General features: G+C 33.5%; 4 protein-coding genes and 1 long non-coding RNA gene across 9 annotated transcripts; 1 reads left to right on the plus strand and 4 right to left on the minus strand.

The window, feature by feature from the left end:
- Positions 1-756: 756 nt before the first annotated feature.
- LOC127713024 (uncharacterized) lies at positions 757-7,835 on the minus strand. Its single transcript, XR_007987364.1, has 2 exons — positions 7,184-7,835; positions 757-6,921 (listed from the first exon to the last, which is right to left on the minus strand). It is a non-coding gene; the product is annotated as an uncharacterized LOC127713024 (long non-coding RNA).
- A 1,228-nt stretch (positions 7,836-9,063) lies between these two features.
- On the minus strand, positions 9,064-28,967 carry LOC127713023 (amyloid protein-binding protein 2-like). The gene is made up of 13 exons (XM_052219623.1): positions 28,819-28,967; positions 24,807-24,895; positions 23,916-24,067; positions 23,042-23,165; positions 21,869-22,094; positions 20,170-20,202; positions 19,787-19,854; positions 19,213-19,318; positions 18,533-18,657; positions 17,457-17,542; positions 16,789-16,979; positions 11,753-11,918; positions 9,064-10,344 (listed from the first exon to the last, which is right to left on the minus strand). Exons 1-13 carry the CDS (start codon positions 28,960-28,962, stop codon positions 10,112-10,114), a joined length of 1,743 nt encoding a protein of 580 aa, XP_052075583.1. The 5' UTR covers positions 28,963-28,967; the 3' UTR covers positions 9,064-10,111.
- Positions 28,968-37,331: 8,364 nt separating this feature from the next.
- On the minus strand, positions 37,332-56,560 carry LOC127710709 (transducin beta-like protein 2). 2 transcript variants are annotated; one of them, XM_052216646.1, is made up of 13 exons: positions 56,372-56,560; positions 53,203-53,406; positions 52,347-52,398; positions 51,360-51,422; positions 48,099-48,207; positions 47,752-47,851; positions 46,681-46,767; positions 44,112-44,247; positions 42,288-42,337; positions 41,584-41,766; positions 40,919-40,986; positions 40,552-40,670; positions 37,332-38,930 (listed from the first exon to the last, which is right to left on the minus strand). In XM_052216646.1, exons 1-13 carry the CDS (start codon positions 56,493-56,495, stop codon positions 38,876-38,878), a joined length of 1,350 nt encoding a protein of 449 aa, XP_052072606.1. In that variant the 5' UTR covers positions 56,496-56,560; the 3' UTR covers positions 37,332-38,875. The 2 variants fall into 2 exon arrangements, with proteins under 2 accessions (XP_052072606.1, XP_052072605.1); XM_052216645.1 differs by lacking the exon at positions 40,552-40,670 and having other exon boundaries at positions 40,800-40,986.
- Positions 56,561-56,802: 242 nt separating this feature from the next.
- On the plus strand, positions 56,803-64,791 carry LOC127710877 (DNA polymerase delta subunit 4-like). Its single transcript, XM_052216836.1, has 4 exons — positions 56,803-56,977; positions 60,727-60,819; positions 61,515-61,626; positions 62,652-64,791. The coding sequence occupies exons 1-4, from the start codon at positions 56,896-56,898 to the stop codon at positions 62,674-62,676; spliced, it is 312 nt and encodes a 103-aa protein (XP_052072796.1). The 5' UTR covers positions 56,803-56,895; the 3' UTR covers positions 62,677-64,791.
- Positions 64,792-69,141: 4,350 nt separating this feature from the next.
- On the minus strand, positions 69,142-116,744 carry LOC127711041 (steryl-sulfatase-like). Of its 4 annotated transcripts, none has more exons than XM_052216991.1 (7): positions 116,684-116,744; positions 115,955-116,052; positions 114,591-114,843; positions 113,678-113,806; positions 111,942-112,640; positions 110,785-111,069; positions 69,142-69,726 (listed from the first exon to the last, which is right to left on the minus strand). In XM_052216991.1, the coding sequence occupies exons 3-7, from the start codon at positions 114,841-114,843 to the stop codon at positions 69,386-69,388; spliced, it is 1,707 nt and encodes a 568-aa protein (XP_052072951.1). In that variant the 5' UTR covers positions 115,955-116,052; positions 116,684-116,744; the 3' UTR covers positions 69,142-69,385. The 4 variants fall into 4 exon arrangements, with proteins under 4 accessions (XP_052072951.1, XP_052072954.1, XP_052072953.1 ...); XM_052216992.1 differs by lacking the exon at positions 69,142-69,726 and adding an exon at positions 106,572-109,437; XM_052216994.1 differs by lacking the exons at positions 110,785-111,069; positions 111,942-112,640; positions 113,678-113,806; ... (1 more) ...; positions 115,955-116,052; positions 116,684-116,744 and adding exons at positions 70,978-71,262; positions 71,844-72,542; positions 72,934-73,062; positions 73,895-74,144; positions 103,421-103,500.
- Between the last annotated feature and the right edge of the window lie 5,146 nt (positions 116,745-121,890).

A 121,890-nucleotide genomic window follows, 5' to 3' on the forward strand; every position in this document is an offset into this window, starting at 1 on the left:
GCCATTATGTTTTAGAATATATAAGTATTCAGTACAAAACAAGTGGAAGATTTTGAATTTAAAATATATTTTTCAGTTAAGCATGTTCACATAAAGCCAGATCTGTAGTTCCTGAGAAAAATTCAACAGAAATTTAATGGTATGGACAGCATTGACAGATATATGGAAGGTCAAAAAGACATACGGACTAATACTCCTCCTTAAGAGCAGGGGTTAAATATACATCTGATTACAGTAAATATTGAGATATTTCGTATTATGCATGATGGTAACATAAAAATTTAACGGGAAAATAGAGAGAGACAATAAAACACGAGAACTTATGAAACTCACTTGAGGGATTGTTGTTTAAAACTTATCTGTATATAGATTTTACTATCTGTTATGATATAATGCACAAGTTGTTTTACAAACCGCAACAGATCATGTGTACAAACAAATATAAAAGTGTCAAGATGAGGCCTGTAATACTGAAGTTATTAAGCACAAAAAATGTTACAGTAACACTATTGAAACTGATGCTATATGTCTTAAGAAGACTTTAAAGTGTTCTTTTCCCAAAACATCCATTTAGTTAATCCATACACTGAAAATTGGTATAAAACCTGAAATCAGATTCAAGAAATGGTACCAAATAGAAAAGAAAGAAATTGTCAATGCATCTGCACAAAAACTTAGTTCAAATAATGTATGTTCATTTTAACAGTCCAAAATGTCTTTCTATTTTGTCCTAGAGTACAATGAAACAATACAAAATATGTTTTGTTATTATTTATTTTTTTCACATTTGAAATGACAATGACCTTAATGAAATTCAAGTACATTGTATATGAACATGATCAATATCTATCAAATAAATACTGGTATACATTTTGTAACTTTAAGAAACATTCACATCATCAATAAATATTGTTCTAATGGCTAATTATTTATTAGGTTCTATACAAAAAAGAGAAATGAAAATATTATAAGGAATAAACAGAAATGTTAGTAATACAAATCTATAGTGAATCATTGTATGTCTTTTTAAGGCCAATCTGATTAAGATACGGATCATGTGTCCAAGCTTTGCTCACAAGAATCTGACAACACTCCATTTTACTTTCTATTTTGGTATTTATTACATCGGCCAATGAAATTTCAGCCTTTAATTTTTGAAGGTGTGTTTTAATCTGACAAAACTATAGGATCCTGTAATGTCTTTGAACAGAAAGTATGGAGCGTTTTCAGATCCTTGTGAGCAAAATTAGGGCACAAGATCTGTATTATAATCAGAATATTTTAAGGCTGAACTACTGATTGTGTGGTTACAAAAAGGAAGTAGGGGATATGACTATGAGATTAATACCCATACTATAATGTGTACTGCTTTTTTAATATGTAGGCAGTTAAGTTTCAATGAATTCAAATCAATACAAGATAACAAATGATCTTTGAGTTCATTTTATCCATCTCATCTTCATTTAATTATTATAATCCATAATTACTTTGCACAAGATGAACCAAAATACAAAATAGTTGCATTTAAAATCAGATGTAAAGTTACAAACTCAAATTGAAAAAAAAATTTAAATCAATCACCCTTTATATATTAGACTATATTCAATTTTATTAGAGAATATCAAAAGCTGGAGATTTCATAAAGACTTCAATGAAAAAGAGGCTCAACACAACAAATCAGACTTTAAAAAAAAATACGAGAAATATTGGATGTTGGCGACATTTGAATTCATTATATCTTATAAACCGTTAATGCCACATCAAACATATCAAACATATCATACTAGAATCCAACCTTTTATGTAGTGCTATTGATAGTTGTATCAAAATATATAAAGGAATTCTTTGTAGTATTGAAATGTCAAACAGATGAAAAACTTTAAATTACAAGTAATGGCAGTGTGAACTATCTGTATTGGTATTTGATAAAAACAACACAAATAAGGTCTTAACCAGAATATAATTATATTTGTCCTACTTTAATATTAGGGTTGTTCCAAAGTTTATCAGTCTGTTGGGGATGGGGACGAAGCACTCAAATTAATCAAATATGCAGATGGTTACATTTTCCTACGAATTTTGTAAGTATTGTTGTCAAAATTAAATTTTTATTCTTTGGATGATCAGGTCTTCAAAAATCTTCCCATGCCCCATGCATTTTATTCTAGAACAGTCCTTAACTAATAATGGATATCTACAGTCAAATGTCATAAAACATATTTGAGATGCAGGCATCAGAATAAACTACTTATGATGCATTTTTGAATATCCAGGACATAATACACATTGTGATAAAGCCTTCTGGAATGAAAAGCATGAAATAAGAGCATCAAAACACTTTGGAACACTTAAGCCTAAGAGTTACCCTTCACCAACTTTTTTGTGATATCGTTAATTCTGTAGATGGCTTTATATATATAATTATCAATATGATACAGAGAATTAATTTATGTTAAAATCTTTGATAGTGATTGAACTAAGCATTTCGTTATAAGCATATTTACAATAAGTGAGTATGCATATATGTGCTCAATGATAAGAATCAAGAGTATACCAGAGATCAAATGATATGAAGACTAGAATTGTGTCTTCAGTGTAAGTGTAATGCCACAGGAAGTTTTAGAAAAATATTAACCATGTCACTATACAATTAATGACATAGAAATCAGTGGAAAAATAATTCAGCCAAAATGTTATGTTTACCAAGACCAAAGGCTGAGGTAAATATGAATACCGAGTGTTTATAATTATTATGTTCCATAAAATTTGAAATGATCAATTGTTTCATCATTAAATTGTCAACATGTGTTTTAATTTCTTAATAAGAATCATCATGACGCTGCTATTTGATTTATTATACTGCATTAATTACATTTGTTAGTTTACTGTAGTTTCTGCAATGTTATGTGTGATTTGCTATTATTTCTTGCAATTGAAGCACTGCTTTTCCTAGCTACAAATAAATTTAAAAGCGTCAAGATGAGGCTTGGAATATTGAAGTAATAAAGCTCAAAAATGTTACAGTTTCACTATTGAAACTTAAAAATTTCGATAATTTTGGCTGATGGTACTTGTGTATGTCTTAAGAAGATTTGAAAGTGTTCTTTTCCCCAAAAAAGCCATTTAGTTAATCCATCCACTGGAAATTTGTATAAAACCTGCAATCAAGATTCAATAAATTGTACGAAATAGAAAGAAAGAAATGTTTTTCACATCTATACAAAAACTTAGTTAAATTAATGTATGTTCATTTAACATTCCAAAATGTCTTCTTGCATTGTTCTAAGTACAATGAAACAACTCAAAATATATTTGTTATTATTTATTTTTTTCACATTTGAAATGACAATGACCTTAATGAAATTCAAATGCACTGTTTATGAACATGATCAATATCTTTTAAATAAATACTGGTTAACATTTTGTAACTTTAAGAAACATCCACATCATCACTAAATATTGTTCTAATGGCTAATTATTTATTAGGTTCTATACAAAAAAGATAGATGAAAATGTTATAAGAAATGAACAAAAATGTTAGTAATACAATTTCATAATGAATCATTGTATATAAAAATAAGAAGATGTGGTATGATTGCCAATGAGACCAACTCTCCACACAAGACCAAATAACATATAATGGAAATGTTGACAGTTCTCTCACAAGCAAAAAAACTATGTCTTTTTGAGGCCAATCTGATTAAAATACAGATCATATGTCCACGCTTTGCATACAAGGATCTGTCAACACTCCGTTTTACTTTCTGTTCTGGTATTTAATACATTAGCCAAAGGAATTTCAACCTTCAAATTTTTGAAGGTGTGTATTAATTCAACAAAACTATAGGATCATGGATGGTCTTTTAAATAGAAAGAATGGAGGGTTTTCAGAACCTTGTCAGCAAATCTTGTACTCAGGATCTGTATTTCAATCAGATTACTTTAAGACTGAACTACTGAGTGTGTGGTTACAAAAAGGAAGTAGGGGATATGACTATGAGATTAATACCCATACTATAAAGTGTACAGTTTTTTTACATACTTAGGCAGTTTAGTTTCCCAATAGGGGGTAATAAATTCGAGGAATTCAAATAAATACAACATAACAAATGATCTTTGGGTTCATTTCATCCATCTCATCTTCATTTAGCATAATCCATAGTTACTTTGCACAAGATGAACCAAAATACAAAATAGTTGCATTCAAAATCAGATGTAAAGTTACAAATTCAAATTAAAACAAAATTTAACTCAATCACCCTTTATATATAAGACTATATTCAATTTTATGAGAGAATATTAAAAGCTGGAGATTTCATAAAGACTTCAAAGAAAAAGAGGCTCAACTCTACAAATCAGACTTAAAAAAAAAATAATGGATGTTGGCTACATTTGAATTCATTGTATCTTATAAACCATTAGTGCCACATCAAATATATCATACTAGAATCCAAACCTTTATGTATATGTAGTGCCATGGATAGTTGTATCAAAATCTATGAAAGAATTCTTTATAGTATTGAAATATCAAACAGATGAAAAACTTTAAATTACAAGTAATGGCAGTGTGAACCATCTGTATTTGTATTTGATTAAAAAAAAACACAAATAAAGTCTTAAACAGAATATAATTAAATTTGTCCTACTTTGATATTAGGGTTGTTCCAAAGTTTATCAGTCTGTAGGGGGGTCGGGATGAGGCACTCAAATTAATCAAATATGTGGGTGGTTACATTTTACTTTGAATTTTGTAAGAATTGAAGGAAAAATTATTTTTTTATTTTACTGATGATCAGGTCTATAAAAATCTTCCCATGCCCCATGCATTTTATTCTGGAACAATCCTAAACTAATAACGGATATCTACAGTCAAATGTCACAATACGTATTTAAGATGCAGGCATCAGAAAAAAACTATTTTTGATGCATTTAAAACTGCATTTTTAAACATCCAGGACATAATACACATTGAATCAAAGCCTTCTAGAATGAAAAGCATGAAATTAGAGCTTCAAAACACTTTGGAACACTAAAGCCTGAAAGTTACCCTTCACCAACTTTTTTTGTGACATCATTAATTCTGTAGATGGCTTCATATATAGAATTAACAATATGATACAGAATTAATTTATGCTGAAAACTTTGATAGTGACTGAACTAAGCATTTCTTTATATATAAGTAAGTATGCATATATGTGTTCGATGATAAGAATCAGAGTATACCAGAGATCAAATGATATGAAGACTAGAACTTTGTCATCATTGTAAGTGTAATGCCACAGGAAGTTTTAAAAAAAATATTAACCATTTCACTTCACAATTAATGACATGGACATCAGTGGAAAAATAATTAAGCCAAAATGTTATATTTACCAAGACCAAATGCTGAGGTAAATATAAATACTGAAGACTTTATAATCATTATGTTCCATTACATTTGAAATGATCAATTGTTTTATCATTTAATTGTCAACATGTGTTTTAATTTCTTAATAAGCATTATCATATCTGCTATTTGATTTATTGTACTGCATTAATTGCATTTGTTAATTAACTGTAGTTTCTGTAATGTTTTGTGTGATTTACTACTATATCTTGCAATTGAAGCACTGTTTTTCCTAGGAAATGTTTTTTTTTCACTGATTTATGGCAAGTTTTTTTTTTTATCTTAAATTAACATACACTGTCCATTCTATAAAATAATACAACACCAGCTGGAGTTAAGGTTTTGATATTTCAAAATTTAATGTGCTTCTGAATGGTAGATACAACAACTGCATGTGAAAAAAATGATAGGGGGATGGTTAGCAACAGTATGTGCTGAATCTTCAAGTGTTCATGCATGACATGATGTAATTTTTTCTAATAATTCCACCTTTTACTATTTGTGTGCTACTCAAAACGAAAATTCATGTAGCACCAAAGAGTGTTTTGGGATATTGCCCATTGTCAACAAATCAACATCAGAGAAGAAAATGAATAAAACAATGTTGATGTTATCATTATTATAATTAAAAGATCATCTGTAAAAGCCACGGATTAGAAAAAGCAGCTTTTTCAATAGAAAACAAACGTTTATCATTTTTTTCAATTCCCCAAGTTACGATGTCAAACTGACTTTGATATTATTGATTGGTTGTATGGTTCAATTAAAATTATCTGAAAACCAATATTTCAATTGCTAAAATTTCAGTCTATAAAATGCTTGAGGTATTGACCTTTGACAGAGTTACCTCAAATTCACTTAGGTTTTTTTCATCCCAAGATGAATTATACACCATAGGGATATTCATAATATTTTAAACGAAGTCCGACTATGCATCTAAGAATCACCTGTAGAAAAATGGACATTATCAAATCAGAGAAAGACAAGGTCACCTATCTATTATTCAAGTTTTAGTCATGTAAATGAACAAAATTGATAAGGCAGAAGAAATGCCTAGACAGAAAGATCAGACTGTTCTGAATGCTACTTAAAACAAAGGTCTATGAAACTGGTTTTAGTCGTGTGAAAAAAGGATCTTATGTTTTTCTTATTAAAAAAAGTTACTAGTCATTATATTCATGAAAATGTTCCAAGATGTCCTAATCAAAGTAACTGTAGATGAAATAAAATGCTCCGCAGGGCGCAGCTTGATACGACCGCAGAGGTCTAACCCTGAACAGTTGGGGCAAGTATGGACACAACATTCAAGCTTGATACAGCTTTGCATTTGGATTGTGATTAAATATTTGACACAGCATAGGTTTCTGACACAGAATGAATGTGGTCTAAGAACTTAAAAATTTTAAATTGGACATTCACCTATTATGGTCCAATATCCAAAATCTAAATACATGGTTAGATTCAGCATATCAAAGAACCCCAAGAATTCAATTTTTGATGAAATCAAACAAAGTTTAATTTTGGACCCTTTTGACCTTAATGTGGACAAAGTTGATAACAGGGACCAAAAATCAAAAATCTAAATACATGGTTAGATTCAGCATATCAAAGAACCCCATATATTCAATTTTTGTTGAAATCAAACAAAGTTTAATTTTGGACCCCGATTTGGACCAACTTGAAAACTGGGCCCATAATCAAAAATCTAAATACATGTTTAGATTCAGCATATCAAAGAACCCTAAGAATTCAATTTTTGTTAAAATCAAACTAACTTTAATTTTGGACCCTTTGGACCTTAATGTAGACCAATTTGAAAACGGAACCAAAAATTAAGAATCTAAATACACGGTTAGATCCGGCATATCAAAGAACCCCAATAATTCAATTTTTGATGAAATCAAACAAAGTTTAATTTTGGACCCTTTGGACCTCAATGTGGACCAATTTAAAAACGGGGCCCAAAATCCAAAAACTAAATACACGGTTAGATTTAGCATATTAAAGAACCCCAAGAATTCAAGAATAAAACCCCATTGAAATTGGTGAAGAAATAAGCAATTTATACGAATTATCTTCTTTTGCACAATATTGTGCAATTAAATATTTCTTGCTATTGCGCAATACTGTACAATTGACAATTTCTTGCTATTGCGCAATATTGTGCTATTGGATATTTCTTGCTATTGCGCAATACTGTGCAATTGAAGATTTCTTGCTATTGCGCAATACTGTGCAATTGAAGATTTCTTGCTATTGTGCAATACTGTGCAATTGAAAATTTCTTGCTATTGCACAATACTTATTATATAATAATTTACACATCCTGTTTGGTGTGTATCTCCTACCATATCATTATTATTTGCTTTTAAATATAAATCAGAAATAACCAACTTAAAATGGAAAATTTTAAAAGAAAAAAAAAGGAAAAAAGAAAAAAAAGGAAAAAAAAAAATCCCCCCCAAATTTTTTTAACCCCCTTATGATTCATCACCCCCGACCTCAATACCAGCCTTCCCTTTGTGGTATGGTACCTTGCAGTACAATTTCAGAGAGATCCATACACTTACACACAAGTTATTGTCCTGAAACTAGAAAAATGCTTGTTTTTTGCCCCTTTTTTGCCCCTAATTCCTAAAATATTGAGGCAATTACCCCCATCATCAATCCCAGCCTTCTCTTTGTGGTATGGTACCTTGCAGTACAATTTCAGAGAGATCCATACACTTGAACACAAGTTATTGTCTGGAAACTAGAAAAATGCTTATTTTTGGCCCCTTTTTGGCCCCCAATTCCTAAATGTTTCGGCAATTACCCCCAAACTCAATTCCAGCTTTCCCTTTATGATATGGAACCTTGTAGTACAATTTCAGAAAGATCCATACACTTACACACAAGTTATTGTCATGAAACTAGAAAAATGCTTGTTTTTTGCCCCTTTTTTGGCCCCTAATTCCTAAAATTTTGAGGCAATTACCCCCAAAATCAATCCCAGCATCCCTTTTGTGATATGGAACATTGTGGTACAATGTCAGAGAGATCCATACACTAACACACAAGTTATGTCTGGAAGTTACAAAAATGCTTATTTTTGGCCCCTTTTTGGTCCCTAATTCCTTTACTGTTGGTACCATAACCCCCAAAAATCAATCCCAACCTTCCTTTTGTGGTATTGAACCTTGTGGTAAAATTTCATAGAGATCCATTCACTTAAACTAAAGTTAGAGTGCGAAAACCAATGTGTCTTCGGACGACAACGACGACGACGACGCCAACGTCATACCAATATACGACCACAAAATTTTTTTTGCAGTCGTATAAAAAAAAATCTCTTTTCCCAAATTTTCATTAGACCATCCAGCCAAGCATCTATATTCTTACAAACATCTAAAGCCATGAACTTTGTAAATAATTTGTTAACATGATTAAATCAGCACCACAATTACAGTGTAAACATGATGGATCTTGTCAAACAAAAAATAAAAATAAAACACTCAAAGCTTCATCAAATCCTAAGTTATAGATGTCAGATATGCAGACATAACTGTTTTTATAATCAATATGATTCATAATTTGAAATTTCATGTCATATATCAAATTCATTTAATTTACCTATATTAAAACTCTTTTTTCCAGATCAAATCATTATTGACTTTTTGTTTTATTGTATTTATTTCTAATTCAAAGATTTTTAACAGTTCTATGTTTTTACTATTGAGTATTTCAGTAAACTGTAAATTCATAAATTATTGTGTGCATATACTTTTGCTATTTTTGAAGAATAGACAAAAATGTGAAATAATTATTGCAATTTCTGGAAAATCTGTCAACAGATATATGCATCAGATAACATAATCTGGGTTGTTATTATTGTGATCAGTGGCAATATTTGCATACATAAAAACCTCACCATAATTTCTGAATTTACAGTACTTCATCACATTAAAATGTAGCAAACAATACTATCAGCACTTTATAACAGTACATATCTATATATATATATATATATATATATATCACCAGTATTATAAAAATCACAAAATAAATCAAAATAAATAAGACTGTCTCTTCACAGCCACTAACAAACATTGAAAGCACTCTCCTATAACCATGGTATCACAATCAACAAGCTCAAGGATCACAAAACATAAAAACAACAAGTTATTTACCAACTTATACTGTTTTGGCAAATTCAATAACATTATTTCTTGAAAGTTAATAGCATTGCTATTCACAATAGCAATTGATAATTCTGTTCTAAATCATTTGTAAAACAGTACAGTCAAACTGTACAACAGTACAGTCAACCTGCACAACAGTACAGTCAAACTATCAAACAATACATTCAAACTGTATAACAGTACAGTCGATCTGCACAACAGTACCGTCAAACTATTAAACTGTACAACAGTACATTCAAACTGTATAATAGTACAGTCGACCTGCACAACAGTACAGTCAAAGTGTCAAATTGTACAACAATACAGTCAAACTGTATAGACACATGATCACTCATAATTAAACATAAAGCAGCAAGCTGAGACATCAACATTTTCATAAAACAGTTCTCATAAATATTCATGATTACTTCACTTTGACCAATACAATTATAATTCCTTCATAATCAAACTTCCGCCAACTTGAAAATGAGGCTTCAGGTTTTCTTTTATAACTCTTCTTTTACAAACACTATCCAGACCAGTTGAATTACACATTTGTTAATTTTCAAGATACTTCTCCAAATACTGTTTGTACGAGTTCTGCTAATGTCAATTGTGGAGTAAATTCTAGCGGTTCAACTTCTGCCTGGTTTGTTCTATCTCTGATCTGGTTCCATTGTTGTAAGACATTATGATAATGTTCAGCCATGGCGTAATTTTTTATTGTTCTATACAGTCTTAACAGTCCTCTGTAATCATATTCTAATCCACTGTAACCATCTCCAAATAGATGTTTACCTGTTAAATTAATATTTAGATGTAACTATTTTTGTCAGAATGTGTTATTATATATACTGATATTACAATGTATATTGTTTAAAATGCCATGGAGTAAAAAGAATAATTCAAAAAGGCTAAATGAAGAGGTTAATAAAGGATAATTTTTGTGCAACATTTTTCACATTTTAATTCCCATATGTTCATGCTGGAGGGACATTATTCATTTTGTTGCATGCAAATATACTTATCAACTTATTAACATTGTTTTCTGTATTTAGAAACAGAAAACATGGAAATTTTAGGTTTTCTCAGATAAAGTACCTTAAGACATGTAAGATTCAACTGTTAAAATTTTCTTATTTCATTTTTTTTTGGTTAAAAAACTGGTACTTTTTATGTTGATTAACATATCGAAAGTAAATAGCCTTTCCTGATGAACAATGTTTGAATTTTACTTTAACTAAAGAGAAAATCAATTATCAATAAGTTTATTACAAAAAAATAGAAGTAAGGACAATTAATATGGTAATATGTTGACTATAATAGTAAATATTATATGTAAAGGTAAGATGTTTTTTCTTATTAAAGGAAGATTGCTATTTTTTTTTGTCTACGGTCTCCATAACTGTAAAAGTGTTGTTTTTTTTAAAGCTAGGTTATGGTTATCAAAATCACTTACTGTTGATTCATTATCATTCTTGGATGCCAATTTTTGTGGATTTTGTGTATAAATGTGAACCACAAATCTAAATGTTCGACGAAAGAAAATTTTATATTGGTTTTTAATTGAGGTCTGGAGCTGGCATGTCAGTAACTGCTAGTAGTCTGTTGTTATTTATGTATTATTGTCATTTTGTCTATTTTCTTTTGTTTCCTATTCTGACATCGCACTCGGACTTCTCTTAAACTGAGTTTTACTGTGCGTACTGTTGCGCGTTTGTTTTTTCTACATTGGCTAGAGGTACAGGGGGAGGGTTGAGATCTCAAAAAACATGTTTAACCCCGCCGCATTTTTGCGCCTGTCCAAAGTCGGGAGCCTCTGGCCTTTGTTATCTTGTATCATTTTTAATTTTAGTTTCTTGTGTATAATTTGGAGTTTAGTATGACGTCCATTATCACTGAACTAGTATACATATTTGTTTAGGGGCCAGCTGAAGGACGCCTCCGGGTGCGGGAGTTTCTCGCTGCATTGAAGACCCATTGGTGGCCTTCGGCTGTTGTCTGCTCTATGGTCGGGTTGTTGTCTCTTTGACACATTCCCCATTTCCATTCTCAATTTTATTCTATGCAGACTTGAGCAAAACTATTGAATCAACTATCCCGGAAAATACACTTTTCCCTCAAAACAAAAAAATTGGTACAATGAAAATAATTGAATCCAAAGTATCTGACTATCAGTCTGGCAAACATTTTTGTTTTGACTAACCTATAGCTATGGATCTTAGATAAAGTTTCTCAGCTTCATCATACTTCTCCATATCATAGTTATATAATGAGGCTAAATGTCCTATGGATAATGCTACTTCATAATCATCAGAACCTAAAATTCTCTCTTTTATCTCTATTGCTTTTAAATGCATTTCTTCTGCTTCCTACAAATAAAGTTAGACTAAAATCAGTGATGAATATTCTTTGAAATAAAGTTAACTGAAAATCATTAAAATTTATCTGAAAACACCTCCAGCCCCTTAACCCTTAGACTGCTACGCACGACTATTGTGGTTCCGATAAAGCAGTCCGCTACTGCTACGCGCGACTATTGTCGTTTCCATATCTCATTTGTTTACACAGTTACCATGGAATGGGCGGAGTCAATATTCATGAGATTGCGGCAGTTTTGACTTGTACCGATTCTGATTGGTTAAAATTCGGCGTACTTTCGAGTTTCTCTTGACTTTAAATCAGGTATAAGAGATGAAACCGAAAGTGAAAAATTTAGATGAAAAAAGTAACAAAATGGCGGAAATTGTTTGGAGTGATGGCCAACACGTTCAGAAGTATTTCAATGATAACGATGTAACAGCAGCGGCCAATTTAAATGATTTGGACGAGACAGAAGATATAATAGATGGAAATAGAAACATTTTAGCAAAACTGCGAACAGAAGACTTTTAAAGCGGGAACCACGGGGATTCCCCAGACGATGTTCGAAATGGATGACATGAAACAGGATTTGCGATGTTTATCATTGCGCCTTTCAACTGTGAATCAATATTGATCACTGACATCGATAGATTCAAACATTATGTTTGTCAAGATTATTTATTGACGAAAGTTATATCAATGAACTTATTGTTAAAACATATTTGTACATGGAAGTAAAAGTCGAAAGTCGGAAGGAAAATACCAGAAAATAGTTGCAGAAAAAAACCGTTGGTCCAAGAAGAAACTTTTTTCTTTTGATAATCGCAATGGAACTAGTTCTTAAAAGAGATTTTTAACAATATTGGTTCAATTCTGAAGTCATGGATACCTTTGAAAAGTTTTTACATTGATGGATTCGCGTTAATAAAGCATGAAAAAAAAAAAATTTACCTTTGTTTTCCTCTATTTGCACCCACTACAAACTAGTAAAAGTCTGAAATGGCCTATATCTGTACTCGACTGTACTGATTTTTACTCGACCAGTCTGAATTGGTCTGAATTGTACTCGACATTACTCGACCCCAGTCTTAACCATACTCGACTGTACTGATTTGTACTTGACCCTTATCTTTGCCATTGAAAATAGTCTGAACTATTACTCGACCAGTCTGAAACAGTCTTAACCCATTTCGACCTGTACTCTACCTATTTTTTTCAGTCTAAACCATACTCGACCAAAGGTCTGAACAATACTCGACCAGTCTGAACCATACTTGACCAAATAACCTCTACTTTTTCTAAATTTTAACTGTTAAAATAAATTTCTTTTTAACTGACATGACAACAGCCACAATAAAATAAAGATATATTATAAAAACAGATTTTTACATTCTTACATGATTCTCAGATTTATCGAATAGAGATAGTTAAATCAAATTATCTTATATAATAATTTTATTATATTAATTTTAAAGTTTTAGAGTTTTGTTAAAAAAATATTTTCTTTTACCTAAAAACCACACCTATACTGAGGGTAGTTAAACCTTATTAAGGTGCTTCTTGTTTGGCATGTGTTTTTTTTTTAATTAATTTTCCTAAATTCCTAAATAAAAACTACATAGGTTTCATGGTCACGTACAAAAAATGTACAATAGTTATATAATTATCTTTTTAATGAGGTAACAACAGCCAACAAAATCACTGAAATAGTTTAACCTTATTTTAGAAATATATCTATTATTATAATTTGGGATATATTATATATATCAAATATATATCAAAAAGGGATAAAAATTAAAGAAATTAATAAAATTGTTCTTCTGATTAGTGGTAAAGTATAAAGTAATACCTCCTGCTTGGGGTAAACTCATGAGAAAGATCACACCTGGTCAGAGAGTATTAAATTCTAAATAACATTCATTCAAAATTGCAACATCCTGTGAAACTTAAATCGCAAGGCTTTTTGAATTCCCTAGATAAGTAATACACGAGTTTAAGAAAAATAGGGCTTTCTTTTTACCTGTAAAACACACATGTACTGAGGTAATTAAACCTTATTAAAGTCCTTCTTGTATGCCATGTCTTTAATTTTGACAAAAAATATTTTAATTTAATTGAAATAAATTTTTACTGTAACTTTGGAACACATTTCATTTTTTAGAAGTTTATCACAGGATTACTATGGAAGTTCTATTATCATGATTATATTAAATTCTTGGTTTAACAAAACAAAAGTGTCATTTTTTAAATTTATCAAGTTGCTTTATATGCTATTTTATATATATTTTAATAAAAAAAATGTTCACTGCATTATTAACTAATCTCAACTGACACCATAAATCTATATGAGGCTTAAGTTAATGGTGAAAATTGTCCAGTAACCATAAAATATATCTGAAACATTCAAAAAAATGTTAATGTCATTGAAAATATTAGTCACAATTCAGTTTTGAGATTATTTGATCAGCTTGTTTTATTTTTATTTTAAAGGTGATATATATGTATGTATATAAGTGTTGATGAATATGGTGATGAAGTTATATTATGTTTATTGTGAAATTTTGGTTTCAATGCTATATTGAATACATTTTTAATTTCAAATTGTTCAAATTTCTAGCCAGGGGAAATAGCTATTGTTAAAAACAGTTCCTAAAATGATGAAATACAATAGATAGATACAAAAAATAGGTCTAGGTTGGTTAAGACTTGGTCGAGTATGGTTCAGACTAGGTCGAGTATGGTTCAGACTAGGTCGAGTATGGTTCAGACTATCTCGAGCATGGTTCAGACGCGTATAAAATGGTTAAGTACTGGTCGAGTACAAGTTCAGACTGTTAAGTATGGTTCAGACTACAGTCGAGTATTATCAAGTAAATTTCAGACCAATTCAGACTGGTCGAGTAAAAATCAGTACAGTCGAGTACAGATATAGGCCATTTCAGACTTTTACTGGTTTGTAGTGACCTGTACAGGTAATAAATGACCAGAGACTTACACAAAAATAAAATAAATAAAAAATACAGAATATAACAATACTTTTTTATATAACTTTTATTGATGAATATTCAATATTTACAAAGATATTGCAATTGAAAGTAAACATGTTTATTTCATCAGTGATTAAAATTTTATTCAGCAATACACAAAAGTACAATAGAAATGAATGCAGCAGTCTAAGGGTTAAAATGTGTAATTTTCAACAGCTCTTGCCCAGTCCAGCAACTTTGAATAAAAATTCTCAAGAATGAAAACAACTGAAAAAATTCGTAAGGGTTCCGCGGAACCCAGTGTCTCGCCTACTTTTGCTGTTAATCGCAGGCTCAACAAAAATGAGGAAAAAAATAAATAAAAATATTCCTCTCTATACTATCTTTTGATTGTTAGTAGCTTCTGTCCAAGTTTGGTAAAAATCCAGGATAGTTTATGAATCTAATAAATGTTTTAAAAACTTAAACTGCAGACTGTATGTAATGTTAACTGGAAGAAAAACAAAGTCCATTTATAAGTAAAATACGGAAAAAATCAAACAAAATTTTAACAAAATTTCCTTCTAGATACTAGCTTTTAATCATAAACAAGCTTCTGTCCAAGTTTGGTACAAATCCAGGATAGTTTAAGAAAGTTGTTAAAATTTTAAAAACTTTAACCACTGAGTGAATGTAATGTTAACTGGCAGAAAAACTAAGTCCATTCATAAGTAAAATACGGAAAAAATGGATTTTTTTTTTTACAAAATTTACTTCTGGATACTATCTTATGATCATAAACAAGCTTCTTTCCATGTTTGGTAGAAATCCAGGATAGTTTAAGAAAGTTATTAAAATTTCAAAAACTTCAACCACAGAGTGAATGTAATGTTTCTTGGCAGAAAAACTAAGTCCATTTATAAGTAAAATACAGAAAAAATGGATTTTTTTTTTTACAAAATTTACTTTTGAATATTATCTTATGATCATAAACAAGCTTCTGTCAAAGTTTGGTAGAAATCCAGGATAGTTTAAGAAAGTTATTAAAATTTCAAAAACTTTAACCACAGAGTGAATATTTGTGGACGCCGCCGCCGACGACGACGCCGACGGAATGTAGGATCGCTATGTCTCGCTTTTTCGACAAAAGTCGAAGGCTCGACAAAAATCATCCTTGTAAAACAATTGCCAATTATAATTGAACTTTGGTGGATAGTTGTCTTATTGGCAATCATACCACATCTCCTTATTTTTTTTTTAAATTATAGTTTTAAGCTTTCTCTCGAAGAAGACAAGAACAGCAATGAAACAGGGTTATAGCAGTAACATATTCGAGTTAGTAATCTCATCAGTGGTTGTCTCTTGTTATATCATGTTATTTTTTGTTTGTCTTTCGGAGAATGTGACATTGATGGCAGATCTTTTATAGTTTTGCTTTAATTTATTCAAACTTTTATTAGACTCTGGACGATTAAAAGCTAGACATATTGTATGGACCCCATATTGACCTCTAGATGTCTTTTGGTTTGGTGCCTTTCGAATACCATTTCCTTGAAATATCAGAACCACTTTTAGGCCCTGATGAGCATTAGTAATTTCAGATCAACTAAACAATAACCTATTACCATTTTATTTCAAATTCAGCTAAACCTTCCAATTATGTGGGTTTTTTTTTAAATTTCAATACTAATTTTCAAAGTTATTAGTTTTCATGTGGTTTTAGACTCAATCAGTCTGGTTGTTTGGCATGGGCATTCATCACATTTTTTAAAATCCTTTCATAATCTCTTCCAAGTAGTTTGTGTACTCATTTACATTTCAGTTAATAAGTTCAGAGCAACAGATATACATTTCTACAACAATACAGTTAACTATAGCTCATGTAAAACTTCATATATTAAAACAGACTTACCGTATACCTTCTCATAGACTGATACAGTCTACCTAAGTTACCATAATGTTTAGCAGTTTGAACATTATTTTCACCAAATGCTTTCTTGGCAAGAGCGAGGGACTGTAAATGTAAGTCCTGTGCTTCCTGTAAGTATCTGTCTTCATCTTCTTTATCATGGCTGTCTATTGCTATTTCTTCTAAGATTAAAGCTAAAAACACAAAAATATCAATATAAATTATTATACCATTGCAAATTAAGAGAGTTTTTAAAAGATAATAAAACTTATTATATTATTGAAAACGGTGTCAGAAAATAGGTATTTGAAAAAAGTATGAGTTATTTATCAGTTGTAATTGACTTTTAATAGCCTTTAGTGACTGTGGGCTTTTAGATCAGTGCTTTGTGTATTTCATCTTTTTGTTAGTTTTTTTCTGTGAGTTGTTGTGATCTGATGAGTCAAGCCTTTTTCAACTGATGTTTACAGTTTGTTCTTATGTTGTGCTGTTATACCACTGTCCCAGGTTAGAGGAGGGTTGAGCACTAACAAACATGTTTAACCACGCCACATTCTGTATGTGGCTGTCCCAAGTCTCTCTTATGGATAGTTTTCTAATTGGCAATATCACATCTTCTTATTTTTATAATGTGGTTAATGCAAATTAATAATATTTGCCTAAAGACTGACCTTTGACCCTTTTTGATGATGAAAGCAGCAAGTGATCGTCAGGTAAAATTAATCCTAAGATGTCAATAGCCATCTCAGCATGCTCCCTTTAAATAATAGAAAAATAATAGTAACAAATACAGATACATCTGGAAGGTCACTTTTTATCACAGAGGTGAAGTTTCTTTTTTAACTAGAAAATTTATTTAAAGAAATTTATCTATGAGATATGATGAATGGCTGCTTAACGTCCAGCGGCAAATTTATATGCATATTCAGGACTAGAATATATTAATGTAATATGAATATTATCCCTGCTTTTTACTAGACTGACATGCTTAGCCGGATTTTTTAATGTGCTAGTTCAAAAGCTAACAGTACGCAGGAAGACATGTCACCTTACCCGGACACATTATTCTGATGCCGAGCCAACCAGTCTTTGCTCTTACTCCTTAATGCCGCCTGCTTAGTGGAGAAGCAGCAAATACCAATCCTTAAGTCTTTGGTTTGACCCAGCCGGGGTTTGAACCCACAACCTCCCGCACTTTAGGAGAACATGCTACCACGAGACCACCGAGGCGGTTCTATGAGATATGAGTCACGTAACTTTCATTCTATGGTAAACTTTAAAAGATGAACCCTATTCACTATATCCCTAGAAAACGCAAGTACAGTAAACATATTGCAACTTCTTTACTTTTTTATTTTATTCTTAAAACCACCACATCAAAAAATATATTTGAAAATCAATCAATTTTATTTTGATATTGCTAAGTGAAGCATTTTGTAACAAATGGTCTGGTCATCTCAGTACTTCTTTTCTCCCAACCTAATTCCATTTGTTAGTTCCATGTTAAAAGGTAATGCCTTTAACATTTGTGCTGTTAACAAAAGAAGAATGTGTCTGAGGACACAAATGCCTCTGCTCAAGCTTTGAAAATGAGATGGACAAACAGAAGGAGGGAAAGACAGAAGGATGGAAAGACAGAAAGACGCAAGGACAGATCGTCAAGGGTAACACTTAATGTCCCCATAGCCTATAGCAGGGGCATAAAAAAATAGCTTGATGAACCTCATTATAAAGTTAGAATAATTACCTTGCATCTCGAAATTTTCCTGAACTGTATTCTGCAACATATGATGAGTAGGCTAAATCTTCATGTGCTACAGCTACAAACAGGTTCTTCCCTCCAAATACCAACATTCTAATGTCTAATGCAATCTACAGTGAAAATAAATAGAAAATCTGATGACTCTTCAATTACAATAGCAAAGAATTTTACAAAATTATTTAACTTGATGTGTCGACACAATATGAATTCCAAACTGTGGAATGCCTGAAGTACTACATTATTCCATAAAACAAAATGTTAACTTGATCTGCAACCAATCATTATACATTAATGAACAGAAAATCAGCTAAAAGTCAACAGGAGAAAGGTTAAAATTCAGATAACAATTGAATATTATAATAAACAAACTATGGTAAAAGATAGCAATACATACTCCATACAATTTTGAAAAAAAAGTCCAGACCAATAGAAATATTTTGCTTTTGGGTCTCACTTAGGGATGGAAAATGTTTTTTTTATTGTGTTAAGACTGCAATAACTATAAATGTACTCATTTTTATCTGCAGTATATAATAACAGATCAATGTAAGAAAATTTGTATTTAGCACAAAACTGTTAAAGGGCTCTGTAAACCACACCCTTCCCACTTTCTAAGCATCATACAAATCTGTTGATACTTTTTTATATATTGTATATTAATGTACCTGGTAAACTTTGACAGCAGATGTAATAGAATCTACATTTAATAAATAGAAACCATAATCAAGTAAGGCATCAGCATATGTGGGATGGCGAATACCAAACTTCTCTCTAAAAACATACAAATAACTCTGTTAATTCATTTTTACAATCAATGTTATATTAAATACACATGTATTGCTATCAATATACGATTAGATATTAAATATGTTCTAGAAAAGTTATTTCACTTGAAGAAAAAAGTCAAGACAAATTAACCTCTAGATGTCTTTGGTTTATAGTGGGATTTTTGTTTGTTTGGCTTTTTTCCCCCCTTTTGTTTGTTTTTTTTGTTGTTTTTTTTTATGTTTACTTTAATTTGCCATTTTTTTTTATTCATACATTGTAAAATTGGGGTTTTTTTTGCCACACCTACAAAAAAAGGTTTACATAGGCCACCATTCCCCACTATCACATTTCCATGTTCTATAAACCTTGAAATCTGGGTCAAAACCTTAACTTGGTATACAACTTTAAAATTTCATATGAAATGGAACATGGTTCACAGAACATGGAAATATATACATATACTTCACATACCTAGCAAAAAGCACTGCATGCTTTATCAATGTTTCTGCTCTAATGAATTCCCGTTTCACAACACAAGCCTGAAGGAGGAAAGGAATCATATAAGAGGTAAAAATATGTTTATATTTCCGGTCATTGCAAAACAGTTCTTATACAATATTTCTATCAAATACACTTTAATGACACTTTGTGATGATTTGTCAACTTATCCTTAATAACTAATCATTCAGGTAGTTTCATAAGTAAAATATGTGCTTTGAAAATGGATTTTAATTTCTTAATATGAACTTTAAACCCTTGCCCTATATCAATTTTACATTTATTCTTGGTAAGTAGTTGCTTGAAATTTTGACAGATTCTTCAATATTTGTTCTTTTTAGGAATTATATTATTACCTTTGAACATTGTCTCAATACACTGACTAGGGTCTGAAAAAAAAAACACATTGAAAGAAATAATTACTATAATAATAAATTGCTTATTATCATGATGATATCATCTTCGCTAGCCAAGAGTTAACCCTTGGCAGATTAAGCCAACATTTGTGACAACAATGTTGCACCATCTATCGGTTGATAATAGTCACACCCATTCCGAATACACCATTCTTGACCAATGGTAGCACTTGAACTCTCTTCAGTGTGGAGGTGTAAAAATGGTAGTGTCTAGTGTTTACAAACTTTGTGAAGCAGGAACCTAAAATATACATTGACATTCCAACATTTCCACAGGAAACATACCCAGGAACTTCTATTAGTTGATTAAGAACTTTAAAATTGTCACTTAATACGTTGTATGTTGCACAATCAGCAAATTGTTTATTTACATTTTCAACATTTACACATGATCATCTTAAAGGTGCTTTTTGATAAGATGCAGCCTGTTTTAACTGCGACCAATGGAAATAATTTCCTAGTGGATCCGAAATTCTATCTTAATCCGCCAAGGGTGGTAAGGAGGGGTCTGGATCGTAACCCTTGGCTAGCAAAGATGGATGATATAGACCTAAAGACAACAGAATACTAAATAGGGAGCAACATAAACTCAACAGAATATTGAAAATATATAATCATAGTTGTTGGTTGCTTAATGTCCAGTGGCAAATATTTCATGCATGTCCATAACAAAGTACTTTTTAAAAACAACTTCCAATTAGAGCTATTTTCCATTTTTTGAAACCTCAACCAAAAAATATCTAGATTGAAAAGAATTTTTCAGTTAATAAATCCTATACCACTGCCTAGTTTTGGGCAGTATTTGTGTAGCTTAATTTTTGGATTTCTACGTAGTGCTGATGTTTTGTCTTTTTAAGTCTTTCTTTTGACCATTGTGTTGTCTTTTCTTTGTAGATTTATAATTATTGTTTGCCCCTTTTTTTGTCATCTTTTTAGTCTCTTTACATGATTACCAACATATCTGGAATATTAATTTAATAGATCATATAAATTCACAAGGAAGTTATTGAACCAAGGGTTCTTAATGGTAAAGTTGGAGTCATCACTTTGAAAGTTTCATTCTATCATGAATGACCATTATGGAATATCTGTGTCCAAGATGACCAGGGATATGTTCCATCCGTCTGTCGTAACCACATATCTGTCCTCATTTCCTCCCTTGTGACATCACTGAATGTGACATCAGATTTCTACTTGCCATCTTCATCACCATTAGTGCCACTATTGCGAAAGGAATTTGCCTGCCTTTCCAGAGAACTTAAGTTCCTTTCTGGTGTTTGGTGATGTTCATGTTTCTGAATCATTAGTGTGTAGTGTTTTGTGTACAGTAGTATGTCTTTTCATCATTTTTTTTTTATTTTCCACAGCGCTCTATTTTTTGTACACCTGTGTTTTTTATTTCCCCCTTTTTTCTCTTCATGCAAACTAGGTAATCTAGTATCAAAACAAGAATATTATCTCTTATCATTAAGCAGAAAAATACAAATGCTTCAAAATCCTTATTCGAAAATAAATTCTTCACATGCATGAATAAGAGCATTATTATGATATAAAGATGTTAGCTTCAATGCTAGTCATGGAGAAGATGTTGACCTCAAATGACCTTTTGAAACTTTTTAAAAGTACTATATTTACTAACTTTACATGGAAGAACTGGTGACAATTCATGGACAGCTAGCCGGCAGAATTTCATTGCCTCATTATACTGACTTTCAGCAAATAATAAAGCACAACATTCTGTATAATAAGCTGCAGTATTGACCTTGACCCCCTGACTGGTGACCTTCTGTAAGATCTGGGAGGCTTGGTGACTAGTACTATTGGCCTCTGTGTATTTACAGTTAGCATTCTGTACATGCAATAATCTGAAATGAAATAACCATATCTTTCAAATTTCTGAAATTTTACTAAAACTGTTCCCCCATTTGACTCAATAAAGTTTGCAAGCAAGCAATTTTAGTCTGCGACATTACATATCTTCTATTGTAAAATACTGTATTTCCAGAAACTTTTTAATTACCTGCAATGGCAGACAAACTCACAAAATGTGTATACTGGAGACAATAATTTCTTAATCTAGGAATACAAAAGAAGGCTATTTTGATTTCATGTAATGCCAAAACTAAAAGACTCCTATATCATGAGGAAGTCTGTATCAATCACCTGGTCTTTATCCATGACTGACTGTGGATTCGTCTTTATTCAGGAGATATCAATTTTCAGGGAGTTTGTGAGTAAATTTAAAACAAAAAATTTCAAAGTCCGACGAAGTACAAATTTTCTATTTGCTTGTATACATGCTAACTTTGGCAAAACCATAAAATCAAGTATCCAAAATTCGAGTTTTTTCTCAATCCATGAAAATTCGTATCCACAGTATCTGATAAAAGAAAAAGTTTCACAGAAATATAGAAGTACCTTTAAAAACTATTTCATCTGTTAAGCTTAAATTAGATACAAAAAAACAGATTTACATATATATGCACCATTTCAATTTTCCTGGCATCTAATCATGAAAGCAATATCATAAATCACATTCAATGTCATAAATCAATTTCAATATCATAAATCACATTCAATGTCATAAATCAATTTCAATATCATAAATCACATTCAATGTCATAAATCACATTCAATGTCATAAATCAATTTCAATATCATAAATCAACTTCAATGTCATAAATCAGCTTCAAAGTCATAAATCAACTTCAATGTCATAAATTAACTTCAATGTCATATACATAACTCTTTTAACACAACACTAATTCTCTACATATCCTAAATCAAGTTCAATGTCATATAAAAAACTTACTTAACACAACATTCTAATGCTCTACACTGACTAGATATTGAGTTTTCTGTTTGTGCTAGATCTAAACAGACCCTGTAGACCCTCTCAGCAGCAGAAAACCATCCTGCATCTCCTAAAAATCCACCTGTAATGTACAATGAAGATTATCTCAAACTAACATATACTATCAAAGCAAACATGAACCTGTATACTGTAAATTCAGAAATAATGCATGCATTTATTATTGCCAATCTTTGATCACTGTCACATTTTTTCACATTAATCAAAACATCACAATAATTTCTGAATTTACAGTTTATCTTTTGGTTGTTTTTGTCATTAGGTTGCTGTCTCATTGACATCTTTGTTTATACATATCAAACAAAATATAACATGACTGAATATACCTATAAAATGCTTCTGCTCTTGAAACCAAATTTCTTAAAACTTGACATGCTTAATATGGTCTTCTAAATTTACTGAACATTACCATAAACTATGTTATACATATTATATATTTTCTATCAATGCTAACTTTCATTCATTCATATCATATACTATTATCATGACTATAAAACATCTGATGACAAACAGTTGCCAAATTTTTCAAACAATTTTTAGTGCTCAATTCATATCATTTACAGCTTCAAAAGAATGATTATTATTGTGTATCTCTATTCATTTTTTTTTTAAATTCGACAAGATTTAACATTTCTCTAAATATAGAATATTACATTACATAAGCTTGTGAGAGATAATTAAACAAATATTTCATGTACACTGAGATCAATGGCATGGTCATCTAAAAAAACAAAAAGGTATATTACTAATGAAAAAGTTTACCAGTTCATATTCATTGTTAGACAGGAATTCAACCAACATGATGAATAGTTACCTAGAGATAGTCCTAGCTGAATGGCCTTTTCTTTTGAGGACTCATCATTGCAAGTTCCTGTAGAGAACTGACCAGAAAATGCATCTGCTAATATATTGGAAACCCTTACACCATGGTCCATTAATGCTTGGAAACAGTGGTGAAGAAGGTGTCTATAAACATGATAAACATACAAAATCTTCAATTATACTGAGTAAAAAATGTTCAGCAACATATATTTTGATTCAAAAATTTCTAATAAAAAATATCAAATTTTTAATGTCACTACATTAATCAACATCATGGCTTTATGGTTTATTTTCTTTGTTACAGTTATTTGTATTTCAATACAATTCAATAGGTATAGTTAACCTCTGAAATATAGAATTAAAAATATTTGTTGCAGAACTTTTTTTAATCAGTATATTTTCAAAACATATTTTTTTACGACTTTTACATGTAAAATATTTTAAAATATTTACATGTTGTCTTATTAAAGTGAAATACATGTATGGTATATAGACATATAGTCTATTGTTGAAGACAACTTCGACCTCTTAATGTGTTTTGTTTGTTTGTTTTGAAAGGTTAGGGTTTCTGTCTTTGTGACCAAAACTCCTTCTTTTTCTTCATAAAGGTAGTACATGCATGACATGTACATATTCAGATTTTAAAATGTTTATAAAATAATTGTCTTATAACACTCAACCGATAAAAACTGCGATGCTTAAGGATTAAAGAATGGATTTTCTAGCCATATTATTTTCTAAATGACAAAGATATTATGAGAATGAATAGAGGATAACAATTTTCCTAATAATAAAAATGCACATCTTAAGACAAAACAATAAAGAATGCATACATATAGCTTAACTTTATAAAAATGTACATGTCTAATTTCTAAAATCCTACCTTTTGTCATTAACATTTAAAACCTTCAGGAAAGTATCCAATTCTGAAAATTCCATTCCAAGTTGACACAATCTTCCTTGATTATACAACTAGAAAAATAATAAATATTAGTTAAGAATATATGAATATATGTATCGAACGAAGAGTTCATAATGTATACCAAGCACATAAAACATTGAAGTTTGAAAATAGGGTTAAGGTCAGATGATCTCTAACATTAACATACATTTTGAAACATTTTAAACTAATACCTATATAATCTATACATTCATCAACCCTTCTGCCTCGTATTTTTTTTTTTAAAGTGTATTAGCATGATTAGTATTCAAATAGTCAGACTGATTTTTAAATTTTGTTCTTATGTTGTCAGAATATTCAACTCATAAATTTAAAATGTTGAAAAACATTTTTTTTTAGAAATACATTTACATCACCCATAGATCCCACATGATTTAAATGCACAGAAAAAGTTTTATCATTATTTACACAAACAAATGAGAAAATTAGTTATGAGTTGAACATGTTGGACATGCGTCAAGATGAAAGGTTTATTCAGTTAATGATCACATTAAATCAGCATTTCAATCTATATGCACAGTGCCATAATTCATAACAAATTCAGTCATTTTGAGATGATTTAAAATTGGGACCTTTTTTTTCAAACTGTCAAGTTCAAACTAGATTCCCTGCATCACTAAAGTTGTATTGAAGGTTTCAACGTCTTTACAGTTACTTCATAAAATTTCTTACTTATTAAAAAGAAAACACTTAAGAATGATGTGAAATTGTAAACTTCTCAGGAAACGACCATGCTACTTTCAATTTTGAGAAATGAAATAAAAACCAGGAGTTTCAAGTTGATCACAAATTACAAGTCATTTTGGATTCCTAAACAGGGTCTGTTCTGTTTATCAAATGGCGGGAAATTATCATCTTTTGATCTTATTACCTGTATAGTGTTTTAATAATACATGTAGTTCACTCTTTAATTTGGCTTGAAATCATCTTGCATTTTTAGGATTTAAAAGTGTATAATCTGGTGAAGACACTTGCACGAAGTGGAAAACATTTTATTTAAGTATAATTTAATAAATGATTTAAATTTTCAAATAGGAATCTGTGATTGTTCTTTGCTGAAATCATGGAAATATTATCAAATTAATAATGAAGTAAATTGTCATGGAATAGAATTAGTTTATACATATAATATAAGTACTGTAAATATTTAGTTACAATTTGCTGACCATGGACATGGTCTGCAAACTGTCATAAAATATCATAAGGACCCAAGAGCTATGGTTCGACACCCATGGCACCAGAGACATATAATACAAGAGATTCGCAACTCTAGTAGAGTCTATATAACAGCCAATGAAATGACGTGGCCACCGGAAAGCCGATTAATCCGATGGATTTATGGGTAATAACCCATATTGTTGTGTAAAAGGTTCTACGCCTCACGATTTTTCTAATGGATAATGCCGATACCTTTCACAGCTAAAGCATGCAAGTATATTTAAAAGTTACAAAAAACTAATTCTAATAATTTGTTATTGATAAAATGTGTTCTAATGATGAGATTAATCAAATACAAACAAAGTTAAAACTCGGCCCATTTTACTTCACCTATTGCCGTAGAAACCATTTGATCTCCCAATTTTTTTCTTAAAACTTGAAAATATGCTAATAAATATATAATTTTATGGGCCAATAGTACTCCCAAATGTTGTTTCGTGAAAATAAGACTATTTTCGTAAAATTTGATCAAACAATGTGGCGATTTTTTCTGATTGATACCCGAAATTTTTTATTAAACTGGCTAAATATTGAAATTGTTCATGGACAAATTTCCTTAAATCAGTCCTTCTTTTTTGTGCACTATGAAATTTATAGCCTGCATTTTGTTAGACATTTTATTCATTTTTCATTCTGTTTATAGCAAAGTTGTTTATTTTCTCCTATTCTGAAGTCATTGTTTTTTTCTTCTTTTTAGGGTGCCAAAGATGAACGAATGCAGTAAATTTACAAAAGGAGTAAAATTTTCCTAGTAAAGGAAACCTTCTGCTGGTCGTAATATTATGAATGAGCTTCATATGCATCTGTTGTCGTTTCAGACTACGCTTCTCGTTCAAAACATAAACCTAATTCATTTTTAAATTAAAATCGTATTGAGGACATTTCAATGGTGACTGCAAAAGATATATATATATATATATATATATATATATATATTTGATAATAAAAGATTTTATTTACACCAAGGATTTGGATATGTATACACATAAACAATCTTACTTTTAAATTCCCATCTCTTTACCCCAGAATAAAAAGAAAAAACCGGTACAAATGATTAAAAGACAAAATCCACTACAAATGATTGTCTCGTGGAAACAAGGTTATAAAATACTTTTTAAATAGTGTCTTCCGTGTTGCTTTGATGTATGACCTGTGTTTTTTAATAAATTTTTTGTTGCTTCGATGACACACATATCCATCTATGTATGCAGTATTGTCAATTGTTTTTGTTGGTGGGTCTCTCGCTTATGTTTTCGTCCTTTTCACCATCAACAAAGAGTTCGTTATCAGTTTATTCAACTAGGAGTATATCTAAGTCGTAACTATTAAGATTGTCATCCCACGAAATTAAGATTGTCATCCCACGAAATAAAATCGGAATTTTTCATATTGCGTGCACATGAATGAAGCTTTATTCAAATGAGAAATTAATTGTATTTTCTTAAATATTAATTCTCAATACACACTTCGAACATGAAGAAACCATAAATTTACCGACAATCATTTAAAAAAACAACTCAATGCAAGTCTAAATGATAAAACTGTCAAACAACACTTAAAAATCAAACATTTACCGACAATCCTACAGAAAAAAAACTCAATGAAAGCCCAATAAATGAGGAATATAAAAATAAATAAAATTTTAATAATTTATAAATATCAAGAATAAAAAACAAAGCCTATCATGATTAACAATTAATTAACAAATAAATTAAGTTTTTTTCCATATTAATTAATTATACATTGACTTGTATTTTTGGAAAGAGTGTGGACACCTGTGGTGTGACAACTTCTTGTTTACAAGGTGTCAATTAAAACTCATTATTTATAACATGTTCGTGATTTACCTGGTCATCGAATAATTCAAACCTAATATACATGTCACACTGTGAAATTATGTCTCCGAGACAGGTGTCTATTCAATAGAAACCCATTATGCAACTATCAAATAAAATGAACTCTGACACAATTTATCAAGTGTTAATTATTTAATATCAGTTTTTTTTATACAATATCAAATTATGTATCTTTTTCAATAATACAAATCTAAAATCAAAATTACATTAAAATAAATAATTATATATGTACTCAAATTATATTTGATTAATTATGATAAATTTAACACTGAAACAGTTTATGTTATGCTTAAACATTCGTCCTTACTTCGAGTACTTTTAATACTTTTATTAATGACTTAATTACCTAAGGAGATCTCGCGAGGTTTAACTAGTGGCCGCGTGTTATTACGGGATTTCGCCGAGTTGCGAATCTCTTGTATTATATGTCTCTGATGGCACATATATTCTTGTGACACAACATAAGCATTTTGACATTGCAAATGTATGGAAAATGCAGGAATGTCTGAAACTCAATTAAATGAATAGGACCAATAACCATTTTCTTTCTCCTGTTACCTTGCAGTATGTGAAATCTTTTATATTTTTTTTGTCATTTAGGGGGGGGGGGGACTTTGTAAGAAAAAATTGCAACATTTATTGAAAAGAAATAAGTCTGAGCAAGGACGTATAACTAACATCTAATATACGTCCTTGGTCTGAGGGAAATAACACACAGGCGTTGATGCAAGAGAGAGGGGTATTTACTATAATTTGCATGGAACAAGTGCCTGTGATATAACATGTGAATTAAAATGAAACGTAAACAAACTCCGAAAAGTACACAGAAGGATATGACAGATACGGAACAATGGATCAACCTTGTAATAAACATCGAATTGGACACTTTCGGGTAAAGTCTTGACATCTCTCCTGTGTCTATAGTATGAAGCGACGGTGGCAGACACAGCTGTATTGTACAAGGAATCGGGAACCCAGTCAAGCTGAGCAGAAGCAGACGCCATATTGAATGGCAAATAATTAACTGCGACATCTGGAGGTCGGAGTTATCGTTCTTTAACTTAGGCCATTTTTTTTTTTTTTAATATTCTTTATTCATTGGTTAAGGTTTTATATTTTTATTTTCTATTGTTGAATTCATTTTAGGCAAATTGTTTAATTTAATTTTTATTTTAAAACAATGGTTTGTTCGATTGAAAAGTTAGGGAGAGAGGGAGGAATTAATTCAACCATACTGTAGTTGAGTTTCAAAAAAATGCTAAGCCTTGTCCTTGTATGCAAAAATTGTTCACTAACTAAAACATAACCGTCTTTTCTGTGTATTACACAAAAATGTTTTTTTTTAATTGAAGTTGAAAAATATGGATTTTCTACTTTCCGAAGGACCCTGAGAGAAAAAAGCCCGTTCCCCCAAAAAAAAATAATGGTCGACGCTGCCGCCTAGCTTATACATGCATCTATGTTTGGGTATGATATTGTGACTTTGTGATCATATTGTAAGCTTTATAAAAGAATATGCATATCACCTTTGGTTCCTACAGTGAATCTATTTGTCACAGCTATCGCATATCAGTCTGTGAAATTATGATAGTAAAATCATAATCATAATTATAATCATATTTATACGGTAGGCCTATTATTCATAATAAAAAATACTAATATATTGAAGATAAGATATTGAATACAATTTTATAGCAGGCATTATACAGTCATGATTTATAGGTAAGGGTTTAGAATTAAGAAATGTCTGGAAAGTTAACCATTGAACAGCAATGTATTTATCCTGTAATTATTATTCGTGCGTCTGTGTGTTCTATCATTTGATATAATGTCAACTCCGTGAGGTTCACTGATCAGAACAAAACCTCTTGGTTAATGAAAATAGCAATTAAAAGTGGCTGTGCATCCGAAGCATTTTTCTAGATTTCCTTTCTTCGGGAACGCTTAAACCTAAAACTTATAAAATCAGGGATGTAAAAATACACAAAAACGTTAGAAGCTTTAAGACCAAAATTAAGGGACATAAAAAGATTAGTCAAATTAGTTAAAGGTAAACTTTGCAAGCGGGAGTTTGAACCTTAGTTTCTAGAAGACTTCTCGACTATCAACGGGATAATGTATGCTATAAATCATCATGTCAGTAGCGGCCGCGACTGATTACTCAGTTGATAATACCTTTGGGACTAACAATCTGCACAGTGCTAGCAAAGGAAAAAGTAAAATAACAAAAAGACCGAACTCCAAGGAAAATTCAAAGCGGAAACAGATATAAGAAGATGTGGTATGAGTGCCAATGAGACAACTCTCCATCCATGTCAAAATTTATTAAAGTAAACCATTATAGGTCAAAGTACGGTCTTCAACACGGAGCCTTGGCTCACACCGAACAGCAAGCTATAAAGGGCCCCAAAAATTGCTAGTGTAAAATCATTCAAACGGGAAAACCAAGTCCTTTATCAAATGACAAAATCAAAAGCTCAAACACATCAAACGAATGGAAAACAACTGTCATATTCCTGACTCGGTACAGGCATTTCCTTATGTAGAAAATGGTGGATTAAACCTGGTTTTATAGCTAGCTAAATTTCTCACTTGTATGACAGTCGCACAGAATTCCATTATATTGACAACAGTGTGTGGGCAAAACAAACAGACATAATAGGTAAAAATGTCAAAAATTGGGGTACAGCAGTCAACATTGTGTTAGGATCTTAATCGATATAAAAACTATTTCAAAAAATAAAAATAAAATGGCATATAGACACTCTATAGACAAAGTACTTAAGCAAAAATGAAAGACAAGAATAAAAAAAAAATGACCATAGAAAATAACACTTATAGTAAGTTTCGTGGTCCAAAGTTGGTTTGGTTAACTGGACTGAGAAATCTATCTAGACCATATACCAAAAATAAAAGTAATACACATATTAATTCTTTTTAAACCTGCACAGTCCAGCTTCAAACATGACCTCTTACTTGAACATGGAAATACAAGAACACATAAATTGAAAAGCAGGGTCAAAATGTGCTCGCTACTACAGAATACTAGATAAGGAAGCCATAGGAAAAGACTGGTGTTAATTCAACAGAATATACTGCAGATTCTGCGTACCCTTCCATAGCACCTGAGATCACCCCCGTTTTTTTTTTGTGGGGTTCGTGTTGCCTAACCATTCTAACCTTTGGTTTTCTATGTTTAGTTTTGTAGACTGTTGTTGTTGTTTTTTTTTTGTTGTCGTTTTATGTTTTTTTTTCCCATGGAGTTGCCAGTTTAATTGTCTTCGATTTATGAGTTTACATATCTTTTTTGTATCTTTCGCCATTTCATTTCCAGTTACAGACGGGGTCCATAACAATAGTTTATACAAAAACCATACTAAGTTATTGGCCTCATCAGCAGGCTATATATATAACAGAGAGATACAAAGGTCATTCCAACAGTTTTAAAGTACCTACAAGTTATACATGTAATTAATTTTGGCCCCAATAGTCACACAAGACAACATTTAAACTACGGGAAGCACACGCGGAGGGTCACCATATGCTTAAACAGAAGAACATCAGGCCCAAAGGTTAGTAGAAACAGAATGAAGACACATCATGGATTATTCGGAACACCTACTGAGACTGACAATTTTTGAATAGGCGGAATTTACCAGATTTATTAGAACCATCGAACAATTAGATAACATTTCGGAAGTTGAATGCGCTGGAGGATCTCAGCTGCCTTATACTGGATATATAGTAGTTAATATCAAGATACCTGGAAATATCAGCACCACCAACCAACGTGTAATGCTAGTAGTACATGATAGCAGATAGTCAAGGCATACCTGCTTTGATTGGAAACAACATATTAGACTGTGCAGCAAAATATTGTCCTATGAAATATCGCCCCCAAGACATTATTTCATGACTTTGTATAAATAATTAATTTATGCAGCAATTTATGGTTATACACATACTTTTCATGAAAAATAGTCACAATATTTCAGAAACGCTCACATTTTCATAGTAGAGGATTTCTCAGTAAAGACATAATTAGATTAACAAATTTTTCATGGACATTATTTCACAGTGAAATATTGTCATGGACAGTATTTCATTGTGAAATATTGTCCAGAAGGAGACAAAATTTCATGGACAAGGACACTATTTCATAATGAAATATTGTCCTGGACAGTATTTTATAATGAAATAGTGTCCGCGGACAATATTTTATATGAAATTTAGTCCGACGGACAAAATTTCATGGGCGACAATATTTTATGTTACAAGACAACATGATATTTTATTTGAAGGAGGAACACGAAACAAAATACTTGCAGAATACGGTTTATCAACTCCAAAGTCTATGACCTTTCGATGTTTAACAGTGATCGAGGGAAGAGAAGAAGAGATAACAAGAACAACAATAGAATGGCAGTGATTAGAACATGCAACAGAATAACCATCCTTCCAAATACCACAATTGAAGTTACTGGTACTATGAGAAAGAAATACCGTATAAAACAACTCCATCTATCACCCAATCAACTATTTTGACAGAAGATCACAGGGAATTTGAAGCAGATCCATCTTTTAGGATTAATAACTACGAAGAGAAAGGAACACGCACATCCAACATCAAAACCATAACCATAACCATACCACCGAAGGCCATTTTTTGTGAAGTCCAACCAGGTACTTCTGAAGCACAACCAAATCATACTAACGAAGAAGATCTGAAGTTATCAGAGGAAGTGGATATTACCAAGATTGATCTCACAGATGAAAAAGTTGATGAAGGGAAACAACCGATATTGCGATTTTCGGATATTTTCAATAGAGGCGACCATGATTTAGGATACATCAACACGGGTAAGTATCTTATAGATCTGCTTGATGAGACTATTTAAACACCATTAATTTACGATGAAGTTAGATCTTATCTAACACACATTCTGGAGTAATCAGACCATCAAGCTCACCATTCGCATCAGCACTTGTCATCGTTAAGAAGAAGAATGGACATCTAAAGATGTGTGTGGATTACAGTCAGTTAAACAAGCAGATTGAGCATGACAGTTACGCTCATTAGAATAGAAGATCTCTTGGATTGCTGTGCTGACATTACTTCTTCTCAGTCGTCGATCTGTAGTCCTGTTACTAGTACCATCAGGTGAAAAATTTGGAAGACAATAGGCATACTGCTTTCTCTGTAGGTCCTCTTAGCTTTAACAAGTTCTATCGGATGCCTTTTGGACTTACGATCTCTCCAGCCACCTACCAGAGACTGATGGAAGATTGCCTTGTAGATTACAACTTGAAGATATGCTGCATCTTTATTGGTGATATCATCACCTATGGTAGAACATATGACGAGTACTTGCAAAATCTACAGCTAGTATTTGAGAGGACAAGAGAAGCTAGCCTGAAGCTTTCTCCTCACAAGTGCAAATTCTTGAAGCGCAAGGTAAAGTATGTCGGACACGGTGGTATCAGAATAAGCAGTGAAAATAGACCAACAGTAGACATTGAAGGTTGTCAGCTGGCAAACACCAAAGTCCAGAAGATTTTGGGGATTTGTCGGCTATAACAGACGCTTCATACAGAGTTTTAGCAAAGTCAGATGACCTTTGACCGACTTGATTCCATCACCAAACAAGAAGACACAGCCCAAATCTAAGCAATCCAGAGAAAGAAAGTGAAATTAACAACATCAGGTATTCAAGACATTAAAAGATCACCTTTTAAGTGCACCAATCCTTGGCTATGCAGATGGTACATTACTATATAAGCTTCATACTGTTGCTTCTGGAGATGCTTTGAGCGCCGTTCTTTACCAAGAGCAACATGGAATGAAGAGAGTCACCAGTTCCTGATTCGAGGACTCAACAAGGCTGAACGCCAACCCACCACACACGAAAGAATTCATGGCATTGAAATGGGGAGTATGTGACAAGTTTCGAGAAAAACCTCAATGGACAAGAATCCACAATGTACACGCACAACAATCCAGTTACTTATGTATTAACATCTGCAACGTTAGGCACAACTAGACACTATTCGCTAGCAAATTGGCAGCATTCACTTTTGATAACAGGTATAGACTTAGCAAAGCCAACGCAGAATGCGGATGCACTTAGTCGGTTCCACATCAGCAGTAATTCCTCCAAGCTATGTGTAATGCAGCCATACCCGAGTCTTAAATTGACACTATTACTTTAACATTAAATGCGATACTGGAAGATCTTGTTTATGAGGCAGTGGAATTGGTTTCATTGTTGAATGGAGGAAAGTTCAAGCGCAGGATCATAATATACACCGTATTGCGGAATACGTTAGAGGGAACATCAAAAGATATTTAACCGAATCTACACTTGAAGCAGTTCAACCATCTCAAATTATATGACGGAGTACTTCATCGTGTTGCCATTGTCAACGAAGAGGGAAAATGTCAACTGGTACTTCCCTTGAAACATGTACCCACGGTTTGGAAGCCATACATGATTAGATGGAATATCCTGGGAGAGACTGCACAACATCACCGGTCAATGATAGATTTTACTGGCCCGGATGCACCAAGAAATTCAGACATGGATAGAGGAATGTGGAAGATGTGTCCATAGGAAGTCACCTACCAGTCAACGAGAACCATTGGTAATTAGTATATCAACGACATCCCCATCATAGCTTTGCATGGATTTCCTAATCCTTGAACCATCTAAGGGAGGCTATCAACACATGTAAGTAATTACAGATCACTGAACTTGATAAGCTATGGAAATTCCATCCAAGAACAAACCCGCCAAGACAGTTGCAGATGTGTTCTACAGCAATTTCATCCTACACTATGGAATACCAGACAGATTAATTCGGATCATGGGGCAAACTTTGAAAATACCAGAGACATATAAAACACTCTGAAAATACCATCATCAATGAGATATGTGTTATCACAGGAATGTCTAGGTCAAGAACTACCAGCTACCATCCTATTGGAATAAAACTCATCATAGATACTAGGATTAACATTTTGTACGCCGGACGCGCGTTTCGTTTACAAAAGACTAATCATTGACGCTCCAATAGCAAATGTACAACGTGAGAGCTTCATCCGGACGCTTTGTGATATGCTTGCCAGAAAACAACAGGTGATTACAAGTAAATCACAGATCTGAAGGAAAGAATCACACAGGCACACGAATTGTCAACATCATCTGCGAAGACGGACAGAGCTCATCAGAAGAATCAGTACGACAACAGAGCTAGAGAAGGGACAGTAAAAGTAGGATATAGGTTATTGGTAAAGATTGTCAGCCTTGAGAGGACACATAAGCTGGCGAATAAATTGGAACAAGACCCCTTCAAAGTTCTTGGCCAACAGAATGAAGATATTCCTGTGTTCAGTATCGGGGAAATGGAGAGGGATGTCACCTTCAACTACCAATTGGTTTACTAAGCGACACACCAGGAGGGTCAATATCCCTAGTGCGCCTCAAATTGAGATACTCAAATATAGTATATAAACATCAATCTCTGTGCCGTGATATTGGACATGTTTCAATTTCGAACACGTGACTGAGCTATTTGTGCTGATTTGAAGGGCAGATGACCCAAGAATAAAGGTGTACAAACAATGGAGTTATTAAATGTATGCAAAGAACTAAATTTTCAAAGAACTTATTGTGTGAAAAAGTGATTTAACCGCACCAGAAAGGGCTTTTCGGGGTATGCTAAATTACGGGAAAATAAATCTCACTTTGTACCCCAAAAGTTTATCCACATATGTGAAAATGTCTCGAAACAATTCATCATACATATCCAAATTTACGATATGAGCAGAGGAATTGTGGAAAATGCTTCCATTAACGCCTACCCAAAATGAATTGCACATATTGACACAGAACCTACATCTACTCCAAAACCGAAATCAAGACCATGAATTAGAACTGCCAAGAAGACAAATAAACTGTAAACAACTCAACCCGACTTAAAGGAAGATTCAGATGAGGAGTCAGAATGGGATTCTATAATCAGCAGAACCGGTATTTTCAGTGATTCATCCATCACTGAACAGAGTGTATCTAGTCATGCTGATGAGGATAACTTGGATACCATAGAGACAAAAGGAACGCTCAGTCATCTGCGGATACTGCTAGTGTCACAGAGGATGTCGAACTTAAACAGGAAGGAAGCGTTTCTACTAATAAGACTGTCCAGGGAAAAATGATAGGGAGTACATGCTGTTGAATATCGTATTGACTGGGGGATATATACTCAACATGCAGGCGCTGCTGGAATATTGCTACATAGAAATGGAAATTTCACAATTAGAAAGCTGAAATCATCTCTTTCGTCATAAATTTAGGGTATCAACCGATCCCCATTGTCAATTTCTAGATGCAAGCCAAAGATATGAGACGGACTTTACTGTTATCTGTTGTATAGATCCTTTATTTTAAGTTAAATGGGATAGATGCGTTCAACATAGTCCTTAAACTTAATTATTTAGTGAGAGGATAGTGATAAGTGGACAAACCATATACCTTATATGGGACAGACAGAGGGATGCACAGAAGGGACAGAGGTAAAACAACATGCCCAAACTTTTTTGTTGTTGGTAAACAAAAATAACATGATAAAAATACAGTTAAGGCAGTCACTGAGTCATTAAAATATATACAATTAGACAAGACATTGGCCAGATATAAGACATAAGAGCATAAGGCGTCTGTATAATGATATGAATTATCTAGGTCTTCTACTTTCTGAAATATAAAGCTTTATACAAATAGTTTATATTTTCACTTGCATCCATCCCAATAGCATCCCTATGTTATATATTCTAAAACTTTTTGGCAAGAAACAGATCTCTCAATTTTCATATGAAGTGTATGGGTAACATTAAACTGTGTGAAAATTATATTGAAATGACAAAATTTCAAAATGCTTATCAATAAGTGAACCTTGGCGGAGATAAAAGATTGATGTGCAAATTTTTTAAACAAGGAAGAAGCCAAAGGGGTTACAAAATATATATGAAGTAGAATTGAATCTGCTCACCCTTTCAGAGCACCTGAGATCACTGCCGCTTTTTGGATTGGGTTCGTTCTGCTCAGTTTTCTAAGTTGTGTTTTGTATACCATGTATACTGTTGTTTGTCTTTTGAGTGTTTTTTGGTTTTTTATATGGCATTGTGAGTTCGATTTTGACTTATGAGTTTGATGATCCCTTTGGAATCTTTTATCTCTCTTTTGAAAGATAGAGAGGCCAACATCAATCAAACATAAACATTCCTAGCTTGGTACAGAAAAATAAACATGTGACCAGGATAAGTAGCAAATCAAAATCATAATTCAACTGTAATTAAATATTATTAACAATAACATGTAAGTATATATTTTATTTTCTGGTAACATCCTTAACCTTCATGAACACAATAAAATGTTAAGTTATTCCAGAAAAAAAGTTGTATTTGAAAGGGGAAAGGGATGTTGAAGGCATTAGCTATACTTCAATCTTTTTCATCTTTTAAGGGCTATTCCAGAAATAAATGTATGGGCTAGTCTGAAGGCATTTTCTACTTAACCCTTCCTTGTATAAAATTTTAATTGATCATTTCATACAATTGTTAAGGCTTTCTGTCTAAAATAACCACCACCAATAAAATTTTGATAAAAGTGCTTTGGAACACCCCTCCCCCATTCAATTATTTCTGGAAAACCCCTAAGAAATTTGGTGTAACCATAATAAAAAATCCTCATTATCTTCTTGGTTTACTTTTATACCTGGCATATTGTTACAGACATGCTTAATTTGGGGCCTTTCCTTACATCATGAAATACTCAGCATTGAAAGAGTTCAAAGGAAGGCTGCCAATTTTGTAACTAACAAATACAGAAACATCTGAAGCATTGGTAACATATTACATCACCTTGAATGGGGCAGCCTTTCTAATGGAACAGGACAGTAATGTTGTACAAAATAGAACATGCAAATGTCACAATACCTAAGAATATTAGTTTTTTCCAAAAAAATAGACAAACAAGGCATTCAAATTTAAGCAGTTTCTTTATTCCATCTTGCAAAAAACACAGGACAGAAAAGAATCTTTTTTTCAAAGATATATAACCCATTGAAACAAACTACCAATCAGTACACTTAAATCTGCAATCTCAAAATGTCAATATTGGATGTACTTAGGTCAGGTTTATGAATATTTATCAGATCTTCCCACTCCTTGCTTCTTTTCTTACGATACAGGGTAAAATATTTTGAGCCATAATATCCAATTTTCTTTGCATATAAGACTTCAATAGCTCATAAAAGGTCATTTACCAAAATTTGAGCAGATTCTAGATTTCTTTTCTTTCGATTTGAGACCCAAATAATACCAATGCAAATATAAGGTAAAAGTCCGAGTCAGCCTTTTCCCGCCATTTTTAAAAAATATCTCGATTAGGAGCTCCATAACCTATCAATATTTTTAGCTTATTTTGTTCCTTAACTAATGCTGTTCTGACATATAGTAAAAAAAATTTTTTCACCTAAGTACATCCTTAAATTCAGATTTACATATTAAACCTATTATAAGTTTATTACATTAATATTCCTCTATTTTAAATCGTATATAATCAATCTATGTCTTGATGTTAGTGATCCTTATATTTTTAAAAAAAGGGATAAGGGATATATGACTACCAAGTTACAACCTGACAACAACAAAGAAACATCTTGAGAAGTTCCCTTAAAAAGCTGAGTAGGTGATGTTATTCTCTCCCTCACTTCCTTACATTTTTTTTTCTGGAATAACCCTTATAGGGCACAATATATCACATTTCATTAAAAATTGTTGCACATTGACAATATAAAGAGTATAAACAAGTTCACTGGAGCTTCATGTATATATAATAGCTGCCTTTCATAAATGGTTTATTTGCTCTCAGCATGTCCATTGGCTGTTCCTAATATACTTTCTAAAGAAGACCTGAAAAAATAATTGAATATAATTACAGCTTGGTCAATAAACTGAAAAATTTATATTTTTAAAATTTTGTAAATGTCCACCCCCTCAGACTTTGTTAGCTTTGCAATGGATGTTTATTTGACTGTAACCTAATTAACTATATCAGGAAATATTTATTGATTTTGACATTCTTCATACCTTCCTTGTTCCTTTCAAATAAAGCCAACTTTTTTTTTTATATAATTCACATTTTCTTTAAGGTGGTACATAACACTACAGGGAGATAACTCTGTAAAAATCAGCTGAACGTTTTAATCATGTTCTATTGTTAAGGAAATATTTAGCTTCTCAATGATCAAAATTAGTGTTTGTCAAAGTGCTATCTATCCAATGAAATTTTTCCGATAAAGTGTGAGGTTCAAGTTTTTTGAAATTTTTATATTTTGGTCAAGTAAATTTTTTTTAAATATGCACTTCAGAAAGATGCAAAGTAAAATATACTTTCATCACTTTTTGAAATATTTATTGCAGTGGAACTGTTGACATTAAATCTCCAATTAAAGTAAACCAAATGCAGAAGACAAAAAAGTTTCAAAATGCTGATTTGGTTTGACTGTATTTGCTTTCTCATTGTTTCTTTCTATATCTTTGTGGTAGCTGTTTTTCTCTTTTTCTTTTTTTTGTTTCAAAATATGGCATTTGAGCACAGCTTTGTACTGTATCATTGATTTTTTCATTGCCTCTGTGATTTTCAGTTCTCTATTTTGCTACAAATTCACCTGGGTTTTGCTATTTGCCATGAGATTTTTAATTTCTGTGTCTGTGAAATTGCTTTTTCTTGTGTGTTTATTTTAAACTGAAATGACTTTTGTTATCAGTTGTTATAAGTTTGTTCCTTTCTAAATCAATGGCATAGTTTTTTCTTTTGTTTTACTAAAGAGCCTCAGGAATTTGCTGTCTCATATTTTTCTAACAGTGTATGTATGGTAGCTCTTTTCTTTGAATTTGAAAGATAACTTACCTGGATTCAGCTATTTGCTGCCTGATCTTTCTAACAGTACATGTGTGGTTGCCCTTTTCTTTTAATTTGAAAGATAACTTACCTGGCTTTAGCTATTTGCTGCCTGATCTTTCTGAAAGTACCTGTGTGGTTGCTCTTTTCTCTTAATTTGAAAGATAACTTTAATACCTCGCTTCAGCCGATTTGCTGCCTGATCTTTCTAACAGAGCATGTGTGGTTGTTCTTTTCTTTGAATTTGAGAGATAACTTACCTGGCGTCAGTAATTTGCTGCCTGACTCTTTCTTTCTGAGCATGTGTAGTAGCTTTTATCTTTGTAGATTCTAAGTCTGTTATGGTAGCTCTGTAGCCTGTTATGCTGTGTATTATTAACTTAACTGGCTTCAGCTATTTGCTGCTTGACTCTTTCTTTCTGAGCCTGTGTAGTAGCCTTTATCTTTGTAGATTCTGTCTGTTATGGTAGCTATGTAGCCTGTTATGTTGTGTATTATTAACTTAACTGGCTTCAGCTATTTGCTGCTTGACTCTTTCTTTCTGAGCCTGTGTAGTAGCTTTTATCTCTGTTGATTCTAACTCTGATATTGTAGCTCTGTAGCCTGTTATGTTGTGTATTATTAACTTACCTGGCTTCAGCTATTTGCTGCCTGACTCTTTCTTTCTGAGCCTGTGTAGTAGCTTTTATCTCTGTTGATTCTAACTCTGATATTGTAGCTCTGTAGCCTGTTATGTTGTGTATTATTAACTTACCTGGCTTCAGCTATTTGCTGCTTGACGTTTTCTTTCTGAGCCTGTGTAGTAGCTTTTATCTCTGTTGATTCTAACTCTGATATTGTAGCTCTGTAGCCTGTTATGTTGTGTATTATTAACTTACCTGGCTTCAGCTATTTGCTGCCTGACTCTTTCTTTCTGAGCCTGTGTAGTAGCTTTTATCTCTGTCGATTCTAACTCTGCTATTGTAGCTCTGTAGCCTGTTATGTTGTGTATTATTACAATATGTTTATCACCTGAACTAACTAGATATTTGTTAGAGAGATCAAAGGAAAGTTCTGTTATAGAACCTGTAAAATAAAAATACTTTTAATTAAGTGTAACTATAACTTTATTAAACATAAATGTAATTAAACATGGGCAACCTTGATCACACTAAATTGGTCAGCTTCAAGCATACAATTTATCATATTAACTTCAACCCCATGTCTGACAGTGCCTTTTCTCTAAACTGACAAAAACAGATATTGCAGATTCAGAAACTAATGATGAACAAGTATTTATAAGATGTGAAATTGGAATAAATTAATTAGTATGTCAGAATCTTAGAATGCAAGACTTATACATCTTAATTTTCAATATTTTCAGGGGTGGTGGTAGGAGCAAATATCTCTGCACATGGTTTTTATCTGATCAGTTCTAGGTTATTTGTGCTTATTGAGGACAAATTATTCCTACTTTCAAATAGTCTTTCTGTCACAGATGAGACAATTAGCCGATACGACCCCAATTCATTTTTAAAATCAAGAAACTTATTACAGTCAATAATATTCATGATCAAATGTACAACCTGCTGATTTTTCTGATCTTCCAATCAATTTAATGATGCAAACTTAACATAAAATTTCACAGCAGCTAAATTACAATTTTTCCCTATTTATACCTACCATCATGAATATTTTTCAAGACCTCTTCTTCTTCACCTGAGACAGCATTATAAAAGCCGATGGAGTTATCTCCCCCAACAGCTATACTCCTCCCATCAGGAGAAAGTGATATATGACTAGGAGTTTCACAATATATACTGCCTGTCATCAATAAATAGGGATCCTGTGATAGTTCATATCGAACTGAAAATAAAATAACATATTTATCACTCCTTATGGCTACATTGATATAAAAAAATTTAGATTTGAGTTTAACTAATATTGAATGTAACATCATTAAATTGGGGTTCATTCAGAATAAACTTAATATCATTAATATAATCATTGTAAACATACAATTTATTTATATTTTTTTACAACACTTTGAATTCAAAGGTATTTTTAATTGCCATAATTTGAAAAACTATCTAATTAAAAGAAGAATGTGTCTGAGGCCACGAATGCCCACACTCAAGCAATTTTCTAATTTAAAAAGAGGCATAGTTCTAGAATGGTAAATGACTCACTGCCCAAATTTGAATTCTTAAAGTCTGAATTTTGTGGTTCTTAGCATTGTGTATTCATGAGTGTCATAAGATTTGGATGAGGAAAACAGAAGTTAGAGTCTGAAAACGATAATGGGATGGATGGACGGTCAAGGGTAACACTTAATGCCCCCATTGCCTACGGCAGGGGTATAAAAATTCTTCAACCAAAGAACTTACTATTAGTATCCCAGTATTTCCATGTGCCATCTTTAGAAACTGATGCCATTCTGAAAATAAATACATCAAAATAGTCTATATATAGATTTATTTAAATTTCTTAATCCAGACAAGGATTTATAGCTGAAAAGACTGCAATTACCATATGTAAATTTGAACTGGAAGTGCCTGTACCAAGTCAGAAATATGATAGCTGATGACTAATTGTAATAGGAGAATTTTCCCAAAGCTGTCTAGTATTTATAAACTTTTATAAAGTTCAAAGTTAACAAATCTTTAAATTTAGTACATTTTAAATTGCTTATTATTCCACAGGCTACCTGTAGAAAAACAAAGGATATGGGGTATCCATTCATGACTCAAAATCAGTACATGCACAGCAAAAAACACATAAAAAGCAAAGGAACAACACTTTTATTGCTGTTCTTCATCTCAAATCTGTGCCTTTATATAACACTTATACAGGTAGTTGAATCTAAGCTTTCTGAGATAAATCTTAGGTATTTTAAAGTCAAATATATTTAACAGACATAAATCTTAAAAGAATTTGATGAGAGCTGAAACAGTATACAATTATTGTGAATAAATGGAGTTGTGGGGTACATGTCAAAGAAACAACCCAACAACACAAAAAACAAAAGACATTTAAAGGTCTTTGACAATAGTCTTGACAATTGGTCAAGCTGTAAATCACCATGAATCTAAAATAGTTCATGTGAATAAATTTAACATGGGCTATCAAACATATTACAGTGAATGAATTTAACATAATATTGTCAAAGATATTCTGCTGAATAAATTTAAACATAGACTATCAGAGATATTCAAGTGAATAAATTTAACATGGACTGTCAAACATATTCTAGGGAATAAATTTAAAATAGACTATCAAAGAAATTCCAGTGAATAAATTTCACATAGACTATCAAACATTCCAGTGAATAAATTTAACAAGACTATCAAATATATTCCGGTTTGAACCAAAATCTTTTCAAACTACTAGTCCGAAGACCAATATTCCGACAGTTTAAAAACAAGACTTTGCAAATACTTACTAGTCCAAATAAAATTTAACTAGTCTGGGGCCACTGACTAGTGGCTAATGATGCAGACTGATATTCCAATGAATCAATCTAACATGCACAATCAAAGTTATTCCAGTGAATCAATCTAACATGCACTATCAAAGTTATTCCAGTGAATCAATCTAACATGCACTATCAGAGTTATTCCAGTGAATCAATCTAACATGCACTATCAAAGTTATTCCAGTGAATCAATCTAACATGCACTATCAAAGTTATTCCAGTGAATCAATCTAACATGCACTATCAAAGATATACCATTGGTGAATAAATCTAAAATAGACTTTATCAAAGTTATTCAAGTGAATAAATTTAACATAGAGCTATCAAAGATATTCCATTAACACCAAATTCTCCAAACGACAAAAAGCTTCAAAATTTCCAGTATCTTACTAGATCCAAAAAAATCTAAGCTGCCTTTGAACATATAATTCATTCTAATTCTCATTTTATTCCTTTACTTGATAGAAGACAAATATCAGAGGAAAACAACTAAAGACTTGCCATAACCATTTATATCCTGGATTTAGAAGAAATTTTTTGCCAGACTCCTTAGAAAGAGTTACACCAAGGAATTCTTTACTAAGCTACTTGCATTACATCCTCTTTAAATTTTAGTCCCCATTTATAACTCTATTAACACATCACCTACTCTTTGAATTGAGGATGCTGTATTCAAAAGCAAAAATAAGATTTATCTAGGTAAGCTTAAAATATAACTTTGTGAATAAATTCTTACCTGCTGGAGTCACTATTAAAAGAGAAACAATTTACACCAGATGAGTGACCTTTCAATTCAAAAGCACGTTTTACATCTTTGAATCCTCCTCCTTTGTCAAATATAACCTCCCAAACTTTAACATCTGGGGTAAAACCTAAAACAAACAAAATATACAGTCAAACCTGCCTTAGCGGTCACCTCTTTTTCAGAAGTCACCTGCCTTTAATGGTCACTTTCTGACCCTCCCAAACGTTTTCTCTATATAATTTTACTCTTTTCAGCAGTCACCTGTCTAACACGGTGAGCGCAGTGTTCTCCCCAGGATTTTTAGATAGCACCAGCATGACCAGGGTAATCAAGGCGACAAATGAGATATATGCATCGAACATAATTTGCATTGCGTTTCAACTCTTTTCCTCTATCCTCCTTAAGGTTAGTTCCCATAGACTTCTCTCTTTTTTTATTACCTTTTATCCAAGTGAGTTTTTCTTTTCTTTTGTACTGTGTTTTGTTGACATTAATTCAGTGTAAGAAATTATATTTTCAATTCAATCATAAGCATGAAGAGAAACGCGTTTGTAATACTAGGATGGTTTGCAACATCTTAAAAGACATATTATGGTTGGTAAAGTGCATAATATGGTTGGTACAATGTCTATATACTACCGGTTAGATTTCATTTGGAGTATTGGATCTGAGATCACCCACAGTTTTTGGTGGGGTTCGTGTTGCTTAGTCTTTAGTTTTCTATGTTGTGTCTTGTGTACTATTATTTGTCTGTTTGTTTTTTTTATTTTTTAGCCATGGCATTGTCAGTTTATTTTTGATCTATGAGTTTGACTGTCCCTCTGGTATCTTTCGCCCCTCTTTTTTTGCAGATATTACCTCTCATTTACAATGTATTTTTTCTATATTTATACAGAATTTTAATTTTTATTAAATTACATTCCATTTTAATAGTTAGCAATTATTTGTTTACTTATAAATAATCCTATGAGTAAACATATTTCTAACATGAGAATTTCAAAATAGCAAAAAATAGGGGGAGTAACTCTTTATGGATTTATCGTGAAAAGTTGTTTTTGCTGTTTAAAAAAATACTCATCATACCTTTGGGTGAAATGACAGAACCTTTTCAAAAGGACCCAGACTGTGACTGTCAATAGATATCACTTTAGGGTCCAAATTAATTGTGGCTGGTGTATAAAACTCATAAAATCAACTGCCAAACTGGAAGTAAACCGGCGGTAAAAAACGAAAGTTTAATTGTTGTAAAAGAGAAGGAAGACTCGTTAAAAGAGACAGGATATATGATGCTAGCTTGGACAAATTGCTCATACATAATAAAAATATGCATGATTGTCAATCATTATTATTTAATGGACCAACAGTTAATCTTTTATCAAGTATAAACAATTTTTCGGCATGTGTACAACTATCGGCAGTTAGTAATAGTTTCCAAATTAAAATTTCAGATTACATCACTGGTCTAGGCTTGGGTGGTGAGTGACGCCATAAAATTGTTGATTGAAGTCATAAATTATATCCATATTAATTAAAACATAAATGAAACAAATTACAAGTGCTAATTGATTGACTAAATCCAATCAGCAACAGGTAAACCTCATCATGTAAATCAATCACCTGTTGTAACTATCAATTCACTTGTAATTTCATACCACACAGATAAGATTTAACAAGTCACAATTTTACCGAATTAACAATTTTTTACCAAAAATTATAGCACCATGGAAGAGAAATATAGGACCATGCGAGGACTGATAGGACCACGCTCGGAAATTATAGGGTGCGGGTCTGTGGTGCTGTAAGGGCTTGGGGAGAACACTGGAGCGGTCACCTAATTCGCGAAATTTGAGATGAATTAAGGAATTTCTCGTGTTCCAGCCCTTCAGTTTCCTTAAAAACAGTATCATCAACTTATTTCTCCTCGAATATTAACTATTTTTCTTAAAATTTAGAGTGCAGGAATCTGCTTTTTTTTTTTGTCTATTCGCACAAACAATAACTATCTAAAATAATTTGCTCTGATCCAGGCCATGTGCAAAATGAAATAGGAATTTTTTTGGGAACCTCATTCAAAAAGTCACCTCTCTTGAGCGGTCACTTTTGATACTTCCCATGAGTGACTGCTTAGTACAGGTTTGACTGTACATACTTTTAATTTTGGTACCATATAATTCACATATTTCTTTTTCCTTTTTTTTAACGCATTAACTTTTGTAAATTTCTAACCATTATCAACCACTACAACTATGGTGCTATGTCATAAGACAGATTCTTAAAACTAGAGGCTTTAAAACGACTGAATTCGGTTTATTCACATTGCAGAGCCTTCCTTTAAAATCTCAATAACCTATAACACTCAAAGAAAGTTTTGCAATACTTACATTGAGATTAATTGGGGTTAAACTTTGAGGGCTTATATATTTGTAGAAAATCCTCAAAATGATCTGAAATTAACAGCATTCCTGTTCTGATGAGATGTTGACAACAACAAACTTACCTATATTTGTGTATATGTCTTTAAAATTAATTTTCGAACACATCTTTAATTTCTACAAATTACCTGAAGAAGCGACAAATCTCCCACAAGGTGAGACAGCACCATACACATTATTCATTTGATGGGTATCTATTGTAGAATAAACTTCACCTAAAAAACAGTCATAGAACCATTATTTCATTGATGAGGAATATTTCAACCTACTAAGGGTTGTTCCATAAAAACATACACATGACCCAGGGAAGGCACTTCTAAAATTCAACTATGGGTGGGTATCTAAATGTTATTGTGCAGTATAAATCATCTAAAGCTGAAATTTAAAATTACCTCTATAGGTGGTTACCACATTTTCCAATTAAAGTGGGTGACATGTATGTTTTAGTGGAACACCCATAAACATGACCATTTTCTAATTCATTTAATTCTTTAAATTCAAATTTTGTCAAAATGTATTTGTATCTATTAAATTGAAAGCATTTTACGAAGATATGATAAGCCATGTAAGAAAAATGTCAATGGACAAGTAGGTATTAAACAAGGTCAGAAGTTTAAATATGAGCAGCTTTGGTTAAGCTTGCTAAACCCCAAAATACTATCTTTGGAAATGTTTGAATATCAAAATCCCTTATTTACCATTATTGTGACTTGAAATGGACAAAGATTAATCAAACAGATCTAGACAGATCTTTGTCATAATAATGTGATTGTATGATGTAATTACTGTAAACCAACTTAATTTCGTGGATACTGTATTTCGTGTTACGCCCTTTCTAGTCCACTTTGCCGCGATTTAATTTTGCGATTTTCTAATTTATTTGATATAGTTAAATAGGGAAAGATCCAAGTTTTGCATATTCGAGACAATTTATATTCACATTATTTTTCTACTTGCGAAATTCGCGAAAAATAAATCGCTAGCGAAAATTAGTTGGTTTACAGTATTTAGGTCCAGTAAGTTTGTGTTGTTCAATTGCAATTGATTTCTCATTGATCATTCATAAAGAAATGATTCCATACCTGGTTTTGACCATACAGTTAATGTACACAAAATAAAATTTCGTACCTAAAAAGTGAAAGAATAGTCAACCTGTTGACATTAATTGGTAGAAGCAAAAGTAAGTGGAAGTTGCCTACCTTTTATAGACCATACAATTAATGTTGTATCTCTACTACATGTCATAATAAATCTGCCATTACTGGCAACGCCTATTTGTATAATCTCTGCTGTATGTTTCTACAAAATAAATAGACAGTTAGATGGCTATATATGTATTCACTGGAACATGAATGAGGACTTTGAGGCTTCCAGGTTATTTTCTTTTTTCATGGACCACAAGACATTAGGTGTTTTGTTTTTTGTTTTTCTTTTTGTATATATAGACAGTAAATTCTTATCTAACAGTATGCATTTTACTTTCATTCTTTTAAAGACAAAACACAGTTATCATTCTAAATCCATCTTTAAAATAATGGTTTCTTACTTTTGGAAAGTCCAAAGCTGCAGTTATATTTCCTGGAGAACCATCATCTTTTTTACCGATTCGTAAAATTCTAACTGTATTCTCATTTCCTAGGCATACAATAAAAGCCCTGAAAAACAGGTTTGTATAAAAGAGAAGATGATAAACAATTATATGTATGTTAAGTCTTGCCAGTTCTCATTTCGCATGTTATGCCAGAAGGTTTTATTATCCACATTATATGCAAAATGATAAAAATCACCTGTCAATCCAATAATGTTAATAGCAAATTTTTGTTTTTACGTTTATTGATGCACATACTGTATTAAACCAACTTTTCGTATGCAGATACTTTTTGGGGGCATTTAGGTTCTAATTAATAAGATGACTTTGCTGCAATTTATTTTTACAACTTTGAAAATTTTGTTCATATCTTTATATCAAGAGAAAATCCATTTTGACATAATCATATTAATTTCTCTACTCACAAAATTCACATAAATAAATCATTAATGAAAAAAGAGTTGGGCTACAACATATAAACTAACCCCATCTTTACAGCATTCAAAACATTTTCTGATCAGATTTTGCTATAGCAATTATTTCATAAAAACAGGCGAACCGAAATAAGGAATATTAAACACTTATTTTTAAGTACTACTTAAATTTCATATTCTATATTAAGACATCCTAAACATATGGTATATCCCCTCAAGTCTGATCATTTATCTGAGACAAAAAACAACCTAAGAACAAAGGACAAGGAAATAATTTATAAGCCATATCCAAAGCACATTATAAAACAAGAAATGTTACCGTCTTTTGGTGTGTATAGTATACAGGTTTTTATCCTGGGAATGATTTCTGAAAAGGGGGGTGCGTATTATGTATGGCTACACTGTTCTTGACTTTTTTCAGGCCGAATTCCGATCAAGAAACCAGGTGGTCTGGAGAAAAATATTTTCGTAGCATAAACTTGATTGTTGTTATGTATTACATGTTTATTTGTACCTTCTTGTATCTGATTTGTAATGTATGAAAATAAAAAACATTTAAATGCTTTAGTAGTTGTTTTTTGGGTTTTCTTGTGTTCTGTGTTGCTGCCTGGAAGTTGCATTTGATCATGTCCAAATTAGAGATGAAGGATTCTGTCAATGGCCAAATTAGTGTAGGTGTTTCTCGAGTTTATTACTTACTTTGAATATGTGTTCTAACAAGGAATACAGAAGGTAAATGTATGAAAATTGAATGAAACACGCCCGTTTGATGATCGCGACCGCCATTGTTTTTTACTTTTGTAGTTTCAGGTGATCATGTGTCATGTGACTTTTAACGGTTGTAAAGTTGAATAAAGTGATGATTTTAAACACATTTTCATTTTGTAACATTTTTCAAAAAACCTTCCTACAAATCATAATTGCAGACATGTCAATGCCATTTTGTAAACTGTACAGATTTGATTAAGGAACAAAATTAATCTGTCAATTGATTTGTTTTACCAACGATTAGACTTCCTAATTGATTATCAATAAGAGTGTGATAATCCAGATTAAACGATTCAATGCATATGAGTACCAACAAACCATAAATAAAATTATCAGAGATTAACATTTATTTCACAACTAATTTATCAACATAAATATTACAATTTATTTATTTCTTGTGTATTTAAGAATATTTGTAATCATTCCATATTCCGTACAAGATTCACCAACTATGATTTGTATTTAAACAACTTCCTGATTTAACACTTCCTGTTGTTCTCAATCAAACACATCCGTGGAAACAATAAAGAATCAAACATTGTTTGCTAAATTATTTATTCTGCAACAATATTTTCATTATCCTGTAGTCAACCAGTTCAATTTGTCTCCAAAAAAGAAATCATTTTCAATGGACACATTTTACTGAGTTTCAAGTTGGGATTTTTCCAAAAAGCAGGGGTTCAATTTAACATTTGGTACTGGAAGGTCCAGGACCTTTGACACTCCAAACTGAAAGGTCCACAACCTAAATTCCAGGTCCTACTTTTACTTGAAATATTTCCTAACATAGTAAGATACAAGTATCAAAATTAATGTGCTGTTGGTGTTAGGTCAACTTGTTTCATTGTCAAAGTCACTGTTGTATAAAATATTTAATAACAATTGTAATTGTCTTGTATATTATAAATTCAGATAATTTTTTTTTTTGTTATTGAGGAGGGTGTCACCATGGGTGGGTGTGTTGTCTCAACTATTGGTAATTTATTACTACTTATACCATTTTATAAAACAGTTCAAATTTAAAGCTGTTTAAGCAGAGACGTATATACATGTGTATATATGTGACTGGTTTAAGTGTATCATATCTAGTTGCACTATTATAATGCATTAGTTCCTCTGTGAAAATAAAATAAGAAACTTCCAGATTTGTACTGGTCCTTTAAAATTGAGAAGACATTACCTCTTGGAATTGTAGTAATACGTTTACACTATACAAAAATCTACATGTAATATCAATATTTATTAATGATAAAGAAAATTACTGTCACATTTTTTTGGATTTTGAGAGGAAAATTTATGAACTAAAAGTAATTTTGAGTTTCTGTAAAAAAATATTTCCTACTTTTTCTTTCTTTTTCTATATATCTTTTGGTTTTCAATTCTAGTGTTTATATTTTATCATCATAGATGTATTTTGTCAACTGCCTGGAATTATTATTTTTTCATTGTATTTGATCGGCAAACCCGGAATTACCCTTATCCACTCCGGAATCGGATCCGTTTTTTGTTATTTTCTTTATTTCCGGTTTATGGCATCCAATGTTTTTCAATGTTGTTTTGTCAGTCAGATACGATTTTACTCGGATTTATACATTACTAGTTGGTAATTTTCGGTATAAAGCTAGCGGTTGAACAAAATGAACATCGCTGTCATGAATAATAATGATGAAAATAAATTTTGAGATTGTTTGGAAATTTTTGTTTAAAAAGGTCGGCAAAGTTTATTTTTATTTCTTTCAAACCGAAGGTCCGTCGGGCGTAGCTTGTAACCAAAACGAGAGTCCGACTGCAAAAATGGAAGGTCGCGGACCTCGGAACACCGCTAATTTGAACCCCTGAAAAAGTCCCTGCATGTAATTCAGAAGAAGAAACTTTTTTTCTCAAGTTTCAAGGGTGAAAAAGGGGGGTGCGTACTATGCATGAGTGGGTTTTATACACAAAAGACGGTAGTTTTCTTATGGCCCAGATTAATCAAGTGTAGGATATCTCAATAAAACACCTTTTTACAAATACATACTTAGAATCTGGTGAAAACTTTACTCTGGTCCCATGGTCAAGTTCTATATTTCCACGAATAAATCTGTAAAATATATGTGTATGTATTGAAATATATAACTGTAAACACATATTAAGAAACAGCCAAATGTCACATGTAACGTGATTTATTTACTAGTAATTAATGAGATCTTTTTAAGCTTTTAAATTTTAATAGAAGTGCTTTCCCTTGTATATGGAAATATATAACAATATTCTGTATATACTGTGGATTCATTATTATTCGTAGGATACCAATTTTTGTGGATTTAGTGGATATAGGTACACCATGAATTTAAATGTTCAACGAAGTACAAATTCATGATAGGATTGTGAATCCATGGTACATAAATCAAGAATTTGCGCTTTGTGGTTTAGATTTATGGATTAAATACTTTTGATTAAAATTTTGCATTTAGCCATATGTATGTTTCAATTTAGAGAATATTGTTGTCAATGTTGAATTTACCCATTCTGTGTGACATTGGCATATCTTTTTGTTAAAAAACATACATCAAACAAAAGCTTGATTTTTTTAACTGCACTTCCTAGAACATTTATTTCAAAATTTTAAAGGATATATATTGCAAATTACAGTCATCACAGTATTATAAATTATACAGACAAAGACAAGTAAAAAATATTTAAGATAAATCATTTTTGTAAATGTTTGTACTATGAATAAATGTTACAATAGCCAGTAACATGTTTTTGAATGCTGTTGTTTCTAAATAGTGAAAGAAAATTTTCAAAGATAAGAGAATAATTTTCAAACAAATAAATTTTCAAATATTCTGCTAATACTTGATCACTGTTATGATTCTGGAGTGAGAGATAGTTGGTGCATTGATGATTGATCATTGCAATTGGTTGATTCAAATACCATCACTAATTTATTGTAGCACACCACCATTATTGAGCACATATTTTTCATGTTATGAAACAATTTAAAGTATGACTGTCAACTCACTTGTGCTCTTTCTTACTGAACTCTTTTGTACTCCACAGCATAGCAGATCTATCTGAAATCACATAATAAAATCACATAATAAAATTTAATCTTTCAGAATCCAATCATATTATTAAACTTTTTTCTTTTTTGTTTCCATATCTTATTTGATGTTTGTTGTTTGTTCTTGTTTTGTGCTGTTGCACTGCTGTCCTAGGTTGGAGAGGATTGAGAGCTCAAAGACATGTTTGACCCCGCAATATTCTGCATGTACATGTGCCTGTCCCCAAGTCAAGATCATGTGATTCAGTGTCCGTCATATGTTTTTTGGTTAATTGATTCATTAATTATTACCACTTAAACTCAACATTTTCAAACTACAAACATTTCATACAAGTCAAGAAAATTTTGAAGTAAAAGTTGTGGACAGAGAAAAATTTAAATTGAAAAAAAATGAAAAAGAAGGCAGATCTAAAAATCACCTACATCATGTACATGATATAACTCAATATCATCAAGCACTAGACCAAATATAAAATCGTTTCTTAATTAAAAGGCTGCATAATACAAATGACAAATTTCAGTTCAGATTTACGGATATAATAACACAATTAAACGCATACTGTTATGGTGGTAAACGATGGGCCTTACATTAGCCCCTCCTTTCATGATTGACAAGTGTACATGAATAATATACAGTACGACCTGTGAAATACTCTGATAAATGGTGGCCATGTAATGTATGTCCACCATGGTGTTCCTCAATGTCTATCATTATACCACCAGTGGTTTTATTAATACAGATGCACATTCTATTATTAACAACCAAATCACCAGTTAAGGGAACTGATGATTGCCTTTTTTGTGATAAATTTACCTTCAGCAGTTGAGATTAAATATTTTCCATTTGGACTGAAGTCAAAACCAAGAACTGGGCTGCTATGTCCTCTAAGAATGGTAGCCAGCCATGCATGACTAAATGGTACATGCTGTATCCGTTTATGTCGTTGGGCTGGTTTTGACTTCTTCATCTGCTTTTCAGTCTTATTCACTTTCTTTTCTTCAGTTTCTGTTTTCTGTTCTGAAATCAACAAAAGGTAGTTAACAATATCATGAATATTGACCATTAGCAGTTCAACACAAAACTAAAATGTTTCTTTCTTTCCATTTCTTTGATTTCATGTAGTACAACAATCATGTACATAAATATACTTTCTGCTATTGTCATGATGTTGCTGTATGAAATCTACTCATAACAGTTAAGAAATTAAATGTTGCATCAGTAACAATGAGCATTCTCTTTTTCATGTTTTTCGTACTTATTTACAGTAAGATTAAAATTTATAGTCGGTTAAAGAGCTCACCAGAGCTCATGTTTTATCTGTTACTATGTACATACAAAATGTATATGCCGACTTTAAATAAAATTGACTCACTTACTTACTTACAGGGTTGTTTTACTTTAGTTGTTAAAAAAACCAACCACATTTAAATATAAACTCTTCAGTGGTTGCCATAAGTTATATATCTAATAAGCATATTTGTTAGTTAAAGAATTTGGCATTAAGTTGCAGATTTTTGTAGTCTTAAGTTTTTGCAAAACTTGATCTGGAATGGAGATGGTAAAATGTCTATAGTTGCAAATTTGACATTGATTCTGTTTATTTTCTTTGATGGTCACTGTTTATACCCCTGGCCATCTTACTTATTCACTCAAAATCTTATATTAACATGGTTCAAGTACATGGGAATATAGAGTAAAAGTCAATGAGACAGGAGCACAACAATAATAAAAAAAAATTTTAATCTTGGCATTGCTAGAGCTCCAAACAAAAATGAAGTGGGTCATCGCACCTCTGCACATATCAGATCAGTTGGAATTGCAATTATTTTATCATTATTTTTGGATATTTTTGGAAACATTTTGCACTGGTCAACAGGCATGCTAAAGTTAAGACTTTGTATACATGTACATGTACAGTACAAATAAAATGAATAGGATCCCAAACTCTAAACACAGCAATAATTCCTGGAGTCACACCAGGAAACTCTGATATCCCTCCCTAAATTCTTGGAGGAAATTGGGAGATCTCTTCCAACACAGTGTGACTCGGTATTACACCAAGAAACTAATTGCCCTAATCCTACTTATCTATGCCGACACACGACAGTCAGGATCATATTTCTTATATAATAAACGATTGTATTTCCTGTATATTTATAATCAGGTTTGATGTCCAATTGCCTTAAACAAATAAATGTGTTAAAAGTCAAATGTTGTCTTTAATTCGTTCAATGTGATTAAAATGGATTTTTTTAAATTGAAAAAAGAACTTTTCTTGATTTTGACCTCGTTTTTTCTCACCTGTAAAATAATATTTTATTTACGAAAATGAACGTGCTTTTTTAAAAATAATTGGAAACCGCCACTGAATAAAAGTGAAAATTTTAAAGAAAATTATATGTCTCGAAGTTTTATATATGCAAATAAAGAAACAAAAAAATTTATCAGTCAACTATATTCATTTAAGGTTGATGAAAATACGGTGCATGTTGTTCAGTAGGACTTTGATATCCTCAGTGATACAGATCATTAAATTCTGTCCATTTATAATTTTAACATAACCTTTTCGTTTTTGCATAAGTGGATGCTCGGGGCACACGAAATAATTTCATTTAATTGTTTTTCGTAAATTTATACAATTTTTTTTCATTGAACATGTTGAAATAAGACAATATTATTTTTTAATAACACCAAGGATTTATAACTAACATACGGATTACCCTCATCCCATTTTATTTTATATAATTAAAGATCAATTACAGAGGTAAACACATGTATTTTTTTTCCATATAATTAATTAAGTTGTGCATGTTGTGTTATGGCTTGGGTGGAAAATTTCTCAAAATGCTTATCAAGACTATAGCGTATGTTCATATGGTTTTCATTCAAAACAAAGGGCTACACAAACTTTGATCCCATTTGTACAAATGAGCTGTCACTTGACAGTTTCTTGACATTTTCTTCTTGAAACTCAAATAATTCAAGTAAGTTACGTAACAACATGGTGAAACATTGCAAAATAAATTAAGAATGAGAGAGTTCACTTAAATTCATCTGCTTTCATTGCAATATTTCCTGAAATCCCGAAGTTAACCATATGAATGAAATCCGATTTCCAGAACTAAATCCATATTGCATGTTAACACAATGAAGTTTTTGAAAACGACAATGACATGGGGCAAAAACATATAATAATTATCTTTTTCTGAATGATGATGTCACATCTTATCTGTCAAAAGAAAGGAAAACCTTTTTCTATTGTAGTTGAATACAGTATTGTTAAAGCACACAGGTGTAATCAAGATCGATTAAAAGTACATACATCATGTACATGACATAGGTAAATAATCTGGCTAATCAGATTATGTAGTCAAGCATCGTTAATTTTTAGTACATCCGATGAGCAATAAATCAATTAACAGCCACACGGTGTTGGGAGTATAATCCTTGATTTGCGGTGTGACACCGCTATACTACAAAATCGGTGGATAGAGTTCACGATTATTCTTTCTCTACGCGTACTGTATACATGTATGCAAAAATTTCTAGTCATCAATGAAGATTTCAAGGCAAAATTGAGCCTCAGAGTTGAGATGAAAATTCTCTTTCAGTCCAGATCTAGAGGAAAAATGGCTTGAGTGTTATGATGTCGAAGGAAGGTGTCATAGCAAAAAATTTTAAATAGCCTTTCAAACCTCATAATTATTTGGTCTACAATTTTACATAACGGTGACATGGGGACCATGTAGTAAAAAAAAAAAGAGTACCTGTCAACATAATAATTTGCCCTAAACTGGCACAGTGACTGTGCATGAATGATAGTTTTCAGCTTTTGAAATTGCTTTTCAATTAGTATATGGATATAGATACAGCATATAGTGTAATTCCATAATTTTTGTAAATGCAGAAAGGGAAATTATTTGTTAATGAATAATGTTATTAAAAATGTTCCCTTAACTTTAGCGTGAAAATAAAATAATACCATCTTCATCCTTTTTGTCGGCACGTCTTCCGACACTGCATAAAAGAACGAATAATAGGACTACAGCTCCAACTGCAGCAGTTACTGCTAACGCCGGTACAGAGTTTTCTACAGAATCCGCCATGCTGATGAGTTGGAAAATAATTTTCGATAGTCCTCTTACTTTTTCTTCTTTTGTGTGGATATCCCCTGAAGTATACGACCGTTTCAATCTTACAGATTTTAAAATACAAAACAACTTTTATAAATTATTTAAAACAATTTCAAAAATTATAGCCCCATTTATGATGAAAATAATTGGAATTTCATCATATACATGAAAAAATTAAAAAAATGATTGAATGTTACCTTCATCTCAAACATAGATATTTCAAAATTATATTTCATTTATTTCGTTTTATTTAATGTTTAGAATTTTAGATGATCCTAAATAAACATTACCTACTTTCGCTTTTGAATGAAGCTGAGTTTGCAAATTGAAGTGTCAAGTTGTAACCTGTAACCTATCTAGCAGAATTCTGAAAATGGCATCACGTTCTTTGATTACCAATACCTTCAAGTCTGTCAAGACTTCTAAAGGAAAAGATAAAAATAAACCAACAAATGGTATTTTAAAATGCTGAATTTTTATAGTTTGATATTGATATTTTTAAACCAGAGACATATACAAATAATGTTAAATCCCTTTTGGGATTCTGAGTTAAGAGCAATCTTCTGATTTGGCCGCTTTGAGAGTGTCCAAATTAGAAAATTGCTTCTGACTCAGAATCCCAAAAGGGATTAACAAATGTAACCCAACTTAGAAATTGGTAACTCCATGTACACATGTAATGACCATATAATTCTATTGAAATATAATCATGATAATAGTTCTTATATTATTTTTTAACTTATTTTTCACATCTGAGTTCATCATGTTCATTAATTGCTTAATGTCAGATTTTCTTCAGGTTTCTTTAATTACAGTATAGGCATGATCATTGATGATAGGTAGGTTTCTATTGACACAATTTGAACAGGAGTTACTCCCTTTGGTCCCTATGTTCAGGGATCTCCATGACTTGTTTAATGATGGCTTACCGCCATCTTTAAATTATCTTCCACCATCGACAAATGATCCCTGCCATCATTAAATTATCTTCAGCCATTGTCAATTAAATGGTCCAACCCATTCATGCCATTGTTTAATACAAAAATGTAACTGCACTTTGATTGAAAGGTGTACATAGTAAAAATTTGTTTCCATTTCGCTAGCCGCTGCCATTTTGCTAGCAATTATAACCAATTGCCTGTGATTGCATAACCCCTATTGTATTATAATCCTCCTGATTACTGAGACATGTTCAGATAATGATAGCTAATCACTTGTATAAGGTAGAAGGACACACCTGACGGGAGAACACTTGATCAAAAGAGATGATTTATTGCATTATTTAATTACTTTTCAGCAAATGCTGATGAAAATTTAGATTAAAAAACAAAATTTAAATTCAATTATGAAGAAAAAAGTTAAATAAATCGAACACATGCTCTTATTGACTTACACAATCAGCATTCCCCTTTTTAAATGAGTACAAGGTTAGACTTGTAATTGTAAAACTGAACATAATTTCATGCCAAATAATGACAATTATCAATCATAATGAATCATTTAAGTAGTTTTAAAGTAAATACTCGTACATGTATATTAACTGCAACATGTGCAACTTGATAACCTGAAGAAATTTTGTATCATAAATCCGAATTCATGTCATAGTTTACAAACAAAACATGTTCAACCCTCAGCAGTTTTGTGCCTATCCCAAGTCAGGAGCCTCTAGCCTTTGTTAGTCTTGTATGTTTTTTTTTATTTTTGTTTATTTATATGTTTCAGATTTTAGTGTGACGTCCATTTTTGTTGAACTAGTACACATTTTTGTTAAGGGGCCAGCTGAAGTCCGGATGTGGGATTTTCTCGCTGTGTTGAAGACCCATTGGTTGCCTTGGGCTGTTTTTTGCTCTTTGGTCGGGTTGTTGTCTCTTTGACACATTCCCCATTTCCATTCTCAATTTTAATACATTCAAATTACATTCATAATTGAAAGATGCATGTTTCATGATCTGTTACTGTGGAATTTGCTATTTTAAGTCATTAAAACCATTTCAGTTTCACACTTTTGCCCTCCACAAATCTGTACTTAATGTTTTAAAAAAAAGGGGACGAAACTTCCTTTTGTTGATGCTGCCAGGGGTTCAAATTAGCTGTGGTCTGAGGTCCGCGACCTTCCACTTTTGCAATCGGACTTTCGACTTGGTTACTAGCTACGCCCGACGGACCATCGACTTGAAAGAAAATAAAGAAATAACTTTGAAAACTTTTTACCAAAGTCTCCAAATAAACGATCTCAAAACTTATATCATCTTTATTATTCATGACAGCGATGTTAATTTTGTTCAACCGCTAGCTTTATACAGAAAATCGCCGACAAGTAAGTTCAAGTAAGGTGTAAATTCGAGTAAAATCGTATCTGACTTGACAAAAACAACATTGAAAAACAATGGATGCCATGAAGACAATTACAATATCGGGTCCAATTCCGGAAGCGGATTAGGGTAATTCCGGATTTTGGCGATCAACTACATAAAAAAAAATTCCAGGCAGGTGACAAAATATATCTATGATTATGAAATATAAACACTAGAATTGAAAACCAAAAGATATATGGAAAAGAAAGAAAAAGCAGAAAATATTTTATACAGAAACTCAAAATTACTTTTTGGCAAATTTTAATGTCAAAATCCAATACAATGTGACAGTATAAATTTTCTTTATCAGTGATAAATGTTGATAATGCATGTAGATGTTTTTAAAGTGTAAACATATTACTGCAATTTCAAGGGGTAATTTTTTCTCAATTTAAATTTTGAAGGGCCTGTTAAAATAGCTGGAAGTTTCTTATTTTATTTTCACAGATAGTACAACTAGATATGATACCTGAATGTAAGCAAATCAGCATAAGCTCTAGTGGACTTTACAATCGAGCTGAAATACGTGTGAGCCCTGAGATAATCATGGCATAATTAGCAATTTAATATCAATCGTTGAGACAACACACCCATCCACAGTGACACCTTCCCCAATACCAAAAAAAAAAGATTACTTGAATTAATTATATACAAGACAATTACATTTATCGTGAAAAACCGTGAAACAAACAATGAAATAAGCTAACCTTATACCAAAAGCACATTAATTTTGTATCTTACTGAGTTATGAAATATTTTAAGTAAAAGTAGGACCTGGAATTTAGGTTGTGGACCTTTCAGTTTGGAGAGTCAAAGGTTCTGGACCTTCCAGTACCAAATGTTAATTTGAACCCCTGGCTGCAAATCATCGATCCAGGTTTGTGACTTCTGAATTGAATTTGACACTACTACTACAGGAGTGTTTGACAGTGAGAAAAACGGTCCTCATTTTAACAAAATTTCCAAAATAGCGGAAAAAAACAACTCTGGAAACCTTCTGACAGGCAAAAACTTTGACGCTAACTAGGTTAACAGAACAGCTGAATTGTGGTTATCCTTAACTAAGATGAGTCATGCAGGCTTAACATTGGAATTGTTACAAATGACAATAAATGAAGATATTGGTTATTCTATAATGAAATGAATATAATAAACAATATATCAGTCTATTCACTATTCCTTACAATGAAATGTAGGAATGAATATTTTCGATCACAACACACAGGGTTTTGTCCTGGTGAGAGTTCCTTCATCGTTAAATTTTCATCCATGGAGATTCCTACATGTTGGAGGTCTAAGTGCACAAATTCCTTCATAAACCAGACAAATTCCCCTTGTTATACTGACCGCTACAGTTTAGAAAAAGTTAATGTTTTCTGAACAATTATAATTTCTTTTAGCCTTGCTTGATTCATCACTACAATCTAGTAAGGATCTTTCATGCTAGTTTTTACCCCATGTTTCAATTTAGTTAGTCAAATAGGAATATAAACCATTTACTCCTCCAAAATGGCGACCAAGGGAAATAATTCAAAACTTAAATTACGTCATATCAAAACCTATCATTCAAAATTCAATGTTATCAAAGTAATCTACATTGAACAATTGAATATTTCTATTCACAAATGTGATTTTTTTAGTATTCACTTCTTGTATATGAAAAGCTTTATATATTTTTATTTCTGACAGGTTAAGTATATAAAGTATAATTTTCCAAAAAGAAAAATGAAATGGAAATATTAATAGCAAAAGTTGAACAATTACAAAAATGTCCAGGTTTTCCTTTTTTGTTTGAATGATTTGATTTTCAATGGTTTATTGACCACATTTTCTTTTATTGTGTATTCCAGATGGTCATCCAAGCACAAGTAAAACAGATGTAAAAGATGAATTGGAAATATTGAAGCATTTTGATGTCACATTAGAGTTTGGTCCATGTTCAGGTATATATTGTTTTATAGAATGATATTCCATCATTAAAACATTTTCATATTTTTTACCATTTTTTTATTAAAAGAGGTAATTTCACTCTTAATTTATTAGCATTGAAAAAGAATACGACTTAAATAGCTTGCATCAGCCAATGTACAATAAATTATTAAATCACATTATGTAAGTAAAGTTAACATTATTTAAATTCTCCCTCACCATGCTCATCTGAATTTAAAGTATTTCTTTACTAAATTCCTTAGTATAAATAAAACAAAACTCTAATATAGATTTGGTCTCTCGCATTAACTTGTTCTTTTCTCTTGCAAACAATTTTCAATAACAAAATAATCTAACATGATTTAATAACAATATTTAAATTGACATTTGCATACAACAAAATTTTCCAACACATCATTACATGTCTATGTAAATGAACTTAAACTCAATATGACAATACACAGTAAACTGTTACTGTGAGCACCTTTGATAAACTGACAGCGTAACAATTTCTTTATATAGTATAACAGAACCCCACCCTTTAAACAGCCAAAGGATATGAAGTGCATATATATAACCCATACATTAAAATCCAAAATAACAATAACCCATTTTACAACTTCTCTAACCAGTTTTGAGCATACATAACTATATAAAACACAGGGCAAATTCCTAACTTCAAACGAAAAGAAATATATGTATATTTTAGGTATTACAAGAATGGAAAGATGGGAGAGGGCAGATAAACATGGCCTAAATCCTCCAGTCATTGTGAAGGAAATCCTAGATAAACATTCTGATGATGATGAATACACAGAATGGTGAGATTTATATAATATTGTGAGACAATATAGTTATCATAATGATATTTACACATATTATTGGCTATTTTTCTAATTTTAGAAATATTTTAACAGTCTATTTAAAGGCTACTTCAAATTCTACTTTGTAGTGACCGTTCAAAACATGCTTAAAAATTTATGTTACTGGCTATTTATAGAGATTCTTAGAAAAGGGAATACATGTAATATCTTTGATAGTGATTCTAAGCTTATTTCATAGACTCTTAAATAAAGTAAAAAAGTTTCTTTTGAAAGTGGGGAAGGATTAGAAAATGATATACATGTATATGGATAAAATGAGATATGGGGTAAATGTCAATAAGACCTAACAACTACAAAACAAATTACACCTAGAGGTCAACTTACATTTATCAACTATAGATGGGTATACAATATGTCAAGTTCTGTATCATTTTCAGTATGTTAGGTGGGAAAGGTTACTGCACTGAAAGTTACAAAATTATAAATGTTTTCATTTAGATGCATAATATATCATATTATTATACCTCAGTATGTATTTTCTATATATAATCAAATACAATGAAAATGACTTTTTTCCCTAGGGAAATAGTTTCAATGACTATTTTCCCTTGGAATAACGGTTTACCAGAAGCAATCGTTTTCCCAAACTTTTTTTATTCTTCAGGTGTTCTAATTTTGACATTCAGTTACTTTGATACCAGAGATTAACAGATAACGTTTTATCATACACCACAGCTGATATAGTTTTGTTTCTGTTTGAATTGGATCAAGATTTTTTTTTCTTAGATAATTCAGTATAATAAAACAGTTATTTAACAGTTATTTCAGAATATAGCAATTTTATTTTCCGCTCAACACAAACCATTTCCCTCGGCGGGGTGTCATGAAATATTTAGTGTCTTGGGAAAAATAAAATGGCTATATCCCTCAATACTGTTGAATAACTGTATAATATTACCAGATAATCTAAGGCACTCAACCAGAAGATCAATTGAAATAACTTATAAAATTTTCTTTTTCAGTCTTTGGAAAGACTATCCACTTTAAGGATATGAACAGAAAATCCTCTCACCATGAAGTGTTCCAAACAAGAGACAGAAGTGAACTCAAATCATTATAATAATTTATTGGTATACATGTAAATTAGAAATCCATTTAACTATTAAGTCTACGTTTCAGTCATGAAAATATTTGTTTTCTTTTTGATAGGGTGTCTAGTAATCAGTTTTTCACTTTTTATCAAATAAGATTGATTTTAATTTTAGTCCTTACTAAAATAATAAATGTGATTGCTAGTCGGGTAAAACTCATTTTTAGCTGCTAATTATTCATGTAAAAATATAGCAAAACTATAACATTATAAAAAATAATATTCACAATGCAGTCTGAGTAGAACTAACATGTTACATAAGGTCAAGGCATAGATTTTCAAGATCTGACACATACTGTATTTATGGTACTTTCTAAATACCCATGTTCTTTATTAGATACATGTATATGAATTTGTATCAACAAATGCTTAATGCTTGTCTTGTCTTCTTCTTTTTTTTTTTTTTTTTTAGAAATACATGTTTTTGTGCCATAACAAGGACTTTAATAAAAGTAAAAACAGCATGTAGTTAAACTAAATTTTCAAAGCTATTCCATACTTTTATGGAGCCAATTTTTTCAATACTTAACATCATCATTACATGCAATGTTTCATAAAACAAAATATTCAAAAGCTACAAGCATGTAGAAAAAATGTATTTTACAAAGTTCTTTTTCCAGAAAAATATAATATACTTGTTTTTGAATTTTAAAACTTGTTCCATTTTGAACTTGAGTAAAAGATGGAATTAAAGTAATATTATAATATTACAGTTTTATTTGTGACGTTAATCAACACACTTGTTCTTTTTATGCCCCTGTCGTCGTGGAGGGGGCATTAAGTTTTACCCTTGTCCATCCATACGTCCCAAAGTTGGTTTCCGTTCTCTAACTTGAGTTTGCCTCTACCAAATGTTATGAAACTTATACACAATGCTTATTACCACAAAACACAGATCAAGTTTGAATTTTGGTGGCGTCACTTTTACTGTTCTAGAGTTATGCCCCTTTACAAATGGAAAAATTGCTGAATTTTTCGTTTTCGTTCTCTAACTTAAGTTTGCCTCAACCAAATGTGATGAAACTTATACACAATACTTATTACCACAAAATTCAGATCAAATACAAATTTGGGTAGCGTTACTTTTACCGTTCTTCAGTTATGTCCCTTTATAACTTTATATGATATGCAAGCTTTATATGATATCCACCTGGGGCATCATCTGTGTCCCATGGACACATTCCCCATTTATTTTATTATTGAAATGACACATTTTTGATGTTATAAGTTCAGTAATAACATTGTTAAACTCAGCCCTGGATTACTACAGAAAACTTTTCACAGGTGGAGCTTTAAAAAAACATTTTAACCATTCAATAATACTTATAAATTCTATACCATTTGCAATACAGTATACTAATATGCTCTTTAATGCACCAACTACCTGATGACAGTTATACCTACAAGACGACCTTTTCTGATCTGATCTTTCATGTGCCCCTCCATAAGAGATGGAATTTGAGACTTAGTTTTGATAAAAAGTTCTGTCAAATTAGTATTGAGTAAATTCATATTTAAAGGATTTAGTCTCTTTTACATGTTCTTTTACAAGCTACAGTAGTTCAATTAACAATTTTGTTAGTCAAACTAGAATCATGTTAAATGCTTAAGTTTATGTCTTGTAAAAGGATGTCTAATCTAATGAACAGAAAATGGTAAGACTATCCACTTTAAGAATATGGACAGAAAATCCACTCACCTTAAAGTGTTTCAAACAAGAGACAGAAATAAACTCAAATCATCATTATAATATTGGTATACATGTAAACTTGAAATCCATTTAACCATTAAGGTTATGTGTCATATATGAAAATATTTGTTTTTTTTTTGATAGGATGTATAAGCATGTTTAGACTTATTATATTTATGTATACAGGAGTCATATTACATACTTACTTGATAATTACACATTTGTTATGATTGTTTATTTCTAGAATTTTTTTGTTGTGCTATTTATAGATGTTTTTTTTCTAGATTTTATATTATTAGACTTTAATATATTTTACAATTATTTTGATTAGTTATTATTTTTGTTTTTTTGTAGTTATACATCTTCCAGCGGTTTAAACATTTTTATATCTGTGTGCAAAAAGTTTTAGTGTCATTACAGTTTGTGTTTTATACCGATCTCTTACCTCTTGGTCTCATTATGAATATGTGTTTTTATTTTGTAAAACATTAGCATTTTGTGTGTGTTTTGGAGCACTTGTTTGTCATTATTTCTTCGGTCATTTATGCTCTTATCAAATGACCACAATTATTCATGTTTGTTTTGATTTCTCCAAAAATTAACACCAGTATATGCGTGCATCATAACATATATTTTACTCGTCACATCTGAGACAATCTTGATTAATGAATAAAAGGAGATGTGGGATGCACATCAATGAGACAGCAACTTAAGGTCACAAATTAACATCAAGGTTAACATACAGTCGTCAACAATAGACATGTATTTTTTTAAATATATTAAACTCTAAATTGCCCCAAAAGTCTACAAAAGTCAGGAATACATTTAATTAATACTATGAAAGACCTACCATCATTACCAAATTAGATAAATTGCTGAATTTTTCGTTTCCATTTTCTAACTTAAGTTTGCCTCAACCAAATGTTATGAAACTTTTACACAATGCTCAGATCAAGTAGGAATTTGGGTAGCATCACTTTTACCATTCTTGAGTTATATCCCTTTATAACGTTATATGCAAGCGGGGAACATCATCTGTGTCCCATTGACACATTCCCCATTTATTTACTGTTGAATTTCCTACTGAAGGATATTGGTTCTCTACAGGCGCTCTGGCCTCCTCCACCAATAAAAACTTACCGCCCTGAAATAGCTCAATAGATAAAATAAAAAATGTTTTCATGAGCTAAGCCTGCAAAGTTCTATCCCAAAAAAATGATGAATGACACCAAACACAACATGATACAATGGCTATGCATGTGTTCATAAAAATTGCTACAGGAATAATATTGTCAAGCTTCTGCAAAATGTTTCAAAGTTTTTAATGGAAAGAAATTAGATTGGGAAATGCTTCAAAATTGACCTTTAGAAAAAATAATAAAATAGAGGCGAAAGATACCAAAGGGATAAACAAACTCATAAGTCGAAAAAGTAATTGACAATTCCATGGCAAAAAACCAAACACACCCAAAAGACAAACAACAGTATACAAAACACAACATAGAAAACTTAAGACTGAGCAACACGAACTCCACCAAAATCCTGGAGTGATCTCAGGTGCTCTGGAAGGGTAAGCAGATCCTGCTCCATATGTGGCACTCGTCATGTTGCTCATGTAAGTACAAAGACGATGAAAAGTCTAATTCGGTAGGTCACATTCGGGGAAAAGAGGACTTCACAGCTTCAAATCTATTTGAAATCCCACAGCTTGGAATCTAGTGGAAACCCCACAGCTTTGAATCTGTTACTCCGCAGCTTTGAATCTGTTACTCCGCAGCTTTAAATCTACTAGTATTTTAAACCCCACAGCTTTGAATCTATTTGAAATTCCACAGCTTGGAATCTATTTGAAACCCAACAGCTTTGAATCTATTTGAAACCTCATAACTTTGAATCTACTAGTATTTGAAACTCCACACCTTTGAATCTATTTGCAACTCAACTGCTTTGAATCTATTTGAAACCGAACAGCTTTGAATCTACTTGAAACACAATAGCTTTGAATCTACCAGTATTTGAAACTCCACACCTTTGAATCTATTTGAAACCCCACAGATTTGAATCTTTTTTAAACCCCACAGCTTTGAATCTATTTGAAACACCACAGCTTTGAATCTATTTAAAACCCCGCAGCTTTGAATCTACGAGTATTTGAAACCCCAAAGCTTTGAATCTATTTGAAATTCCACAGCTTTGAATCTGTTTGAAACCCCACAGCTTTGAATCTATTTGAAACTCCACAGCTTGGAATCTATTTGAAACCCCACAGATTTGAATCTATTTGAAACTTTAAAGCTTTGAAAAAAAGACAAAAAATTAACAATCCACATAAACTTTCATAGAAAACTAAAGACTGAGCAACACAAACACCCGGGAGTGTACTCAGTGTGTCCAAAAGGGTAAACAGTTTCTGTCCCACTAAAAACACATGTTATGTTGCCCATGGCAAGTAAAATTCGGTGGTAAGTTGCATTCGATGATGTCATAACCGAGGAAAAGAGGACTGAATTGTGGATACAACAAGTGGAACATGCCCCTGGTCTGTCCCTGGTCATCTGCAGATATTCCAAATCGACCAACCAAATCATGATTGCGTACTTTAACCTTTTGAAGGGTTGACTTCCATTTGCAATAACCTTTAAGGTCGCATTATGCTTCTAAAGAGATACAGCACATTTTACCTGCATTTATTTCACATGTGGGGAAAAAAGTCTTCCAATCTCTTCTAAACTAAAGTATCATGGCTTCATAAAATTATGATGTTCTAACACCGTACGTCATCGTGGTTTATTTATAATCTAATGACCAACTATTATCTAAATATGTGAAATTGTTAATAAATGTTTTAAGTATATTATATAGATTCTTTAATATTGAAATTTTAATACCTCTTTTTTAATCTTTGGTTCATATATTTTACATACATTTGTTCGTTCCATTGTGTTTGTAAATTTAGGTGAAACATTAGATAGTAAAAAATTGGAAGCATTGACAGGATGAAAATAAAACCAAAAATATAGATGGCATTACAGTATCGAGACAAACCAAAATTTCAGGTGGCACTACAAGATCTAGACAAAAACTTTATACTATGTACTACTGGTAAATTATTAAGTCAAGGACTTCGTTACCACAACTTAGTTAGAACCATTACTAAATCTCTTTTTTAACTTTTTGAAGTTTGGCTGTACCTATATAAAACTTATTACAATTTGTACGGTGATGTTGTTTATCGAGTCTTTTTTAGATACGATCCTGTTAAACTTATCAATCCTTTAAATAAACTTATTCTAAAAGGTTACCAATTTAACACTTTAATTGGATCTTTGAATATTGTTTTTTATCGGTATAGATATTGATTTTGTTATCAATTCATAAAAACCCAGCTAATTATTTTTGCTATACACCTAGTATGGACATTCACGGTCCTACATTCTGTCGATATCTGTATTTTGGCATTGCTCAATATACTGTTTTTCTCCGACTAATAATAAAGTTTTTGCACTAAATCTATTGGATGTTGGATGTGTACTGATTTTTTAGTCCTAGATACATGATTTTTTCCATCTGTTGTTATTGGCTTTGAACTAGATTTCAGTAACTACGAGTACTCTTAGATCTGTATTAAGTCTGTAATCATGTTAATGTTTTTGTTTATTATATAATTGTTTTTGGTGCATGTTATCGTTCTGATGAGTTAAGCCCTTTTCACATGAGTTTTATAGTTTGTTCTTTTGGTGTGCTGTTACACCACTGTCCCAGGTTAAAGGGAGGCTTTGGTGCCCGCAAATGTGATTAAGCACGCCACATTCTGTATATTTGCTTGTCCCAAGGCAGGAGCCCTCAGTTCAGTGGTTGTTGTTTGTTGCTATATATCATATTTGGTTTTCGTTATTGTTTTGTACATAAGTCAGGCCATTAGTTTTCTCGTTTGAATTGTTTTTCATTTTTGTCACTTTTTTTATAGCTTTCTATGCGGTATGGCCTATAGTTGCTATCATTTACGTCATTTGTTCTTTGGTAGAGTGTTGTCTAATTGGCAATCATAGCACATCTACTTATTTTTCTATTCATGTGGCATTACAAGATCGAGACAAGCTAAAACAAAAGTTTAGGTGGCATTACAAGATCGATACAAACCGGCAAAACAAAACTTCATAAAATTCGCCTACGGTCCATTTTGCCTTATGATGCTCAGTTAAAACTTAGATTTATAACAGTTACATCATTTACATTATAAATTATAACATTAGTACCAAAGCACTAGCTACTCGGCTGGTGGTAACCATCGGAACTTTCCAGAAGTTTATTTCACCTAACTCATGTTTGTTGGACGAAAGACAACCGTAGTTTACCCACCATTTTTTCTTAAAATGTCCTATACCAAGTCAGGAATATGGCAATTGTTATCACATAGTCCGTTTCTATGTATGTTGGCGTTTTTTTTTTGTAGCAGTTCAGTGTTTCTGTTGTTCCGTTTTGTTTCCTCTTATAGTTGATGTGTTTCCCTCAGTTTTGGTTTGTGACCCGGATTTGTTTCAGTTAAATCTATTTATGACTATTGAACAGCGGTATACTACTATTGCCTTTATTTACCGATTATGTTCAAAACTTGTAAATCCCTTTTTTTTTTTATTATAAACTAACAAAGTTGTTTATTTCATGAAATTTTAATTAATTTATAACACAGTGTATGTACACACACATGAGTATTTATGTTAACATTTCGAGTAATAGAAAACTCGAAAAAAATTGTTACACGAAAAATAAATAGAAACAAAATATTCTACAAAAACATATATAGGACCTCATTATTAGATGATAATAATAACACTTTATTGTCATGCGTCCGAAGAGATTTGAAAGTCATGGATGTATAAAAACGTATAAAAATATTTTTTTGTGAGAATGAAACTTTAGCTATATTTGGGATCAGTACATTTACAAGAAGGAAAATTACAGCAAGGTTGTAAGAAGGGATTCCATAGAAGTTTACTTATTGTTAACTGAGAGTTTATAGTACCAACAGATTTCACATGATCATTTAATTCTTTTAACATGCTATCTCTCAAGTTTCTATTTGTTTCACTAGAATCAGATGGTATAGGATTTTGTTCCCCTGGATCTGAAGTCATTTCATAAAACACCGGAGGATCAAGTACTATAGCATTTTTACAAGCACACACTAAACCAGCACATTTCGTTTCTCCTGGAATGTAGTTTGGTTCTTTAAATACCAGCTTCCATATATGTTGACCTTGAGAGAGAAAAAAATGAAAATACATTTAACTATCTAATTATATTACTACAAATTATCCTAAACCTTATATGTCATAGTAATTTATAAAACAGAAGAACTTATCAAATGAAAATAACTTTATAAATTGTATGCGTCCGATGACTTTTCTGGATTAACCTTCTTCATCGGGAACGTTCAAACCCAAAAACTAAAAAGCCAATGCTGTATAAGTATCTGAACACGTGAGCGTTGTGACCAAATAATAAATAGCCAAATCCATCTACGGTAAACTTTGCCTGAGGGAGTTGGAACCATATAGTTAATGAACTATTGATGTTCTTATTTTATCAACGGAGAGTTTAAGAAAGGTATGCTATATATATATATTTTTTTATGCTATACATAATGCTATACAGTATGCCAAGGACCGACACACTGACTGCCTTAGCTGATGATACACTCGGGGACTAAGATAGAGGCGAAATATACCAAAAGGGACATTAATATTCAAACTCATCAGTCGAAAAGTAAACTCACAACGCCATGGCAAAAAAAGAAAAAGACCAAATGACAAACAACAGTACACAGAAAACTACATGGAAAACTAAACACTGAGCAACACGAACCCCACCAAAAACCGGGGCGATCTCAGGTGCTCCGGAAGGGTAGGCAGATCCTGCTCCACATGTGGCACCCTTCGTGTTTCTCATGTAAATACAACTGGAACATATCCTTCGTCACCCGTGAAACAGTCCAACAGCAGCAGTGTCGACCCAGCAATAGAAAATGAAAATAATACTTTATAAATTTAATGCGTACGAAGCGCTTTTCTAGGTTTATGTCATCATATTTAGGAACGCTCAAACCGAAAAATCTGAACAGAACATGAACACGTGAAGAGCTATATGACAAAAAAGGACCGGAAATTCAAAGGTAAATACATCTATAGTCAACTTTGCCTGAGGGAGTTGGAAAGTGGTTGGTCAAGCTCCAAAAACCGTAAAACAAGAGAAGGTCAGATAATGAAGACCATGAATAAATGATATAAACTAATGAAGAAAATTAAAACAACAATACTGATCCAACTAGACAAGCAGACACAGAGAAGCAAAATTTAAAAGACCTAAATCCATTGAAAACCGGTGTCGATGTAAGGTGCTTCGAAAAGGCAAATTGTTGTGCTTCACATATTGCACCCGTCATCTTACTGATGAAACTAATATGATAAAAGTTAGTTGCTTTGTCAATCCTACATTAAAGTTATATTACCTTCAGGTGGTCTGTATCTCATTGCATGGATTTCATTGTTACAATAATGATATAGAAACGGGTTAGGAGTGATGCTTTCTTTCTGTTTCATTAGAGGCATTATATCCTTTCCGTCAATATGTCTATCCTTTGGTATCTCTGCCTTTATTAAATTGCTGATTGTTGTGAACATATCCATTTGAGTGGTTGGTTCACTTATTTCGATGTTCTCTTTGATTTGATTCGGAAAACGTACTATTGAGGGAACTCTTATCCCGCCGTCTACTGACGTTTGAGCTTTACCACCTGAAAAGGTAGGAAGACAATACAACTATATTTTAATATAATGAAAGAACGTCAATTTTATTTTTTTTATATTTATATTTTACAAATTCAACATGTAGTTTATTCCTACAGGTTCCTTTTTTAAGGGTAAGTCTTTTGTCGTGTTTCTTTAGACAATATAACGCAGTTTGACTTGTTAAATAAGGTAGCCCTTTAATAGCCCAATAGCTTTAAGAAACATCAAAATCGCACCCCTCTGAATTTATGGTCTTATAAATCTTCACCTGCCACTCACGGTTCAAACTAGGCGGCAACAAATAAAATTAAATAACAGACTAACTTTCCGTTACGTTCTGTGGGAAATATTTGTTGATATACAATAATAATATATTGCGCATCGACAGATATTATGTAAAGATTACGCAAAGTGAAAACAAAGAGTAATAGACGGATAAACGTATAAAAATATCAAACAATTTATCCTAGTTTATACTCCGTTATGATTAAAGCTGTGGACATGTTCTCCCCTGTTATCTCTGAAAAGTAGCAGTAATACGGTAGCTTGACATAAAATAAAGACTACAGAAACTACGGACACAAACCTTTAAAGGGTGTATTGATACCTCCATCTACTTCACCATGCAGTCCTCTTTCTTCCAAATGAGCACCATTATCAGATGTGAAATAAACAAGAGTGTCATCATCTAAACCAAGTTCCGTAAGTCTAGATAAGATCTGGCCTGTCCCATAATCCATTTCTTCGACTGCGTCTCCATACCGACCATGTTTGGATTTCCCTCGAAACTGTTTTGAAGTGATAAGTGCTGTATGAACATGACTCCAACTTACCATCAATAGAAAAGGTACATTTTCCTTCTTGCTATTCTCCAAAAATTCTATACTTTCCTTAGTATAGCGTTCAGACAGTGTCTCTAAATTTATTGGTTGTTCCACTAAATCAAAATTGCGATATAGCAATGAGTTGAAAAGCGTGACGTGATGAAATGCAAAGAAAACGTATCCCCATACAAGACAAATCAGGAACAATGCGAGTGATAAAATTACGGCTCCTATATATTTCTTCCGGAAAAGAAAATACATGGGAAGCATGACTGCAATGATACTCGCTAATGCTTGCCAATGTATCGTTGGGTTCTGGGAATATAAAACACTGGAGCCATCATCATACCAGTCTTGCATATTTGTTAGAGGATGTCCGTAATAGTAATCAAATCCATGGTTATTAGGGTGGAATATATTATCATTGTATTTTGACTCGCTCCATCCAAGATGCCATTTTCCTTAAATGAAATATTTCAATTAAACATGTCGTTAAGACGATCAAAATATGTATGAAAAAATGTGAAATATATTACTTGTTGTGTCTATGACAAAATAAATATGACCTTTAAAATGTTCTTTTTTTTTTTATTTATTCGGATTACATTTTTTGACTGCAAGGAAATTAAATTTATGCTTTGCTTTTATGGGTCAGAATATGTAAGAATAAAAATCCGCATGTTAAATTTATTTCTTTTTAAATTTATTTTCTAAATTCATTTTTTCCAAGACTGTGTGTGTAGCATATCAGACTATTTAATTTGTTCTCAAAACATAAAAAAAAAGTAAAGTTAACGCCATGCTGTATTTTCCAATATGTTACACTTAGTTTTATAGATATATACTACATACCTATTAATCCAGTTTTATATCCTTTTGATTTAGCTTGTTCTGCAATGGTCACCTCACTTTGTGGTAATCCTGCTGAACTTGCCAGAAACAAAATAACACCAAATCTCGACGGCGGAGTAGGTACCATTCCTATAAAACATTTTAATTTATATTATAAAAAAATGCCAAACTGCAAATGAATTGCAGTGAAAAAAAATGCTGAATGCTAAGAATGATTTATGATCAAATTAATATGTGAATACGAGTACAAATTTTATGATCAGCTGCTTGAAATACAAGTAAAGCTATAACAGTTCATGTAGCGTATGAATCATCTAGAAAGAGGCGGAGGGGGGTTCGGTCTTTCAGTTTGTTTTTTGTCATCAGGGATAGAAGTTTTAAATCTCGAGTCTGGTTAATTTGATTACCTTACATTAGACACAATTATCAACAGTTAAAACTACCAACATGGCATATCATCTAAAAGTAATCAGGAAACACGATCAGACACTTTTCAAGTTATCAGAAAACGTAAACACATCAACAAAATAAAAAAAATACCAGCCAAAAATAATAGATGCAACTTTAAGCTCGCACAAATCTTGACTTAGTTCACAGATAGAATAAGTTTTGTTAGACAATGATATCAGAAAACTAACACCAAATGGACAATCGAAAAAAATAGTAACAAAAAAATATTTGCGTCAAGGGCGTAGAAGTCAAAAGTTTTAATACTATAGCATGAGCCGAGGGACTTTGATTTCATTAACCATATCAGACCTTTAAATATTTTTCAAAATCCATATCTGATGAACACAATACTGAAAGGTCAGTCATATAGTATTGTTCCCTATTTTTACATTTCCGTATATTAAAATGTTCAGTGTAGACTATTCTCTATTGTTAAAGCAACAACCTACGCAACCCAGCCATTTGAGTCCTTGATTCAATTATCGTATATTTTCATGAATAAAATTCTTACCTGTGCGAGAGGGATACCGCCCTGTGAGCAGTGAAGATCTGCTAGGAGTACATAGAGCAGAAGAAGTCAGGTGATGAGTCAGTCTAACTCCTTGACTAGCTAGTCTGTCAATACTTGGAGTCCTAATAGTTTGGTTTCCAAAACAACCGACATCTCCATAACCCAGATCGTCGACAAGTATGATAAGGATGTTTGGCGACTTAGCGGTGACCACTGATAGGAACATTATAACAACCCATGTCGGCATCATCTAAAAATATATCATGTATTCAGACTTTCAGTATAAAAATAAGAAGATGTGATTGCCAATTAGACAACTCTCCACATGAGACAAGTTCACTTTTCCAAAATGATGAAAAGATTACTGTATTCATTTGGTTTTTTTTCAGATAGAAGAAAAACCTATCTTGTCATCTAAATATCAAAACCCTTTCGAATTAATCTTAAAAATGTGGTGCACACTTTTAAATAACCAGCTACGCGGGTTATTCAGTTTGCACCACATTTTTGATGTTATTTCTTCATTAACAGAAAAAATATTACAGTCATTCCTTATAATCTAATTCTAAATTCCATTTTTAAGGAGTAAATCATGAAAAAACGTTGATGACGTCACGGTCGCATGACAAAATCATGTCTATTAGCTGATAGACAAAACACTTTCAGCCAATCAGAAGACGTATTACATCCAAAATTAAATTATCAAATAATAGCTTGATAATACGTCTAACGTGAGGGTACCAAATTGCATCTGTTTTGACATTTTTTTCACCTACGTTTATTTATGATCCAGACAAAAGTTTCCATTCTGTGTTTATTTTGTAGATGTATCAGTATTTACTATATGGTTCTATCAATTTAATTTTGAATCCATATTGAATCATAGAAAAATGAGTTTGAACAGACCTCCAAACGATCCATGATTCTGTAATGAGGAGTACCCAAATTGCATCCATGCTTAAATTCACATCCTTAAAAATCGAATAACAGATCTTTTGTATTATTTCTTCAAATATTTAGAACAATTTGATGTTAGTCCATGCTTACTATTCATTTTTTAAGAAATGAATGCTAGTAGCATATTTTATTTGCTCATTTTTAAAAGATGACTTTTTGTGGACGTCGATTGCATGGTGACGTTTCCGTACTTTTACTTTTTGCAGTGAATACTTCATCTGTTGATATATACTGTGAACGTTTTGTGTACATTTAAATATATTTACCTATATTGAAAGACGTGCATAATGCCAAATCATAAAAATACAAATTGTTTAGTCTCTAAGAAAACTTGTAAGATTTCCGCTTCTATTTTTGCTAAATAGGTGCAATTTGGGTACTCGGTGCAATTTGGGTACTGTGACGTTAGTAATCCGAAAGAGACGTGAATTTTTTATATAATTTTCCTCACCAAAAGACAGTGTTTTTTTTTCAAATCCTATCATAACAGTGAATTATTGCAGTTTGCTTTCCGGTTCAATCAAGAGATTTCGAAAAGGGAAGAAAAATATTACCTATTTATCCCTAAGGATTTACGACTGTTTGAACTAATTAAGTTATTCACAGGTTTCTTTTCCGAATCAACGTACGTTACAACGAGTTGGGCGATCTTATCTATTATACCGTCTAATGTTAATTATTTTCAAAAGTTATTTCCAAAAAATGCTGTGTCTTCCTATAGACTGTTACCTTGAGAACTATCACTGAGAGGTTAAAAATCCGACTCAGAGTGTGGGTCTAGTACAAATTTGGGTTAATATTTCATATCACATAATCATGTTCTCGTCCTGAATATGCATTTAATTTGCCACTGGACGTTTAACAGCCATCCACTCATCCATCCAAAATTAAGATGCCGACACGTACGTTGCCTGTTAACATAGTTAATATCTGCCTCTTTGCTTGCCCCTTTTCAATGCCGGTCTGAATCACATGCCTTTCTTCTGGGTCAATATTCTTCATGATTTACCGATTGGATTTATTGTTAATTTGTTCTCGTTCTGAATATTAATGAAATATTTGCCACTGGACTTTAAGCAAACAGAAATCAGCCAATCATAATATCATCGTACAGCGGATATAGGTACTAACCAAGCGGGCATGATCGATTTTGAACTGACACAGAAACGAAAATCTTTGTTTTGTTTTATCAACATTCAGTGCACATTTCTCAACATCTGAAATTCCTGCTCCAAAATAATTTTCACATCGAATTTTTCCTATTTATAAGACAACTTTGATATTCTAATAAGAACAATTAACTTGTTAATGCGCAAATAGTTGTGAATGTCAACACCAACTTTCAATTTCGATACAATTGTCGAGACATTTACATGTTTTATCTGAAAGAAAGCTAATACATGGCAAAAGTAATAGTTACCAATCATAAACCTACCTGTGATTACTCAATGTTACTCATTCCTTGAAACTTTTTGGGTAATAAACGAGTATGAAAATTTAGTTTTTGTGTACGGTGTACAGCAACTTAACTATGCACCGTACAGAAGGATTTATGTGGTCAGCTAAACACCGTACACAACGCTTGTTTTCGTAATAAAATATCGAAAAAAACATATGCATGAAAGATTTCAATGCCAATTATTGAAACACCTATACTTATTAAACACACCCAGTTGCCTTCTACCAGAAAAAGAGTTGCAATGAAAATAGAATTATATCGGATGAGACGAGTGCCAACTTCTTTGACAAGTATTTGTACATGTTTTTAGTAATCGTTCTTGTTTTGGGAAAATAATGAGACATCTCTAATCATCAACCTACGACCAAATCATTTCTTAAAACAACAATTATGTTTAGATTGAAGTACACATTGATATTATGTGAACAAAACAAAGATTTTCGTTACCGTGTAAGGTCAAAATCGATCACGCCCGCTTGGTTATAGTACCTATATCCGCTGTACTGATGATACACGGTGAATATATGCAGTTAATTAAAGCAAAACGTATAATAAACAGATTAAGTTCGCTTTTTCGCATCCACGAAAACTGACACTAGACGAGTCCGTCTTTTTTTTTTTATAAATGAATATATTCATCATGCTGAATGATGGATGTGAAGTTAGCAGCCGGTTCGTTATTCGATATTCGATATTCAATATCCAACCGGCTGCTAGCAGTCGGTTCGATATTCAAATTTAGTTGAAAATCATAAAAAATATAATATTTGATAACATTAAAAGCATGATTTTTATAGTTGAAAGGAGTGAAAAGATACGTAGGAAATCGTTTTATGACCCCTTCAAGTTGTATTAAACTCTCGTTGTCCTCAAATATAAACCCTTATTAATGCTTATGTAATTTGCATATTTGTCTTTATGTAATATAGATTTTTATCAATAAAACGACATCAAAACTGTAATTTTATATCTAATATTTCTTAAAACAAAAACAAAAACCGATCACTCTAGAAAAAATTTAGAAATATAAATAGAAATATAATTATATGGAAAGCCCCAAAAAAAGAAATACATAGTGAAAACCTACCTGAGACCGCTTAAATGACGGTGAGACCCCCCCTGTTCTTTCAATGTCCATAAAATTCTACGAATTTATAGACTCTGTATAAATAAAGATTGTATCAAAAGGATTTCTCAGAAAAATGTCATCTTCGATATCTACGGAGGGCTTAGATTGTCACTTTTCTGCTAAAAATTGTCAAAATTTCAAGACAAAGGGCACAGGGCAATGGTGAGAGCCCCCTGATCTCTCAATCTGCCTAGTATTAAGCAGAGAGTTGGCTAATAGGTAGATACAAATGTGACTAAAAGGAATTTGGGAACACTTTCTGTCTTCTATGTTTACGGAGGGCCCAAAGTGCCAGTTGGATATTCAAAATATATATCGAAAACCTACCTGAGACCGCTTAAATGACGGTGAGACCCCCCTGTTCTTTCAATGTCCATAAAATTCAACTAATTCATAGACTCTGTATAAATAAAGATTGTATCAAAAGGATTTCTCAGAAAAATGTCATCTTCGATATCTACAGAGGGCTTAGATTGTCACTTTTCAGCTAAAAATTGTCAAAATTTCAAGACAAAGGGCACAGGGCAATGGTGAGAGCCCCCTGATCTCTCAATCTGCCTAGTATTAAGCAGAGAGTTGGCTAATAGGTAGATACAAACGTGACTAAAAGGAATTTTGGTACACTTTCTGTCTTCTATGTTTACGGAGGGCCCAAAGTGCCAGTTGGATATTCAAAATATCTAGCGAAAACCTACCTGAGACCGCTTAAATGACGATGAGACCCCCCTGTTCTTTCAATGTCCATAAAATTCGACTAATTTATAAACTCTGTATAAATAAAGATTGTATCAAAAGGATTTCTCAGAAAAATGTCATCTTCGATATCTACGGAGGGCTTAGATTGTCACTTTTCTGCTAAAAATTGTCAAAATTTCAAGACAAAGGGCACAGGGCAATGGTGAGAGCCCCCTGATCTCTCAATCTGCCTAGTATTAAGCAGAGAGTTGGCTAATAGGTAGATACAAATGTGACTAAAAGGAATTTGGGTACATTTCCTGTCTTCTATGTTTACGGAGGGCCAAAAGTGCCAGTTGGATATTCAAAATATATAGCGAAAACCTACCTGAGACCGCTTAAATGACGGTGAGACCCCCCTGTTCTTTCAATGTCCATAAAATTCGACTAATTCATAGACTCTGTATAAATAAAGATTGTATCAAAAGGATTTCTCAGAAAAATGTCATCTTCGATATCTACGGAGGGCTTAGATTGTCACTTTTCTGCTAAAAATTGTCAAAATTTCAAGACAAAGGGCACAGGGCAATGGTGAGAGCCCCCTGATCTCTCAATCTGCCTAGTATTAAGCAGAGAGTTGGCTAATAGGTAGATACAAACGTGAAAGGGAATTTGGGTACACTTCCTGTCTTCTATGTTTACGGAGGGCCCAAAGTGCCAGTTGGATATTCAAAATATATAGCGAAAACCTACCTGAGACCGCTTAAATGACGGTGAGACCCCCCTGTTCTTTCAATGTCCATAAAATTCGACTAATTCATAGACTCTGTATAAATAAAGATTGTATCAAAAGGATTTCTCAGAAAAATGTCATCTTCGATATCTACGGAGGGCTTAGATTGTCACTTTTCTGCTAAAAATTGTCAAAATTTCAAGACAAAGGACACAGGGCAATGGTGAGAGCCCCCTGATCTCTCAATCTGCCTAGTATTAAGCAGAGAGTTGGCTAATAGGTAGATACAAACGTGACTAAAAGGAATTTGGGTACACTTTACACTTCCTGTCTTCTATGTTTACGGAGGGCCCAAAGTGCCAGTTGGATATTCAAAATATATAGCGAAAACCTACCTGAGACCGCTTAAATGACGGTGAGACCCCCCTGTTCTTTCAATGTCCATAAAATTCGACTAATTCATAGACTCTGTATAAATAAAGATTGTATCAAAAGGATTTCTCAGAAAAATGTCATCTTCGATATCTACAGAGGGCTTAGATTGTCACTTTTCAGCTAAAAATTGTCAAAATTTCAAGACAAAGAGCACAGGGCAATGGTGAGAGCCCCCTGATCTCTCAATCTGCCTAGTATTAAGCAGAGAGTTAGCTAATAGGTAGATACAAACGTGACTAAAAGGAATTTGGGTACACTTCCTGTCTTCTATGTTTACGGAGGGCCCAAAGTGCCAGTTGGATATTCAAAATATATAGCGAAAACCTACCTGAGACCGCTTAAATGACGGTGAGACCCCCTTGTTCTTTCAATGTCCATAAAATTCGACTAATTCATAGACCCTGTATAAATAAAGATTGTATCAAAAGGATTTCTCAGAAAAATGTCATCTTCGATATCTACGGAGGGCTTAGATTGTCACTTTTTAGCTAAAAATTGTCAAAATTTCAAGACAAAGGACACAGGGCAATGGTGAGAGCCTCCTGATCTCTCAATCTGCCTAGTATTAAGCAGAGAGTTGGCTAATAGGTAGATACAAATGTGACTTAAAGGAATTTGGGTACACTTTCTGTCTTCTATGTTTACGGAGGGCCCAAAGTGCCAGTTGGATATTCAAAATATATATCGAAAACCTACCTGAGACCGCTTAAATGACGGTGAGACCCCCCTGTTCTTTCAATGTCCATAAAATTCGACTAATTCATAGACTCTGTATAAATAAAGATTGTATCAAAAGGATTTCTCAGAAAAATGTCATCTTCGATATCTACGGAGGGCTTAGATTGTCACTTTTCAGCTAAAAATTGTCAAAATTTCAAGACAAAGGGCACAGGGCAATGGTGAGAGCCCCCTGATCTCTCAATCTGCCTAGTATTAAGCAGAGAGTTGGCTAATAGGTAGATACAAACGTGACTAAAAGGAATTTGGGTACACTTTCTGTCTTCTATGTTTACGGAGGGCCCAAAGTGCCAGTTGGATATTCAAAATATCTAGCGAAAACCTACCTGAGACCGCTTAAATGACGGTGAGACCCCCCTGTTCTTTCAATGTCCATAAAATTCGACTAATTTATAGACTCTGTATAAATAAAGATTGTATCAAAAGGATTTCTCAGAAAAATGTCATCTTCGATATCTACGGAGGGCTTAGATTGTCACTTTTCAGCTAAAAATTGTCAAAATTTCAAGACAAAGGGCACAGGGCAATGGTGAGAGCCCCCTGATCTCTCAATCTGCCTAGTATTAAGCAGAGAGTTGGCTAATAGGTAGATACAAATGTGACTAAAAGGAATTTGGGTACATTTCCTGTCTTCTATGTTTACGGAGGGCCAAAAGTGCCAGTTGGATATTCAAAATATATAGCGAAAACCTACCTGAGACCGCTTAAATGACGGTGAGACCCCCTTGTTCTTTCAATGTCCATAAAATTCGACTAATTCATAGACCCTGTATAAATAAAGATTGTATCAAAAGGATTTCTCAGAAAAATGTCATCTTCGATATCTACGGAGGGCTTAGATTGTCACTTTTTAGCTAAAAATTGTCAAAATTTCAAGACAAAGGACACAGGGCAATGGTGAGAGCCTCCTGATCTCTCAATCTGCCTAGTATTCAGCAGAGAGTTGGCTAATAGGTGGATACAAATGTGACTTAAAGGAATTTGGGTACACTTTCTGTCTTCTATGTTTACGGAGGGCCCAAAGTGCCAGTTGGATATTCAAAATATATATCGAAAACCTACCTGAGACCGCTTAAATGACGGTGAGACCCCCCTGTTCTTTCAATGTCCATAAAATTCGACTAATTCATAGACTCTGTATAAATAAAGATTGTATCAAAAGGATTTCTCAGAAAAATGTCATCTTCGATATCTACGGAGGGCTTAGATTGTCACTTTTCAGCTAAAAATTGTCAAAATTTCAAGACAAAGGGCACAGGGCAATGGTGAGAGCCCCCTGATCTCTCAATCTGCCTAGTATTAAGCAGAGAGTTGGCTAATAGGTAGATACAAACGTGACTAAAAGGAATTTGGGTACACTTTCTGTCTTCTATGTTTACGGAGGGCCCAAAGTGCCAGTTGGATATTCAAAATATCTAGCGAAAACCTACCTGAGACCGCTTAAATGACGGTGAGACCCCCCTGTTCTTTCAATGTCCATAAAATTCGACTAATTTATAGACTCTGTATAAATAAAGATTGTATCAAAAGGATTTCTCAGAAAAATGTCATCTTCGATATCTACGGAGGGCTTAGATTGTCACTTTTCAGCTAAAAATTGTCAAAATTTCAAGACAAAGGGCACAGGGCAATGGTGAGAGCCCCCTGATCTCTCAATCTGCCTAGTATTAAGCAGAGAGTTGGCTAATAGGTAGATACAAATGTGACTAAAAGGAATTTGGGTACATTTCCTGTCTTCTATGTTTACGGAGGGCCAAAAGTGCCAGTTGGATATTCAAAATATATAGCGAAAACCTACCTGAGACCGCGTAAATGACGGTGAGACCCCCCTGTTCTTTCAATGTCCATAAAATTCGACTAATTCATAGACTCTGTATAAATAAAGATTGTATCAAAAGGATTTCTCAGAAAAATGTCATCTTCGATATCTACGGAGGGCTTAGATTGTCACTTTTCTGCTAAAAATTGTCAAAATTTCAAGACAAAGGACACAGGGCAATGGTGAGAGCCCCCTGATCTCTCAATCTGCCTAGTATTAAGCAGAGAGTTGGCTAATAGGTAGATACAAACGTGAAAGGGAATTTGGGTACACTTCCTGTCTTCTATGTTTACGGAGGGCCCAAAGTGCCAGTTGGATATTCAAAATATATAGCGAAAACCTACCTGAGACCGCTTAAATGACGGTGAGACCCCCCTGTTCTTTCAATGTCCATAAAATTCGACTAATTCATAGACTCTGTATAAATAAAGATTGTATCAAAAGGATTTCTCAGAAAAATGTCATCTTCGATATCTACGGAGGGCTAAGATTGTCACTTTTCTGCTAAAAATTGTCAAAATTTCAAGACAAAGGGCACAGGGCAATGGTGAGAGCCCCCTGATCTCTCAATCTGCCTCGTATTAAGCAGAGAGTTGGCTAATAGGTAGATACAAACGTGAAAGGGAATTTGGGTACACTTCCTGTCTTCTATGTTTACGGAGGGCCCAAAGTGCCAGTTGGATATTCAAAATATATAGCGAAAACCTACCTGAGACCGCTTAAATGACGGTGAGACCCCCCTGTTCTTTCAATGTCCATAAAATTCGACTAATTCATAGACTCTGTATAAATAAAGATTGTATCAAAAGGATTTCTCAGAAAAATGTCATCTTCGATATCTACGGAGGGCTTAGATTGTCACTTTTCAGCTAAAAATTGTCAAAATTTCTAGACAAAGGGCACAGGGCAATGGTGAGAGCCCCCTGATCTCTCAATCTGCCTAGTATTGAGCAGAGAGTTGGCTAATAGGTAGATACAAACGTGACTAAAAGGAATTTGGGTACACTTTACACTTCCTGTCTTCTATGTTTACGGAGGGCCAAAAGTGCCAGTTGGATATTCAAAATATATAGCGAAAACCTACCTGAGACCGCTTAAATGACGGTGAGACCCCCCTGTTCTTTCAATGTCCATAAAATTCGACTAATTCATAGACTCTGTATAAATAAAGATTGTATCAAAAGGATTTCTCAGAAAATTGTCATCTTCGATATCTACAGAGGGCTTAGATTGTCACTTTTCAGCTAAAAAATGCCAAAATTTCAAGACAAAGGGCACAGGGCAATGGTGAGAGCCTCCTGATCTCTCAATCTGCCTAGTATTAAGCAGAGAGTTGGCTAATAGGTAGATACAAATGTGACTAAAAGGAATTTGGGTACACTTTCTGTCTTCTATATTTACGGAGGGCCCAAAGTGCCAGTTGGATATTCAAAATATATATCGAAAACCTACCTGAGACCGCTTAAATGACGGTGAGACCCCCTGTTCTTTCAATGTCCATAAAATTCGACTAATTTATAGACTCTGTATAAATAAAGATTGTATCAAAAGGATTTCTCAGAAAAATGTCATCTTCGATATCTACGGAGGGCTTAGATTGTCACTTTTCAGCTAAAAATTGTCAAAATTTCAAGACAAAGGGCACAGGGCAATGGTGAGAGCCCCCTGATCTCTCAATCTGCCTAGTATTAAGCAGAGAGTTGGCTAATAGGTAGATACAAATGTGACTAAAAGGAATTTGGGTACATTTCCTGTCTTCTATGTTTACGGAGGGCCAAAAGTGCCAGTTGGATATTCAAAATATATAGCGAAAACCTACCTGAGACCGCTTAAATGACGGTGAGACCCCCCTGTTCTTTCAATGTCCATAAAATTCGACTAATTCATAGACTCTGTATAAATAAAGATTGTATCAAAAGGATTTCTCAGAAAAATGTCATCTTCGATATCTACGGAGGGCTTAGATTGTCACTTTTCTGCTAAAAATTGTCAAAATTTCAAGACAAAGGGCACAGGGCAATGGTGAGAGCCCCCTGATCTCTCAATCTGCCTAGTATTAAGCAGAGAGTTGGCTAATAGGTAGATACAAACGTGAAAGGGAATTTGGGTACACTTCCTGTCTTCTATGTTTACGGAGGGCCCAAAGTGCCAGTTGGATATTCAAAATATATAGCGAAAACCTACCTGAGACCGCTTAAATGACGGTGAGACCCCCCTGTTCTTTCAATGTCCATAAAATTCGACTAATTCATAGACTCTGTATAAATAAAGATTGTATCAAAAGGATTTCTCAGAAAAATGTCATCTTCGATATCTACGGAGGGCTAAGATTGTCACTTTTCTGCTAAAAATTGTCAAAATTTCAAGACAAAGGGCACAGGGCAATGGTGAGAGCCCCCTGATCTCTCAATCTGCCTCGTATTAAGCAGAGAGTTGGCTAATAGGTAGATACAAACGTGAAAGGGAATTTGGGTACACTTCCTGTCTTCTATGTTTACGGAGGGCCCAAAGTGCCAGTTGGATATTCAAAATATATAGCGAAAACCTACCTGAGACCGCTTAAATGACGGTGAGACCCCCCTGTTCTTTCAATGTCCATAAAATTCGACTAATTCATAGACTCTGTATAAATAAAGATTGTATCAAAAGGATTTCTCAGAAAAATGTCATCTTCGATATCTACGGAGGGCTTAGATTGTCACTTTTCAGCTAAAAATTGTCAAAATTTCAAGACAAAGGGCACAGGGCAATGGTGAGAGCCCCCTGATCTCTCAATCTGCCTAGTATTGAGCAGAGAGTTGGCTAATAGGTAGATACAAACGTGACTAAAAGGAATTTGGGTACACTTTACACTTCCTGTCTTCTATGTTTACGGAGGGCCAAAAGTGCCAGTTGGATATTCAAAATATATAGCGAAAACCTACCTGAGACCGCTTAAATGACGGTGAGACCCCCCTGTTCTTTCAATGTCCATAAAATTCGACTAATTCATAGACTCTGTATAAATAAAGATTGTATCAAAAGGATTTCTCAGAAAATTGTCATCTTCGATATCTACAGAGGGCTTAGATTGTCACTTTTCAGCTAAAAAATGCCAAAATTTCAAGACAAAGGGCACAGGGCAATGGTGAGAGCCTACTGATCTCTCAATCTGCCTAGTATTAAGCAGAGAGTTGGCTAATAGGTAGATACAAATGTGACGAAAAGGAATTTGGGTACACTTTCTGTCTTCTATATTTACGGAGGGCCCAAAGTGCCAGTTGGATATTCAAAATATATATCGAAAACCTACCTGAGACCGCTTAAATGACGGTGAGACCCCCTGTTCTTTCAATGTCCATAAAATTCGACTAATTTATAGACTCTGTATAAATAAAGATTGTATCAAAAGGATTTCTCAGAAAAATGTCATCTTCGATATCTACGGAGGGCTTAGATTGTCACTTTTCAGCTAAAAATTGTCAAAATTTCAAGACAAAGGGCACAGGGCAATGGTGAGAGCCCCCTGATCTCTCAATCTGCCTAGTATTAAACAGAGAGTTGGCTTATAGGTAGATACAAACGTGACTAAAAGGAATTTGGGTACACTTTCTGTCTTCTATGTTTACGGAGGGCCCAAAGTGCCAGTTGGATATTCAAAATATCTAGCGAAAACCTACCTGAGACCGCTTAAATGACGGTGAGACCCCCCTGTTCTTTCAATGTCCATAAAATTCGACTAATTTATAGACTCTGTATAAATAAAGATTGTATCAAAAGGATTTCTCAGAAAAATGTCATCTTCGATATCTTCGGAGGGCTTAGATTGTCACTTTTCAGCTAAAAATTGTCAAAATTTCAAGACAAAGGGCACAGGGCAATGGTGAGAGCCCCCTGATCTCTCAATCTGCCTAGTATTAAGCAGAGAGTTGGCTAATAGGTAGATACAAATGTGACTAAAAGGAATTTGGGTACATTTCCTGTCTTCTATGTTTACGGAGGGCCAAAAGTGCCAGTTGGATATTCAAAATATATAGCGAAAACCTACCTGAGACCGCTTAAATGACGGTGAGACCCCCCTGTTCTTTCAATGTCCATAAAATTCGACTAATTCATAGACTCTGTATAAATAAAGATTGTATCAAAAGGATTTCTCAGAAAAATGTCATCTTCGATATCTACGGAGGGCTTAGATTGTCACTTTTCTGCCAAAAATTGTCAAAATTTCAAGACAAAGGGCACAGGGCAATGGTGAGAGCCCCCTGATCTCTCAATCTGCCTAGTATTAAGCAGAGAGTTGGCTAATAGGTAGATACAAACGTGACTAAAAGGAATTTGGGTACACTTTCTGTCTTCTATGTTTACGGAGGGCCCAAAGTGCCAGTTGGATATTCAAAATATCTAGCGAAAACCTACCTGAGACCGCTTAAATGACGGTGAGACCCCCCTGTTCTTTCAATGTCCATAAAATTCGACTAATTTATAGACTCTGTATAAATAAAGATTGTATCAAAAGGATTTCTCAGAAAAATGTCATCTTCGATATCTTCGGAGGGCTTAGATTGTCACTTTTCAGCTAAAAATTGTCAAAATTTCAAGACAAAGGGCACAGGGCAATGGTGAGAGCCCCCTGATCTCTCAATCTGCCTAGTATTAAGCAGAGAGTTGGCTAATAGGTAGATACAAATGTGACTAAAAGGAATTTGGGTACATTTCCTGTCTTCTATGTTTACGGAGGGCCAAAAGTGCCAGTTGGATATTCAAAATATATAGCGAAAACCTACCTGAGACCGCTTAAATGACGGTGAGACCCCCCTGTTCTTTCAATGTCCATAAAATTCGACTAATTCATAGACTCTGTATAAATAAAGATTGTATCAAAAGGATTTCTCAGAAAAATGTCATCTTCGATATCTACGGAGGGCTTAGATTGTCACTTTTCTGCCAAAAATTGTCAAAATTTCAAGACAAAGGGCACAGGGCAATGGTGAGAGCCCCCTGATCTCTCAATCTGCCTAGTATTAAGCAGAGAGTTGGCTAATAGGTAGATACAAATGTGACTAAAAGGAATTTGGGTACATTTCCTGTCTTCTATGTTTACGGAGGGCCAAAAGTGCCAGTTGGATATTCAAAATATATAGCGAAAACCTACCTGAGACCGCTTAAATGACGGTGAGACCCCCCTGTTCTTTCAATGTCCATAAAATTCGACTAATTCATAGACTCTGTATAAATAAAGATTGTATCAAAAGGATTTCTCAGAAAAATGTCATCTTCGATATCTACGGAGGGCTTAGATTGTCACTTTTCTGCTAAAAATTGTCAAAATTTCAAGACAAAGGGCACAGGGCAATGGTGAGAGCCCCCTGATCTCTCAATCTGCCTAGTATTAAGCAGAGAGTTGGCTAATAGGTAGATACATTTACAAACGTGAAAGGGAATTTGGGTACACTTCTTGTCTTCTATGTTTACGGAGGGCCCAAAGTGCCAGTTGGATATTCAAAATATATAGCGAAAACCTACCTGAGACCGCTTAAATGACGGTGAGACCCCCCTGTTCTTTCAATGTCCATAAAATTCGAAGAATTCATAGACTCTGTATAAATAAAGATTGTATCAAAAGGATTTCTCAGAAAAATGTCATCTTCGATATCTACGGAGGGCTTAGATTGTCACTTTTCAGCTAAAAATTGTCAAAATTTCAAGACAAAGGGCACAGGGCAATGGTGAGAGCCCCCTGATCTCTCAATCTGCCTAGTATTGAGCAGAGAGTTGGCTAATAGGTAGATACAAACGTGACTAAAAGGAATTTGGGTACACTTTACACTTCCTGTCTTCTATGTTTACGGAGGGCCCAAAGTGCCAGTTGGATATTCAAAATATATAGCGAAAACCTACCTGAGACCGCTTAAATGACGGTGAGACCCCCCTGTTCTTTCAATGTCCATAAAATTCGACTTATTCATAGACTCTGTATAAATAAAGATTGTATCAAAAGGATTTCTCAGAAAAATGTCATCTTCGATATCTACAGAGGGCTTAGATTGTCACTTTTCAGCTAAAAATTGTCAAAATTTCAAGACAAAGAGCACAGGGCAATGGTGAGAGCACCCTGATCTCTCAATCTGCCTAGTATTAAGCAGAGAGTTAGCTAATAGGTAGATACAAACGTGACTTAAAGGAATTTGGGTACACTTCCTGTCTTCTATGTTTACGGAGGGCCCAAAGTGCCAGTTGGATATTCAAAATATATAGCGAAAACCTACCTGAGACCGCTTAAATGACGGTGAGACCCCCTTGTTCTTTCAATGTCCATAAAATTCGACTAATTCATAGACTCTGTATAAATAAAGATTGTATCAAAAGGATTTCTCAGAAAAATGTCATCTTCGATATCTACAGAGGGCTTAGATTGTCACTTTTCAGCTAAAAATTGTCAAAATTTCAAGACAAAGGGCACAGGGCAATGGTGAGAGCCCCCTGATCTCTCAATCTGCCTAGTATTAAGCAGAGAGTTGGCTAATAGGTAGATACAAACGTGACTAAAAGGAATTTGGGTACACTTTCTGTCTTCTATGTTTACGGAGGGCCCAAAGTGCCAGTTGGATATTCAAAATATATAGCGAAAACCTACCTGAGACCGCTTAAATGACGGTGAGACCCCCCTGTTCTTTCAATGTCCATAAAATTCGAATAATTCATAGACTCTGTATAAATAAAGATTGTATCAAAAGGATTTCTCAGAAAAATGTCATCTTCGATATCTACGGAGGGCTTAGATTGTCACTTTTCAGCTAAAAATTGCCAAAATTTCAAGACAAAGGGCACAGGGCAATGGTGAGAGCCCCCTGATCTCTCAATCTGCCTAGTATTAAGCAGAGAGTTGGCTAATAGGTAGATACAAACGTGACTAAAAGGAATTTGGGTACACTTTCTGTCTTCTATGTTTACAGAGGGCCCAAAGTGCCAGTTGGATATTCAAAATATCTAGCGAAAACCTACCTGAGACCGCTTAAATGACGGTGAGACCCCCCTGTTCTTTCAATGTCCATAAAATGCGACTAATTTATAGACTCTGTATAAATAAAGATTGTATCAAAAGGATTTCTCAGAAAAATGTCATCTTCGATATCTACGGAGGGCTTAGATTGTCACTTTTCAGCTAAAAATTGTCAAAATTTCAAGACAAAGGGCACAGGGCAATGGTGAGAGCCCCCTGATCTCTCAATCTGCCTAGTATTAAGCAGAGAGTTGGCTAATAGGTAGATACAAATGTGACTAAAAGGAATTTGGGTACATTTCCTGTCTTCTATGTTTACGGAGGGCCCAAAGTGCCAGTTGGATATTCAAAATATATAGCGAAAACCTACCTGAGACCGCTTAAATGACGGTGAGACCCCCCTGTTCTTTCAATGTCCATAAAATTCGACGAATTCATAAACTCTGTATAAATAAAGATTGTATCAAAAGGATTTCTCAGAAAAATGTCATCTTCGATATCTACGGAGGGCTTAGATTGTCACTTTTCAGCTAAAAATTGTCAAAATTTCAAGACAAAGGGCACAGGGCAATGGTGAGAGCCCCCTGATCTCTCAATCTGCCTAGTAATAAGCAGAGAGTTGGCTAATAGGTAGATACAAACGTGACTAAAAGGAATTTGGGTACACTTCCTGTCTTCTATGTTTACGGAGGGCCCAAAGTGCCAGTTGGATATTCAAAATATATAGCGAAAACCTACCTGAGACCGCTTAAATGACGGTGAGACCCCCCTGTTCTTTCAATGTCCATAAAATTCGACTTATTCATAGACTCTGTATAAATAAAGATTGTATCAAAAGGATTTCTCAGAAAAATGTCATCTTCGATATCTACAGAGGGCTTAGATTGTCACTTTTCAGCTAAAAATTGTCAAAATTTCAAGACAAAGAGCACAGGGCAATGGTGAGAGCACCCTGATCTCTCAATCTGCCTAGTATTAAGCAGAGAGTTAGCTAATAGGTAGATACAAACGTGACTTAAAGGAATTTGGGTACACTTCCTGTCTTCTATGTTTACGGAGGGCCCAAAGTGCCAGTTGGATATTCAAAATATATAGCGAAAACCTACCTGAGACCGCTTAAATGACGGTGAGACCCCCTTGTTCTTTCAATGTCCATAAAATTCGACGAATTCATAGACTCTGTATAAATAAAGATTGTATCAAAAGGATTTCTCAGAAAAATGTCATCTTCGATATCTACAGAGGGCTTAGATTGTCACTTTTCAGCTAAAAATTGTCAAAATTTCAAGACAAAGGGCACAGGGCAATGGTGAGAGCCCCCTGATCTCTCAATCTGCCTAGTATTAAGCAGAGAGTTGGCTAATAGGTAGATACAAACGTGACTAAAAGGAATTTGGGTACACTTTCTGTCTTCTATGTTTACGGAGGGCCCAAAGTGCCAGTTGGATATTCAAAATATATAGCGAAAACCTACCTGAGACCGCTTAAATGACGGTGAGACCCCCCTGTTCTTTCAATGTCCATAAAATTCGAATAATTCATAGACTCTGTATAAATAAAGATTGTATCAAAAGGATTTCTCAGAAAAATGTCATCTTCGATATCTACGGAGGGCTTAGATTGTCACTTTTCAGCTAAAAATTGCCAAAATTTCAAGACAAAGGGCACAGGGCAATGGTGAGAGCCCCCTGATCTCTCAATCTGCCTAGTATTAAGCAGAGAGTTGGCTAATAGGTAGATACAAACGTGACTAAAAGGAATTTGGGTACACTTTCTGTCTTCTATGTTTACAGAGGGCCCAAAGTGCCAGTTGGATATTCAAAATATCTAGCGAAAACCTACCTGAGACCGCTTAAATGACGGTGAGACCCCCCTGTTCTTTCAATGTCCATAAAATGCGACTAATTTATAGACTCTGTATAAATAAAGATTGTATCAAAAGGATTTCTCAGAAAAATGTCATCTTCGATATCTACGGAGGGCTTAGATTGTCACTTTTCAGCTAAAAATTGTCAAAATTTCAAGACAAAGGGCACAGGGCAATGGTGAGAGCCCCCTGATCTCTCAATCTGCCTAGTATTAAGCAGAGAGTTGGCTAATAGGTAGATACAAATGTGACTAAAAGGAATTTGGGTACATTTCCTGTCTTCTATGTTTACGGAGGGCCCAAAGTGCCAGTTGGATATTCAAAATATATAGCGAAAACCTACCTGAGACCGCTTAAATGACGGTGAGACCCCCCCTGTTCTTTCAATGTCCATAAAATTCGACGAATTCATAAACTCTGTATAAATAAAGATTGTATCAAAAGGATTTCTCAGAAAAATGTCATCTTCGATATCTACGGAGGGCTTAGATTGTCACTTTTCAGCTAAAAATTGTCAAAATTTCAAGACAAAGGGCACAGGGCAATGGTGAGAGCCCCCTGATCTCTCAATCTGCCTAGTAATAAGCAGAGAGTTGGCTAATAGGTAGATACAAACGTGACTAAAAGGAATTTGGGTACACTTCCTGTCTTCTATGTTTACGGAGGGCCCAAAGTGCCAGTTGGATATTCAAAATATATAGCGAAAACCTACCTGAGACCGCTTAAATGACGGTGAAACCCCCCTGTTCTTTCAATGTCCATAAAATTCGACGAATTCATAGACTCTGTATAAATAAAGATTGCATCAAAAGGATTTCTCAGAAAAATGTCATCTTCGATATCTACGGAGGGCTTAGATTGTCACTTTTCAGCTAAACATTTTCAAATTTCAAGACAAAGGGCACAGGTGAGAGCCCCCTGATCTCTCAATCTGCCTAGTATTAAGCAGAGAGTTGGCTAATAGGTAGATACTAACGTGACTAAAAGGAATTTGGGTACACTTCCTGTCTTCTATGTTTACGGAGGGCCCAAAGTGCCAGTTGGATATTCAAAATATATAGCGAAAACCTACCTGAGACCGCTGAAATGACGGTGAGGCCCCCTGATTGAGAGATCAGGGGGCTCTCACCATTGCCCTGTGCCTTTTGTCCTAAAATTTTGACAATTTTTAGCTGAAAAGTGACAATCTAAGCCCTCCGTAGATATCGAAGATGACATTATTCTGAAAAATCCTTCTAATACAACCTTTACATATACAGAGTCTATGATTAAGTTGAATTTTATGGCCATTGAAAGACCAGGGGGGTCTCACCCTCATTTAAGCGGTGTCAGGTAGGTTTTCACTTTATATTTTGAATATCCAACTGGCACTTTGGGCGCTCCGTAAACATGGAAGACAGAAAGTGTACCCAAATTCCTTTAAGTCACGTTTGTATCTACCTATTAACTAAATGTCTGCATAATATTAGAAAGATGGAGAGATCAGGGGGCTCTCACCATTGCCCTGTGCCTTTTGTCCTAAAATTTTGACAATTTTTAGCTGAAAAGTGACAATCTAAGCCCTCCGTAGATATCGAAGATGACATTATTCTGGAAAATCCTTCTAATACAACCTTTACATATACAGAGTCTATGATTAAGTTGAATTTTATGGCCATTGAAAGACCAGGGGGGTCTCACCCTCATTTAAGCGGTGTCAGGTAGGTTTTCACTTTATATTTTGAATATCCAACTGGCACTTTGGGCGCTCCGTAAACATGGAAGACAGAAAGTGTACCCAAATTCCTTTAAGACACGTTTGTATTTACCTATTAACTAAATGTCTGCATAATATTAGAAAGATGGAGAGATCAGGGGGCTCTCACCATTGCCCTGTGCCTTTCGTCCTAAAATTTTGACAATTTTTAGCTGAAAAGTGACAATCTAAGCCCTCCGTAGATATCGAAGATGACATTATTCTGGAAAATCCTTCTAATACAACCTTTACATATACAGAGTCTATGATTAAGTTGAATTTTATGGCCATTGAAAGACCAGGGGGGTCTCACCCTCATTTAAGCGGTGTCAGGTAGGTTTTCACTTTATATTTTGAATATCCAACTGGCACTTTGGGCGCTCCGTAAACATGGAAGACAGAAAGTGTACCCAAATTCCTTTAAGTCACGTTTGTATCTACCTATTAACTAAATGTCTGCATAATATTAGAAAGATGGAGAGATCAGGGGGCTCTCACCATTGCCCTGTGCCTTTTGTCCTAAAATTTTGACAATTTTTAGCTGAAAAGTGACAATCTAAGCCCTCCGTAGATATCGAAGATGACATTATTCTGGAAAATCCTTCTAATACAACCTTTACATATACAGAGTCTATGATTAAGTTGAATTTTATGGCCATTGAAAGACCAGGGGGGTCTCACCCTCATTTAAGCGGTGTCAGGTAGGTTTTCACTTTATATTTTGAATATCCAACTGGCACTTTGGGCGCTCCGTAAACATGGAAGACAGAAAGTGTACCCAAATTCCTTTAAGTCACGTTTGTATCTACCTATTAACTAAATGTCTGCATAATATTAGAAAGATGGAGAGATCAGGGGGCTCTCACCATTGCCCTGTGCCTTTTGTCCTAAAATTTTGACAATTTTTAGCTGAAAAGTGACAATCTAAGCCCTCCGTAGATATCGAAGATGACATTATTCTGGAAAATCCTTCTAATACAACCTTTACATATACAGAGTCTATGATTAAGTTGAATTTTATGGCCATTGAAAGACCAGGGGGGTCTCACCCTCATTTAAGCGGTGTCAGGTAGGTTTTCACTTTATATTTTGAATATCCAACTGGCACTTTGGGCGCTCCGTAAACATGGAAGACAGAAAGTGTACCCAAATTCCTTTAAGTCACGTTTGTATCTACCTATTAACTAAATGTCTGCATAATATTAGAAAGATGGAGAGATCAGGGGGCTCTCACCATTGCCCTGTGCCTTTCGTCCTAAAATTTTGACAATTTTTAGCTGAAAAGTGACAATCTAAGCCCTCCGTAGATATCGAAGATGACATTATTCTGGAAAATCCTTCTAATACAACCTTTACATATACAGAGTCTATGATTAAGTTGAATTTTATGGCCATTGAAAGACCAGGGGGGTCTCACCCTCATTTAAGCGGTGTCAGGTAGGTTTTCACTTTATATTTTGAATATCCAACTGGCACTTTGGGCGCTCCGTAAACATGGAAGACAGAAAGTGTACCCAAATTCCTTTAAGTCACGTTTGTATCTACCTATTAACTAAATGTCTGCATAATATTAGAAAGATGGAGAGATCAGGGGGCTCTCACCATTGCCCTGTGCCTTTCGTCCTAAAATTTTGACAATTTTTAGCTGAAAAGTGACAATCTAAGCCCTCCGTAGATATCGAAGATGACATTATTCTGGAAAATCCTTCTAATACAACCTTTACATATACAGAGTCTATGATTAAGTTGAATTTTATGGCCATTGAAAGACCAGGGGGGTCTCACCCTCATTTAAGCGGTGTCAGGTAGGTTTTCACTTTATATTTTGAATATCCAACTGGCACTTTGGGCGCTCCGTAAACATGGAAGACAGAAAGTGTACCCAAATTCCTTTAAGTCACGTTTGTATCTACCTATTAACTAAATGTCTGCATAATATTAGAAAGATGGAGAGATCAGGGGGCTCTCACCATTGCCCTGTGCCTTTCGTCCTAAAATTTTGACAATTTTTAGCTGAAAAGTGACAATCTAAGCCCTCCGTAGATATCGAAGATGACATTATTCTGGAAAATCCTTCTAATACAACCTTTACATATACAGAGTCTATGATTAAGTTGAATTTTATGGCCATTGAAAGACCAGGGGGGTCTCACCCTCATTTAAGCGGTGTCAGGTAGGTTTTCACTTTATATTTTGAATATCCAACTGGCACTTTGGGCGCTCCGTAAACATGGAAGACAGAAAGTGTACCCAAATTCCTTTAAGTCACGTTTGTATCTACCTATTAACTAAATGTCTGCATAATATTAGAAAGATGGAGAGATCAGGGGGCTCTCACCATTGCCCTGTGCCTTTTGTCCTAAAATTTTGACAATTTTTAGCTGAAAAGTGACAATCTAAGCCCTCCGTAGATATCGAAGATGACATTATTCTGGAAAATCCTTCTAATACAACCTTTACATATACAGAGTCTATGATTAAGTTGAATTTTATGGCCATTGAAAGACCAGGGGGGTCTCACCCTCATTTAAGCGGTGTCAGGTAGGTTTTCACTTTATATTTTGAATATCCAACTGGCACTTTGGGCGCTCCGTAAACATGGAAGACAGAAAGTGTACCCAAATTCCTTTAAGTCACGTTTGTATCTACCTATTAACTAAATGTCTGCATAATATTAGAAAGATGGAGAGATCAGGGGGCTCTCACCATTGCCCTGTGCCTTTCGTCCTAAAATTTTGACAATTTTTAGCTGAAAAGTGACAATCTAAGCCCTCCGTAGATATCGAAGATGACATTATTCTGGAAAATCCTTCTAATACAACCTTTACATATACAGAGTCTATGATTAAGTTGAATTTTATGGCCATTGAAAGACCAGGGGGGTCTCACCCTCATTTAAGCGGTGTCAGGTAGGTTTTCACTTTATATTTTGAATATCCAACTGGCACTTTGGGCGCTCCGTAAACATGGAAGACAGAAAGTGTACCCAAATTCCTTTAAGTCACGTTTGTATCTACCTATTAACTAAATGTCTGCATAATATTAGAAAGATGGAGAGATCAGGGGGCTCTCACCATTGCCCTGTGCCTTTCGTCCTAAAATTTTGACAATTTTTAGCTGAAAAGTGACAATCTAAGCCCTCCGTAGATATCGAAGATGACATTATTCTGGAAAATCCTTCTAATACAACCTTTACATATACAGAGTCTATGATTAAGTTGAATTTTATGGCCATTGAAAGACCAGGGGGGTCTCACCCTCATTTAAGCGGTGTCAGGTAGGTTTTCACTTTATATTTTGAATATCCAACTGGCACTTTGAGCGCTCCGTAAACATGGAAGACAGAAAGTGTACCCAAATTCCTTTAAGTCACGTTTGTATCTACCTATTAACTAAATGTCTGCATAATATTAGAAAGATGGAGAGATCAGGGGGCTCTCACCATTGCCCTGTGCCTTTCGTCCTAAAATTTTGACAATTTTTAGCTGAAAAGTGACAATCTAAGCCCTCCGTAGATATCGAAGATGACATTATTCTGGAAAATCCTTCTAATACAACCTTTACATATACAGAGTCTATGATTAAGTTGAATTTTATGGCCATTGAAAGACCAGGGGGGTCTCACCCTCATTTAAGCGGTGTCAGGTAGGTTTTCACTTTATATTTTGAATATCCAACTGGCACTTTGGGCGCTCCGTAAACATGGAAGACAGAAAGTGTACCCAAATTCCTTTAAGTCACGTTTGTATCTACCTATTAACTAAATGTCTGCATAATATTAGAAAGATGGAGAGATCAGGGGGCTCTCACCATTGCCCTGTGCCTTTTGTCCTAAAATTTTGACAATTTTTAGCTGAAAAGTGACAATCTAAGCCCTCCGTAGATATCGAAGATGACATTATTCTGGAAAATCCTTCTAATACAACCTTTACATATACAGAGTCTATGATTAAGTTGAATTTTATGGCCATTGAAAGACCAGGGGGGTCTCACCCTCATTTAATCGGTGTCAGGTAGGTTTTCACTTTATATTTTGAATATCCAACTGGCACTTTGGGCGCTCCGTAAACATGGAAGACAGAAAGTGTACCCAAATTCCTTTAAGTCACGTTTGTATCTACCTATTAACTAAATGTCTGCATAATATTAGAAAGATGGAGAGATCAGGGGGCTCTCACCATTGCCCTGTGCCTTTCGTCCTAAAATTTTGACAATTTTTAGCTGAAAAGTGACAATCTAAGCCCTCCGTAGATATCGAAGATGACATTATTCTGGAAAATCCTTCTAATACAACCTTTACATATACAGAGTCTATGATTAAGTTGAATTTTATGGTCATTGAAAGACCAGGGGGGTCTCACCCTCATTTAAGCGGTGTCAGGTAGGTTTTCACTTTATATTTTGAATATCCAACTGGCACTTTGGGCGCTCCGTAAACATGGAAGACAGAAAGTGTACCCAAATTCCTTTAAGTCACGTTTGTATCTACCTATTAACTAAATGTCTGCATAATATTAGAAAGATGGAGAGATCAGGGGGCTCTCACCATTGCCCTGTGCCTTTTGTCCTAAAATTTTGACAATTTTTAGCTGAAAAGTGACAATCTAAGCCCTCCGTAGATATCGAAGATGACATTATTCTGGAAAATCCTTCTAATACAACCTTTACATATACAGAGTCTATGATTAAGTTGAATTTTATGGCCATTGAAAGACCAGGGGGGTCTCACCCTCATTTAAGCGGTGTCAGGTAGGTTTTCACTTTATATTTTGAATATCCAACTGGCACTTTGGGCGCTCCGTAAACATGGAAGACAGAAAGTGTACCCAAATTCCTTTAAGTCACGTTTGTATCTACCTATTAACTAAATGTCTGCATAATATTAGAAAGATGGAGAGATCAGGGGGCTCTCACCATTGCCCTGTGCCTTTCGTCCTAAAATTTTGACAATTTTTAGCTGAAAAGTGACAATCTAAGCCCTCCGTAGATATCGAAGATGACATTATTCTGGAAAATCCTTCTAATACAACCTTTACATATACAGAGTCTATGATTAAGTTGAATTTTATGGCCATTGAAAGACCAGGGGGGTCTCACCCTCATTTAAGCGGTGTCAGGTAGGTTTTCACTTTATATTTTGAATATCCAACTGGCACTTTGGGCGCTCCGTAAACATGGAAGACAGAAAGTGTACCCAAATTCCTTTAAGTCACGTTTGTATCTACCTATTAACTAAATGTCTGCATAATATTAGAAAGATGGAGAGATCAGGGGGCTCTCACCATTGCCCTGTGCCTTTCGTCCTAAAATTTTGACAATTTTTAGCTGAAAAGTGACAATCTAAGCCCTCCGTAGATATCGAAGATGACATTATTCTGGAAAATCCTTCTAATACAACCTTTACATATACAGAGTCTATGATTAAGTTGAATTTTATGGCCATTGAAAGACCAGGGGGGTCTCACCCTCATTTAAGCGGTGTCAGGTAGGTTTTCACTTTATATTTTGAATATCCAACTGGCACTTTGGGCGCTCCGTAAACATGGAAGACAGAAAGTGTACCCAAATTCCTTTAAGTCACGTTTGTATCTACCTATTAACTAAATGTCTGCATAATATTAGAAAGATGGAGAGATCAGGGGGCTCTCACCATTGCCCTGTGCCTTTTGTCCTAAAATTTTGACAATTTTTAGCTGAAAAGTGACAATCTAAGCCCTCCGTAGATATCGAAGATGACATTATTCTGGAAAATCCTTCTAATACAACCTTTACATATACAGAGTCTATGATTAAGTTGAATTTTATGGCCATTGAAAGACCAGGGGGGTCTCACCCTCATTTAAGCGGTGTCAGGTAGGTTTTCACTTTATATTTTGAATATCCAACTGGCACTTTGGGCGCTCCGTAAACATGGAAGACAGAAAGTGTACCCAAATTCCTTTAAGTCACGTTTGTATCTACCTATTAACTAAATGTCTGCATAATATTAGAAAGATGGAGAGATCAGGGGGCTCTCACCATTGCCCTGTGCCTTTCGTCCTAAAATTTTGACAATTTTTAGCTGAAAAGTGACAATCTAAGCCCTCCGTAGATATCGAAGATGAAATTATTCTGGAAAATCCTTCTAATACAACCTTTACATATACAGAGTCTATGATTAAGTTGAATTTTATGGCCATTGAAAGACCAGGGGGGTCTCACCCTCATTTAAGCGGTGTCAGGTAGGTTTTCACTTTATATTTTGAATATCCAACTGGCACTTTGGGCGCTCCGTAAACATGGAAGACAGAAAGTGTACCCAAATTCCTTTAAGTCACGTTTGTATCTACCTATTAACTAAATGTCTGCATAATATTAGAAAGATGGAGAGATCAGGGGGCTCTCACCATTGCCCTGTGCCTTTCGTCCTAAAATTTTGACAATTTTTAGCTGAAAAGTGACAATCTAAGCCCTCCGTAGATATCGAAGATGACATTATTCTGGAAAATCCTTCTAATACAACCTTTACATATACAGAGTCTATGATTAAGTTGAATTTTATGGCCATTGAAAGACCAGGGGGGTCTCACCCTCATTTAAGCGGTGTCAGGTAGGTTTTCACTTTATATTTTGAATATCCAACTGGCACTTTGGGCGCTCCGTAAACATGGAAGACAGAAAGTGTACCCAAATTCCTTTAAGTCACGTTTGTATCTACCTATTAACTAAATGTCTGCATAATATTAGAAAGATGGAGAGATCAGGGGGCTCTCACCATTGCCCTGTGCCTTTTGTCCTAAAATTTTGACAATTTTTAGCTGAAAAGTGACAATCTAAGCCCTCCGTAGATATCGAAGATGACATTATTCTGGAAAATCCTTCTAATACAACCTTTACATATACAGAGTCTATGATTAAGTTGAATTTTATGGCCATTGAAAGACCAGGGGGGTCTCACCCTCATTTAAGCGGTGTCAGGTAGGTTTTCACTTTATATTTTGAATATCCAACTGGCACTTTGGGCGCTCCGTAAACATGGAAGACAGAAAGTGTACCCAAATTCCTTTAAGTCACGTTTGTATCTACCTATTAACTAAATGTCTGCATAATATTAGAAAGATGGAGAGATCAGGGGGCTCTCACCATTGCCCTGTGCCTTTCGTCCTAAAATTTTGACAATTTTTAGCTGAAAAGTGACAATCTAAGCCCTCCGTAGATATCGAAGATGACATTATTCTGGAAAATCCTTCTAATACAACCTTTACATATACAGAGTCTATGATTAAGTTGAATTTTATGGCCATTGAAAGACCAGGGGGGTCTCACCCTCATTTAAGCGGTGTCAGGTAGGTTTTCACTTTATATTTTGAATATCCAACTGGCACTTTGGGCGCTCCGTAAACATGGAAGACAGAAAGTGTACCCAAATTCCTTTAAGTCACGTTTGTATCTACCTATTAACTAAATGACTGCATAATATTAGAAAGATGGAGAGATTAGGGGGCTCTCACCATTGCCCTGTGCCTTTCGTCCTAAAATTTTGACAATTTTTAGCTGAAAAGTGACAATCTAAGCCCTCCGTAGATATCGAAGATGACATTATTCTGGAAAATCCTTCTAATACAACCTTTACATATACAGAGTCTATGATTAAGTTGAATTTTATGGCCATTGAAAGACCAGGGGGGTCTCACCCTCATTTAAGCGGTGTCAGGTAGGTTTTCACTTTATATTTTGAATATCCAACTGGCACTTTGGGCGCTCCGTAAACATGGAAGACAGAAAGTGTACTCAAATTCCTTTAAGTCACGTTTGTATCTACCTATTAACTAAATGTCTGCATAATATTAGAAAGATGGAGAGATCAGGGGGCTCTCACCGTTGCCCTGTGCCTTTCGTCCTAAAATTTTGACAATTTTTAGCTGAAAAGTGACAATCTAAGCCCTCCGTAGATATCGAAGATGACATTATTCTGGAAAATCCTTCTAATACAACCTTTACATATACAGAGTCTATGATTAAGTTGAATTTTATGGCCATTGAAAGACCAGGGGGGTCTCACCCTCATTTAAGCGGTGTCAGGTAGGTTTTCACTTTATATTTTGAATATCCAACTGGCACTTTGGGCGCTCCGTAAACATGGAAGACAGAAAGTGTACCCAAATTCCTTTAAGTCACGTTTGTATCTACCTATTAACTAAATGTCTGCATAATATTAGAAAGATGGAGAGATCAGGGGGCTCTCACCATTGCCCTGTGCCTTTTGTCCTAAAATTTTGACAATTTTTAGCTGAAAAGTGACAATCTAAGCCCTCCGTAGATATCGAAGATGACATTATTCTGGAAAATCCTTCTAATACAACCTTTACATATACAGAGTCTATGATTAAGTTGAATTTTATGGCCATTGAAAGACCAGGGGGGTCTCACCCTCATTTAAGCGGTGTCAGGTAGGTTTTCACTTTATATTTTGAATATCCAACTGGCACTTTGGGCGCTCCGTAAACATGGAAGACAGAAAGTGTACCCAAATTCCTTTAAGTCACGTTTGTATCTACCTATTAACTAAATGTCTGCATAATATTAGAAAGATGGAGAGATCAGGGGGCTCTCACCATTGCCCTGTGCCTTTCGTCCTAAAATTTTGACAATTTTTAGCTGAAAAGTGACAATCTAAGCCCTCCGTAGATATCGAAGATGACATTATTCTGGAAAATCCTTCTAATACAACCTTTACATATACAGAGTCTATGATTAAGTTGAATTTTATGGCCATTGAAAGACCAGGGGGGTCTCACCCTCATTTAAGCGGTGTCAGGTAGGTTTTCACTTTATATTTTGAATATCCAACTGGCACTTTGGGCGCTCCGTAAACATGGAAGACAGAAAGTGTACCCAAATTCCTTTAAGTCACGTTTGTATCTACCTATTAACTAAATGTCTGCATAATATTAGAAAGATGGAGAGATCAGGGGGCTCTCACCATTGCCCTGTGCCTTTTGTCCTAAAATTTTGACAATTTTTAGCTGAAAAGTGACAATCTAAGCCCTCCGTAGATATCGAAGATGACATTATTCTGGAAAATCCTTCTAATACAACCTTTACATATACAGAGTCTATGATTAAGTTGAATTTTATGGCCATTGAAAGACCAGGGGGGTCTCACCCTCATTTAAGCGGTGTCAGGTAGGTTTTCACTTTATATTTTGAATATCCAACTGGCACTTTGGGCGCTCCGTAAACATGGAAGACAGAAAGTGTACCCAAATTCCTTTAAGTCACGTTTGTATCTACCTATTAACTAAATGTCTGCATAATATTAGAAAGATGGAGAGATCAGGGGGCTCTCACCATTGCCCTGTGCCTTTCGTCCTAAAATTTTGACAATTTTTAGCTGAAAAGTGACAATCTAAGCCCTCCGTAGATATCGAAGATGACATTATTCTGGAAAATCCTTCTAATACAACCTTTACATATACAGAGTCTATGATTAAGTTGAATTTTATGGCCATTGAAAGACCAGGGGGGTCTCACCCTCATTTAAGCGGTGTCAGGTAGGTTTTCACTTTATATTTTGAATATCCAACTGGCACTTTGGGCGCTCCGTAAACATGGAAGACAGAAAGTGTACCCAAATTCCTTTAAGTCACGTTTGTATCTACCTATTAACTAAATGTCTGCATAATATTAGAAAGATGGAGAGATCAGGGGGCTCTCACCATTGCCCTGTGCCTTTCGTCCTAAAATTTTGACAATTTTTAGCTGAAAAGTGACAATCTAAGCCCTCCGTAGATATCGAAGATGACATTATTCTGGAAAATCCTTCTAATACAACCTTTACATATACAGAGTCTATGATTAAGTTGAATTTTATGGCCATTGAAAGACCAGGGGGGTCTCACCCTCATTTAAGCGGTGTCAGGTAGGTTTTCACTATATATTTCTTTTTTGGGCTTTCCATAAATATTTCTATTTATATTTCTAAATGTTTCTAGAGTTATAGGTTTTTCCTTTTGTGTTAAGAAATATCATATATAAAAGTACATATTTGAAGTTGTTTTATTGATAAAAATCTATATTACATAAAGACAAATATGCAACTTAGAAACAGGTTTATATTCGAGAATTTACGACAGCTTGAAGAGGTCATTAAACGATTTCCTACGCATCTTATCAGTCCTCTAAACTATGAAAATCGTGCTTTTAATGTTATCAAGTATTTAATTTTTTTATGATTTTCAACTAAATTTTGAATATCCAACCGACTGCTAGCAGCCGGTTGGATATTGAATATCGAATATCGAATAACGAACCGGCTGCTAACTTCACATACATTGCTGAATGTGGGCAGTATTTTGAAGAAGAGATAAAGTAAGAGTTACCAGTTTGTAGTATTTCACAAAATTTTCAATACTCGGAATTTACGCAAAGTACTTTTAGTAGAATGTCGTCAAGCAAAATTACGATTCCAATATATATAGTCAATAAATCATGTCGAAATATAACAGAACTGCGTATTTTGAAAACAATTTATGATCATTTGATCGTGTTTAGATTTAGGCAACATATTACAAACTGTGAAAAAGAAAAGTGTTTGATTTCGAATTTAACCGGTTCAACTGTTTACGATCTACTTTACCGTTGAACTTACAATGCAAGCCTGACCGGTTTCTTCTGATCTCCACTTGTTCAAAGCGAATCTTCAATTTGTGTCCCTTTTCAAGGCAGATTGTAATAAGGAGCACTACATGTACTATTCCGTGTTTACTTTAGCAAATAACGACCTACATTATGACCTTTGATATATCATATATATTGTATATAAAAGATAACATAAAATTGTTTGGACTGAGTTGATCGAAATTGTAAATATCTATATAATTACACATGATAGCTTTGCTTGATTCTCTTTAACGGGATTCACTTATAAGAATCTATTGATGTATTATATTGTAATTGAATAAATATTAACAGATTTTGTACACAAACATTAATCTGTACGTGTATAGTAAAACATTTACCTTTTGATGATGTTTTGATATAATTATCTCCCTTTCATGATGGGTATGTTATAACTAAATATTGTTATATTGAATTCATCAGATTGACACGCAGCACTAAAAAAGCAACTAATTAAAAATAAAAGTAAAGCGACACAATTAAAGTACCGATCTCACTGACCGATCTACTTGACTCGTAGTCTAAAACTTTGGAAATTTTAAATAACGCAAAGCCATATTAAACAGTTAAATTCACGTCTTTTAGGTCCTTTAAACTCTTTAACTGCATGAGCACCTTTTCGGAGTTGCATGGTTGCTAGATTTTACAACTGAAAGTGAATGCTTCAGTTACTTCGACATGATGATATTGATTCAGAAAGAAAAACTCGCTTAAAACTTTTTTTTTAAATGTCGGCATTTTATTTAAGAATCCAGTTAACATACTTTTACATCTCAATTGTCAACATGGTCAACATGGTCAACTTGAAGGTCGTAGATGTAGGCTGATTGTGATAGTTTTGTATTGGTCAGGATTAATGAAATTATTACAATTCATTAGAGTACAGTCCATACACCTGGTTTCTTAACAAATTACGATACAACAGGATTTTCTTCTTCTTTCAGTTTCTAGCAATCCTTCATTATAATTGAAGATTATACGCCGGGCGTCGACTATAACAAATGTATAAAAATTGATTTGAAATAAAGATAAACATTTGATAACCATATCAGTTAAGGATGTTCGCTGCTCTGTTTCAAAATAGCAAGCTTTTTAAAAGATTGATATAAATTGATAGTAGATAAATAATGGAACTAAAAAAGCAGAAAAAAATGAAGGGTCCGTAACCTTATTTTCGAGATATAAGACTTGAAAAATTGGCGGGAAATGATTCTCTGTAGATTTTTCATACATTTAACATGGGCACCTTTTTTCTTTCAAAATCAATGAAAAAATAACAAGGATTTTATCACATTTTCAAATATGGCTTTTTAAAATATATGTAATAAAATTATGAAAAGAAAAGTAGGGGTTAGCGGGCAAATTTTTTTAATGGCAAAACATGGATAAAACCAGAGGATTCCGAAAATCTGGCAAAATATTCAAAAACAAGAGGAGCGAACATCCTTAAAAGGGAAGACTATATAGGGATTAGAACAGATTCTAGCAACATACTCTTAAACCCTTGTACTCTACTGCATGAACTTATTTGTTGTGGCAATTAATTACAATTTACTGAACTGTACGCGGATAAAAAGAAATATTTATAACTGTCTTTAGATGTTTGTATTTGCCTAAATGAGTGTGGATTGCTATGTCTGGTTCTATTGACAATGGCTAGTGGGATCAAAAGATTAAATGTAGGGACTGCAACAATTCATGTATAATGTTGTAAAAGAATTCAAGTCTGTATCTTAATCGCCTAACTTCAATTGGGTACTAATTTAGGTCTGTCATCATATCAGAGCGGTTGCATGTGAAGCGGGCTGCTCTTATCTGTACTTTTACAATTTGTGAAAAATCGTTTTTTTTTCAATGTGGATCCCAAATGGTTGAGCAATACTCTAATTTTGGTCGGACAAGAGCTTTGAATGCATGAGTTTTAACTTAAGGTGAGGTAAATTTTAAGGTTTCTGCAAATGAATCTAAGAGACTGATTTGCTTTTGATGACATGTTATCGATACGTTTATCCCATTTAATGTTTGATTGAAGAGTTAGGCCTAATTATTTTGTAGAATCAACTTTTTCGAGTGAGTGATTATGCAATTTGTAAGTGAAGTTTAGGTTTCATTTTTGTGTTACACTGAGAATATTGCATTTATCAGGTTGAAAATGCATGAGCCAGTCCCGCTCCCATCTGCCAGCCGCTTCTAAATCAGACTGTGATTTATTTATGTCATCTGGTTTCTTAATTTCCTTATACATAATGCTATCATCTGCGAATAATCTTGATGTACTATGTTTGATATATTTTGCCATATCATTAATATATATTAAGAATAAGATTGGTCTAAGCACTGTGCCTTAATGACACCAGATGTTACAGGAATTTTACTTCTCCTTCAAGGATTACAGTTTTTGTTCTGTTTGTTAATGCATTTCAATTTATACCATAGAAGCCGATTTTATACATGAGGTGAGGGTGTGAAACTTTGTCAAATGCTTTTGTAAAAATTCATTATTATGATGTCAGTTTGAATGTTTTTATTATTTGAATTCGCAAGATCTTGAATAAATGATAATGACAGATATTAACTGAGTTTCACAGGAACGGGATGATCAAAAACAATGTTGAAAGTCATTTAGAATTTTTTTTCTAGATGTTTCATAATATTTCTAGCTGCAACATGTTCTACAAGTTTGCAGCAGATGCATGTTAATGATATGGGGCGATAGTTTATATAATCGCGTTTGTCGCCTTTTTTTATTGCTGGACATACACTTGCATGAAGCCAGTCGTCTGGGATCTTTCCAGTGTTCAGTGATGTTTAAAAAATGATCGACAAGATGTTACAAAGATGGTTTTTACTTGAGAGTGTTGTTCAATTTTGTAATGTGCAACAACTATGTGCCGCTCTGATGAGCCAAGCACTTTCCAACTGATGTTTTCAGTGTGTTTTTATGTGTTGCTATATCAACACTGTCCAAGGTTAAGGGGGGAAAAGGGGGGGGGGGGGGGTGCGCTCACAAACAGGTTCAGAACCGCCTCATTCTAGATGTGCATGTCCCAAGTCAGGATGCTGTAATCCACTGTGTGTAATCGGTTGTTGTATATCATATTTGTTTTTCGTTTAATGTTTTGTCATAAATCAGGCCGTTGGTTTTTACTTTTAAATTGTTTCACGTTTTGTCATGCCGGGACCTTTTGTAGCCTGCTATACGGTATGGATGTTGTTCCTACCGTTGCTCAAATCCTCTCCGTTTTGGACTCTGTTGGATAGCTGTCCCATTGGCAATCAAACCACATCTTATTTTATATACTAGTAAATGAAGAAACTTTTTTTATCAATTGAAGTATCATTAATACTTTATTTTACAAAATATACGAAAATGATAGATATTAAACAATTATCACATGACAGTATACAAAAGACAAAACTTAAAGAGAACGGAATATACTTTTTTAATGTCATAATGTCACATAACAGTATACAAAAGACAAAACTTAAAGAGAACGGAATATACCTTTTTAATGTCATAATGTCACATGACAGTATACAAAAGACAAAACTTAAGGAGAACGGAATATACTTTTTTAATGTCATATGACAGTATACAAAAGACAAAACTTAAGGAGAACGGAATATACATTTTTAATGTCATATGACAGTATACAAAAGACAAAACTTAAAGAGAACGGAATTTACTTTTAAGTACAGATCAAGACATTTTTGCAATCTATAAATAAATAGGCTTCCTGTGTTAACAGACACATAGAAACGCAATGCATGACCATAAGAAATCAATTTGTAATAAACCAATAATAATATAGAGAATCAATTGGATATGAACCAATGATATAAATAAAGGAACAACTGAATATGAATTAATTGATTGTTTGCTAAACGTCAAATGTTGCATGCAAATTGACGAGAACATATTAACGTTAAATCCGAACAATAGTTTCTGCAAAGATGGTCGACCGGGACGAAGGGCGGGAAATTAAGATTTTAAATGAGAGGTGAAAGATACAAAAGGTATAGTCAAACTTATAAGTCGAAACCAACTGACAGTGCTATGGCAAACACACAAAAAACGACAAAAGGCAAGCAACAGGACAGATAACACAACATAGAAACCTAGAGAATGAGCAACACAAATCCCGCCAAAAAACCGTGGATGACCTCAGGTGCTCCGGAAGCAACTTGCATAACAGAGATTTTCTTGATTAGAAGATTTATTTTTCCTTCCTGTGGACCCAAAAAGAGTTGTTAGAGGGTTTCTGTAAATTATAGGCAGCGTGGCCCTTTGCCGTCATGAGGCACCGGTGTTAAAGTCCCAATTCCGTCTCGACGTGGCTGCGTATTTTCACATTCCGCACAGCCAAACGGATGTCCCTCTTCGGCATGAGTTTAATTCTAGGATGGGAGAAGTTCAACTGACCGTACTCCAATACCCTAGCCCACCTTTTGGCTCAATTGCATATGGATCAACGAGACCTTTATTAGCCGTGCCTACACAAAGCATCATTTCTAAAAATGAACATTAACATAAACAATGAAAGAGAATTTGTGTTACGATAAAAATAAACAGCTGCGCCATGAGCGCATGATACGCCCGTCGTCTTGTGTGTGAATTTTTATGCAATAAGCATAAATAGTTTCTGACATACGGCGTGACATGCGAAAACCCCCCTTTTTTTTTACAATAAACTAAATATCTCTAAAAATAAAATTTTGAATCAAAACCAAAAAGTATACAGATCTTTAGATTAATATAACTAAGAAGTGTGTTAAATTTTAAGCAATAATCATAAATCGTTTTTGAGATACGGCGCGACATGTGAAAACCCCCCTTTAAAAAAAAAAAAATCAATATCTCAAAAATAAAATTTTGAATCAAAACCAAAAAGTATACAGATCTTTAGATTAATATAACTAAGTGTGTAAAATTTTAAGCAATAATCATAAATCGTTTTTGAGATACGGCGCGACATGTGAAAAACCCCTCCCCCTTTTTTAACAAAATACTCAATATCTCTAAAATAAAATTTTGAATCATCACCAAAAAGTATCATATCTTAAGATTAATATAACTAAGAAGTGTGTAAAGATTTAAGCAATAATCATAAATTGTTTTTGAGATACGGCGCGACAAGTGAAAAAAACACACACCTGTTTTAGTTACTAAGTCCCGTAACTCAAAAAGTTTTAATCTTATTTTCACCAAAAAGTATACAGATCGTTTGACCATCATAAGAAACAACTATGTTAAGTTTCATGAAATTTGGATAAGTCATTCTCAAGTTACGGTCCGACATGTTTACGCCGGACGGACAGACGGACAGACAGACAGACAGACAGACAGACAGACAGACAGACAGACGGACAGACAGACGGACGGACGCCGGACATTTGTATACCATAATACGTCCCGTCAAAAATTTGACGGGCGTATAAAAACTTGTTTTTTAAAAACAAATCATAAATTACAGCATTATGACGAAGTATATTGATCAAATGGCCTATAATCGCTAATACGATAAACTATAGTGAAAGACTTTTTTTAACGCACTATTTCCATCTATTTCCTATATACCAGAATATTGTAGTGTGACTATTTGATAATAATTTAACAGACACATTATTTTGCAATTTTTTGTCGGATCAGTTAGTTTCTAAATATTCAGAAATATTAAGATTATTTACAGAAATTTAAATTATCGAATTTTCTACTCCAAAACTCTTCACCAAAATTACTGACACATCATTTAAATCCCATTCATGTTTTATTTAAAAGGGAAAGACGAACTTATCACCTGTATACTTTATATTACCATTTAAAAAGATTCTAATACATCAAATTGGTAGCACTCAAAAACTTCCCCGACTGTTAGACATATATACGTAAAATACAATATTTAAACCATACTCATATTTAGTGTTGGGATAATTAAATCCGCCACTATATTTTCTGGGTCTGATAACTTTATATAGCTTACTTTTATATTTGAAACTCATCGATACCACAGAATATTTCAACTATATTTAGGATCAGTACATTTACATGTAGGAAAATTACAGCAAGGTTGTAGAAAGGGATTCCATAGAAGTTTTCTAACTGTTAGCTGAGAATTTATAGTACCAACAGATGTCACATGATCATTTAATTCTTTTGTCATAATATCTCTAAGATTTCTATATTTTTCACTAGAATCAGATGGTATAGGTTTTCGTTCCCCTAGATCTGAAGTCAATTCATAAAACACAGGAGGGTTTAATATTACAGCGTTTCTGCACAAACACGCTAGACCTTCACATTCCTCTTGTCCTGGCATATAATTTGGCTCTTTAAACACGAGCTTCCAAACTTTATTTCCTATAAAAAAAAAAAGAATTTATGAAAACAGCAAGAAATGCAATTTGTAATAAGATAAAAACAAACAATTAATTAGACGGTGAATACAAACCGTTTGTAAGCCTAAAATGAGTACAATATGGGTAAACCAGCATCAATAAAGCAGCAGTTCTACAACAAAACGTTCAACAAAAAAGACTTCATAAGCCATAACATCTCAACCCACGGGAACAAACTGTTCCGTATAATCAGTATAAGATCGTATAAGGGCACGAGCCTTAACTGACTAATCAAGAAGTCGTATTCTACAATTCAAATTAAAAAGTAAATAGATGATGGGTAATAATTGCACTGGGTGTTTTATCTTCTTTGTTGTCCTTATAACAATACGTGCTAATGAGACAACTCTCCTCAAGGGACCAAATGACATACAAATTTACAACTATAGGTCACTTGTCGATTGAATTGTTGTTTTTCATTCTATATTTTACATAAATCATTCACCGTGTGTACCATTAGCCTAGTAGTCAGGTCTTAGGTAGTGGCCTGATTCAAATGATTTTTTTTCCTGTAAATTTCCAGGTCATGGATCATATGTAGTTATACTAAAGCTCATCCTCCGAAACAGTGGTAAAATAATGCTGCGCTTCTTTGTAGAGAAAGGGAAGTATGACCTGAACGATAACGCTGTATACACGCGGAGTTTGACTAAAGCTAAGATTACAACTTCATCAGAAAAAGTGACTGTAGTACGTTTTCGGCTGTTCTGTTTATGTCCTCAGGTTATGGTACTTTCAGATGTTTAATATTCGCGAGCGTATTTGATAAAGCTCATTTTAATAACACATGTTGTTTGCACGGAAATCCTACCATACGTGTTTTAATTACTTTTCGTCGTTTTTTTGCCTGTTTCATACGGCTAATTGCAGCTTGCTTTACATCACAGAATTGTCTTTGCATTATGATACTAAGGGTAGCTTAATTATAGAAACATGGTTAGTGGATTAGTCTGTGTGGCAGTGAGTTCGTTGTTTTCAAATAAATCTTTGGTCTTTAGTTGTGTATAGTATGCATAAAAAGATAGTCAAATCTAATCTGACAGGGGACTTTTAAACCAAACCAGATATTAAATAAAATGCTTTGGCACGTTGATAAACCTGCACAGCAATCTTTGGAGATTATAAGACTACATTAGTGACCGTACTCTCGACACCCTGCTTTACTTAAGTGACATTGTTCAATCGTTCTCTTCCTTTTATTGATTCAGACAGACCTCAATGTAATATTTACCACTAGATATTAAACGAGCAGCAATCAATAAAACAATCAGATTGTTAAATTTAGAAAAATAAACAATGAACAATTTACCTTCTGGCGGTCTGTATCTCATTGCATGGATTTCATTGTTACAATAATGATACAGAAACGGGGAAGGGGTAATGTTTTCTTTCTGTTTCATTAGAGGCATGATATCTTTCCCATCAATATGTCTATCCTTTGGTATGTCTGCCTCAATTAAGTTGCTAATTGTTGTGAACATATCCATCTGAGTTGTTGGTTCGTTGATATCAATGTTCTTTTGTATTTGGTTTGGAAAACGGACTATTGATGGAACCCGTATTCCACCATCTACAGCAGGGTGTCCTTTGCCACCTGCAAATGTTAATCAACAATAATTCATATGTAAAAATAAGCAACACTTAGAAAAGACAAATTGAATAAATACGAAGCATTTAACGAATTCTTAACTTAAATTTTTATAAAAAATAATGTAGAAGAATATCAAGAATTTTAAACTGGTATTGGAAGACCAATGAGATGTTCAAGTGAAGAAACCCGCCACATTCTGTATGTATGTGCCTGTCCCAGGTCAGGAGCCTGTAATTCAGTGGTTGTCGTTTGTTTATGTGTTACATATTTGTTATTCGTTCATTTTTTGTACATAAATTAGGCTGTTAGTTTTCTCGTTTGAATTGTTTTACATTGTCATTTCGGGGCCTTTTATAGCTGACTGTGCGGTATGGGCTTTGCTCATTGTTGAAGGCCGTACGGTGACCTATAGTTGTTAATTTCTGTGACATTTTGTCTCTTGTGGAGAGTTGTCTCATTGGCAATCATACCACATCTTCTTTTTTATAGTTGGCTTTTTTTAATAACATGCAGAAACATGTAAACTTACAATACAATAAATCTACCCAAACGGATTCAATGCATGCAGTTGTTTTTTTCGATATGTAACGAGAATGGTGACAAGATGAAAAAAATATTTTGCATGGTGTTTATTTTATTTTATTTTGTTGTGTTTACATGTTTCTATAATGTTTATTAATTTTAATCAAAATATAAACAAAATATAAATGGGATAAAAATAGTGTTGGTTAGTTAGTTCATTGATATCAATGTTCTTTTTGTATTTATTTTGGGACCCTTATTTCACCATCTGCTGCAGGGTGACCTTTGCCTTTTGTCATAGTGTGATATACAATGAGACAATCACAAACATGACTTATAAAACGAACACAAACCTTTAAAGGGTGAATTGATTCCTCCGTCGATCTCACCATGCATTCCCCTTTCCTCTAGATGAGCGCCATTATCTGACGTAAAATAAACTAGAGTATCATCTGTTAGGCCAAGCTCATCGAGTTTAGATACAATTTGTCCTGTTCCGTAATCCAGTTCTTCAACTGCGTCTCCATAGCGACCATGTTTGGATTTCCCGCGAAATTTTTTTGATGTAATCAAAGCAGTATGAACATGATTCCAGCTAACTACCAGTAAAAATGGTGCGTTATTGTTTGTGCTGTTTTCCAGGAACTCAATGCTTTCTTTAGTATAACGCTCAGATAACGTCTCTAAATTTATCGGTTGTTCAACGATATCTAAATTACGATATAACAGCGAGTTGAGAAGGATCATATTAAGAAACGTAAAGTAAAAATATGACCAAAAAAGAATCAACAAAAAAAGTACAAATAGTACTATTTTAAGTCCAATGTATTCTTTCTTGTAAAAAAGATACATAGTAAGCATCGTCACAATAACACTTGTTAATGCATACCAGTTTGTCCTTGGATTTTGGTGAAAGAGGACGCTGGATCCATCATTGTACCAGTCTTTTACGTTTGTTAGAGGATGACCATAATAATAATCAAATCCCTGGTTATTAGGGTGGAATATATTGTCGTTGTATTTTGATTCACTTAGTCCAAGATGCCATTTTCCTTTAATAAAGAACTCATTCAAATTAAAAAGATTAAAATATGCCTATGGTATACATTTTAATATACATTGGGAATATTCGCATTTTTTAATTGGTAATTATTTGGTGCTTTTAGGACTGATATCCAGTGACCGATTCCAAATTTTTATGATTTTGACACTTTTCGATTATTTGACCGATTACTGCTAAAAATATTTTGTGACCAAGTGACTACCAGAGCCGATTTTCAAATGTTAAACTTTATTTTCTATAGTATACAAGGTTATTGCAAACACATGAAATAAGGCAATTCATTTGATTTATATTCTTTCCATTTTATTATTTATGATATAAGAATTTTCTTTCTTTTTCGACAGTGGTGATCGTCCAGTTTCTATAGTTGTTCATCCGGTGCAAGTAAATGATTGTTGCTGTAAATCAATTAAAAGAGATTTGGTGTATACGTTTTTGTGAGCACTCCCTTTTCTCCGACAGTGGTGAATAAGTCCAACATAAGAATAGTTTGTCACTAGAACGGCACGAATCTAACCAACACAAAAACAAAATTAGCAACAACAAAAAAAAACAAAACACACACACAAATTACCGTTCTAAGAGTACTCGCATCTGCTGAACGCTAGTTTCAAGTAATAAATAAATCCTGTCGGTCTTCTCAAGACTTAAATATCAATCAGTGCCCACCAAACGGATTTAGTGTTAAGTCTGTGAAAAGCATGACCTAGAGCAATTCCAAAATATAAGTATCGATAGGATGTAGGGCCAGAAGTGTTCACAACCGTGCAGGAATGTACACCTAGTCACTTAACATGGAAATATGATGGGTCAAAGTTTTGGTCTAATGTAGTGTGTGGTCACACCACTTGAAACTAAGTATATAATGTTCCTTTGGACTATTTAATTATATGTCAACTAATGGTTTTGGTAAAGATTTCACGCTTCTCTGAAAATGCAAATGTGATAGTTCGAGCGGGGCATGGTGCCTATAGACACATATTCTGGTTGTTATACAATATATATTGAGGATGTATATTTATTTACCTATTAATCCAGTTCTATATCCTTTTGACTTCGCCTGTTCTGCAATGGTAACTTCGCTTTGTGGCAATCCTGCTGAAGTTGCAAGGAATAAAATTATTCCAATTCTTGATGGTGGCGTAGGTACCATTCCTGTAAAATATTATGTTAGAGGCTATAATAAATTTTATTCATCTATAGGATTGAATTTAGTCCATGTTACCATATGTACTACATACCTTGCAATAGAAAAATATTATACCCAAATACTAGAGATTAAAACAGGACTACTTCATTATTTTGTAAAACAATATTTGTTAGAGTTTTTCAATTAAAAAATTTTGCCACACATTATTGCTCTTTGTTTGCAAGTACAGTGACCCAATTCTTGACTATAATTGTAGAATAAGCAACGTAAATGATGAAATGTGCATAGAAATCATGTGCAATAATACTACTGCTGCACAGGTAGGTGTAATAACATTTTTTTATGTTTATACGGCGATAATCTACCCATTGTAGGCGACTTAGAATCAAAGCTGCATGGTAAACACAAAATATAATCCCTTTGTGCCCTCTTTTTAGATTTTCAAATAACAACAAAGAGACACACCCCTCTCAACATATCATGATGAGGTAAGCACAATACCAACTTGTATATTTAGGTGCCACATAGGTATCGATAACGCTAATGACGGGGGTGACACGGGGATGCTAATTTCCAAAATCCCGCTATTTCTGTTAATATTTTCCACTTTCCATTTTTTTCGTTATTTTTCCCAGATCCCACTTTATACCCCTATATCCCACATACAGACTTTTTATCCCCTATATCCCAAATCTCAAACTGTGTCATCCCTGTCACTAAAAAGAATCGGTTACACTAATGGGCATAACTAGGCATTTGATCTTAAATTTCATTTAATTACATCCCTACCTGTTCGAGCAGGATATCGTCCCGTCAGCAGCGCAGATCTACTAGGAGTACACAAAGATGATGCTGCAAGATGGTGAGTTAATCTGGCACCCTGGCTAGCTAGTTTATCAATACTTGGGGTCGGTATAGTTTTGTTTCCAAAGCAACCCACGTCTCCGTATCCCAAATCATCGGCAATAATAATCAAAATATTTGGTGGCTTCTTCGCGGAAACCACAAATAGTAGGAGTAGAGCAAGAAATGTCTGCAACATCTAAACATGTATAAATGAAGTTCGTTAAAAGGCAAAACAATATCATTTCCACATGCGAGAAGTTTCAGAATTTTTTTTTACAAAAACAGTTAAAAGAATTCTAATGACAGAGGACCATTTTTATAAGTTAAAACAATTTGTATACTATTTGTTTTCTTCATGTCCAATATGATGTGGCAATCTCGATCTGGCTAAGCGCCTGTTTGTTACTAATATGTCATTATGAAAACAGGGGCGGATCCAGCCATTTTTAAAAGGGGTTCCAACCCAGGATAGTAAGCTATAAAAGGCCCAGAAATGACAAATGTAAAATAATTCAAACGACGACAGCTGTGTTAACATCTGTGTTCACAAATCTAAATTGATTCCTAACAACAAGAAGGTCGTTATTTGGTCTATGTGAAGTTGCATTGCTGAACAGTTTGTTCATCGGGTAAGTTATCGGTCCGTTGACAGTACTGTAAAAAACTTTGCAGTATAATTTGTTGAATTTTACTAATTTTTTTTGTTGTTTGTTTTTTGAAATGATTATTAATATTCATTATCTAGCAAATGATTTATATGTTGAAAGCCTTCTTGCAATTTTGATATGAAGAACTGCAACAAAAGCACGTACTGTTCCTTGTCTATGGTTTGTTCAGTGCTTGTAAGGATTTGGTGTATTTTTTTAGACACCCTAACCAGTCTTTCCAATTCGAAATTGGCTATGTGAAGTGAGCTATTGAACTATCATATCAAGAAGATTTTCAAAATTGTGTTATTGCATCGTAATGAATAGTCCGTTTAGAAATAAGTTGTAAAGCATATAATTTCATATATATATATATTTTGTTTTCCCCATAAGTTTATTGAATTTGTATCTAATTTAATATTCCGAATCTATTTCCACGCTAAAATGGTGGTACCATCCGTTAAAATATTTGCTAGTACTTCTTGAACCTTAGATCTTCCATTTATATGGTATATATAACTTAAACCGGAGTTACAGCTCTTGTTTCTGTTAGACATCATCCCGAAGTTTTCGAAGTAACGTTGGCTTTTTTGTGCTGTGATTGTGTTGATGTTTTGTTAATCATTTTCATGTTTCTTTTCGAAACTTTTATAATCTTACCGTGAATATGTTTCGTTGCTCTACCAATCTTTTCCGTCTTTCTGCTTAGGCGTTGTTCAATTCTTTACGTTTTCCAGTATTATGTTTTATTATCACACCTAAACATTAAAATACATTTTTTTTACTACTTGTAATAACTAGCCAAGGGTTACAATCAAGTCCGCTCGAGATCCTCACCACGTACGGAGGAGTGAATTGGAAAGTCAAAAAATATATAAAAAGTGTTTTAGAATTTAAAAATCAAAAGGCTGTCAACTTTGCCGGATTAAATTGCAACGATAGCTTTTTAGAAAATATACACAATTTATAAATCGAAATTTATAAACAAAATATATCATTAAAAATTCCATACTTAAACTCTGGAAATTGGGTCATTTACTAATTTGTAGTTATTTGAATAGAAATATACTCTGCTTTAGGCAATTTATGTCTCTCGTCTTTTCGACTCATTCATATAAATACACTGTACCTGTTACAATTAATGATAGTAAAATGTAAATAACAGTAACTGATTTATTTATATCAATTTGTCTTCTTAAAAAAAATCTTAAATCAACAATTTCTAACATTTTTCATGTCCATGCCTAATAAGCATATTTTTGTAAAGGTCTTCTTGTAACAAAAAAAGTGTAGATTTCATAATCCGTTAAATTTTTTATATTAAAATAATATGACAAAAGTGTAGTGAATAAATGCAACAGGTATATAAATATATGATACTTTGCTTACCAGAGTCCAGTTCTACATTAATCTCACAAGCTATTTTATATGTTCACGATAATTCTGTGTTATCTAGTATATCAATGAGAAGAATATTTACTTATACTTTAATATGTAAATGTTATTAATAGACGACGGTCTACATTACGAATTTCCATATCGATGAATAACTTTTAATACGAATAGTATGACAGAATTGTAGTGATTAAATGCAACAGGTTCATTGCTTACCAGAATCCAGTTCCACATTGAACTCACAAGCTATTTTGATACGTGCACGTTAATTTAATGTAACCTAGTACATCTACGAGAGGTAGTATTTACATAATTACTTTTATAGTAAATAAACGACGGTCTACATTACGAACTTACATATTAAAGAACTTTTTATAATACTAATATGACAAAATTGTAGTGCATAAATGTAACAGATATAAATGTATGATACTTTGCTTATTACAATCGAGTTCCACATTGAGCTCACAAGCTATTTTGATTTGTTCACTAATTTAATATAACGTATAGTATACCTATCAGGGGTAGTATTTACATACTTTTATTAAATTAATAGACGACGGTCTACATTACGAACTTGCAAATCGATAAAGAACGTCAACCTGTAAACTGGATTAAAGTCTGCCGGCTGTCAATTGACCGTAGTAGTTCAAATGATGCCCTTTACTGTCAAAATAAACACATTTTTCATCTAGAATAAACGATAAAGATATGAGTTTGTTAATCTTAATCGTAGATTAGTTTCCCAGTTATTCTTTCTTTTTTTTCTTTCAAAACGGTCTCTAATTTCAGCAAATGTAGTTTTGTTTTATTCGCCAAAGAATTTCTTCCCCCATTATAATCTATAAAAAATTTACTATCCTTTATTTCTCGAAAATAAGTAGAGTGAATTCTATTTTTTTTAGACTGAATTATGAATGTCTATGCATTGAACTCTCTTTCTGGAATATTCAAGAAGATTCTATATCGCATACACATGGTACATACCCCATTTGAAATATTTTATTTAATGTTTAGTTTGTACAAAGTTTACAAAGAATGATATTCCTTGGTAGCCACTTTACATTTGTAAACTAATTTTGATAAACAGTTATTTTTTTTTATTTTTCTTTCTTCTTCAAAATATAAAAAAAGGTATAATTATTTGATTGGTACATTTTGTCTTTTGCCTTTTTGATATCTGTTGTGCGTGCTTTGCATCGACCGGAGTCCGGCTCTTTCCGACTGATCGACTGATGTTTACAACTTGCTCTTATGTTATGTTGTAACAGCAATGCCCCAGGTTTAAGGGGAAGAGTTAAGCGCCCACAAAATGTTTAACGCCGCGACATTCTTTGTGTGCCGGTTCAAACTCTGTTTTTTTTTATGGTTGCCGTTTGTTGATTTCTGTCATTATTGTTTTTCATGTATTGTTGTAGTATATATCTGGTCTTCAGTTTTGTTTTCACATTTTGTCATCCGGGGCCTTTGATAGCTTATAAAACCAGGTTTAATCCACCATTTTCTACATTAGGAAATGCCTGTACCAAGTCAGGAATATGACTGTTGTTTTCCATTCGTTTGAGGTTTTGATTTTGCCATTTGATAAGGGACTTTCCGATTTGAATTTTCCTTGGAGTTCGGTATTTTTGATATTTTACTTTTTACTATATATATACGAAATAATTTGTTTTTATTAATGAAGGCTGTACGGTGCCCTGTAATGGTCAATATATTTGTCTATCATGGATAGTTGTCTCCATTGGAAATTATACCACATCCCCTTATTTGTATATAAAAGATTTTATTTTACATAGACATATGTACTACTTTTATACAAAAATATTTTTAATGCAATTTCCTAGGTACATTCTTTCCGAATAAAAATATATGCAAGAAATCAACACTTTAAAAAAGTAAGCGTTACCAGACGAACTGCGACTGTTCGTTCGCCTAGAAAAGATCAATAGTCTGCGCCTCTGTGAAAGATAGTAAGGTCATCAATTATGTCGTAGTTATAAAAATAACGAGTTTTTAAAGTAAAGGACGAAATGACAATTCCTTTAAAATTCCTTTTGTTGAACTTTAAAATATAGCACAAGGGACGTTTATATTTAGCTTGTAAGAGAATGTTACGTTTATTAAACTAATGAACAATTTATCTTGAAATCCTACTTTTCAACCTTTCAACTTACTATTGAAATGTACGTTTTTGGTTTGCCTTGTACTTAGTGTATCCATCGGATGATTCTTTTTTTTTTCTTCATTTTTGCCTTGAGCTTTATGATATTGTTTACAGAATGGGCTCATGATCGTATTTTATCGAATAGGTTGATATAAGGTCAGACAAAAATAAGGGTTGAATTGTTAGTGGATCATAGTTTACTTTACATATGTTCATGTTTCTATATATTTTAAAAGTTTCTCCGCTTATCTTGATAACTTTATGATAAGTCGTAATGCATATAATAATGCTACTTTTGAATTTTTATCTCAGCTTTGGATTTTTTTTCTTGGAACGGAAACCTTCAAATCTCTAATTTGCATAATGCAGTCTGCGAACTCATTGTGAAGCTGTCATTGTAACGTCGCTAATTATTCATGCAAGCCTCAAGGTCCATTAATACGACCGATCAAAGTCTTCTTTAAAACAATTTGTCAATGTCTTCCTTCCGATGGATTTTTTGATCGAGTAAATATGCATGAAATCATTGACCAAAAAATTTACAAGGTTTTTGATGGATTTTTTTATGGAATATAACTCGGAGTACATTCTTTTTGTCTTCTAATAACTTTGATGGACTTTTGACAGGATAAGAATTAATAATGGAAAGCAAGATAAACAAAAGCACATGTACAATATGAAAGAGAACAGAAAATCAGCACTTTCGAAAGGATTAAACGCAATACATCTGTATAGCAAGATCCCTATAGCTACATTTTTGTAATGAACAGATAAATTTGTATAAAGATTTGGAATTTTTAATTCGTAATAATTATCACTACAAAGACAGTCAATGACTTCAAAATCATTAAAACCGGAACGGAAAAATAAACACATTTAAAACTTTTTACTTATTCGTATTCTTTGTCTTGGTAATGGTATCTCCTCGGTGGATGCGTGGTAGCGATTCGCATCGAGTGCCAAAGGTCTCATGTTCGAACCCCGGCCGTGTCAAATAAAAGACTAACATTTGTATTTGCTGCTTCGAATTCTCCGCTAAGCACGCGGAATTAAGGAGTAAGAACAAAAACTGGTAGGCTTGGAGTCAGAATAATGAGTCCGGGTAGGATGATTATCTTCCTGCAGACTACTACCTTTTGAACTAGCAAGTTAAAAATCCCGCTCAGCGAGTCGGTCTAGTACAAAGCAGGCTTAATTTTCATATTACATTAGCATCTTGTCGTCCTGAATATGCATTTAACTTGCCGCAGTATGTTAAACAATCATTCATCATCATCATCTTGTGAACTAGCACGTTAAAAATCCGGCTCAGCGAGCGGGTCTAGTACAAAGCAGGCTTAATTTTTTCATATTACATTAGGATCTTCTCGTCCTGAATATTCATTTAACTTGCCGCTGGAAGTTAAACAGCCATTCTTCATCACCATCTTGGTCATGGTGCTGTCTTTTTTTCTTTGCGTTATAGCATGGCTTTTGAATACCCTCTTTTGATACGTGTCTTCTCCCCCCTTTTTAATTCATTCGGCGATCTCATGGTAATGTGATTGGCTCGACTGCAAGCTGTAATTGGTCAGATCTCCCATCGGGTATTATCAAAGACTTAGACAAGAATTAACTGTTACTCCGCCAAGCACGCAGCAGACAAGAGTAGGAACAAAGACTGGCCAGCTCGGAGTGAAAAGATGCTTCCAGGTAGAATGAATTGTCTAATTGCAGACTGTTAAAAATCCGACTCAGCCTGTTGGACTAGTCCTAAGATTTGTTTTAAGAGTAGCTTTATATATTTCATTTCATCGTCCTGATTATGCATGTTATATTAGACACTGGACGTTAAGTGTCTATTAATTAATTATTCTTTGCCTATTTAAAGCCGACAAATTCGATAAAGAATTTAGAATATCCCGTCATTTCCTTGAAATGATTTTGCTAGTGTGCACTAGACGAAATCTTTGCCTAACTATTTTTGCCCGCATATAAAGATTTCTGGGTCTGCCTTTAACCCATAACTAAAACGAAACAAATATGTTGCCTATTGGAATTTTGCTTAGGACTAATTCAACTATATTTCGTCAGTGGTAAAGAAAGGCAATGCGCACAATTTTTTATGTTTATAGTAAGTAATGATGTGACCCGATATCATAGTTCTTGACTGTGGGATAAAGACCACCGATTGATAAAAAATAAAATAAGATGTCGTTTTATGGACGAACCAGTTATTAACTGAAAGTTAGTTCATTCTTGGTTCAAAATTTTATTATGGAAATAAAACAAACAAGGCAAATTATATAAGGAATTTATATTTATAAATACATGAGTAATAAAACATTTGCAGATATTAAAGGTTACTAGTGAGCAAATTGGCTAAAAAGTAAACTAGTAACGCTGTCAATATTACTGCAGATATATTTATTGTCCCTCAATTGTCAATATAAATAAAAATTGTACAATTATAAACCTACTTAATATCTTATTTTGAAACCTTTTGTGTAAAAAAAAACTCATCAAAGATACCAGGCGTATGATTTTGTTCGCCAGACGCGCGTTTCGTGCACAAAAGATCATATCATCAGTGACGCTCGAATCAAAAAGGTTAAAGCGCTACATAAGTTAGGAAGTTTAAGAATCTTTTCATCATTTTCTTATGGTCATACTGTCTTTTTTTCGCTTTATGCTGCAGGGGCGTAGTTACCCGGAGGCACAGCAGCACGTGCATCCACGTCGTTTTCACAATAAAAACAAAAAAAAACACAGAGAGAGAGAGAGTGAGGGACAAAGTTAAGGGATTGGTCTTTCTATGTATGCATTTTAAAAAATACACAAAGAATAAAAGCAAGAGGAATACACATGCAGCGGAATAAGACATGTATGTGTACGATAAATACATACAACTGGTGTAAACTTAGCGGAACTTTTTATATTACGGGCATTGTTTAGAAATTACCAGCTACATAGTTGTCGGTACCACAACCATAACGTATACTCGCTTTGAGTGCAAACAAAAACATAATCCCTTTAGGGTTAACATAAAAACTTGAAA

The sequence above is a fragment of the Mytilus californianus genome, unplaced genomic scaffold (assembly GCF_021869535.1).
Source record: "Mytilus californianus isolate M0D057914Y unplaced genomic scaffold, xbMytCali1.0.p SCAF_8, whole genome shotgun sequence".
In the NCBI taxonomy this organism is placed as follows: Eukaryota; Metazoa; Mollusca; class Bivalvia; order Mytilida; family Mytilidae; genus Mytilus; species Mytilus californianus.

Excerpts from the sequence above, each read along its gene's own strand:
- LOC127710877 (XM_052216836.1), top strand. The coding sequence starts at position 56,896 with ATGGCATCACGTTCTTTGATTACCAATACCTTCAAGTCTGTCAAGACT. Across the intron at positions 60,820-61,514 it reads AGAGTTTGGTCCATGTTCAG|GTATTACAAGAATGGAAAGA; the intron begins GTATATATTGTT and ends TGTATATTTTAG. Across the intron at positions 61,627-62,651 it reads GATGATGAATACACAGAATG|TCTTTGGAAAGACTATCCAC; the intron begins GTGAGATTTATA and ends TTTCTTTTTCAG.
- LOC127713023 (XM_052219623.1), bottom strand. The coding sequence starts at position 28,962 with ATGGCGTCTGCTTCTGCTCAGCTTGACTGGGTTCCCGATTCCTTGTAC. Across the intron at positions 24,068-24,806 it reads TTAAATGTTAATGACAAAAG|ACACCTTCTTCACCACTGTT; the intron begins GTAGGATTTTAG and ends TCATGTTTATAG. Across the intron at positions 20,203-21,868 it reads CACCAGTTCTTCCATGTAAA|ACCCTAGTCAGTGTATTGAG; the intron begins GTTAGTAAATAT and ends TTTTTTTTTCAG.
- LOC127711041 (XM_052216991.1), bottom strand. The coding sequence starts at position 114,843 with ATGTTGCAGACATTTCTTGCTCTACTCCTACTATTTGTGGTTTCCGCG. Across the intron at positions 111,070-111,941 it reads AATCAATTCACCCTTTAAAG|GTGGCAAAGGACACCCTGCT; the intron begins GTTTGTGTTCGT and ends TAACATTTGCAG. Across the intron at positions 69,727-110,784 it reads GAGATACAGACCGCCAGAAG|GTCAACATATATGGAAGCTG; the intron begins GTAAATTGTTCA and ends TTCTCTCTCAAG.
- LOC127710709 (XM_052216646.1), bottom strand. The coding sequence starts at position 56,495 with ATGGCGGATTCTGTAGAAAACTCTGTACCGGCGTTAGCAGTAACTGCT. Across the intron at positions 46,768-47,751 it reads AATTGTATGGTCTATAAAAG|GTGAAGTTTATTCTACAATA; the intron begins GTAGGCAACTTC and ends ACTGTTTTTTAG. Across the intron at positions 44,248-46,680 it reads GAGATTTGTCGCTTCTTCAG|GTTTTACCCCAGATGTTAAA; the intron begins GTAATTTGTAGA and ends TGTTTGTTTTAG.